The sequence below is a fragment of the Notamacropus eugenii genome, chromosome 3, assembly GCF_028372415.1.
Source record: "Notamacropus eugenii isolate mMacEug1 chromosome 3, mMacEug1.pri_v2, whole genome shotgun sequence".
In the NCBI taxonomy this organism is placed as follows: domain Eukaryota; kingdom Metazoa; phylum Chordata; class Mammalia; order Diprotodontia; family Macropodidae; genus Notamacropus; species Notamacropus eugenii.
In genome coordinates, this window is record NC_092874.1 from 286,125,050 (window position 1) to 286,269,228 (window position 144,179).

Genomic DNA, 144,179 nt, shown 5'->3' on the forward strand with positions numbered 1-144,179 from the left:
CTCATGGTCACCCAAGGTACCTTCATTTTCTGAGCTTACTCTGGTCATGAAAACTTTTACGAATGATTTCCAATGTCTTTTGATCATCTTTTAATTGAATTATGTGTTTTGATGCTCTTCTTTTCACAACATGACCCATGGATATTACAATCACATTGATTTTCCATAGAACAAAATGATTTTGAATATGCCAAGTGTTCTGTAAACCAGATACCACCATAAGAATCCAATCCATGATTAAGATATCCTTTTCCCTGCAGGATTTTATTGAATCTTTCTTATATGTTACATATATATATGTATATATACATATATTTGTGTGTGTGTGTGTATTCCAAATCATTGAAGATAAGCTACTTTCCACTCATAAAAATTTGGCGAAAAGGTTTGCCAACACCCACTAATAAAAGTTCATCTTTAAATAATAAAATATTCACCTCTCAAAATTTATTCCAACAACCTTTTGCATTAGCAAAACCCCACAACTGTAGAGTTCTTGAGAAATGATCTTCAAGGGAACAGAACAGAAGTTTGAAAGATTTTAATGTTTTCTAGATAATAGGGACTAATGTTAAATTAACTTAGGAAGAGCTGAGGATTTCTTTAACTTTTAGAGACGAATGGCTATCTGATGGTTATAACTCATAAGAAACACAATGTTGTTGAAGAAAGAGCCCAAGTACAAAAAAAAGTGAATGAAAGAGGTCAGTAGTCACAGGTGATGCAGAAAATTTCTATTTTCAAGTTTATTTTTTTTCTTTTCTCTTGCTTCACCATATCTTCTTTGGCCAGATACACAAAAGGCAATATTGGTCCTAAGAAGAATTTCCTAGGAACTCAGAAACAGAATACTCCCAAGGACAATTGTTTAAGTTTTGAAAATCAATTTCCAAATCATCTCTAGACTTCTTCTGTGTCCATCTACCTGATCATGGCAGAGATAAGACTGCCATGGTCATTAGATTCGGTACCTCTTGCTTCTTGGCACATAGTAAGCACTTAATAAATGTTCTTCCTTCCTCTCTCTTCCTTCTCTCTTTTCTTCCTTCCATCCTTCCTTTTTTCTCCTTTTCTTTCATCCTTTCTCTTTCTTTTTCTCTTTTTTTCTGTCTGTCTTTCTTCAGTCACCCATTTTTTTGTGATTCGGATAATTCTTCCTCAACCAACATGTTTCCCCTGTACCATAACCATCCAATATCCCAGTCCAAAGGTTAGGGGAGAAGTAATCAGTCCCGCTGCTTGACTTATCATCTGGGTTAGTGACATGTATGCAAAGAGCACTAAAGAGGGGATAGAGAGAAAGAGGGGCTGGAAGGCTTCACCACACTAAATGAAAACCCCAGCAATATGCATATCGAAATCCTAAGGAGATGTACCACTCTGCTGGGAAAAACCAAGACAAAAGAATTATCTGACACAACAGTTCAAAGCATATTGCACCTGTCAAAATGTCTGTCATCTTCTATAGAACTGCCCCATTCTAAGAGAGAAAAGGCAAAGTGGTGCAAAGTCACTCAGGGACAACAGCCCACTTTGTCTCCTTCCTCTAGCCAACTCCTACAACTGAAAGCCATTTAGCTCCATGCTAAAGATTGCCTGGAAGGATCAGACAATAGGAAGGTCTCTTTCATTGTCAAGGACAGTTACACTTTGAAGATGACGCTCAAAGGAGGTTAGAATGGGTCAGCAAGCAATTGTCGGTCCCCGGCAAGGACAAGTGAACAGGCCATTGTTAGAGCTGCGCACACACAAAACCCAACGCCCCAGCAAAGAATGCAACTTTCAGCTCGAGGAGGTGTGGGAAGGAAGAAATGAACACGCAATGTTGATTCCATTACAAAGAAAAATGGAGAGCAAAAAAATGAGGAGCCCAGGAGATGGCAGCCGGGGCCATTTCTTCGCCATTCCGTTCTGCACATCACTCAGGCCGTCAGAAAGGTGAGGAGAAGCAAGACCAAAGAGGGAAAATATAAAGAAATGGGAACTGAGAGACCTGCTTTTACTTATGTTGGAGACAAAGACCAACTTCTAGATGGACTAAAGTGAAATGGCCCAGGGCCAAACAATTTCCAGCAGTAATTCTTACTTCACACTCTGAATTGGTGAAGGCAGTTTCCTTGTTCAGGGGTTTCCTACTCCAATGGCACCATCGGACCAGCCCCTATCAAATTTGTACATGAAAGAGCCAGCATTGTGTAGTGGAAACATCACAGAATTTGGAGTCAGGAAGACCTTGTTTCAAAACTTGCCTCAGATACTGATTAGGTATGTATGTCACCTAGGGCTCAGTTTCCCCATCTGTAAAATGACAAGATTGGACCAAATGGCCTTTAAGGTCTCTTCTAGCTGTAGTTTTACGATGTCATCATTCTATGAGGGACAGTGTGAGGAAGCAGATAGAGACCTGGCCTCAGAGTCAGGAAAATCTGTGTTCAAGTTCCACTTCTGATATATACTGAACATATGACTCTAGGTAACTCACATAACCTCTTAGTACTCTAAGGCAACTCCTTAAGCCTTGGAATTACAGAACAGAACTGATCAACATTGATAAGGGGAGTTTTCTCTTTGCAAGTTTCCTATGCCAATGAAATCCTGGCTCTGACAATATTTAATTCCAACTCCACTCATTCTCTGAGCTTCTCCCCCTCCTCACCAGCAGCCTTCCCACTCTGGAGATGCCATCTACCTCCTTCCAGTTCCCTTTTATATGTCATCTTTCTCCATTTGAATATAAGCTCCTTGAGGACAAGCATTTATTATCTTTCTCTCTTTCTCTCTTCCTGCCCCCTCCCTCTCTCTCCCTCCCTGCTCTCTCTTCCTCCTCTCTTCCTTTCTTCCATTTATCTGTCTATCTGTTTGACTGGCTGGTTGTCTATTTCTGCATACATTAAATATTAGTATATAGTACAGTAAATATAGTATTAAATTTAATTCATTTTTTCCTCGCTACTCAGACTGCCTGTGTATAGTTCTAAGAAAAATTGGAAGATGCTAGATAATTAATAGGGCAGCTAGGTAGCACAATGGATAGAGTGCTGGGTCTGGGAGACAGGAAGACTCATTTTCCTGGGTTCAAATCTGGCCTTAGACACTTACTAAGCTGTGTGATCCTGTTGGCCTCAGTTTCCTCATCTGTAAAATGAGCTGAAGAAGGAAAAGGCAAACCACTACAAAATCTTTGCTGAGAAAACCCCAAATGGGGTCATGAAGAGCCAGAAACAACTAAAAAATGACTGAACCACAAGATAATTAGCAAATCAACAAGCAACATTTATTAAGTGCAAGACACTATGCTAATTGCTTTGGGTACAAAGAAAGGATTAAAAAAATTCCCTCCTCTCAAGTCTAATGGGAGAAATAATATGAAAACAAGATATAAACAAGATATATTTGGGATAAATTGGAGATGTGTGTGCGTGTTTATCCTTTGTTTGCTGAAGAAGACCATGCCATCAGAGAAATAATGACATGACACTTGACTTTGTTTTGAGTGAGGGAGGGCTGTGCAGGTCACCAGCCTCACTTCTCCTCCAGAGTCATCTGAATTCAATGACCAGATATTCATCAGGATGACTGGAGATGATCCAGGATGAGGCAATTGGGGTCAAGTGACTTGCCCAAGGTCACACAGCTAGTGAGTGTCAAGTATCTGAGGTGAGATTTGAACTCAGGTCCTCCTGACTCCTGCACTGGTGCTCTATCCACTGCACCACCTAGCTGCCCTTAAAATGAAGATAATTATCAGAGGGAAGGCACTAGCATTAAGAAGGATTGGGATATAGTCTAACTGGTCATTGGGAAGGTACAGATTGAAGGACACTAAAATCGACTCAAACCAAGTAGGAAAATAAGGTTTCTCTTTAAAGATACTATTGAAAGTCTCTTTTTACCTTGAGATCTAAAATCTGCCTCTCCCAAAAGCTAACTGGTGAAACATAATTAGGCTCCCTTGCCAGACATAGTGTGTCATCTTGGGAAGACTTGGCTTCGAGTCCTGCCTCTCACCCATACTAGTGGTGTGACCATGGGCCAACTTTCATGGTCCCCAGACAAGTCTCTAATACTATATGTTATGGGAGAGTTACAGATCTGCTCCAGTGGAGACAGTTTCCAGACCACAAGTTCTCCACAATGACAGAATCAGGTCTGGAAGAACAAGGACAACAACCTGCCTGTCATCTTCCTTTCCCATTTCATTCTACTGCCCTTTAATTACATTCCTTTCAGACTGGCCTACTAGTTCTTCTCCATACATGACATTCTATCTCCTACCTCCACACTTTTACCCATGCTGTACCCCATGTTTGGAACACATTCCCTCCTTAGCTCCATCTCTTATAATCCCTGGTTTCCTTCAAAACTCAATGCAAATACAATCTGTTATTGAGGCCTTGTACATACATACACACAAGTCAATCTGTTATGAGGCCTTCTTCAAGCCTCCTAGCTCTGAGTATACTCTACCTCAAGAAATTATTTTGTGCCTAATACTGCATTTCCTTATCAGTGGATCTCTTGAGTTTCCAGAATAGAAAATAAGCTCCTAGAGGGAAAAGGAAGATATTTTTTTCCTTATCTCTTAACATAGGGTCAGGTATATAGTAAGTGCTTGATAAATGTTAGCTGAATTGAATTTACAGAGTGCCACACTTATTTTCAGAAGAAAATATGGAATATAATCACTTGATTACCTTAGTATATGTATTGTTTTGTCCATCTATTTTATGATGGCTCCACTTACTTCTCCAGTGACTTTCCACCAAAGTCCCCTTCCATGGCCACCATTCCATTGAATGTGTTGTCTCCCCTATTAGACTATAAACTCATTGGCTTGAGGGCAGAGCTTCTATATTTATATCCCCAGCATTTAACAAAGGGTTTGAGACATAGGAAGTGTTTGATAAATTGTTTTTTAATGTGTTCATGTAAGATAGAGGGTTGACTGAGTCAATCACCCCAACTCCCACTTAAAACAATTTTAACCACCTCTATTAAAGTAAGGATATGCGTCTAGGTTTGAGAAATTCTTGAAAAGCATTATATGAAACAGAATGGTGCTCTACAGAAGGTATGTTAGGATTGGATGAGGACCCTCAGTCATCCTGAAAGTTTTGTATAGAATGGCAAGCCAGTCTAGATTCCAGTGCACTAGTGTAAGGCCAGTGAGTGGTCAAGTCATCCCAGCTAAGCCCCTAGAGGTGGGAGAGGAGGAGAGATAAGGAGAAGAGCCTCAGTCTTCTCACTCCATCCTTGGCCACTGGACAATATGTGAGCTTTAGAGAGTCACAGGATTTGGACTTCTCATTGGCACCAGAGAAGTGCATGCTGAGCCAAGGTCAAATCAAACCCAATGGGAAGTGGCAGCTTTCAGAGCCCAGCTGAAAAGCTGTACCTTAAAAACTGCTGAGTAAAACTTTGTATTTTCTTACTAATTTAGTTATTTTAAGTAGGGGTTGGGGGAATTGATTAAAATAAATTTAACTGGTCAGAAGTTGTGATTATGACCATAGTCTCTGCTACTGGGAAGGCCAGCCAAGGCTAGTAGATGGCTTGAATTCAGGAATTCTGAGATATGACAGGGCCAAAGCTAATCAGATGTTTTCATAAAACTATCTAATGAGGGGCAAACCCAAACAGGTCCGAAATGGAGCAGGTCAAAGCCTCCATGGAGATCATCACTGGGGTCAGGCCTGTGAGGAAGCCCTGTCCTTCTAGCATCAGTGAGATCAGTAATATGGGAACAATAGGACAGCCATGTTTTATGGAACCAAATGATATATTTCATAGTCACTTCTCAGTCAAAGTACCATATAACTAGCCACCATCTCTCCAAGTCTGTGTTTCCATTTCCTAGATCCCTTGCTGACCTTGACTTTGAACTTGACCTTGACTTTGACTTGACATGAACTAATTTCATCTCTACCCTGTAGACAAGTCTACTCATCTTATCCCTAATGGAATAATTTTTCTTTTTCCCAAATCCTGACTTGTCTCTGGCCCTCTTGGTACTATCCTTGGTGCTGATTGAGGAGAGGTGGGTGGACATGCCTGGTTGACTTTCAGAACAATCTCTGGCTAAACAGCAAATTCTATTCCACTCTAATGCAAGCCATTGAGCAAACATGCATTAAGTTCATTCTATTTGCTGGGAGTGCAAAATTAAAAATGAAACAGTCTCTGCCACTTACTAGGTATATGACCCTGGGCAAGTCACTTAGTTTCATTTAATAGTATTTTTTTCTAACTACAGGTAAAGATAGTTTTGAACATTGATTTTTGTGAGATTTTGAGTTCCAAATTTTTCTCCCACTGTTCTCTCCAAGACAGCAATTAATAGGATATAGGTTCTACACATGAAATCATGCAAGTCCCTTAGGTTCAGTCTCAGTTTCTTCATCTATAACACGGGGATAGTAATGGCACCTACCTCACAAGTTTATGTGAGAATTAAATGCAGTAATTTCTGCAAAGTTCTTTGCTTACCTTGAAAAGCTATATAAACATTAGCTAATATTTGTAAAATAAGGTCAATTAGACCAGATAATTTCTGATTGCTTCTAGCTCTAAGTCTGTGAGTTTATGATTATCTCTGTGTCTCTTGGTATCTCTGTCTTTCTCTCTCACTTCCTTTTTCCAAATGATACAACAATTCCATGACACAACATGTCATGTATTGTAAATGATGTAAAAATGTCCTGGCTGTGGAGTCAAACCCCACCTCTCACTTATACTGCCTATGAGACACTGAGCAAGTCACTTAACCACTCTTGGCCCCAGCTTCCTTCTCTGTAAAATAAAGGGGTTGGAATTTGATACAAAGAAGCAAATTTTTGTTCCAAGTGAAACTCATTTGCTTAGCTTGGATTTTATCCTTACGTTATTTTTAAGTTATGTTGAAATTAATCAGCACCGAATAAAGTGATCCTTTCCACTTACAAAATAGAAAGGGGAGGAGGGGAAATTGATTGTATGAGAAGCCACGAATCCTTGTCAAGTATACCTTACTTTTCCTTTGAACATAAAACAAATTCACCATGAAACCTTTAAAGCCATCTTTCCTGTCCATGTTCCTTTCTGGCCTTCCTTCTGTTCTCTGCTATGCTTTTTTTAATGCTTCGATGACTGTCTTTTCTCTTTCTTTTTTGGGGGACAGAGCAATCTTATCTTCAACTTCATTTTTGCTCCTTTGGAAAAGGGGAAAGAATAATAAAACCCTTGTAACAAACCCTTGTAACCCATGATCAAATAAAACAAATCCCCACATTGGCTATGTTTGTGGGTATATGTACATGAGTACATGTATACATACATATATGCATATAATACATTTTGTGTTTTGAGTGTATAGAGATATACACCTTATACATATAAATGTATGTATGCAGACACATACACAAACTTGTGTGTATGTGTGTGTATATAAATTCTACCCTCAGAAGGTAGGTCTCATGTTTCATCTTGAGGCTGCTGGGTTTGGGATTGGTCACCATATTGATCAGTGTTCTGGGTTAGGTCTTAAAGATCATGTTGAAGCCATGAAAAAAACCACATGGATTCCATAGAATCAAGACAATCAAAAACACAATGTTGCATTCACCTTTCTATATGTAACAATTTCTAAGACCTGCACTAATTCCCATTTCCACACTTTAAGATTTTCTGTTCAGTTTGAAAAGTGTTTATCAAGTGCCGGATTGTGCTACTCCATGGGATCCATGGGGCTGGAAAGCTGGTCTTAAGTTCAGGAGAACCTGGATTATAGTCCTATGTCTAGCACAAAGTGGATGTGTAAACCTGGACAAGACACTGCAACTTTTCATACAACTCTCTAAGCCTACAAGTTGCAAAGTGGGTGCTGAGATCTGCCTCAGTAAAAGGACTTCTCTCACATGAATTTTCCTCTTCCATTGAAATCATAGGTTCTTTGCCTGTGCTGGACACTTGGAATGGGAAGGTAAAAAAGAAAACAGTCCCTACTGAGCTTAGAGGAAAAAGGGATAAACTGGACATGGAGAAGCAAGTATAATGCAATTTGTGGGAGGGACAGGGGAGAGTTAAGGACTGCAAGAATCAGGAAAAGCCCCCAGGTAGAAGCTGACACTTAAGCTGATCCTTAAAGGGAGTTAGAGAGTCCAAGAGAGAAGAACAATAATTACTGATGTTTATATAACATTTTGGGTGGAGTCAGGTGGTGCAGTGGATAGAGCATTGGCCTTGGGTCAGGAGGACCTGAGTTCAGAACCTGCCTTAGACACTTACTTGCTGTGTGACCCTGCACAGGTCATTTAACCCTGTTTACCTCAGTTTTCTGTAAAATGAGATGGAGAAGAAAATAGCAAACCACTCCAGTATCTTAGCCAGAAAAACTCCAAATGGGATCACAAAGTCAAGCACAACTAAAGAACAACATATGACACTTTAATGTTTTACCAAGTACTGTATATACTTTCTCTCAGTTGAGGCTCACAAAACCCTGTTAGATAGAGATCCATTATCCCCATTTTAGAGAAAAAGAAACTGAGGCTCGGAAATGTAAAGCAGCATACCTATGGTGAGATTTGAATCCAGACCTTCCTGATTCTGAGTATACACTATCCATCTTGCCATGGGACCATAATATTCTGATGAGGTGTGGAAAAGAAGTCACCCCCCTATGTGTACTCCAGCAAAATATAATTCCTTGAGGACAGGACCTAAATTGTTTTTGTCTTTGTAAGTCTGGCATAGTGTCTGACACTGTGTGTGTGTGTGTGTGTGTGTGTGTATGTGTGTGTGTGTGTGTGTGTGTGTGTGTGTGTGTGTGTGTATTCCTGAATTTGGAACTTGACTTTTCATCTATAACTTACAGGCTTAGAGAGTTGTTTGGGACCCAGGACACTGAGAATTGAAGTGATTTGTTGCAGCTCGTATATGCCAGGGCAGGACTTCAACCCAAGTCTTTCTCATTCTGTCCACTGGACCAGAACTACCTCTTGACTTGCATATAGACAGGAATAAATAAATACGTGAGGAATTGAATCAAATTGTTCTGAATGTCTATGGCATCCTAGTTTACTGTCAGTGTCCAACTGGATAGGAATATATTATTAGTATTGACACCCTTTTCTTGAATTCAATCACCCTGTTGCACTAAAATGAAGAAAGGAGAGGTACATTTATTAAGTACCTACTATGTACCAGGCAGTTTGTCAAGCACTTTACAACTATTATCTAATTTGTTTTTCAAAATAACCCTAAGGAGTAGGGCGCTATTATCAGAATTTTAAAGTTGAGGAAACTGAGGCAGATGGTAGTGAAGTGACTTGTTCAGGATAACATAACTAATAAGTATCTGAGGCAAGATCTGCACTCAGGTCTTCTAAACCCCACATCTCTCTCTCTCTCTCTGTCTCTCTCTGTCTCTCTCTTTCTCTCTCTCTCTCTCTCTCTCTCTCTCTCTCTCTCTCTCTCTCTCTCTCTCTCCTTCCCTCTCTCCCTCTCTCTGTCTCTTTCCTTCTCCACTATGCTGCCTATCTTCATCTCAGAAAGTCAAGAAATAAATCAAGGAAATAGAAAAATTAGGTAAAGCAGAGCCATGCATTCTAATGTGGCTTGTATCATCCTCATGCAGTATATAACAAAGCTGCATCCTTAGGCAAATTCAAAAATAGGGCCATTATTAGAAAATGACAAGCTGAAGAAAAAGACCCCAGTTTGCTCTAGTATTTCAAACCATGAAATCCCCTGGCTCCTGACTTCCTTGAAACTAAATGTGTTCACTATCACTTTATGCTCAAGGGGTCCCTATAGAGGGGGCCTCTATTTATAAAATTTTATGTGCACAATAATTAAACATTCAGGTGGAAAGGAAGATGAGTAGTGTAATAGAATAATATTTTAGCCACTTAGTTTTTTTATAGTAAGAAGCTTTCTGGTTTGGTGGAGCTGGCCTTGGAGTCAGGAAGGCCTGAGTTCAAATCTTACCACTGACATGTACAGTATTAGAAGTGTGATTCAGGGCAAGTCACAACCTCTCAGTGCTCTAGGCACCACTCCAAGACCATAAGATAGGGACATGTTCTTAGTCTGTATCAAAGGATAGACTTTCCATATTAACTCTGGGCCCCCTAAAAGAAAGATTGTGGACTAAGATATTCAAGCATTTACTTTCTTTACAAAGGTAAAAGTACATAAGAATGGCAGAGTTCATAAGAATGCTAGTAAATTTTCAACTAGATTGGTAGTGTGATACAATGGGAAAAATAATTCCCTGGATACAGAATCTAAGGACTTTCACAAGAATCCTGCCATTTACTCCTTCAGAAAAGCTTCTTCACCTCTCTGGGACTCAGTTTCCTCATCTGTAAAATGGAGGGAGTCAGAAAAGACAACCAATAAGGTCCCTTTCATGTGAACACCAGTAACCCTGTTGTATTCATTTCTGGGTGATACATTTTAAGGAAGGGAATTGTTGTCCTCGAAAGCTAGAGGTGTTACAGAACATACAGGACATTCAGGTGTTAGAAAACACTCCCTGCCCATTTAATAGATAAGAAAACGGAGGCTCCCAAAAGTAAATGATTTATCCAAAATTACACAAAGCTGAAAATGAAACCCAATTCTTCATATAACATGACGAAATTAAAGTTATTTTTAGTTCTAAATAGTTAAGATGGTACCAGGAATTTCAGCTAATTGAAGGGTTTTTTTAAATTTTATTTCAAATGATTTAATCATGAAAAGAATACAGAAGAAACTAATTTCCATCTAAGGCAATGATTAGTCCTGCTCTATTTCTCAGCATCAAAGGGATTTTCAGATAGGGAGGGAGCTTCATGCAGAGAACCAGTCTCCTTCACTTTTCTTACCAATGAGGGAAAATCCAGAATTTAGTCAGCTCCAGTTCAAACTCCCAAGATGGAAGATGATCAAAGGAATCACTCCAAGGCATAGTACGCTGGATTTGGGGTAAGAGAACCTGGGTTCAAATTCTCATTCTGCCACTTGCTACCTCAACCACTCACTGCTCTTTTGACCTCAGTTCCCTCATCTATAAAATGAGAAAGGGGGAGATGAATAACTTCTGAAGTCTCTTCCAGTTACAGATGATAATTCTGTGATGCTAACTAGAGATGCTCATAGACAGATTCTATCTTGATCACAAACCTGTCTTTAACCACCTTCAGGTCTACTCAGTTTTCAGTGAGACAGACAGGGAGAGCCACCCCTTGCAAACATGACGGAAGATGCTGGAATCATAAAGCAGAAGGGTGACAAAAAAATCAGGGTGCAACCGCCAAAGTAGAGAATTGAAGTCACAGAACCTAATCCAACTTCTGCTTCCTGCCTGTGTGATTTTGGCAAGCCTTTTGATGCCTCTGGATATCAGTTTTCTATTTTAAAAAGAAGAGCTTGGATTAGATGACCCTGCAGTACTTTTCACCATTAGGGCAATATTTGGACAAATGGATTTAAATATATCCGATAAAAAGATGTAAAAAGTCCTGCAATGACAAGACACAGCTGATAGTTTCTGGGTCTGACTCATCAAAGGGTCATTCCTACCTGAGGAAGGTAGAAGCATGGCGGCTTCCTCCCTAGCCCTGCCAAGGCATCATAGTCTGGTGGCACGCGATAGGCCAGATCCCCATTGTGTGGCATGGATTCTTTGCAACACTGGGAGACATTGCTTAACAAAAATGCTATTAGAAATCTTTCAAAAGGAACATTTTTGGCGATGAGAGAGACTTTTGACATTATTTATTAGGTTCCAAAATGCTTCACAAAGGCAGCACAATGCGCCTGTGGAAACCGGTGCATCTGAGCTCTTTCTGTTGTCTCGCCGGTCCATTGAGGGGAAGATGGGCAGCATTCTGGGAACAATCCCCTCACAGCAGTCAATGGAAGTGAGCATTCACACGCACACAAGTGAGGGCCTGTGAACAAACCATATGGAAACAGGGGGGGAAGAACGTAAACACATCTTAGCCTCTTTGTGGGGAGATGTGGAGGAGCCTAGGCAAATGGCCACAGTGGAGGGGCTGGTCATGCCACATTTCTCTAAAATAAGGTGTTTTCCTTAAGGGTTTTTTCCTGTCCTTTTTTACACAGAAATGCAGAGGAGCCCAGAGGACATGGCCATCCTCAGCACCATAGTAACTGGAGTACAGGCTGCTAATGCCAGGCCACCAAGGGAGAGCTTTTATATAAGCTGGTTTTGTCAGAGAGCTTTTGCTTGAGGGGTTGGGGGAGGTGGCAGGGAAGTATTGAGGTTGTGGTCATATGTCGGCATCTGCTCCAGGTTCCCAATAGAACAGTCATCTTCGATATGGCAAAGAAGGAAAGGAAAGCGGTGCTCACTTGGGGAGCTAGTGAGCTAGAAGGTTGGTTGTTATTATGGCAAAAGAGCAATAATCTGGAATTTCCTCTGATGCCAAATGTAATTTACGTAGAATTTGTTCCTTCCATAGGACAGTTCCTTTCTAGACTTGGTGCCTTTTCAGAGTCTGTCTGTCCTCTACTGCTAGAAAGTTCTTCCTCCTCACCTCCACCTCCTGCTTCCCTAGCTTCCGTCAGTTCTCAAACCCCTCCTATAGGATGCTTTTCTCTTTCTCTCCCAGTCCCTCCTTTACATTCCCAATGCTATTGCCTTCCCTCAGAGATGACACTCCATCGAATCTATATACAACTTGTATATTCACAGTTAACTAACTGAATTTGGTCCCCAAAAGAATGTAAGCTCCCTGAGGTCAGGGACTGTGTTTTTGCCTTTCTTGGTATCCAGAGCGCTCGGTATCTAGGAGCATCTAATAAATGCTTGTTGTTAACTAACTTAGCCGAAAAAGTGTCAAAGGTTGCCAAAGGATCAGAAAGAAGGGGATTGCCCACAGTGACATGGAGGGGCAAGCTGGTAAACATTTAACAAATGTCTCTCTGGGGGGAAAAATGTGAACAAGGTGCACTTTTATGTTTAATCTGCATGAACACATTCTTAAGTACAGGGGTGGAGAACCTGTGGCCTTAAGGCACCATGGGACCCTCTAGGTCCTCAAGTGAAGCCTGTTATCTTTTTTGATTCCATCAGAGGCCGCACTTAAAGACTTAGAGGGCCACATTTGTCCTCAAAGCCACATGTTCCCCACCTTCGCTAGAGAATCAACAAAACATGTACAGGATTTTTTGCGTGTGTGGGTTTCCAAGATCTCACACTGAAAATTTAACCATGGGGTCTGGAGCAAGTTACAGCTGGCTCCAGCATCCCTCCAACACTAACACAGACATTAGGTCAAGGGATCATAGTATTCTAGGTATAGACCTAAAAGAGACCTTAGAAATCCCATCTCTTTATTTTACAATGGAGAAAACTGAGATCAAAACAAGTTAATTGACCTGCTCAAGGATTACACAACTAGGATGACAGATTTAAAGCTGGAAGTTACTCCAGATGCCAACTAGTCCAATACTCTTATTTTATAATGGAAGATCTTAAATGCCATGAATTTTGAAGGACTTATGATGAAAAATGCTATCCACCTCTACAGAAAGAACTGATGGAGTCTGAATGCAGAGTAAAGCATATTTTTTTTATTTTATTATTCTTAGGGGCTTGGGGATTTTTGGTCTATTTTCTTTGAGATATGGCTGATATGGAAATACATTTTGTATGACTGCTTATCTATATCAAATTATTTACCTTCTCAAGAGTAAGGAGGGAAGAAAGGGAGAGAGAATTTAGAACTCAAAAATTTTTAAAAAGAATGTTAAATTTTTGCTTACATATGATTGGAAAAAATTAAAATTAAATGTTAAAAAAAAAAAGATCTTAAACTACATGAAAGTTATGTGAGTTGCCCTAAAGTCTATAAGGGGTGTGTGTAGGAGGCAGTATTTAAGCCCAGGTCCTCTGACTCTGAGCAAATGATGGGGAGCAAATATCTCTCACAACAAAAGACAATTCTAGAGCATTTAAAAGTTTGGAAAGCTCTTTGCGGACGCTGCTGTATTTGAAGAACGGTACAGTGCGAAGAGGGCTGGATTTTGAGTCAGAACTGGGTTTGGAATCTTAACTTGCCCACCAGATGACCTTGAACACATCACACATCAACCCATTTCTGTTCCCTCCTATGTAAAATTATTTAACTGGTTGACATCTAAGGCGACTTCCAGCTCCACAAACCAAAATTATTTCACTTCTCTGGTTCAATTTTTCTTATCGGTAAAACTAGGGTGTTGGATCCAATGATGTCTAATCATTTCAAATAATTTATTTTTTCTTTGAGTAGACTGATTTCTTTTGACCAAATAGGTTAATTGTTTTGGAAATAGATAAAACCAAATCCTCTCCAGTGGATGGTAAAAGCTACAAGTTTTAACTAAACTAACTTGGGGGGGAAGGGCGCGGATTATAGAATTATGGATCTAAAGATAGAAGGAAAATCTAAACCCATCTAGTCTGCCCATTGATCTCATTTTACAGATCAAGAAACTAGATGCTCAGGGACATCATTTGATTAACCCAAGGTCACACATGCAAGCATCAGAGGCAGGATGGGAACCCATATCCTCTGACTTTGAAGCCAAATATCCCTCTGTACCATAAGACTGCCTTTATTGTATGAAATGAAAGTTGCTTACTTTAAACACTTTTCTCCCCTCATTTAAAGAAGCAGGTGGTGCAAAAGACATCAAATAATTCACAGGGACAAAATATTTTCTCATTCTCTGGGTTTATGGTAAACTGACGTTATCTTCTCCAGTATGGGTTTCCTTCATTGCCCATCTGTGGCATGGAGAAGATCTAGAGTTCTTGGAGCATGGTCCTACCAATAAGCATTTATTCAACACTTCCAATGTGCCAGGCAGCTAGGTGGCTCAGTGGATAGAGCACTGGGCCTGGAGTCAGGAAGATCTGAGTTCAAATCCTGCCTCAGATACTGACTAGCTGTGTGACTGTGGACAAGTTACTTAACCTTGTTTGCCTCAGTTTCCTCATCTATAAAATGAATTGGAGAAGGAAATGCTAAACCACTCCAGTATCTTTGCCAAAAAAAACCCCAAACAAAGTCAGACATGACTGAACAACAATGTGCTACATGATTGTGCCAAACACTGGCAATACAAAGAAAGATGAAAGACAGGCTCTGCCTTTGAGGAGCTTCCATTTTAATGGAAAAGGTAACAGACATGCAGCTATGCACATGCATTATATATACAGGACAAATAGAAAGTAATCTCTGAGGAAAGGCATTGGGAGGAGGGGTTGAGGGCTGGCAAGATCTCTTGCAGAAGGAAGGGTTTGAGTTTAGTCTTGAAAGTCAGGGAAGGCAGGAGGCAGAGGTGAAGAAAGAGAACATTCCATGAATGCGGAACAGTCAGTGAAAAGACATAAAACCGGAAAATGAAGTGTTGTGTATGGTGAACAGCAAGGAGGCTCATGTAGATCACAGAATATGGGGAAGACAGTAAAATGCAAGAAAACCAGAAAGGCTAGAAAGAGCCAGCTGTGAAGCACTCTAAAAGCCAAACTGAGTACTTCATATTTCATCTTGGAGGTGATAGAGCACCCTTGGAATTTACCTGACATAGTCAGACCTGTGCTTTAGGAAGACCAAATTGATAACCAAGATAGACTGGAATGGGGAAAGACTCATGGCAGGGAGAACAACCACAGGCTGGTGCAGCAGTCCCTGTATGAGGTAGTGAAGGTCTATACCAGCATGGCTCTTGGGTGAATGGAGAGAAATGGACGTATAAAAGGGAAACTGAGGCACAGAAATGATAAGCACCTTGCCTAGGGACCCACAGCTAATAAGTATCTGAGATAAAATATGAAGCCAGGTCTTCCAGACCATGCCAATGGTCTCAGTTCCTGATTAGCTCATCTTTGTTGTTACTGATATAGCTCTAGTAACATCCTTTATACTTCTTCTCATTACCAAGCCTTGGTTGTAAAGACCAAAACTCACTCAAATCACCCTCAAGAAGGAAAAGAGCCAAGGGATAAAGCCAAAGCTTTTCAGATGTTCAACACTCAATAAATGTTAATCGCTTGGGTTTGCTTTTTGAGACCCCTACAGACAACCTACTTATTACAATCAATATTGAATGTAAGAATGTTCCATTAAGAAGGAGAATTGGTCTAGTCTTTTTGAGTTTGTTGAGACCCAGTTTGATCTGCAAATCAGGCACTTGGGAAGGGATTTTAACTCCTTAGGGATGCCAGAAAATCATTGGACAAGCCATGATTTATTGGGAAGGGGGATTATTTGGGGGAGGCAAAGAGAGCATTTTTCTTGTGCCAGATTTGGCAGGCTCAGGGACAAAATTAATTTAATTTAAATTAGGAATTAAAATGCACCTTCCTGGAAGGTACATGATATTAATTCACATTTCTGTAGCATTTTAAGATTTACAAAGTTCATTCTGGACAGCCATTGTGTCAAATAATCCTAATTCATAATTCCTAAGTCATAATTCCTGCTACTTGGGAGATTGAGGCTGGTGGCCCCCTTTAGCTCCAGAGTTGTAAGCTGCATACAGTGGACTAAATTGACTGGGTCCCTGTATCACTATGATAAGTTCTCAAGAGCTGGGTTGGCCTGGCTGCCTGAGATTGGGCATGGGATGGGGCCAGTGAATGGCCACTAGGCTTCCAACCTGGTCAAGAAAAGGAGACCTAGACTCAAAATAAACAAACAACAACAAAGTGCTTTCCCTAATAATACCCTTGGGAGGTAGATAGTGCAAAGATTCTCACTTGGGTGCTTATTAACCTGGGCACAAGTGACTTAACCTCTCTCACTCTAAGTTCTTCACCTAATAATAGCATTTCACTTACAGGATTGTTGTGAGATTCCAATGTGTTGAAATGTGGAAACTGAGGAACTATGGGAAGCACTTTGCAAATCTTTAGCACTATCTAAATATTAGCTGACTGTTATTATGCCCATTTTATAGATAGGGTAGTTGAGGTTCAGAAAAGTTAGCAGACTTGGTTTGCAAATGATACAGTTAATGTCACAACTGGGTCTTGAGCTCAAAGCATCTTAATTTTGTCTTTATATTCCCAGTACCCAGCACAGGACCCGGCACATAGTAGGTTTTTAATAAATACCAGCATTTAATAAATACAAATTCATCCTGCTCTTCCCAGTCAACCAACATTCCAAGCAGATATGAAACAGGTACCCCCTGAGATAGGGGAAGTATAGTGGCCCAGTAGAATTTTTTTTTTTTTTTTGCTATCAAAAGACATTGAATCTGTCACCAGACTTTTTCCGATATGTTAACTAGCTTTGGTCAGTGTTATTTCTTCCTTCTCCCCTTTTTTTATTCTTTAGTATCAGAGGTGGGAAATGTAGGCAATCAAAATATATCAATAAAATGCATTTCTAAAAGAATATTTGTGTACCTACCTTGTAGGGTTATGTTTTTTCTATATGAACCTAAGAGCGCTGTTGACATGTGAGTTCTAATTACAAATGCTCAGCATCATCCACATTGTTAGAAAAACTATTGTTACAATTTCTGTCTTCTAAAATGAGGTCTACCATTTTAGCAATGTCTTTCATATTTTGATCACAGAAGACACATGGAAGACAAAGAGCTGGAAGGGACCTTTGAGGCTGCCTAGTCCAACCTTTTCACCTGATAAATGAGAAAATTCAGGCCCAAGGAGGTTCAGTGACTTGCCACACTCACAGACTGAATTTTCAGGGGTGACATTTGAACTCAGGCCCCATGACTCCAGACCTCGAGCTCTCCCCACTGGGTCACACTACCTTCCTTAGGGAGACCGGCGAATGAGAGACATGATGCAGAACTTAGTATGAACTAGTTTGATCAGATTGCTTGATTCTTAGCACCTAGTTGAGATCATCAATCTGGAAAAAGCAGGTGTTTTTAATGAAGGGAAGAGAGGGAAGTAATTTAGAAGTTGAGGAGCTTCCCAAATGGATCCGCAATTTGGTTGGCAGAGCTCTAACCAGTAATTCTGTTCTCTGGGACAAGGGAAATAACAAGCGGCATAAAACGTACCTGAAATCAACTTCTTCAAACAAATTAAATTGAACAGAGAGACCCTGGGACACAAAGTCCCTGGGGAGAGATCTTGGAACATAAGATGTTTGGGGGGGTGGAGAAAGAAACCCTGCGACCTCTGGCCCCATGAATGAAAACTAAAAGACACGTCTGGACATGGGAAAGCATAGTGTGACCATGGAACGACCTCGTTTGAGGTAGGAGGAAGATGCAGAAGAAAACATCCAGGATTTGAGCTGAGAAGTACTGGTTCAAATCTGGGCACCACTACTTTAAATCTGTGTGACTTTGGACAACTTATTTAACCTCCCTCATCTGTAACGTGAGCATGGACTAGCTTGCTTCTTGGTTTCTTTCCAACTCAAAATATATGACTCCATCAGATTGGAATGGCAGGTAAGAAAATATATAAATAACTTACTGTTTTTACTAGTTATTCTGGCTAACTAAGTGCAATTCTTAATTATTTCTGATGAAAGAAAGCAAAAAAAATTACCCTTTGCATTTTGACGCCTTGGACAAAGCCCTAGTCTCAGCAGCCTAGTTAAAGCTTTGCTGGTGGCTAACAGTGCTCACAGGTTAACCAGGGGACTTGTGTATAGCATCCAACAGAGAAAACCTTACATTGGTGAAGTGAAGCTTTTCCTGTCTAGATAATCTCATCGCTGTTTGGAGTCTACCATCTATTCAGTTTCTCAAATTCACTTGAATTTCTGTTGATAGCTTTTATTGTCATATCACCTTCATTACAAAATATGTCCCTTCTCTCTCCCCTACTCAGAAAGCCACACTTTAAATAATAACAAAAAAAGAGGAAAAGGAGTTTATTAAAAAGCAACCAACACTCAATTAAGTCTGATGCTAAATGTAGTACTCCACACCCCAAATCCCCCCCATCAGTGAAGAAGGCACATTCTCATATCTCTTCTTTGGGGCCAGATTTTATTTTCTTCAATTTTTTATTCTTTTTTTTTCTTTTGTGTTGCTGTTTTTCTTTTGGTTAGTATCAATAGGACCTTTTCCTTTCCTCCTTAGGAGAATGAAATGAATTGTCACTGTAAGAATATCTTAAATGAAGAGAAAGAAAGAGCGAGTGAGAGAGAGAGTTTTGCAAACTGAAAATTAATAGTTACTATTATTAATAATAACAATTAAGAGAAGCAAAGGTTGGACCAGCAGGGCTGGGAACTTTCCAACAGGAATGATTCAGATCTCTTCTTGAATATTCTATAGATGAAGAGAAAAATGAGTTTCAAAGCACTTGCCTCAAAGTCTGTCCAATTGAGAGTCAGGGCAAAATCAGGTGCCATATGGACTTTTGTTCCCTTCCTGCCTACTCTGACCAAATAGCAACAGTCATTCTTATTGATGATGTCACTTTTATAAGAGGGACGCCAGCCATAGGGCTTGATAAATCCCAGTTACATAAAAAGGAAAGAAATCAGAATCAAACCCAGGCTCCCATTTGAAGTTCTGTGCTAGTGATGGAGAATTCCATGGCTAACAGCTAAGAGGTGTGAGTGACATAACCCATGTCATTTGCATTCGGAAAATTATAGATCAGCCAAATAAATTTCCATAAATCATCAGCTTGCATCCTAATAATGAAATCTCTAGGGAAAAAATAATATGAGACAGTAGTCTGGATTTCATAGGGATAGTGTATAATGGCATCCAAGATTCACAGATCTAGGACTGAGAAGCCATCTGGTTCAACCCCATTATTTTATAGGAGAGCTCTTTATATAAGGCTCTTAGAGGTGGGATTTGAACCCAGGTCTTCCTGCCTCTAAGTTCAATATTCTGTGCACTGGGGAGGGAAATGTTGGTTACTTCTTTGTTTAACTTTATTAATTGGGAATCAATTTTAATTCCATAGGAAAATTCCATGCTTAAACACCATGGGTATTTTTTTATTGGGGATAAGGGGACCAGATCTGTTATTTTATTGGTGCAGAGATCTATTTAGGAAACTTCCCCTTGCAATGCAAATCAGCACCTGCTCTGCCACTTAAAGAGTTAGCCAGGACACTTAGAGAGTAACTTTCCTAGGATCATACAGTTGGTGTGGGATTAGGATAGACATATTGCAGAAAGTGGGGTTTGAATTAAGTCTTTTTTTTTTTTTTTTTTGCCTGAGGAAACTTTTCTTTTTTTTTTTTCTTCATTTTTTTTTTTATTTAGCTTTTAACATTCATTTTCACAAAATTTTGGGTTACAAATTTTCTCCCCTTTTCTCCCCTCCCCCCCCAAACGCCAAGCATTCTAATTGCCCCTATGACCAATCTGCTCTCTCTTCTATCATCCCTCTCTGCCCTTGTCTCTGTCTTCTCTTTTGTCCTGTAGGGCCAGATAGCTTTCTATACCCCTTTACCTGTATTTCTTATTTCCTAGTGGTAAGAACATTACAGTTGATCCTAACACTTTGAGTTCCAACTTCTTTAGCTCCCTCCCTCTCCACCCCTTCCCTTTGGAAGACAAGCAATTCAATATAGGCCAAATCTGTGTAGTTTTGCAAATGGCTTCCATAATAGTTGTGTTGTATAGGACTAACTATATTTCCCTCCATCCTATCCTGTCCCCCATTACTTCTATTCTCTTTTGATCCTATCCCTCCCCATGAGTGTTGACCTCAAATTGCACTCTCCTCCCCATGCCCTCCCTTCTATCATCCCCCCCCACTCTGCTTATCCCCTTATCCTCCACTTTCCTGTATTGTAAGATAGGTTTTCATACCAAAATGAGTAGGCATTTTATTCTTTCCTTTAGTGGAATGTGATGAGAGTAGACTTCATGTTTTTCTCTCACCTCCCCTCTTTATCCCTCCACTAATGAGTCTTTTGCTTGCCTCTTTTATGAGAGATAATTTGCCCCATTCAATTCTCCCTTTCTCCTCCCAATATCTTTCTCTCTCACTGCTTGATTTCATTTTTTTTTTAAGATATGATCCCATCCTCTTCAATTCACTCTGTGCACTCTGTCTCTATGTGTGTGTGCGTGTGTGCATGTGTGTGTGTGAAATCCCACCCAGTACCCAGATACTGAAATGTTTCAAGAGTTACAAATATTGTCTTTCCATGTAGGAATGTAAACAGTTCAACTTTAGTAAGTCCCTTATGACTTCTCTTTGCTGTTCACCTTTTCATGCTTCTCTTCATTCTTGTGTTTGGAAGTCAAATTTTCTTTTCAGCTCTGGTCTTTTCATCAAGAATGCTTGAAAATCCTCTATTTCATTGAAAGACCAATTTTTCCCCTGAAGTATTATACTCAGTTTTGCTGGGTAGGTGATTCTTGGTTTTAGTCCTAGTTCCTTTGACTTCTGGAATATCCTATTCCACGCTCTTCGATCCCTTAATGTAGAAGCTGCTAGATCTTGTGTTATCCTGATTGTATTTCCACAATACTTGAATTGTTTCTTTCTAGCTGCTTGCAATATTTTCTCTTTCACCTGGGAGTTCTGGAATTTGGCCACAATGTTCCTAGGAGTTTCTCTTTTTGGATCTCTTTCAGGCAGTGTTCTGTGGATTCCTTGAATATTTATTTTGCCCTCTGGTTCTAGAATCTCAGGGCAGTTTTCATTGATAATTTCATGAAAGATGATGTCTAGGCTCTTCTTTTGATCATGGCTTTCAGGTAGTCCCATAATTTTTAAATTGTCTCTCCTGGATCTATTTTCAAGGTCAGTTGTTTTTCCAATGAGATATTTCACATTAACTTCCATTTTTCCATTCCTCTGGCTTTGTTCTGTGATTTCTTGCTTTCTCATAAAGTCCTTAGCCTCCATCTGTGCCATTCTAATTTTGAAAGAACTATTTTCTTCAGTGAGCTTTTGAATCTCCTTTTCCATTTGGCTAATTCTGCTTTTGAAAGCATTCTTCTCCTCATTGGCTTTTTGAACCTCTTTTGCCAATTGAATTAGGCTAGTTTTCAAGGTGTTATTTTCTTCAACATTTTTTTTGGTCTCCTTTAGCAGGGAGCTGATTTGCTGTTCATGCTTTGACTGCATGTCTCTCATTTCTCTTCCCAGCTTTTCCTCCACCTCTCTAACTTGATTTTCAAAATTCTTTTTGAGCTCTTCCATGGCCTGAGCCCATTGAGTAGGCTGGGACACAGAAGCCTTGATTTCTGTGTCTTTGCCTGATGGTAAGCATTGTTCTTCCTCATCAGAAAGGAAGGGAGGAAATGCCTGTTCACCAAGAAAGTAACCTTCTATAGTCTTATTTCTTTTCCCTTTTCTGGGCATTTTCCCAGCCAGTGACTTGACCTCTGAATATTTTCCTCACACCCACCTCACCTCCTGATCCTCCCAGCCAGTGTTTGGGGTCTGAGATTCAAATGCTACTTCCAGCCTCAGGGCTTTTGGCGGGGGCAGGGCTGCTATTCAGTGTGAGATTAAATTCAGATGCTCAGGTGAGGGCAGGGCTGCCTCTCAGGCTCAGTTCCCTCAGGGAGTTTATGCACAGACCTTCAACAATGGATCCAGGCTCCTGCCTGCTTGGAGAGCCCTGGTCTGCCGCTGCCCCTCAGCTTCTGTCTCCCGAGGGGGCCCGAGCCATGGGGGCACCCCACTCCCCCCTCGACCCGCCAAAGGGACTCTCTCACCGACACCCGTCACCTGTGGGTGGAGGTACTTGTGCGGCCGCTGGAGATCCCGTCCCTGAAGCCCGCTCGGATCTGTTCCTCTCGGTGCCACGGCCACGGCAGGGCTGTACTCAGCTCCCAGTCCCGGCGCCCAGTCCGCAGCACGAAGGACCTTTTACGAGAGGTTTGCAGGTCTCTCCGGAACAGAAATCTCCCTCGCTCCAATGTTCTGTGGCCTCTGGGTTCAGAATTCGCCGTGAGTTACTTCTTTGTAGTTGTTCTATGGGTTGTGGGTTCGGAGCTATGTGTATGTGCGTCTTTCTACTACGCCATCTTGGCTCCGCCTCCTTGAATTAAGTCTTGAAGGAAGCCAAGGAACTATGAAGAAGAGAGAAGGGGGCAGAGCATTCTAGGCATAAGGGACGCCATTGTGTGTTCGTCCTTCGTTGCCAAAGAAGACCATGCCATCACAGAAATGATGACATGACTTACACTTGACTTCGTTTTTTTGAGTGAGGGCGGGCTGTGCAGGTCACCAGCCTCACTTCTCCTCCAGAGCCATCTGAATCCAGTGACCAGATATACATCAGGATGACTGGAGATGATCCAGGATGAGGCAACTGGGGTTAAGTGACTTGCCCAAGGTCACACAGCTAGTGAGTGTCAAGTGTCTGAGATGAGATTTGAACTCAGGTCCTCCTGACTCCTGCACTGGTGCTCTATCCACTGTACCACCTAGCTGCCCTTCACAGCAGAGCGTGAAGATAAGAGGCGGAATGCTCTGCCTGGGGAAGAACAAAGAGACCAGTGAAGGTGGGGTACAGAGAGTGTCGAGAGGAGTAGAGAGTAAAAAATATTGTCAAGATAGTTTAACACTATCTTGTTTAACTCTGAAATGATTGGCCCAACTCCCTCTGACGATTTGGATCCCAAGAGTGTAACCACTAGGAGCCCTTGGAATTCTAGAGTAACCCTGAAGTTGTGTGCTTCCCACCATGATTATCAGTTTCTTCTAAATGAGTCAGCCAACTTAAATAACTTTTAGAAAGTGGAATTTACTAAGGTCCTACAGCAAGAACAGTTGGTATAAATCAGTCCCCCAAAAGTGTGTGACAGTGTCCCATGAAGACAGCCAGAGTCTTGGGAAAAGCAGGCTCAAACTTAGAGATCCCTTGTGTCAAGCTACTGGTTGCTAGGAGTCCTTTTCTACCCTTTGTGGAGTGCTCCCATCTAAGGGGTCTCCCTTTAAGTTTGATGTAGATTCTTTACTGGGCTACTGATGGAACCATGTATCTGCCTACATGTATCACATCTAGTTAAGACTTTCCTAGGGGGTGATGCCTGTATGTCTATGGGAAGTCCAAAGTCCTTCAGACCCTCCTAAGCTCTCAAGCTCCTCATGGAAACAAATGCAGGAGTGAGGGATAGGAAGAGGGAATAAGGGAAAGGGACCTAAGCTGAAATTGAGGTGCTCTCCTCCCTCTACTCCCCCAAAAGTCCATCCTAATGGGTTTTTACTAGAATATCATGCTTTCTCCAATCTCTCAAATATCTTCATTTGTGAACTAGCTTCATGTTTTATAGAGTGTGACCAAGTTTCCTCAGCCAATCCCAATACTTATCCTGTGTAACTTCATTCTAATTCATCCAGGGACTCATCAGAGCTATCTAAATTAATCATAACCCTTTCTCATGGAGTTGGAATACCTTTAATTGACTGGATTCACTCAAGACACATTCCCACCTGACAATCACTTACTTTAGGTGGGATGGGGTAATTTTATTGGCTTACTAAAGCAGACCCCCTCATAAGACAGGAAGGGATCAAACCAGACTTTGCCTTAGATTCTGGAGATAGCAGGGAGCTAATGGATTTGACTGAGTAGGGGGCAGTGGGTGAAATGAGCAGACCTGAACCTTAGGAAAATCACTTTGGCACCTGGGTGGAGGATAATAATGATACTAATCATACTCAGTATTTATATGGTGCTTTTTCTGCACATGGTACTAGCCTAAGTGCTTTATAATTACTATCTCATTTGATCCTCAGAACAACCCTAGGATATTGTTGATATCACTAACCCCATTTTACAGATGAGCAAACTGAAGTAAGCAGAATCAGTAAGGACAGTAAGTGTTCGAGGCTGGATTTGATTAGCGTGGGGAGAAAAGATTCAACAAAACCAATTAGGAGGTTGTTGCAATGAGAGCTGAGGAAAGCCTGAACAAGGGTGCAGGCTGCAGCAGTGGAGAAAAAAAGAAGTCTACAAGGCATGTTGTAGATGGATAGATGGAAAAATGGATGATAGAGCATTTATTTAATGCTTACTGAATTCCAGGCACCGCGCTAAGCTCTGGAGATACAAATACAAGTAAGCAAGGTAGCGTCTGCCCTCAAGGAGCTTATCTCCTATGGAGGGAACATGGCCAGGAAGTAGCATACCATCCTTGGACTGGGTCATGGGCTGGGAGTTCTTCTGCTCCCTCTGGGTTAGTAGGTGTTGAATTCATCTCCTCTGTTAATTATTCATTAACCCCACAGGGTATGTGGGAACAAATAATTCCCAACTAGGAGCTTCTCCATCGAGGGCTAGAAAGATTTGGGGTTTTTTTTCCCCCTCAGTGTTCTCATTTTGCAAGTTTTGTTATTGCGTGGGCAATTCTATCTCCGGATTTGAGTCACAGGACATCTGTTACTAATTTTTAAAAATGTGACAAGCAGGAGGTTTTAAGGTAGACTCAAAAATAAACATCAGGGCCGTATTTATTTTTTAAATTTGTCTTTGTTTTTCATTTAGAAATATCTGTTGTACATGTAAACTACAATTGAATCTGGAATCAAAGAACATGGGTTCAAATCCCAGCTTTGGTACAGAGCTACCAGTGTGACCTTGACAGTCAGAGATTTAGAGCACGAAAGACCATCTAGTCTAGGGGTGGAGAACCTGCGGCCTCAAGGTCACATGTGACCCTCTAGGTCCTCAAGTGTGGGTCTTTGTTCCAAACTTCACAGAACAAATTTTTTTCTGTGTTCATGTAATGAGGAAGGCATAGTCTGGCTAAAGCCAAGGAGACAACCCTAACAGTTCCTCACCAAGAGCCTCCTACCCTGGACAAACACACCAAGCTTTCATTTTATCTAATAATCAGCTAAATGGATAATGATCTTGACTTGGAGTCAGGAAAGACTGGGCTCAAATCTTACCTCTGACTTATTAGCTGTGTGATCCTGAGAAATTCTGAAATGTCTCAGCCTCAGTTTTTTCATCTGCAGAATGAGAATATCAATGCCTACCTCACAGGATTGCTCTGAGGTGCAGATTATTTGGTGAATTGAATTAGACTATTTTTAAGGGAAAAAGTTTTACTAATGTGTTTTGTTTTTAGATTGGCACCATTATAAATTACCTCCACTGCATGAGCAGCTCCTATAGCAAAGCAAAACTGAAGTAAACTTAATAATACAGTGACCACATCTCCAAGTGTAGACAACATCCCACATCTGGAGCACTCCCCCACTTATCTTTGTTGTAATGAACAGAAATCTATTTTTTCTCCCTCTCATCCTGACCTCATTGGGAAAGAAAAAGAAAAGAAAATTCTTTGTAACAAATATGAATAGTCAAGAAAAATAAATTCCCTCAGTGTTTATAAACAAATATATGTGTGTGTGTGTGTATATATATACACACATACACACACACGTATATACATATTGTTTAATCATTTTTTAATTGTGTCCAACTCTTTGTGACCCTTTCGGGGGATTTTGTCAGCAAAGATACTGGAGTGGTTGTCCTTTGTTTCTTGAGCTCATTTTACAAATGAGGAAACTGAGGCAAACAGGGTTTAGCAACTTGCCCAGAGTCACACGGCCAGTAAGTGTGTAAGGCCAAATTTGAATTCAGGTCTTCCAGACTACAGTCTTGGCATTCTATCCATTGTTCCACCTAGCTCTGTGTGTTATACATGCACATGCCACACACACACACACACATACATACACACACATATATAGACTGAGGGTATAGAAATATGTGTATATATGTGTATGATAAGACTTCTCAGTACCCTAAAAAGTTTTTTTGTTCCTTTCTTAAGGAAGGGGGAAAGGCTTCTTTAAAAAAATAATTATATCTTGTTTATAGCACTGATTTTGAAATCTATACCCATTCTTCCCTACTCAGCAAGCCATCCCTTCTGACAAAGAACAGAAGAGTCTTAAAACCAGTTCAGAAAATGACTCCATACTTAACTGAGTCCAACAGTGGTCAATCGATCCATCAGCAAACATTTATTTAGAACTTTCTATTCCTATACTAAGCTCAGGGGGATACAAGCATAAAGCAAAACCAGCCCTACATTTAAGGGTCTTCCACTCTAATGGAGGAACACAACCACTCAGCTCTGAAAGGAAAGGAGATGCTTTTCTGGTCTCTCCTCTGGGAACTAAGAATCAGCATTCTACTCATACTTCTTTCACTAACTTTGCTTGTCCCAGGTTGTTGTTTACAATGTTAAATTCATGGTGTTGATTATTTTCCCGATTTTCTGTGTTTTTCTTTGCATCAGTTCATATGGTTCCCCCTAGACTTTTCTAACTTAATCACTTTCTTCATTCCTTACAATGCAGTAATATTGCACTATATTCATATCTCATAATTAGTTAAGCATTCCTGAATTAAAGGGCATCATCTTTGTTTCCGGTACCTTGATGCCAGAAGAAAGTGCTGGAGTGAATATTTTGATATATTTTGCACCTTTTTGTCTATCTCTGCCTTTTTTGAGGTATATTCCCATTTAATTAGATTCTTTTGAAATCTACCTCCATAACTTCCACCACTTGTTCTAGTTTAATTTAATTAGATTTTTTTGAAATCTACCTCCATAACTTCCATCACTTGTTCTAGTTTAATTTAATTAGATTTTTTTGAAATCTACCTCCATAACTTTCACCAGTTGTTCTAGTTTAATTAATCAACAAATATTTATTAAGCTTTTGTTGTTTGCCTAAGCACTGAGGCTACAAATTAAAGGCAAAAACAGTTCCTGTCTTCAAGGAGCTTCCACTCCAATTCTGCCTTTTGGAAACACACAGACTTGTGTAACCCATCAGGATGGTTCTCCAAATATTCGATGACAGTGGTTATATGCTCTTTAGCATGTTTCTTTTACAAGTGAAACATCTCTAATATCACCAGTCCTTCTATATGACGAATTCTAAACCCATAACTAGTCTATGCATTTTCCTCTAGTTTTCCCCTCATTTACATTTCCTGTTCCGTAAGAGGATTCATAACCTAGCAGATAGAGAAGTGACATTGGAGTTAGGAAGAATGAGATTCAAATCCCACTTCTTACACATGCACACACACAAGCCCTAGGCAAGTCACTTAACCCCTCAGTGCCTGAAAACAACTCTCTAATTCTCAGAAAGAGTACAGATTTGCCACACAGAAGTTCCTTTGCTGAACTACATCTGCTAATAAAAATCACAAGTCTGCTCTCAAAAAGTCCTCTTACATTATGGTGCCAAGAATAAAACGTAATATTCCAGAAAGTAATATTTAAAATGGTTCAATATATTCATATGAATTTAATTCACTCCATAAGCAGAAAAATAATGTATATATTCCATCAGACTGAATAAATTTCACTGAGAATAATTCCCTTCTAAGGCAAAAAAGCTGGAAAAATAAATTTAAAGACTATTAAATTGAATTTTTATTTGGGAACAATTGGAAGGATGTCTCATGAAGGGTAGTTAGGTTGAGTTGGGAATTTGGGGGTGTTTGCGGTTTTTTTTTTTTTGCTTTTGTTCTCAGGATCCCCAAAGATCTATGGAAATACCATTTTGAAATTTCAAGCTTTAGCTTGTATGAACATGAATCTCCATGCTGAGCTTCAGGCATGCCTCTGTGAAACAGCAAAAAGAACCTGACAGGTCCCCATTCTTGCCCTGAAGCAAGCATGGGGGAAGCCTGAAAATACTCCATCTATGCTTGATTAATTAGGTTTGTAAGTATTGTTTCAGAACCCGAAAATATTTCTAAAGATTTGAATAGTTCAAAGATTGCCCTATGGCCATCTGGCCAATACATCTTCCAACACACCCAGTTTACTCACATTTTTCTTCCCAATATGTTGTCTTTGGTTGGTGCGACATTGTTTGACTGCAGGTCTGTTTGGGTCACAGGGGTTTTCTCCTCAGCACAGCAGTGGTGCTGAGCACGGCACTCGGACCATACATCTTCCATGTCATTTTCATCAAAGGCACATGACATGTCCTGGTGACCAATCAGGAAGGGCTCGGGAGCCTAACCGAGGGGCATATTGGCGAAGGGGGTTCCCTTAATGACAAGCATTGTTCGAGTCTAACAAAAGGGAGGGCCTGCATATTAACACGTGGCCTCGTGTAAGGGTCGTTGGTGTGACATATCCATCATATTTCATTGCGGCCAAAGAGAACTTTATAAGTTCTGTCAAAACCCACTGCTAGGCACACAAATGTGTAAGGCTGACAGCTGACCCAAAGGTGGACAACCGTTGTGAAGGAGGATTGTTCCTCCAGACAAATACCTTTTCAACTCCTAGACCACAGTAGCCATGCTGGGGATGGGTTCCTGTTTCATGGACATGGTCCATGTCAATGAGGGATTCACAGACCCAAGCAACCCAATTAAAAAATTAATTTACTTATATACAATCATTAGACAGTATAGATCTTCTCTTAACAATGTAACATAACTCCCCAAGAAGAAAAACAAAATAAAATTTTTAAAAAATCCCACTTTTTAAAATGTTCTAGTCCCTGGAATAGTCAAGATGAGTTCTATTAGTGAGATTTTACTGTAAGTGACTTGGCGGCATACCTGGGTGAAAGCACTTTGGTTAGAAATTTGTATATGTATAAATTCTTCCCATGCACACTGCTGGGGATAGCAGCATGCAAGCGTAGGAATATACAATTCAAGTTTTTGGATTGCTTCTTTGTATATACTCATGCTTATCTATAAATTTTAAGAATAAAAATATATGCCTACATTCATGAATATATGCCTGCACACATATGAATGTACATTCATTATGTATGTACATTATGTACACATGTGAATGAGTGTGCATTCTTGGAAGGATCATTAAACATCGTCTCCTCTACTGTCCTAATTTTACACATGAGGAAATGGATGCTCAGAGCAACTAATGGGCTTGTTCACATTCACACAGGCAAGTAGGTAGCTAACCTGGACTTTGAAACATCCATAGCACAGTGTCTAAAGTCAGGAAGACATGAGTTCAAATGTGGCCTCAGACACTTGATAGCCATGTGACCTTGGGCAAGTCACTTAACCTCTGCCTGCCTCAATTTCCTTATCTATAAAATGGGAATAAAACTAGCACCTTATCTCCCAGGACTGTTGTGAGGATAAAAATGAAGATAATATTTGTAAAGTGCCTGGCATGTAAATGCTAGCTGTTAGTTAGCTGTTTTTAGAATGCAGCACCTCTCCCTCCAAGTCCAGTGAAATCTCTCCCTGTCTTGTCTCTCTATCAAAAGTCTATAATATAATTTATATACATGTATTTTAATATACCTTATATCTCTATGATACATCTATAACAAACTTTATATCTCTATCAAACATACTTTATACCTATCAAATGTGTATTATTTATTATGAATAATATGCAATATCCATAATATGTAATACATTCTATCATAGAGACTGCCTCCAAAGCCTAGATTCATTGTTGCTCTTGCCCCATACTGGTTCTGTGATCCTGAGCAGGGCACTTAACCTCTCAAAGGTATAGGAAACTCTCCCACATCTCTTAGTTGGGGATATGGTGCCAATATTCATTCAGAGAGAGAGTTTCCTCACTTCAGAGTTCCCAGTATTAATGAAATCACAAATTCAATCCCTTTCCTTATAATACATAATATACAGATAACATACATATGAATAGATGAATTGAGGGATGAATGGATGGATGGATGGATAGATGGATGGATGGATGGATGGATGGATGGATGGATGGATGGACAGAAAAGTCAATAGACATATCGTGGATAGGTAGGTAGATATATATGTGGTGGACAGATAAGTAGAAACTTATTGTTATTCGTCCTTCATTCTCAAAGAGGACCAAAGACTGATATCAGGAGGGTGATGTCTTGACTTGCAAGTGAAGTGGATTTAAGTGAGGCGGGGCTGTGCAACGTCATCAGCCTCATTCCCTCCTCCAGGGTCATCAGAGTCCAGTGACAAGACCTACATCAAGACAACTGGCCATGGCCCAGACACAGGTGGCTATATAGTGATAGATAAGTAGACAGATAGATGGATGGATAGAGAATTTATTAAGTGCTATGTGCCAGGCAATAGTGTTAAGTCCTAGGCATACAAAAAGATAATCCTAATAGGAGAAGACAAAATATAAAGAAAACCAGAAAGGAAGGGGAGGGCACCCGGCTACAACTGAGGTGTTGGGGATAATCCTGAGAATGAGTTTAGCTAGGAATGAGTGCATGCACATGCACACATGTGTATATAGACATATGTGTATGTATGTGCATGTGCATATACATATAATATATACCTATATACATATACAGCACATATATTATGTATAGTATAGATATATACTATCATACATCGTGGTTATATAGTATATACATATATACACAGACACATATATACATACATATCTACAGCACATATGTTATATGTAATATAGATATATACTATATGATATATAATATATACACATATATACCTATTTACATATGCAGCATATGTATTATATATGAGATATACACTATATGGTATAGTTTTTTATATATAGTCATATATACACACACATACGCCCACATACAAATACATATTATATATAGTATAAATACATACTGTATAACTATACCATGTTATAGATTACAAAGTCACACACACACATACACATCCCAATTGTCTCTAAGATAAACCACATACTCAGCTGTTTGTCATTTACAACCCTTCACAATACAGCTCCCATTCACTTTTCCAGACTGTTGACACTCTACTTACTCTCCCTCACACTTCCTCCAGTCTAGCCAAACGTTCACTTGCTGTACCCCTGTATATAGGATTTGTTCAAACCATCTGACCTTCCTACCTGGATACTCTGACTCCTGATCTCCACCTTTTGGAAATTCCAGCTCCTTTGAAGGCTCAGATCAAGGACTTTCCAAAAGGGCACAGGAAGTGTTGACATGCCTACTTCCTTGCTGAGAGCTCCCTATGCCAATGAAATCACATGAAATCTCAAATCTAGTAAACATCGTTAATCATTCTACCAAGTATCACCTGGGGCAGTGCGGCATATTGCATGGACTGCTCTACTTGGAATCAGGAAGCCGTGGGTTCTGAATGGATCTCTCACATGTAGTAGTTGGGGGGTAACAGGCAGATCACCCAATCTCACTGATCCTCAAGGCAGTCCATAGGACCATAAGTCATGGCCACATTGCAATTTGCATTATTCAAAGATGTTCTCGCACAGATAAATTCATAGGACATTGAGTGTAACTTGACTTCAATGCATAAAACAGACCTCTAAACACAACTGAATAGGTTACATTAACAAGCTCCTTACCCAGTAACTTTGGGATCCACTTTAAAAAAAACAAAACTTTAAGGTTGAAATTGACAGCAAAGCAAACCGTGCACTTTCCACTTCCCTCACTAGGAATGTCTCTACCTTTAAACCTTTAAGGTTTGATGTTCTCATTATTAATAGGCACTGTCTTCCTTAAATTATGCCCTGTGAGATATTGTTTTGTTCTTTTTAGCTACTTTTCAAAGAATCTAAATGGTAGAGAGATTTGTGAATGAGCTTCACAGAAATGACTTGTGGTCACTTTTCATAATAAAATGAAGTTTTAGCCTCTCTCTAACCAATCAGCACCTTCTGGTTTCCTCTGAGCTCCCACATAAACCAAAGGAAATATTTTTTACTGAGAAACAATAGCCCTAACTTCAAACTCTAACCTTTTTGATCGTACAGTAGAAAAGATACAGTTTAACCTTAGCCTACTAAAACTTCACTCACTTGTCCATTGTTAATTAAGTACCTGCAGTCATTACTGAGGAAATGCATTTTACTTTTGAATTGTGTCTGGGAAAAGGGGGTTGCATGTTAGATTAGTAGTGCAAATGATACAGGACCATTAACTTCAGAGCTGGATGAACATCCCTGTACTCATTGGGAGGGAATTTAGAAAAGGGAATGTCAGAGCTGGGGGGGATCTGAGAACAGGGAAATAGCTATATGTTTCATTTCAGACAATTGATGTTAATTATGTAGATAAAACCACCAGCTTGCAGATTGACTAATATGTTACGGTGTGAGTAATACCCATGCTTAGGGAGCACTGCCCACACCCACGGGTCTTAAACCTGACAGGAGTCAACAGCTTGCTACTAAAAGGACTTTGATATCCTGAACAACAGCCAGGAGTTGTCCAGCAAGGTAGCACAGGACCTTGTGATCAAGCCAAGTGAGAGTCAGTTGAAAAGCTGAGAACACTTATCCTAGAGAAGACTGGGGAGGGGCGGGGATGGAGAATAAACATGAGCTCTTCTTAGGTCTCTGAAGAGAAGGACCATTACTCAGAAAAAGGAACAGACATTTTCTTGGCCCTAGAAGTGAGCACAAGGAGCTATGAGTACAAAGGGGTCAAGGTAGCCAGGAGGTAAGGCAAAGCTCCCCAATAAGTGGATCTCTCAGCCAGGGCAGTGGGCTACCCCCAAAGATGGCAGCTTCCTTTCATCTGGAGTTTCCAAACAAAAACCTGCATGGTAACCTCATGTGATGAAGGGGAATCCCAGCTGGATTTGACAACTGCCGAAGCCCCTTTGAACTTAGAGAGTCTGTGGTTCTTTGTACCAAAATTGCCTCTGCCACTAGGCTGTACCACTGACAGCTCTCTATTTTGAGTCAATAGAATTAGGTTCACATCCTCACTCTGGAAGCTTACTAGTGAGAAATGCAGCCTTCGGGGGAGGGGTAAAGGAGGGAGAGGAGAAGAAAAGGGAAGGGAGGGGAGGAGAGGAATATGGAGGGGAGGGGAGGAAAAGAAAGGAAAATAGAGGGGAGAGGAGGAGATGGACACAGAAACAGACAGACAGAGGCAGAGACAGAAAGATCCATAGAAATGGATGGTGAGACAGAAGTATAGGTAGGGAGACAGAGATAGATAATAGACAAACTAGATGTATAAAAAGAAATAAATAGATATGAATTATATAGAGATAGATTAGATGGGCATAGATATAATATTTATAAACACTTATATATCAGGCACTGTGTTAAATGGTGGGGGTAGAAATACAAGTAGGCAGGACAGTCTCTACCTCTCAAAGCTTTCACTCCAATCACAGAAGACAAGCCATAAAAGGGAACAGGAACAAGAACTCTAAGTCTCAGTCTCCTCATCTGTAAAATGAGGGTATAAGTAGAACTAGGTGACCTCTCCGACCTTTCCTTTCCACCTCAAAGTCCTCTAATCATAAGCCCTATTTGGCCCTATTGTCTGATCTGAGGCTAGGCCTCCGCTGTCTTCTAAATCATACATCCTTAACTGCCTGTGTAACTTTGGGCAGGTCACTTCCCCTCCCTACGTCTGCTGCAGGCTTAGTTTCTTGTCTGATTCTGACCTGTACTGATTTATGATGTCCTTATTAGAGCACGTGCAAGGTCAAACACACTTTAAGGCTAGCAGGCTACACTGGAAGTGCCTCTAAACCAGAGGTTACCCATACCCATCTCCCTTCACTCAAGACAGCACATTACTTCCTGCCTCCTAAGGGAAGGGCTTTGTGTTAGCATATTCACAATAAAAGGAAAAAAAATATTTAAGTAGTGTGCTTTTTCATGGTAGAAAAGAACTAGAAATAAAGTTGATGATCATCCACTGTGAAACGGCTCAATAAATTGTACCACATTAGTATCATGGGATATGACTGTGATATAAGAATTCAAAGAATGAAAAAACTGGTATAAATTGATGTGAAATGAAGTGAACAGAACCAGGAAAAACATACACTAAGACTATAACAATGGAAATGGGGAGAAGAGGTACCAACAACCCTCCAATCCCCACCCACCAATGCTGTGTAATGTGACTAAGTTTGACCTTCGGAAAAAAAGAGACAAGCAAATGACTCTCCCTCCCTTCTTTGCAGAGATTGGGGACTACCGGTATAAAAAAAATGAATATACCATAAGGCTTGGTTGATGTGTTGATTAGTTATGATAAAATTTCTTTCTTCCTTCCTTTCATTCTTTCTGCCTATCTTTCTTTCTTTCCTTTTTCCTTCCTTCCTTCCTCCTTTCTTTCTTTTTCATCCTTTGTTATAAGAGATGACTGACAAAGGGAGAAGAGAGAGAAATATTTGGAAATGGAAGCGACATAAAAATAAAAGACATCAAACATTTTAAATAGCTCATATTGATAGAACATTCTTCACAAACTTCCCATAAGAGCATGGCTTAGAAAAATTCTCATACCCAATTGATGAGGGACTTCAGTAGAGCTAAGGTTTAGAGTAACCATTACCTTGGCCAGTCCAAGGACACAAAGTATGATATAATGAACCTGGTGGCTTATGGGGTTATAGATCATGGGTCTAGAGCTGGAAAGGATCCCAAAAGCCATATAGTGCAACTTCATAATTTTATAGATAGGGAAACTGAGACCTAAGGAGGGGCAGTGACTTGCCCAAAGTTGCACAGGCATTTAGCAACAGGGACAAGATTTGAACCCAGGTCCTTCAAACTCTGGAAACAGTGCTCTTTCATCTGTACCAGGCTTCCTCCAACAATTTGAGGGCTTGTTTTCCCTTATCTCCCTGACCCTTACTGGGTACATGTGGCCATATTCTAAGGACTGAGGGCTGGTTGTCTGGGTTGGATGAGGGAAGGGAGGAGGGGAAAAGAGGATAATGAGGAAGAATTATGACTCCTGCCAAAGATAAAGGGCAGCAGGACCCAGACATGAACCCGAGGATGAGCAGCTCCCGCATGAAGTGAACTTTTGCCCAGAGACAGGGGCAGGGGCAGGGGCTATGCCCATGCATATTAATGATGGTATAATGAAGGAAAATCACAATTAAAGGAGGGAGCATCCAGGATGGATGATTGAGTGACACATGGGGAAAAACAGGGGAGGGGTGAGCCCTGTGAGCTTTCATGGGGTTGGGAAGAGAGTGGAATGTGACATACTGAATATAGTGCTCCACGCTCACACGCTAAGAGGAGCCTGGAACTATGCATGCATAGCCAACTCATTCCCCTTCGCTTTTAGCCAGAGCTATGGAGACTCAGTGAAGTACATAAAGAAGTACAAGTTTACTCTGTTATAGGTGATGACAAGAGCTGGGACTTGGGGGGATACAAAGAGAAAAGGGGAACATTCAAGCCATGACAGGTTCTCCATACAAGAAAGAAAGGAGGTAGCGTGAGATAGTGGAAAGAATGCTGATTGGAAAATTTGGAGTGGAAGCCCTTGGAGTCAAATCCTGCCTTTGCCACTTAATACACTTATGATTTTGGAGAATGAATAAAAATTTATTAAACTTACTGTGTACCAAGTACTGGGTTAGTCTGGGCATACAGATGGAAAAAATGGCATAGTCCCTGCTCTCAAGGAGCTCATGGGGAATGAGCTAAATCAAGAAGACAACACACAAATGAAAGTTCGGCTGCAGGGAGTATGTAAAGACCCAGGAACCCTAAGAGTCCAGTGATAGAGTGTATGGCAAAGCCCAGAAATGTATGGGTTACATAAGTAGGTTAGATGGTAGTGCTGGAGACTTCAGGGCATTGAAACAAAGCAGATTGTAAGGTCTGGGGGATCTTAGGTGGCAGGACAATGGCATGATCTGACAGTTCTCCACTTCATCGGGTGTGATAGAGTTGTTTACTCCCATTCATGAAAGCTCTGTGAGGAGACAAGCAGCTTAAGCTAAAGGGATAGGGTACCCCCAGTACTGGGAAGTCTTCCTGCTGCCCAGAGCCCCAGATGATTTCTGTAACAGCTTGGGCTAGAGAGTGGAGAAGGGAAGAAGGATTATGTCCCAAGTGGCAGCAAGTCTTCTCATACCTGGCTGACCTTGATGGTTCATGAGACAGCCATCTTCACTTCCCTGGGTCTCAGTTTCTTCATCTGGAAAATGAAGGATATGACCTCTGAGATTCCAGCTTTAGATCTATAAGCCTAAGATGGCACATGGAACACCCTAACAATGGAATAGCATGTGTAGGTTTTACAAAGTCCAAAAAATGGAACAAACTTTGGTCTCCCTCTATCCATGAGCATTTATTCAGTACCTACTATGTGTTATACATTGTGCTAGGCAGTGGGGACACAGAGACAAAAGAGTTAAAAAAAAAAAAAAGAGAGAGAGCTGCTTCCCAGACGGAGCTTCTGCTGTATTCCAGACACTTTCATTCTTTCTGATTGCTAGAGACACAAAGGTCCAGGAGACTTTGGGACTGTTTCAGTCACTCTAATGGGATAAAGTGGAAGAACTGACATAGAACTTGGAGGCCATCTAGTCAAACCTGTGTCCAACAACCATCCTTTTGTAACAACCCTGACCAGTAAGTGTCCAATCTGTGACCAGAAACCTCTAGTTAGAAAGGGACTGCTCCTCTGTACACCATTCTATCGATGGGAAGCTCTCACTACATTTTCCCTTTCATCAAGCCCAAAGTTTGCCTCTTGGCAGTTCCACCCATTAATGTCTTCTGGAGCCAAGCAGAAGATTAATTCCTTTTTCACATGAAGCCCTTCAAAGAATTAAACAGCTCTATGTCCCCACTAAATTTTCTCTTCATTTGGCGTATCAAGTCTCTTCACCATCTTCATTTGTTCTCCTTTGGACTCTCTAAGGGAGGAGTAAATGAAAGAAGGAAAAGAGAAAGAATGAGAGAGAAAGAGCAAGGAAAGAAGGAAGGAAGGGCATCTTATTTAGTTGTTTCAGGCATGTCTGATTCTTCACAACTCCATTTGAGGTTTTCTTGACAAAGATGGTGGAGTGGTTTGCCATTTTCTTCTCCAATTCATTTTTACAGATGAGGAAACTGAAGTAAAAGGGGTTAAGTGACTTGCCTAGAGTCATACAGCTAATCTGAGGCCACATTTGAACTCAGGAAAAAGATTCTACCTAAGTCCAAGCTTGATGTTCTATCTACTACAACACCACCTACCTGCCCCTGAGGTTCATCTACACTCACTGAAATCCCTTTCTTCCTCCAAGGCCAACGTTCCCTGAACATCCAAATTGAAAGCAATTCCTTCTCCCTGAAATTATCTTCATCACATTCTACTTATTATTGGAGCTTGATGATTGTCTCAGTAGTGTGACAGGATCATAAATTCAGAGTAACATGAGACCTTAAATGTCAGCTAGTACAACCATTCCATTATACAGATGAGGAAAATAGAACCTAAGGAGAGATTATTGTTGGTCATCCTTCATTGCTGAAGAAGACCATGCCATCAGAGAAATAATGACATGACTTGCACTTGACTTTGTTTCGAGTGAGGGAAGACTGTGCAGGTCACCAGCCTCACTTCTCCTCCAGAGCCATCTGAATCCAGTGACCAGATATTCATCAGGATGACTGGAGAGGACCCAGGATGCACTGGGAGACCTTGGCTCCTTTAGGACAAGGTCTATGCAGTTACTCACTTAGGGTGAGTTTATACCCATTCATTGAATAGTCCTGTTTAAGTCAAACTAAGTCAACATTTGAGTTCAGATCCCCTAATTCTGGTTCCATATTCTTTCTCCTGCATCATACTGGTTGTGAATTCCTAAAGGGCAGAGATGGCATCATCTTTTCACCTTTTGTTACCTAGTTCAGTGCCTTGCACATAGTAGAGGTAGGAACCATTATTTCATGGGTAGAGAGAACTCCTCTACAGAAGCAGTTCCATACATTTTTTTTGCAACATACAGTCTTGGAGAATTGCCCAAGACATGAACAAAATCACCCAGACAGTCAATATCAAGAGTGGGATTTGAACCCTGAGTCTTCCCTGTTTCAAAGCCAGTTCTCTATCCACTATGTCAAGCTGCCTGCATATTAAAAGCCTGAAACATTCAAGTAAACCTCTTGCTTTGAATAAGACCAGTGCATAGAAATTCAGGTGTCATTATCCAACATCGTTTATCTTGCCTGGATATGACCTAATGTTTGGACAATTTCAGAAAAGAAATTGGTTTGGGGGCTTACGGACAGACTTTGAGATTTCCAGGGAATAGAAATGATAGGAACTTCTCAAGGTTCCCCAAATCTCTTTCAGCGTCATCTCAAGAAATTGAAAATCCTTTCTAAAATGTACGTTTTTGTTAGCTCTTAACTGTGACAACTGTTTACCAGCCTTTTACAGGCACAACAAGCACCCTTTAAACTTTTTCAACTGTGGCACGCTGACTACAGATTCCAGGCTTTTTGTGACGCGGACATCACAACTGTATGCGACTGTACCTGCTTATGTCTTGAAAAGGGGAGGAGGAAGAGAAAATTGGGCGTGAGAAGACAGGGAGAGAAAGGAAAAGGGAGAGGGAGAAAGAAAGGGAGAAAGAGAGAGGAAGAGACACATACAGTGAGAAAAGAGGAGATGAGAGAAAAAGAAGGGAGAGGAGAGAAGAAAAGAAGAGAGAAGAGGGGGAGAAAAGGAGGGAGTAGAGAGGAGAAAGGAAAAGAGAAGATGAAGGAAGAGGCGAAGAGAGGAAAAAAAGGGAGAGGGGAAGGTAGGAGAGGAGAGGAGAAAAGAGGAGAAAGGGGGGGGAGAAGAGAGGAAAGAGGAGACAAAAGGGAAAAAGACAGAAGAGGAGAGGGAGAAGGACAAGAACTGGGAGAAGAGAAATCATGACAACTTATGAGCAACTTATTGAACCTCCATAAATGACATAGTAGAAATCAGAGTCACTGAATGTGATTAATAATTCATTAATTCAGTTCACTGACCATCAGTGTGTGCCTCTGAAAGCATCCTCCAAGCAGAGGAAGCCGCCTTTGAGCAGAGACTATGCTGGAATGAGAGTCCCTGTCTGTTACCTTGCTCACCCAGCACTGCTGTGACCATATGGAGCATTGTAAAGATCTATTTAAAAACAGCACCGCTCATATTTTATACTTTTCCATATGGCTCTTCCTTACTTGAGAACTGCTATTCATTTCCATAAAATAAGTTCTTTGTTTCTCAAGAATTTTCCCTGTCTTATTGTTTATTCATTCTTTCCTCTCCATCACCCCCCCTTCCAATGATTAAAGCAGCCACAGATCTCTATTTGTGATATAGAATTGACTTTAGAGTCGACTAATTGTAATTAAATGAATAGACAATTATGTGGAAAAGGAAGACAGCAGCAGCAGATGACCCTGAAGATGCAGAATCCTGGTTTTCTTCACTTCACCCAGTGGTTGCCACATGAAACCCAGGAGCACATTAGCCTGTTGCTTGAAAATGCACAAAACCTTTTTCAAAGGCTTAGACAAGGGATTAAATAGGCTGTGATTTTATTTTCAATGTATGTCTGGGGCAGAAGATTTCAAGTCAACAAAAATGACCTGTAGAATACACCAGTGTCTTTTGGAGAGGTGAGGACTGTGAGGATAGAATTATGCATAAACCAATCCCAGATTCTGGTCCCTGGGACAGATAAGTTTAGATGAAATATTTTTTAAAGATGGATTTTTTATTGATATCTCTTGCTTTTACGGCACATAGATAATTAACTGCTTTTCTTTAGTACAACCGAAGGCTCATTGGAGACTATCCCTAATGTAAAAGTAAAAAGTATTTTTTCTAAATGTAATTTCCACCAAATGCAGCTCCTTATCATCAGAAGTCGAGATAAAGAGATTATCTCAACAAAACAAGCAGCTTCTGCTTCTGTGTATAGAGAAGACTTCTCCTTTCTCAGTCCTTTTGATTAGAAACTCACGATGCTAAATAAATGCAACCTTACCAATCTTTGTTGGACACACTCCATCTTGGCCATGAGTCTGCCATCAAGTTGAGATAGAATAGACTGTGGAACCATGTGCCCAGTGAACTTGCCCAGTAGTTACCATGAAACTAATCCAGAAATAACCAATGGTTAACTATAAGAACAACAGAGGAAATTGTCCACCATAGACTCTACATCATGCCCAATGTAGAGCAGATCTAACAGAAAACAGTGCTAATGCGAGTAATTCAGTGATATCACCAGAAAACATCAATGACCCTACAAAACCCTAAGCATGAATTACCCTTTCATGTGTGAACCTGGGCCATACCTATCCTTTATGTCTGTGCCCTGGCCATATGTATTCACTGTATGTGTTTAATTGTGGGAGACTATACCACAGGTTAATGAGGGGAATTTTCTACTGGTACTTTTTTCTTATTATGCTGTTTCACTAAATCCTTTGAATTATCAATGGCAGCTCATAATTCACTGATTTGAGTAACTAAGAATGCATAGAGTACCTTGAGCTAATAATAACTTGCCTGAGGGACCTCTAATGGAGTACATGGTACACCCCTGGGCTTAAACTTTATAGGCATCTTTTTGCCCCCAGTGTCAGGTTATACTTGCTTATACTAGGCATCTAATACATATTTGCTGAGTTAAATTGACTCTAATTTATTTGTTTTCAGTGTTTAATACCACACTGACTGAACTAGAGGAAATGGACTTTATTTTGCCAAGAGTGAGATGTTGTTTTAATAAATGGGTCAGGAGCAGTGATCCCAGGGGTGAAAGGAGAATTTTAATTAGATTTACCCCATTAGTGTCAAGCAGAAGTCCCTTGGTATTAGGCAAGCTCTAGATAACCTTAAACCAAAATGACCTAGTTTTAACATAGAGCACCTATCTGGGTTTGACGTTGAGATTGAGCTGAGACAAGGGTAATTCCATGGGGAAGGAGGAAGCCCATTTGCTGATTACAATACTTATTTTCTAGATTGTTCACCTTCAGCTCCCCTGTTTCAGTCTCCCTCCCTTTCCTACCCCTCTGGTCCTACCCCCCAATGGATCTGGGTTATGAGTACGAAGAGCTAATTTGGGGAGCACTGTCGAAGACACTCTCTGAGGATGGTTACCAGGAGCGTTTCTATGGTATTCATTTAGGCCTAGCTCCTGTAGGCTCTCAGAGGCTTCCTTTCTCTAAGTAAGCAAATTTGCTGTTCAAGGGCTTAATTATCTAAGAAGGTTTCTTGTCTCTCCACCTGATCTTTCTATACCTCCTACCTCAATGAGCTCAAGCCTGCTCTGAATTTCCCCCTACACCTACCCACTGGTGTGCAGATAAACTTAACAACTGGTTCTCCATTTAAAAGAAAAATGTCAACAAAACATGCTTTTAAGGTCAATCTACCTGTTCTCCATCACTTTGTTAAGTCTAGACAAGCAGCAAAACAATAAACCAAGCCCTTGACTTGTTAGCTTTCTATAGCGTAAATGCTCATGCTGAAAACTGGACGGTCGGCTCCATCTTTTAGACAGAATTCTGATCAATTCCTTGATATCATACACCAAGTAAGTGGCAGAGCTGGGAGCCAAGGTCATATGCTACAGATCATCATTTACATGGAGTAGAACCCAAGGGAAAATGCAACATGTGAAAGTGGAAGGGATACTTGACTCCCAGGAACTCTGAGGTTCCTAGGTTGCAGATATCATGACTTGGAGGAATTATCCTTTTACAGCAGACTCCAGCACACCTCTGACCCTTCGCTCCTTAGAGGATCGCTATTCCTCATTAGATGAAGCAAGGACCAAGTCAAATAGATTTGGGAGGTCTCTTTGCCCTACCTGGCCCTTCACCTTCTACAGACAACCAGGTGGCTTTAGACGAGCGAATGCTAGATTTGGAGTTAAGATGTGAGTTTGAATCCTGCCTCACACACTTACTGGCTGTGTGACACCGGACAGGTCACTTCACCTCTCTTGGTCTCAGTCTCCTCATTCATAAAATAAGGATAATAATGGCACAAAGTCCACAAGGCCGTATGAGAATCAAGCAAGATAAAGCACATAAAGCCCTTGGTGAACTTTTAGGCTGTGTGAATTTTAGCTATTTTTTTATTGTTTTCTCTGGAAAGTAGGTTGCTTCAAAATTTGCCTAAGATTCTTACCTCTGTTCCAAGGATTCTTAACCTTAACCCCAAAGAGGGTGTCATGACCTATGGCAGTCTGCTGAAACCTATTGGTCCCTTCTCAGAATTATTTTTAAAGGTGTAAAATAAAATCCAAAGAATTACGAAGGAAACCAATTATATTTAATGGAGCCAACAAAATATATATTTTTAAACACAGTTTACAGATCACAAGTCAAGAAATCCAGAAATCCAGAATATTGACATGGATTGAATTTAGTCTTGGAGACTTATTGATAAAACATCTTTGGTTTGTGCCCCAACTCAAAATTTAGCTTGTGTCTCTCTGAGGATCTTCAGCTCTCATGTGAGCACTCAGGGTAACACATATTATCCTCTATAGATAAAATACAAAGGCCTCCCATCCCAACCCATTAATAGTGCCATCTCCTCTCTGGTGAGCCTTTCCTCTTCTCCAGAGAGCTAACAAGCTTCCAGACTTATAGTACCATTATTCTCAGTTGCCCTCATTCCACACCCCAAACAAGGAGAATGAATTTGGGGTTATGCTAGAGATTCAAACAGCTCAGCTGACTGGTGAGTGAACCCTACCTACCCCAAAGATCAAGAGAGTTCTATAAGGTTACATTATGATTGGAGGTACCACTTCTCCTCATCTTACCATGGTAAGGTAACAAAAAAAACCCTCAAGATTTCTAAGGAGTCAAGTACCCCCCTCCACTCTGACATGTTCCATTTCCCCTTGGGATCTTCTCCATGTAAATAAAGGCCTGTAGCATATGACTTTGGCTCAATCTCAGCTCTAGCACTTACTAGGTATATGACATTAAGCAATTTATTTGACCTCCTAGATCACAGTTTTCTCATCTGTAAAATGAAAGCCTCGAACCAGGTGAGCCCTAATGTCTCTTCCAATTTAGATTTTATGTGGTTCCATCACTCACAGAATCAGCAAAGGAATTAGTCTGGGTTGCTCTGACTCCTTGCCATGTTTATCCTTCCTCCCCACAATGTCTAGGTCTGGCAATGGCTTCTTCTCTTACTTTGACTTCTCCTTCAGGAGAACTTATCTAGAGTCTCTGGTGTTCTTTCCTTTAGAAGAACCTCTGTCACCTCTGTTCTTTTTCTGTCTCTATCTGGAGTTGATCCTTCCTTAAGTGTCGTCTCCCTGAAAGATGCTTTGGATGCTCAAGCCTCTTTCCAAGGAATCATGTCCATATCCATAGCTTCTGTCTGTTTCTTCTCACTCCCTATCTAATTCAAAGGGCAAGCTCAAAGGTCAAGGTCATACATGTTAACTAGATGAATTTGATTCAGGACCAGAGAAAATACTTCATCAGTGGGGTAGCAAGGACTCAGGGCAAGGAGGTTCACCTCTGATCAAGGCCATACAATTTAGAGATACAGGACATTCCCTCTAAGGCAGAACCAGGCATATCTTCTATCTTTATTTTTAAGTAACATGACATCTAGTCAAAGCTTCTACTTTGGAAATCTCTATCAATGAGATGCTCAGCATTAATTCATTACACAAGATGGTCAAGGTCATGGGCTGAAAATCAGGCTACACACTATTTGCATTTTTTCCAGTATGATTAGGGTCAGGAGTGACAGTGGACAGCTGTCCCTAGAAACTCTGCCTGTTGCCTTGGCATTGGAGGAATTCCTTTGCCCTAATATATGGAGGTCAACCGATCAGAATCTTGCCATTGAAAACACTCTGAGCTCAGAGGTTTGAAAGTTTTGTGTTTCTTTTTATTTCCCCTAGACTTTTGCAATTGGTGGACAAAGAGATTTTGCATGATTCAGTGAAGGTGGAAAAATCAACAATCCAGCTCCCAGCCAGCTTTATCTAAGCCACCACACAAAGGGAAACTGATTGGCTCATTTGCATAAAGTATGTGATAACTAACCTGGATTGTAAATGACTTCAGCCCAACTTTTAGTACCAGGGCAGTTCAACCTAGCAACAGGGCAAAGCATCTGTCAACTCCAGCCAATAGCCCCAAAGCTCCAGACACCATGATTTAGGAGGCCTAGACATGTTAGCAAACTTTGGATTCAGGTCTGAGCACAGCAATGACTGGGGCAATCTGTTTCCACAATCTCAATAGGACAGTGTCTTGTTTGTAATCAGTTAGTAGTTACTTCCCTTGACATTCTCTTCAGAAAGGCTGAAAGGCTTGAGCAGTAGAAAGAGCCTTGAACTTGGAGTCACAAGGCTAATTATGAATCTTTCCTCTGTCACCTATGTGACCTTGGACCAGTCACATTACCTCTAGTGGCCTTACTTTCCTCTTTTTTAAAAATGAAAGGGACAAATTAGATAATCTGTGGAGTACTTCCTCACTACCACCCCTATTCCCTGCCTTCTGCAGGAGACCTTTCCCTTGTCCTGCTACTTCCCCGCCCCCCCCACCCCCTCCCAGCTGCTAGAGTCTTCTCTTCTCCTATGTACTTAATTATTTACAGATTATCTCCCTCAATAGAATGTAAACCTCTTGACACTTGTTTCTGTTGTTTCCTAGCACTTCCATTCTTTCTCCTCTCTTCCTCCTCCTCCTTCTTCTTCTCCTCCTGTTCTCTCTCTCTCTCTCCTCCCCCCTCTCCCTTTCCTTCTCTCCATCTTTCTTTCCTTCCCCTTCCCCCTCCCTCTCTTTCTCTTTTCCTCCCTCACCATCTAAATATTACCATGGATGATAGTCATGTTGAACCAACCATATGAGAAATAAGGTGACTAACTCTCAGTTCTGGTTAAACCGAGATTAAATTGAATTGACCATAAATTTAGGAACCTCATGGTAAACTAGTTCAACCTTTTCATTTTACAGGTAAAAAAAATTTTGAGACACAAATGACTTATCCAAGGTCACATGGGGAATAAGCATCAGGAGAGTCCAGGGTAAGAATTTGAACCCAGGCCTTCCGGACTCTTAAGTTCCATTCCCTATCCACTCCATCATGGAGTACACCTTAGTAACTTGAACAAATCTCTTAAGCTCCTTCATTTCATTTTCCTCATTTATGAAATGATGGGTTTGGACCAATGTACTTGAAAGATCTGTGTACCTCTAGACTTTGATCTCTCATGTTAGCCCATTTGGTTTTCAGAATTTCATTAGGTATTTTTTCCTCATGTGAAGACTTGATCTGCCTTTTTGGAATTTCTGCTCTTGAACCAGAAGATCTGGCATGAGGTTCCTATATTGGGGGCCATTACCTGAGTATTTTAGGAAGGACATTGGTGAACTGGAGAGCATCTAGGAGGCAGATGACCAGGATGGTGGTGGCTTGGAGATCCTAAGACATGAGAATCACCAGAAGGCTCTGAGTGTTTAACCTAGAGAAGAGAATATTTGGGGGGTATGTTATAGTTGTCCTCAAGTATCTAAGGCTGCTTTGTGGAAGAGGGATTAATTAGACTTATTCTGCTTTATCTGACTCATTATTTATCAGTAAGCTTGGTTATTATTCATTATTAGGCTTATATCTGCTTTATACCACTTATCATCTCAGTAGCAGAACTAGGAGTGATGGGTAAGAAGTAGCAAAGAGGCAATTTTAGACTGAAATAAGGAAAAAGTGGAAGTGGACTGACTCAGAAGGCAGTGACCTCCATATCACTAAAGGTCTTCTAAATACAGCATGGCTGATCACTCATTTGGTGCTTTCTTGGTCAGGCACAGGTTAGAGTAGAGTCCATTCCCATTCCAAGATTCAGAAATTCGGGGTATCTGTTCCAACCAGAACCAAGCCTTCAGAAATGGAGTTTTAAAATCTAGAATGAAGAATTCCTTCAAAGAGCCCATCTTAAGTTCCTGTAACATTTTCTGTTCACCCAGGTCTTCTTGGGAATGCTCTGAGGGGGTGTGGTCCAGAGCAAAGAAGACTTGACTTGGGAGTGACTCTCTCTGTCACTACCTATGGGCCTATGGGCAAGCCACTTTACCTCTATGAGGCTCAGTTTCCTCATCTGCAAGATGATGGGTTAGACCAGATCACTTCAGCATCCTTTTCAGCTACAGATCTATGAGTTTACAATCCTATGAATTTTCTCCTTGAGTAATACTGGACAAGTTTCTTAGCTTGGGACTCAGTTTCCTCATCTGAAAACTAAGCGAGTTAGATGACTTCTGAGGTCCCTTCCAGTTCTAAACCAATGATCCATATTAAGGTGAGGATGAACGTAAGGGCTCCAATTGAAGAGGGTTAGAGTTATCAGCCTCTAAACTAAATGTGTCCATTCCTTGGGCTTTCACCCTGCAATGAACAACTTAATTAAAATTTAACTTGCCTCCTGGGAACAATCCTAACTAAACTGAGTGTTGTGCATGTAAGGGACTAAATCATCTCTATTGTGCAATTTTTACCTTCCATTAATTTTTGTTTCTGGGGGGACAATGTGAGATCCAGAAAGCACACAAGTTGAGTATGGTCTGCTCAAATTAATCTCCCCTTACCCTCCATCAGATTCACTGAGTGGGGGAGGGAGGGGAAGCTGGGGGACCCTCATAACACAAATTCATCTCAGGTTTGAGTATTCAGAATCAAAAATAGCCCTTATCTTAACCTGCCTATATGAGCCCGACCCAGAAGAAAACAAATGAAGAATAATTTAAATTTTAATTTAGGAAAAAAAATACCCTCTGTTTTCTTATCCCTTATCAAATGGGACAGCATTTTTCATTCTAACAATGAGCTAAGTGTCACTGGCATCACACAGCCTCAGCCTGCCAAGCCCCCCCCCCCCCCCAACCCATCCAAGTAATCTCTTTCATCTAAAGCCCTGATCTCTTTAATAAACAAAATTCGAAAAGGCAGTCGAAAAATTACGCAGGGGCTTTATGAAAGAGGCAAGGAAACAGTCCAAGGGACAATCCCCTCCTTGTTAGTTTCCCAGCCCACGTGACCCAAAGTCATTCTGCTGGATAAAGAGGCCCCGGCTGCCACCAGATCTCTGCCATGATCGGCCTCCGTTCCCAGCCTCAGCCCATCTGTTATGCACTCGCCCTGTGAATGACATGTGTCAGCGGAGTCATTGCTGTGTAAACTACCCAAAGAAATCAGCCGGCCAACTTCCCTTTGCTTCTCGGGCTTCCCCAATTGTTGGAGGGCCAGCCACCATATGGTGAATAATTAGTTTTTCACCCCCACTCCAGAAAAAAATGTTCACTCCATTGCTAAGTGGCAGCAATATGGGTGTTAATGAACAGCAGGAGATGAATGCCTATACATTAACAAAAGTGGGGATTTTTTTCCCCCTGCTTTCCTGATTCAAGCTCTGTCCACTTTTGAGTAAGGGATGTACTGGAGGCCAAAATGGGAGGGGGAAAAGGATGGGGGAGGTCACTCAGAGGCCTCAGCACAATAAGATTCTGCCAGTTTTCATGGCCAGATCATCTTCCTTTTAATAAAACACCTTCACTCTTCAGAAGATGAACAGATATATCTATTTTGTCTTACTATCTCTCTCCTCTACAATGGAAGCTCCTTGAAGGCAGGAATGGTTTCTCTTGTTTTTCTTTCCCTGATGCCAGGCGACTAGAATATGATTCCATTGGCATGGGGAATTTGAAGGTAATGAAGCTCTATCTCTCTCTCTCATGTGAGAACCTTCTTTGAAAGGTATCCAGAGGGTGGGAAACCGGAGGCCTCAAGGCCACGTGTAGCCCTCTAGATCCTCAAGTGTCACCCTTTGACTGAATCCAGGATTCCCAGAACAAATAAGTTTAGGTTCAGTCAAAGGGCTGCACCTGAGGACCTAGAAAGCCACATGTGGCCTTGAGGCCTCAGGTTCCCCATGTATGTTGACTTACAGAGCTGTCCAGAGTTCCATGACTTACTTGCCTGAAGTCACATCTTCTGGATATATCAGAAGCAAGACTCGAACCCAGATCCAACCTGATTGCAAGACCAGTTTTCTATCTACTGCACCACAGTGGTCTCAATATTAAAAGCCTGGGCTACTAAACAAATCCTCTTCCTTTGAGAATTGCCATTGAGTTGTTTCAGACACTTCTGACTCTTTGTGACCTTTAATTGGCAAAGATACTGGAGTGGTTTGCCATTTCCTCCTTTGGTTCATTTTACAAATTAGTAAAGTGAAGCAAACAGGATTAAGTGGCTTGCCCAGGGTCACACAGCTAGTAAGTGTCTGAGGCTGGATTTGAACTCAGGAAGAAGAATCTTCCTGACTCCAGGTCTGGACCACTATGCACTTAGCTGCCCCTCAAGAAAAGTAAAACATAGAAATTCAAAATGCGATTGTCCAACATGACATCATACCTGGCTATGGCTTAATATGTGGAAAATTAAAGAAAAGCATTCTTGCCAAGAGGAAAATAAGCTGTTGGAGGGTTTGTGACTTGCCTAAGGTTACTCGTCCAGTATATGTCAGATGGAGGACTTCAATCAGGCCTTCTCAGCTTAGAGGACAGCTTTTGTCTTTTATTTCATAGTGCCATATAAACCTGGTATATCATTGATGCTTAAGAAATGTGTGTTAACAGTGTGTGAAGAATTTTTCTGGTAGACTTAGCCTTTCACAGCAATGCAAGGACCTACAAAATTCCCCATGGACTCTTGATGCAAAATGCCTTCCACATACAGAGCAAGAACTATGGAATTGGACTGCAGAATGATGTAGACCATTTTCTCTTGTATTATGTTTTGTTGTGGTTTTCTTGGTTTTGTTTTCATGGTTTCTCCCATTCATTTTAATTCTTCTATGCAACATGACTAAGGTGAAAGTGTATTTAATAAGAATGTGTTTGTAGAACCTATATAAGATTGCACGCCCTCTCGGGGAGGGAGGGAGGAGAAAAGGGAGAAAGTGGGGGAGGGAGGAGGGAAAATCTAAGATATATGGAAGTGATTGTAGAAAACTGAAAATAAATAGACTAATTAATTTTTTAAAAAAAAGAAAAAGGAAATGAGTTTTAATTGAGTGAGGTGACAATTTTGGATATAAGGAAAAGGTCTGGAACTTCAGAGTTCTGAAGGGGTTTGCAGAACCATAGGATCCTAGATCTTATGCTTGAAGAGACCTCAGAAGTCATCTCATCCAACTTCAGTTTACAGATGAGGAGACTGAGGCCCAGAGATCTTAAGAGGCCAAAATTAGTAGTAAATTGTCCAAAGTCCAACCACCAGTATGTTCCTAGGTCATAGATTTAGAGTTTGGAGGGGACCTTGGAAGTAATCTAATCCAACTCCTTCCTTTTGCAAATGAGGAAACTGAGTCCAGCCTGGGTTAAGTAATCTACCCAGTGCCATATAGGTAAATGCACAGGAGTATAGATTTCTAGCTAGAAGTTAGAGGATGAATAGCCCAACTATCTCATTTTAAAAATGAAGAAACTGAAGCTCTGAGTAAATGACTTGCCTGGTACAGAGGTAACATTGAAATCCAGCCACTGTGTTCTATTCATTTGGCCCTTGCAGGGAGGACATAGTTTAACTTCTGTAAATGAATGCTGAATATTGCTAATATGTCATCTGGCACAAAATTGACTGTGGACAATGCCCCCTTAAGGAAACAACCATCACATATGCTGTCAAGAACAATACTTCTAACTCAATGGCTAAAAAGCTCAGGAAATATTCTTAAGTGTTTTGTCCTTACTGGAAAAGCATTTTCCAAGGAACTAGTTTCAAAAACCAAGATTTCTTTCTTTCTTTCTTTTACTTCCTTCCTTCTTTCCTTCTCTTTCTTTTCCTTTCTTTCTTTCTTTCTTTCTTTCTTTCTTTCTCTCTTTCTCTCCTTCTTTCTCTCTTTCTGTCTTTCTGTCTTTCTTTCTTTCTTTCTTTCTTTCTTTCTTTCTTTCTTTCTTTCTTTCAGAGATGAGGACCAACAAAAATAAGAGACTTTAATGGATCCCCAATGATGAAATGACTTGCTGAATCTGAGGTCAAAAGATATGCATTCATATATCACCTCTGACACTAATTGGCTGTGTGACCTTAAGTAAATAATTTCACCTGTCTATCTCAGGGTCCCATCTGAAAGGAGAGGTTAAACTTGATGACCTCTAAGATAATTTCCAGCTCTAAATTTATGCTATGAAGATGGTAGTGGTGGTACAACTTTCCATAAGTCTTTGAACCCAAGGGAGAAGAACCATGAGATCATAGACTTAAAAATGGAAGAAACCTCAGAGACCTTCTAGTCTAATCCTCTTATCTTACAGATAGTGAATCTAAGGTCCAAAAAGATTAAATTATTTGTTCAAAGTCATATAAGTAACCATCTTCAGGGACAAAATTTGAGCTCATGTCTAGCTAGGTGATACCACTGGGCCCAAAGTCAGTAAGACCTGAGCTCAAATTGGGCATCAGATAATTACTTGTTGTATGACCCTGGGCAAGTAACTTAACCTTTGTCTGCCTCAGTTTCCTCAACTGTAAAATGAGGATGTACTCCTAGATTCATCATGGTCTCTAGAAGTTCATCATTTTTCAAGATCATATCAATTAGGAAACTCACCTCTTTAAGTTATCCCCTGACCTTGGGGTTTCTCCCTCCCACTGATTGGAAAGGGAGGAGGGTAGACATCAGATAGTACCTCACAGATCCTCTATTTAAGAGGATGCCTAAGGCAGCCACTTCATCTCTTCTGTCCCAGCTGTCCTTCTCTGGGCTTCATCATGTCTCCACCTGAGCACCCTCCCTCCCACTCCCTCTCCTCAGCTTTTTACCCCTCAGAATGTGATCTCCCTGAGGGCAGAGACAGTTTTACTTTTGTCTTTGAATCCCCCAGTACTTGCTTTACATGGCATTTGGTACTTAGTAACAGCTTCACAAATGCTTACTGATTGATTTCATATTTTCCATTCTATTCTAATCTGAGAAAGAAAACGATAGCCCATCTATGAGACCTAAGGGATGGTATCAGCTCTCAAATTCTGGATGTCCACACTGCTAGTCCAGAGCCCCACCACTTACCTTTGTTTCCATAATGAGTATCAGAATGGACTTCTGTCCATCTCTTTATATATCTCCCTCATGCCACCAGTGAAAACACGGCACAATTAGAACTTTAGGTATATAAAATATGATACTTGGGGCCAATTCCCCAGGCTGTTTCTAAGACCTAGAAGAAGGATGGAGAACCTGTGGCCTTGAGGCCACATTTGGCCCTCTGGGTCTTCAAGTGAAGCCCTTTGACTGAATCCAAACTTGGCCTCTAGGTCCTCAGGTGCAACCCTTTGACTGAATCACAAGACCTGCACTTGAGGGCCTAGAGGGCCATATATGACTTCAAGGCCACAGGTTCCGCACCCCTAACCTACAACCATGGAATCAGACCTGGAGGACCACCAAGTCCTAAGCCCTTATTCTCAACATAAGCAGTCTAGAGGCCAAAGAGTGGTTAATTACTTGCCCCAGGTCGTGAAACTAGTAAGAGAGCTAGGATGGGTCCTGTTTCCTAAAGACTGATCTAGGATTTTTTTGATTTTATTAATTTATTTTAAACTTAAATACTATATTTCACCATGTAATTATCACAGGTTTTATGCCAAATACTTTTACAAAAAAGTGGGGTGCAACCATTATGTGAAGCTTTTTAAAAAACTGAGCTGGTAATGTTAAAAATCATTTCTTACTAAACTGTCTTTGGTGCAAGATTAGGACACACCGAATACTTGTGAATATAAATTAAAATTGAATACTGACAATGCACTTCTGCTGACAATTCTAGGCCCTGGGCTTACAATACGTGAGAGATAAATACGTATCCATATGCCACTGGTGAATACGTTGCTATTCTGTTTACTTTTTATGAGACATGATAAACACAATTATTCCGTGCAACAATTTCACAATGAATGATTATAAACGAATTTTTGGACTGAAAAATCAGGGCACAATGATTATGTGGTGGTGATGATTGTACTGTGAAATATGATACAAAAACAAATATACGATAAGAAAATAAAAAGAAATATGAACTTAAATACAAAATAAGGAAAGAAAAAAAGCATTGTGACCTAGAACATGAGAGGATTTAATTGATCTAGGATTTCTACTGCTTTTTAATTTTCTTTAAACATTAACTCATTCAATAAGCATTCACAGAGCAATATACTAGGTTAGACCCTGTTAAAGATACTATGAAAATTAAGACGTGAGTCAGTTTCACACGTCTGTCAGTTTTCTGGAGAGATGAGAAAAGGTCCACTTCTCAAAAAAGAAAAAAAAAGAAACTACTTTCTTTCAGACAGTTACCTGATATTTCTACCATTCAATAATCATTTATTAAGTCCCTACTATGTGCCTTGCATTATATGCTAGGTATTGGAGATGGGGAGGAGTTTACAAAAGACTGCAAAGATGGCTCCTATATCTAAATGTGGAGGGAGTGCCAAAGAACAGCCTGGTCCTGGTTAACTAAACGCTAACCTGGTTCACAAGCTTAAAGAATGAGACCCAGAGAGACGATGTGATACAATGGCAAAAAAAGATGGTCTTAGAGCCAAAGGACCTGAGTCAAAATCATTGGCTGTCTGTGGTCTTGGGAAAGTCATTTGCATTTCTGTGAGTCATCTCTCTAAAGGATTTAGATTTTAGTTCCTCTACATCCACTTTCAACTGCTGCTCCAAGTTTCACATACATACATATATATATATATATATAGTTTCATAATAATTATGTTAGAGTATTAGATTTTAAATATATTAAAATCTTGTAGTATTATAGTTATAGTATTCCTGACTGCTCCCCATTTATGCATCTCCCATCGATGTCTCATTTGACACTAGATTCTGGCATTGATGGAGTTTTATACTGTGTGAACTCACCTGCTTAATACAATTTAATTCAATACAAAAAATACTTAATAGGTAGTTCCTGTGTGCCATGTTCTGTGCCAGGCATTGGGCAATGCAAAGACAAAAAAAAGAACAATCCCTGCTGCCAGGGAGGTTATATTTTACTGGATATCGAGTTACCTTATTACCAAACACATCATTGCTGATCAAGTTGATACCTGAGCTACACCAGTTGAGAGAGAGGCAGAGAGAAACCCATGCCTGATATAGCCAGAGACAAACTGTTGGAGCAAAACCAACTCTAGTACTCTGGAGGGAAGCCTCTGTAAACCCACAACCCCATGCCTGTGCCTCAGCAATGCATGGGCATCAGAGAACATGGAGGTAATGGTGGTATAGCAAGAAGTTTCTGGTATAACCCAGAACTGGAAGGAAACAAGCTTTTATTAAGTGCCTACTAAGTTCCAGGCATTATGCTAAGCACTTTACAAATATTATCGCATTTGATCCTTGAAACAACCCAGGAAAGAAGGTGCTCATATATGCCCATTTTATAGGTGACAAAAATGAAGCAGATGTAGGTTAAAAGATTTGCCCAGGGTCATATAGTTATGTATGACAGGATTTCGATTCAGGTGTTCCTGACTCTAAGGCCAATGCTCTCTCTGCTGCTCTACCTAGCTACCTCAATAGTTTCACAGGTGGAATGCATTGAAGACTTGAGTGAAAATCGTGTCTCAAAAACTTACTAGCTGTGTCACCCTGGGTAAGTCAAAATCTCTCATTTATAAAAACATTTATAAAACATTTCCTCATTTACAAAACATTGATCATTGGATTCAATGACCTTTAAGAGCCTTCTAGTTCTAAATCTTTGAGGTGAAAGAATACAAGCCAGTAGAAGCAGGTTTAGAGTTGAGAGATGTTGGAGAAACTCTTGGACAAGACGAGGACATCCTAAATTAAACCTTCTACACAGAGGATGAGCTGCTAGACCATTCAGAGTTCTATTTTCAAACGCAAGGTGGCACCAAGGAGTAGCAAAGGACAAAACTATCCAGGAGCAATCCTGGATCCTGCCATGGTGTGCTAGTACTGTGTGTCATGTGGACTGTACAGGTCTAGGGGAAAGGGCTTGCCACTCTAGCAACATCAAGTGCTTTCTCCTGCGGTAGGGGAGTGGCTCAGCCCCAGAAGAAGATTGTAAGTCATGATCACTGTATACATTTCTTGGGAATGTGGTGATAACAAAAGGGAGGAGAGCTGTTTTGATTGTATGAGGTTGGATACAAGTTATCCATGTCTGGTGGTTTTTGTCATGTGAATAGAGTCTGCCACATATTTGATGCATTGTTATCTTGAATGTGGTATACTGGTAAATGTTTAACAACCAGCTTTCGGGGGACTAGGGGGAGTGAGGAGAATATATGCACAGTACACTTTTGAGTTTAGTCTGCATTACAGACACTTTATCCATCACTTCCTTAAGTCTAGACAATCACAAAACAGTAAGTCAATCCCTGATTCCTAGCATTTTCCTGTTTCTGAGATGTCTCCATATATAATGTTGTATATTCGCCCTAAGGTGAACTGCTAGAAGTTGCCTGAGCTCCATGCATCCACACAAGCCACCCTCCATGCCTGTAACCTTTTTTATGTTTCTATATCTTTATTTAAAGCCCAGCTCAAAAAGTATTTCTTGATAGCCTTCTCTTACCCCCCAACTATGGGCCTATGTCCTCCCAAAGGGGTCTCTCTCTTCAGATTTTCCAAGATGACTTTGTCAGGATCTCATCTTTCCCCCTAACTATATCCCTTAAATTACACTTATCTCTCCTCTTGAAGATGTAAACTCCTTGAGGAAATTGCTGTTCTCATCTTTATATTTCCGCAGAACCTATCGCATAACAGGTGTCAAACAAATATTTCTTTCATTGCTTTGTCAATTAAATCTCTTGGATATAATTAAGTTTCACAAGACAACCAGCATGGAAGAAAGCATTGAGATCATGTCATATGTGACAATTTACCCATAAGCCACTACCCCAACACATAAATACTTTTACTTTTCAATTTCTGTCAAGGGTACCATCATTATTCCAGTTAACCAAGTTCCCAAACAGACTCACATCCTTGACTCTTCACACTTTCTCAAACCCAACATCTTATGCATTGCCAAGTCTTGATCTACTCTACTTTCATGACAGCTTGAACAACAACTTTCCACTCATACCACAATGCCACCTCTCATTTGCCATATTGCAATAGCTTCCCAGGTGGTCTTCATCCGCCATTAGAATCCTGGAGGGCAGGAGCTATGTTTGACCTTTCTTTGCATTTCCAGCCTTTTAACATCACACCTAACATGGAGTAAAACCATAATAAAGGCTTGTTGACTAGCTGCCTGACTCTCTCCTCTCCCATCCTTCCTTCCCATACTTCTCAAAATGGTATTCCAAAAGCACATGACTGGTCACAACACTCTTCTGCCCATGATGTTTCAGTGGTTTCGCAAAGACTAGAGGAGAAAAATACAAACTCTACCATTTGACATTTAAAATCCATCACTATCTTACTCGAGCCTAGCTTTCCAGGTTGGATACATATTGTACCTCCTCACATATACTGTATTTCAACAAAATTGACTTTTCCCTACCAGGATTCTATCTCCCACCATCATTTCTTTGTATTCTCAGTGCCTTATAACAAAAATCACTCATCTCTACCTCTTGGATAACCTCAGCTCCCTTCAAAGGTTTTTTAAAGTAAGACTTTCTTTAAGAGACTTTTCCTGATTTCCCTAGTGGGTAGAACTCCCATCAACATATATTATATTTATATGTATACATTTTATTTTTATATATTTGTGTATAATAGACATTTTATTTCCATATATTTCTATAAATTTTATTCTTACATAATTTTTATTTATATATTTTATGTTATATATTACACATACTTACATGCATATAAAATATAATGCTCAATAATGGGATATATATGTGTGTATACATGTATATATATTACATACACATATACACACACATATATATGTCTTGTTTTCTCTTTTTGTTTTTTTTTTTACTTTCTTTGTATCCCTGGCACTTAGCATCATATCTGGCACATAGTAGGTGCCTAATAAATGTTTCTTGACTTAATCTCCCCTATTTGTTTATCTGGGAATTTGCTGCCTTCTTCTAGGAGAATCTAATTTCCTTGAGGACAGGGGCAGATTCACTTTTACATTGGTATCCCCCAGTGCCTAACGGAGTGTCTGTCATGAAGCAGATACTTTATAAGTGATTTGAATAGATTAACTCTAATTCTAAAATTCTCATGATTCTGTGAAATTATTGAAATGTCTAAATTGCTTACCAGAAGATTTACCTGAACCTCTGCATGAACTTACCTCTGTTTCTTGGTCATAAACAAAGAGAAGGGAATGCCCACAGGGCAACCATTCTGAACAAGAGCCATTCTGGGACATCCGAGACAGAGAGGAGACAAAATGATCCTTTACAGGGGAGCATAACAAAGGAGTCTTTTACTAGCAGAATCTCTTTTCCAAGACTTGAGGGGCCATAAAGCTATCAAGACAAGACTTTATTTTCTCTTCTTCCTCCTCCTGGAGAACTCAAGGAGGCATTATTTCATTGCTAATGGAAGCAGCCAATAGAGTCATGTCCTATGGATGACCATTCTGGAAAGCTCTCAATCAGCAGTTTGAAATCTAACAATGGCAGTAGTTGGTGACATGGATGTCTCTCTCTACCGGAAAGGTTCATGGCAAACTGGGAAACAGAGATTCTCAAGAGACCCCAGGAGGCTCTTGTCTTGGACTCCAAAAGTAAAATCATTTTAATATTTAAATCCACCACAGACCTGACCAAATGTTAAGCTGGGATACAAAACCTTGGACTGCTTTAAAAGATTATGTTAGTTGCTGAGGGCTAGCAAATGTTTATAAGGAAACCTCGCTGCCTTTTTCTCATGAGACATTGGTCTCCTCCCAGTTGTCAGAAAGAAGATAACCAGACATTCTGGTTGGGCACAGAGATAGTGCCCCTGCTCTCCAGACCTCGGTCTGATCACCCAGTTCACAACTGATTCTTTGAAATAATGAGAACTCAGGCTCATTGTTGAATTGTGGCCATTTTAAAGAACTCAAAGTCTACGGGTATAAGAACAGAAACTACCCAACCTGATCAGGGTCAGTAGTTTTCAAAGTACTCCAATTTGTTCACAGTGCAATTTTGTAAACAAAAATTAAGTCCAGTGGAAAGAGAGAGACAGATTGATGGACAGAGTCAGAGAGACTGAGAGGAAGGAAGGAAGGGAGGAAGGAAGGAAGGAAGGAAGGAAGGAAGGAAGGAAGGAAGGAAGGAAGGAAGGAAGGAAGGAAGGAGAAAGAATGGAGGTTAGATGGGATGAATGGAGGGAAAAAAGGAAGGATGGAAGAAGGAGGGGTAAGAAGGAAGAATTACAGTTTGGTTCTGAAACCAATGGATTTGGAGTCAGGTGACTTGGATTCATATCCAGACTCTGATACTTGCTAACTGTGTCACCTCGGTCAAGTGGGAATGGTACTTCACGTGTAGTAAGCACTAAATAAATGCTTATGATTTTTTTTAATTCATGGTACTTCCTTAACCTCCCTAGACCTCAGTTTCTTCTGTTTTAAAAAGAAGTGGATGTACCAAATGACCTCCATCTAGAGGTGAAAATAAAAGGGATTAAGGATATTGATGACTCCAATATCCCTTCCAGGTCTAAATCTTATGTTCTCTGTACCCCCCCAAAACAAGAGAATGTATCTCCCAATTTCTTCCCATAGGAAATGAATGTATTTAATATCTTCTTTTACATTAAAAAAAAAATCGAGGAGACATTTGAACCACAAAATCAATTCAAGTTGACCTTACGTTCTCCTTGGGAAAAAAGAACAAACATTTTGTGTGATGAAATGAAATCATTAGTTTACAAAAGAAACTGATGCTGAAATCAATGAGCATTTTTTTCCAATTAGACTCTGGGCCAAAGTTTTCCATTTCAAAAAGAATATCTATAAAAGTCATTATGTAGTTGAATAAGTTTAAAAGAAGTGACACAGACAGCAGAGGAATGCTTACTGCTATGCATTTCAATGACATTAGGAAAGCAATGCTTATAATAACATCCCAATGAGAACAGCAAGCTGGAACCCAGAAGACATTCCTCAGGGTTCATTTATTTTTTGTTCAATATATGTGATCAAGACATCCCTTTAAGTTGGAAGGAGGGGGGACGTGTGTGTCTATCTGTGCCATGTCTTTAAACATGGAATATATATATATATATATATATATATATATATATATATATATATATATATATATATATATATATATATATATATATCCATGAGGAATCCTGTTTTACTAAAACTCACCTTTCATCACTCTAGCAAAGAAGTAACTGAGATCAGACGTGTTCACCTATTGTCAGTGGTCTCTCCCTTGCCATGATACAAAATGAAGACATTTTGCAATCAATTTAAGCTCCTTGAAAACAAGGATTGTCTGTTCATTTGCCTGGTCTGTCTAGCCCCAGTTCGTTGTACACACAGGTGTTTTACTTATAGAGAGTATTTAATATTGAGTTGAACTGAATTAGGTTGAATTAATTTGAGTAGAATTCTGCTCTCTTCTTCTTTATATATGGGCAGGAAAGAGAGCAGCCTGTTTGGATAATAGTAGTAATTGACACGTGTATGATGCTTAAAAGTATGTAGAACGTATTTCATTCATTATATCATCTGTCTCTTAACAAACTCACTTGTCCCTGTGCTGTTTAGTGTTTTTATCAGTGATTTGAATAAAGGGGTAAATGACATGGTCATTCAATCTACAGATGATACAAAGCTGGGAGGAGTTACTAAAACATTGGGCAATTATGAAAGAATGCAGAAAAGCCTTGAAAGGCAGGAGCATCGGACTGACTCTAATAAGATGAAATTCAGTAGGGACAAATGTCAAGTCTTACGCTTGGGTACAAGAAATCAATTTCCCCAGTACAAGATGGGAAGGCATAATTAGCTATCTGTCTAAAAGAGTTGTAAAGGTTTTAGTAGTCATTTGAGTCCATAATATGGCTGCCAAAAAAAAAAAAAAAAAACATTTAATGATGTCTTTGGCTACATTAAGGAATGTATTGCTTCTGGATATAGGGACGGTACTCTGTTCTCATCAGACCTCATCTGAAGTATAGTGTTCTATTCTGAGTACCACAGTTTAAGAAAAACATTGATAAGCTAGAGAGTGTCCATTTGACAGTCTCTTATTGTTCCCAAAAGGCAGAACCAGAAGCAGTGGAGTAGAAGTTGCAAAGAAACCAATTTTAATTTGATGTCAGGAAGAACTTCCTACCAAGTAAAGCTGTCCCAAGGTAGAATAGGGCTTACTTGGGAAATAGAGGGTTCTTCATTCTTGGACATCTATAAGCCAAGAATGGACAAGCACTTGTTGGATATGCTATACTAGATAGTAATTTTGTGAATGAGTTGAAATGAATCATTGCTGATGTCTCTTCCAACTCTCAAAATCTGTGATTCTATGAGTTTATAATTTTATCCCATCTTTGCAGATGGTAATTAAGGAAACCAAATGAGAGAGTATCTATATCTATCTATCTACTCCATCTCTCTCTCCCTCTCTCTCCCTCTCTCTCTCTCTTTCTCTCTCTCTCTCTCTTTCTCCATATCTATATCTATCTATCGTTTTATATATATATATATATATATATATATATATATATATATATATACACACACACATATAGATATACATATATGTAAAATGCTTTGCAAATCTTAAAGAACCATATCAGTGTTAATTCTTATTATTATTATTGTCAAAAGTACCATCTAAATCTAGATTTGTCCTGATCCCAAATCCAACATTCTTCCTATTATAACAGGAGACCTATGGCTAAACCTACAAAAAGATGGACCAAGGAGTCTAAGAAAGACATGTTTAGAAAGTACCTTGTGAGGAAAAAATTGATGGTTTTAGTGGACTACAAGCTCAACATGAATCATGGCAGCCAAGAAAGCTAATGTGATCTCAGGCAACATTAATCTGATGAACTATGTGACTATGTTTTATAATTATGAAACAACATGTAAATGAAAGCACTCCTAAAGATCATTCACATTTATATAGCACCGTAAGGTTTGCAAAGCACTTTATATACTTTATCTCATTCGATCCATTTCATTTGATCAATGAAATAGGTGGTAATTATTATTATTCCAGCTTTAGCGATGAGATAACTGAGGCAGTAAGGAGCTTGTTCAGTTCATATAACTGGGGCAGTTCCCAACTCCAGCTCTAGGTCTCTTATCTGTATCCCCAGCCATGACCATACCATCCTGCCTTCACTCCAGCCAACATCCCCATTGATGGAATTTAGCCCATGTCTCTGTCCTGTGAGTTGTTGAGCACACATTTCCTTAGGTGAAGCCATAGTAGCCATCCCATAGGAGATTACAGTAAAGGGGCTGATAAGACCAATTCATTCTTCATGGATCACATCATATGTGGAATATTGTGAGTAGGTCCTGGTGCCAAATATTAGGATGAATGTTTTTAAGTAAGACCTGCCCCAGAGGCAGATTAACAAGATGATGAGGGTGAACTAAGCCATGCCACGTGAGGTTTAGCCTGGAAAAGAAAAGAGTTGGGGAATAGGGAGGAAGAAAGAGAATGATGTGTTTAAAATATTAAAAGTGATGTTCTGTTATAGATAGACAGGGCAGAACTCCAGCAACTAAGGAAAAGTTACAGGGTAATAGGTAGCAGCTTAATATAAGGAAGAACTTCTGAATAGTTAGTCGTGTTTGAAAATGGGATGAATCATCAAAAGAGGTACTTGATATGCTTTTACAGGAGGTATTGAAGAAGTGATTGGGTGCCTACTTAATGAAAATGTTGTTGAGAGAGTTCATGCTTTGTTTAGGGTGGGGAGCAAACCAGGTAGCCTCTGAGATCCCTGACACCTCTGGGATGCTATGATCAAATTCTTGGATTCCACAAAAAACACATAACCAGGGCATTGCTGCTAGGCAGTTGCCCATCCTCAACACCTGGCACAGTGCCTGATACATAGTAAATGCTTAATAAATGCTTATCATTGACTGACTGACTGACTGAGATGGCAGGAGTGGTGACTTGACCATGAAAAAATGGCAACTTCTGTGAACCATAGTTTCTGCTTATAAAATCAAAGGATCGGTCTAGATTGTCTCCTAGATCCTTCCAGCTCTAAATCTATGATCCTATAACTGAATGAATGAAGGAAAAAGTATTAAATGAAGGGCTTACATTGAAGACCATCTCCCAACTCTGAGAGTTTATACTGGCTTTTCCTCATGATCTCCCTGCTTCTAACTTCCTTTGCTGCCTTCATGACTCAGCTCTGGTCTCAAGTTCTGTAAGAAGCATTTATTGTTAGCGTCTTCCCTCCAAGATTACCCTCAATTTATCCTTTATATACGTTATTAGCACATAGTTGTTTACACATTGCCTCCCCCATAGGACTAGAAGCCACTTGAGAGCAGGGATTGTTTTGGTTAGTTGGTTACCTTTTTTTTGTTTTCCCATAGACCCACTATCTAGCACACAGTAAGTGCTTAATAAATGTTAATTGACTGTTATCAGACCTGAAAACACACTGATCTGAGCACTGGGTTACAAATGCAAAGGAGAGAATTTGACCTTGTTATGCTTGTGATAACAGCACTGTGTTATCCCATTTGATCCCTACAACCCAGGGAGATAGGTGCTTTTATTATCCCCATCTTACAGTTGAAGAGGAGGGAAGTAGACAAGGTGAGTTGCCTAAGGTCACACATCCGGTATATTGTCTGAGGCTGGATTTGAACTCAGGTCCTCCTGACTCCAGAGTAGGTACTCTATCACAGTTTAGAGCTTGGAGGGACTTTGGAGACTATCTAGTCCAATCCTCCTATTTTACAGAGAAGAAAACTGAGTCCCAGAGAGGAGAAATGACTTTCCACGGACCCTCCTTCCAATTGTTAGCGCACTCACTCCCAAACTACATTGTACTTAATCTCTGTATGTTGGTTCTATATATACTTATACATAGACTTGTCTTCCCCCATTAGAGTGTTAGTTCCTTGCAAGTACAGATTATTACATACATGAATATTAGGTATTTAATAAATGTTTGTGGATTGAGCTCTTTGTCCCCAGGGACTGGCCTCTACTAAGCACTTAATAAATGTGTGTTCATTGGTTGGTTGGTTGGATCATTACCTTGTTCACATTGCTTACAAATATCCAAGGTGAGATTTGAACCCAGTCCTCCCTGACTCTAGGCAGGTTAATGCAATACTGCCCTTGATCAGTGCTGAGGACCTGTATTAGAACGGGTAGATGTACAATACAGGGTAGTAGTTGAATCAATGACTTTCAAAAAAAGTAGGAAAATGTTAAAAAAAAAAAAAAAGCAATGTTTAGCCTCTCAAAGTCCCCTGGGTTCATAGCAGAGGGCCAAGCTCAAGTTTTCTCTGCTAGAAAATTCTGGGAGCATCCCTTCACAATCTCAAGGAGTCCCACGAAGTCCTAATGGGCATGGCATTCACACAGAATGGCACCGCCTTTGTTCATGCTGCGGCCTCTTAGAATCATCATATACAAAACCAGTCCCTTCGAAAGGCCAGGAGGCTGCAGCCAGCCCAGGCAACGGGGCTTTATTAATCCAAGTGATTAAGCCAGCATGCTGAGGGAAAGGCCTTTACAGAATCGAAACATTCGTGTTTTTGATCCACATGGATTAAGAAAACACTGTTGCATTCACTGGCCGTGGCCTGCTTGCCTTTGTGCCCAGGTTTTGTTCTCTGGATTCCTGCTGGAACAAAGAGGGGGCAGAGCATTTATATGGGGACCAGCAGACGCCCAGGGACTTGGATACATTTTGCCCGTCCCCATCCCTTGTCTAGGGGAGATGCTTCCCGGATTTCCTGAGGGTTAAGCCTGGGGTTTGTATTTGCATCACTTCACCCCAAAAGCCAACTTTCTACAAACTGCCAAACTGAAAGAAAGGAAAAGAAAGAAAGAAAGGGGAAAAATAAAGAAAAGGGAGAAAGAAAAACACCAGGTCCCTCTCAGTTTTTGAAAAGCAGTATTTGGTGGGGTGGGCAGACCCCCAAGCTCTTGGCAGTCAAGGAAAGAATGGCTGTGCCCAGGGATTGGGGGACAGGTCGCCCCTTTATGTGGAAGCTACCTGAAAGGGTCACACTTGAACAATTTTCTCACAGGTCAGAAGGGGATACAAAGAGGGCCACGTTGTTACTACCATATTCAATTTAATGGACAGAGACTGGACATGGGCTTTCACTGAACTCTTGAAAAAGGAATGCAGGTTGGCACTTTCTTGACAAGTAGAGAAGTACCTAGAACACAGAGTGGTTAAGACACTTGTGAAGCCAGAATACATTAGTCATGACCTGAACTGAGGTCTTGCTGCCTTGATATCCATTCCCAATCTACTCTGCTATGTGACTTTTTTCTATAAATATATACCTAATATTCACTTTGAGGAAAAAATTGTATAACAAATAGTCACAATTTTATAAGTGATTTTTTTTCTGAATAGTAAAACATTCATGTTTGTTGATCATTGTTAAGTTTATAATTTTTTTAAAAAGGAAAATAGCTTTCTTTTTCTATCACAGTCCATAAACCTCAGTGGAAATCATTTGGAGAGGAAAGAACAGGACATAGGAATGTAGGACAGGAATTGGCAAAACATTAGCCCAAGCAGAGGACAAGGCTGATAGGGCTGCTCCTATGGCGGTTCTTAAAAATGGATGGCAATATGAATTAACAATCAAAACAACCGTAGAGTCATTTTTTATCACTGCTCTGTTTTCCCAGGAAATAAACAAAATAGTATAATTGTCAGTATGGCACTCAGGAAAGAACGTAGCTATGGAATCAAAGACTCGAGGCCCCTTGATACCTGTGTGACATTGGCAAATCTATTAATGTCTCTTTATAGATCAAGACTCAGTGTCTCTATCTATAGAATGAGGGAGATTGGAAGAGAGAGCTTCTGATATCCCTTTTATCTCTAAACATATGATCCTGTGATCCATAATAGCTAAGGATTTGAGTTCAGATTCCTCTTCTGATACCTACTTCCTATGTGACCCTGGGTGTCTTTTTCCTCATCTTTAAAAAGAAGGATGACCCTTAAGATCCTTCTATTTACTCAATAAGGACTTGGGTTCAGATTTTATCTCTGGTACTACCTTTGTGATACTGAATAAATCCCTTAACTTTCCTGTTAACTCATCTATAAAATGTCTTCTTGAGAAAGATCATGAAATTTAGTGTCATAAGGACATAGAAAGGAGTAAGGTGTTAGAAGACTGGAAAAGTAGGGAGAGATCAAGTTACAAGGACTGTGAAGGATAATCAGAAGGTTTTACATTTGATCTTGGGAGCCTCTGTAGATTACTGGGTACAGGGATGCACATGATGAGACTGCAACAAAGTCTATGAGGAAAGGAGCAAGGAAGAGGAGAGCACCAACTCATATGTTTATAGAACTTTAAGGTTTGCAAAATATTACATATTATTTTACCCATGAGGAAACGGAGGCTCTGTCCTCAGTGCTTTGTCCACAATCCCACTGCAGTAAGTGTCCAAACCAGGATTCAAACCCAAGTCACTCCAGAATCAAAGTTTAGCCTTCTTTCCACCATCCAGTGAGGCTTTTTGTATCCATCTGGCCCCAGTTCTAACTTTAACTCTCTTCTCCATTACAAAAAATAATCTACTTGTCTTTAAGGGCCACAATAAATAGGATCCTTAGACAGTACTCATGGGATTTATCTCTCCTACAGTTTTTCTGTGCTCCCTTCAAAGTTATTCACTTCTAAAAATAGCTTCATGAAACAAAAGACTGTGTCACTTCTCTCCTACCATGCTAACTTATTGATCGGGACAGCAATGTCCCAGTTCAGGAGACTAAAGTTAAACCAAACAAAATATAAGCCACATTGGGGATGAGGGGGCAGGGGGAGGAGAAGCCTTTAAGTATGAAAATGGAAGGGCTTTTCTTTAATATATTTAAAAGCACTTACCTAAAACTAAGCATTATGATTATTTGTAATAGAAAAACATTAGAAGCTTTCCCAAAAAGCAAAGAAGTAAAGCAAGAATGTTTCCTGACTCCACTATTATTCGATTGTATTAAAAATTCCAGCTAAAGCAATAAAATAAAATGAAGCTAATAAGAAAACAATCATGGACAAAGGGGAAGGGAAGCTACCTGGATTTACAGAAGATATAATTGTTTAATTCAAAAACCATAGGTCAATTAAAGAAAAAACAGAGACAATATCTTCAGCAACATAGCAGGGTATAAAATCAATTTATAAAATGTGTGGCACTTTGGAATATAACTAATAAAAGACAAGAGGAGAAGACTGAGAGAGAAATTTCACAGAAAATAGCTACAATAAGCAAAAAATATATGGAACTTTATCCACAAGAAACCACAGAACTTAGATAAACATAGCTACAGTGTAATATTTACAGGGAAAAAAAGGAAGTCAAAAAGTTGGAGAGACATTCAATGTTCATGGTTGGGGCAAGCCAATATAATAAATAATGATTGTAGCACTCAAATTAATCTAGAAATTTAACACTATACCAATCAAATTGTCAAGGAAAATAATTTATAAGATTAGGCAGCATAATAACAAAATTTGTCTGGAGGAGCAAAGACCAAGTTATTTTGAGCAATAATAGGAAAAAAGGAGAAATAAAGGAAGGTCTAGAATTTCTTTATCTCAAATCATATCATAAAGCAATAAATACTTGTTAAAAATAGAAAATTAGATCAATGCAAGAGATTCAATAAACAAATCCTAGGGACAAGTGAGTATAGAAATCTACTCGTTCAATTAAAACATACAATCTTGGGGGAAGAACTCTTTATTAGAAAAAAAACTAACAGAAAAAAGTAGCAAAGTTTAGTATAACATGTATTTAGACCAGAATTTTACATCATGTGGCAAAATATATTCCAAATAGATAGATAAGATAAATAAAATCACATTATAATAAATTTAGGAACAATGGTTATCTTTCAGAACTATGGGTGGGAAAAGATGATGCATATTATGAGATAGAATCAGTTGTGAAAGACAAAATAAAGCATTTCTGTTATATAAAATTGAAAAGCTTTGCACAAAGGAAACCAATGCAGGCAGAATAAGAAAAGATAGAGATCGGAAAGAAAAAAATCTGTAACCAACATCTCTATTAAAAATCTGGCATTATATATTATAACAAATATAAAGAATTCAAAAAAACTATGAATTGATCCAGAGAAAACAGAAAAATAAAGAGTAATATATATGAATAAAAGAACATAATTAAAAAGAACACTAAAAATCAGCAAAATTCAGGAACACACAGGGGACATGTTCCAATTATTAGTATTAAAGTATGTACTCTTCCTTTCTGTCAATAGATAACAATTAAAGCAAAAAGGGAAGTGTATATATAGATATAGATATAGATATACACATATATATACATGTATATGTATGTATACTATCAATGGCAACCATATAATTAAATAGTTCTTCTTAGGTTTTTTATAGTAAAGTGTATGGTAGGTTATTTGTCAGAAAGTGATTGATACATCAAAAGAAAAGGAATCAGTGAAAACATTAAAAAAGGAAAAGACACAGGAACATATGACGTTAATCAATATTACCAGACAAAATGACCTAATTTGCAAATGGAATAAAAAGAATTGAAAGAGATAGTAATAGCAGGGGCTTTCCAAGATGGAAAGCTATCCATAAAAGAGTATACTTTAAAAAATCAGACCATATGAAATTGAGTGTGTCCCTTTTTCTCTCTTGCGTGTTTTTTTCACATAGATGACAGTGAAAGCCAGTAGTACAATTCAAGTCAGTCAGTGACAATATTGTTTTTAATCAAATAATGTAAGAATCAATTAATTCCCTGAAGTATACAGAATACTATATTAAGGCCCTTAATTTTCAAAGTTAAAATAACATGGAGCCCTTTCTTCATGGTCCTTACTGTCTAGCAGGGATACAGGCCTGATAGAAATACAGAAAAAAATCATAATACCAGTAATATATTCTGACGAGAGGCACCATAGTATAGTGGATGGAAAGATAGGCTTTGGAAACAAAAAGTCCTGGGTTCAAAACCCTTCCCTGACGTGTACTGTTAATAGCACCTTGGGCAATTAATTTAACCCCTCAGTGTTCCAGGCAACTCTCTAAGACTGTAAGTTTCAGTAAAGGTGCCAACCTACATTGGCAGAAGGAGTACCTGACTATAGGGAGCTTCCTAAATCAATGAAAACCTGGGTCCAATCACTATGATAAATGTATAAGAGAAGGGGAAAAGTAACACGGGAGAGTCAAAGGGATAAAGAACATTTCTAACTGAGAAAATAAAGGAAGGTTTCTGAAGGTGGTACCATTTGAGTAGGACTTTAAATCCAACAGGTTGAGGAGGCTGATTATTGAGTGAATAAAGGTACAAAGTCATTAGAGTAGTGCTTTGACTGGAAACACAGAACTTGTAGCAGGAACTATGTGAGATAAACAGGAAGCTTATGGAGCTATGGATATTTTTCTTTTCATTTTTTAATAAAATAAAACTTTATTTAAAAATGTAAAATCGAAGGAGGAGCCAAGATGGCAGAGTAGAAAGATACACACATGCTAGCTCCTACTCCACAGCCCATAAAATACCTGTAAAGAAGAACTCTCAACAAATTCTAGAGCGGCAGAGGCCACAGAACAATGGAGTAGATTTCTATCCCAAAGAGACCTGAAAGACTGATGGGAAAGGTTTGTTGCGCACAGGACTTGGAGCCAAGCCCAGCCCTGCCTTGGCCATGCAGCACCAAGAGCAGGAGATCCAAGTAGGCTTCAGGGACAGAATCTCCAGCGGCAGCGCAGATCCCTCAACCCACAGGTCCCAAAGGTCAGTGAGAGGGTCTTTTCGGCTGGCCAAGAGGGGAGCGAGGTGTCCTCATAACTCGGGCCTCTTCAGGTGGCAGCGGTAGAGGCAGCAGCAGACGAGGCTCCCAAAGCAGGAAGTTGCCTGCATCCATTGTTGAAGATCTCATCAGAAAGCCCCTGAGGGAACTGAACCTGGTGTGGTGGCCCTGCCCCTACCTGAGCAGCCAAACTGTAAGCTCACAGTGAATAGCCGCCCCACCCCCACCTAAAGCCCCTGAGGCTAGGGAGCAGCTCATTTGAATTTCAGCCCCCAGAGCTGGCTTGGTGGAGTTGGAGGCCAGGAGGTTGTGGAGAGGAAACTCAGAAGTCAAGTAACTGGTTGGGAAAATGCCCAAAATGCCCCAAAAAATGCCCAAAAAGACCATAGAAGTTTACTTTCTTGGGGAACAGGAGTCTCACCCCATCCTTTTGGATGAGGAAGAACAAGGCTTACTGTCAGAGGAAGTCAAGGCTTTTGCCTCCAGAGGGAACTTAAACTGGCCTCAGACAATAGAAGACCTTAAAAAACAAGTTAGCAGCTTACTAAAGGAGAACCAAAAAAATGCTGAGGAAAATAACAGCTTTAAAAAGAGGCTAACTCAATTGGAAAAAGAGGTCCAAAAAGCCAATGAGGAAAAGGAGGTTTTAAAAAGCAGAATTAGCCAAATGGAGAAGAAGGTTCAAAAGCTCACTGAACAAAATAATTTGTTGAAAGAGAGAATTGAGTTCAGGGAAACGAATGACTATGAGTTAAACCAAGCAGTTAGTAAACAAAACCAAAAATTTGAAAAAATAGAAGATAATGTGAAACAACTCATTGGAAAAACAACTGGAAAACCTGGAAAATAGATCCAGGAGAAATAATTTAAAAATTATTGGACTACCTGAAAGCCATGATAAAAAAGAAAAAAAGAGCCTAGACATTATCTTCCATGAAATTATCAAGAAAAATTGCCCTGATGTTATAGAATCAGAGGGCAAAAGGGATATTGAAAGAATTCACCAATCACCTCCTGAAAGAAACCCAAACAGAGAAACTCCTAGGAATATTGTGGCCAAATTTCAGAATTCCCAGATCAAGGAGAAAATACTGCAAGCAGCTAGAAAGAAACAATTTGAGTACTGTGGAAATACAATCAGGGTAACACAGGATCTGGCAGCTTCAACATGAAGGGATCAAAGGACTTGGAATGGGATATTTCAGAAATCAAAGGAACTGGGATTGAAACCAAAAATCACCTACCCAGAAAATCTGAATATAATACTTCAAGGGAAAAAAATGATCATTCAGTGATATAAATGACTTTCAAGAATTCATGTTGAGGAAAAGACCAGATCTGTATTTAAAAATTTGACATCCCAAGACAAGAATCAAGAGAAGCATGAAAAGGTAAACACAAAAGAAAAATCATAAAAGACTCTCTAAAGATGAACTGTCTACATTACTACATGGAATGTAGTAATATTTTTAACTCTTGAATCTTTTCTCAGTATTTAGGTAGTTGGAGAGATTGTACATACACACACACACACATACACATACACATAGATAGAGAGTACAGGTTGTGTTATATCAGAAGAGATGATATCCACACACACACAAAAATAAAATAAAATAAAAATTAAGGGGTGAAGAAGGAAAATCCCAGGAAGAGAAAGGGAGTAATGGAATGGGGCAAGCTATAACTCATAAAAGACATAAGAAAAATCTTATTCAATGGAGGAGATAAGGGAGAAGGGGAAAGGGGGGAAAACATAAAGCTACTCTCCCCATATGTGGCTGAAGGAGGGAATAACATGCTCACTAAATTTGATATGAAAATTTATATCACACCACTGGAAAGTAGGAGAGGAGGTGACAAGTGGAGTGAGGGGAATGTTAGAAGGGAGGGCCAATGGGAGAAGGGAGTCATTAGAAATAAACACTTTCGAGAAGGGACAAGATCAATTGTAGGGGGGAAAATAAGGGGGGATAGGGTAGGTCAGAGGGCAATATAATTAGTATTATGCAACAGAATTATTATGGAAGTCTTTTGCAAAAGAACACATATTTAGTCTGTATTGAATTGCTTCCCTTCTCAGTGGGGCTGGGGAGGGAGAGGGGGAGGGAAAGAGTTGGAATTTAAAGTATTAGAAACAATTGTTGAGAATTTTTATTGCATATAATCGGGAAATAAGAATTACAGGGAATGAGGTGTGGAAATTTATCTTGCCCTGCAAGAAAAGAGAGAAGATGGGGATAGGACAGGGGTGGGGTGTGATGGAGGGGAAGGTACATTGAGGGAAGGAGTAATCAGAATGCAAGGTATTAGGAAGCGGGGGGAAGGGAGTGATGAGGAGAAAAATTGGACATGTTACAAAGTGAGGTAAAAGCAATTAGTATGAAAACAATAAACTGAATTAATTACTGAGAATAAATTGATGACATCTTTAGTTTGGAGAAAAGAATTTCAATCTAAATTTCCTAGAGGAAGGTAACCTCACGTAAAATTTGGCATTGATGGAAAAGTTAAGGTTTTAATGGTAAATTTGATTTTATGATTGCTATTTAATAAGGAACGAGAGCATGTATTGCAAGACATGTAAGCCACTTAAGACTTGCCTCAAAAGATGTTCCTTAGCCAAAGTGAAACTATAATCATATTTGAAACCTGGTTATTGGAACTTGCCATTTGTAGATGCTATGGGACTATTAAGTGACTGTTCTTCTGAGTCTAACTCCAGGTATGGATAGCAAGAAAGGCGATTTGAGCCTCCAATCCATTATGCCAGTAAGCTGATGAGATGCTGGCATGAACTGTATAAGGGAAGAGTGGGAGAGCAGCTGTTCAGCCTGGCCTGAGGTGGGATTCTCTTGACTCAATTTCCCCACTGACACCTGGCAGATTTTAAGCCTGACTGAATGCAAGTGGATAATCTAATCCTGCCTGGAATTGACATGAAGTTGGGGAGATATTGTATCCCTGCAATGTCCCTACTCTTGGTGGCAATTTCCTATAGTCAAAAGGTTTGTAAGCTTAATACCAGATCTATTCAATTATAGATTATGGGTAGGGGAACATCCGAGGTTGTCTAAAATTAAGCTATTAGGTTTAGGACTTTAGACCAACAACAATAAGTTAGGGTCCTTTAATTCTTAGTATTACTGTGGAGACAATTAGGTCAAGAGCTTGTGAAGTTAGCAACATAAATATTATTTGTGTCTCAGTTGGTTAATGTTTAAAAAAAAATTTCTTTTGTGGTCCATATTGTAAATGCTCAAAAAAGAAGTATCACCTGACCAAAAGTTTGAATTGCTTTATCTGTTATAAACTGTGTTAAAAATAAATAATAAAAAAAATGTAAAATCATTCTCAGTTGGATCCATACAAAAGCAAATAGCTAGTCAGCTCTGATTTCTGGGCTATCATTTGCCATCCCCCCCTTCCCCCTTCTCCCCCCCTCCCCCGTTCTCTACTACTTCACTTGGTGATCTCATCAGCTCCTATGGGTTTAATTTAATTATCAACTCTATGCTGATGATTCTCAAAACTACATTTCCAGACATAACCTCTGTGCTGACTTCCAGTCTCCCATCTCCAAATGCCTTTCAAGCATCTCCAACTGGATGTCCACTAGAAACTTTAAACTCAACACGTCCAAGACTGAACTCATTATGCTACCCTCCTAAACCATCCTCCTTCTAAATTTTCCTATCACCAGGTGTACCATTATCCTCTCATTTCCCCAGGTTCATAACCTACATGTCATGAGTCCTCACTCTCTATCAGCACACCCCATCCCCAAATCCAATCTCTTGTCAAGGCTTATGGATTTCACCTTTGCAACATCTTTCCAATATATCCCCTTCTCTCCTCTTAACACTGCCACCAATCCAGTATAGACCTTCATCACTTCATACCTGGATTATTGTAATAATTGCCTGCTAATGAATTTGCCTGCCTCAAGCCTATCACCCCTCCAGTCTTTTCTCCATTTAGAGGTCACAGTGATTTTCCTAAAATCTGACACATCACACACCCCTACTTCAATAAACTCTTGTGGCTCCCTATCACCTTCTGTATCAAATATAAGATCTGCTGTTTGGCTTTCAGAATCCTCTGTAAACTGCCCCCACATGCAAACCTTCGCAGTGCTCTTAAACCTTAACCCTGCAGCCATGTCCTCTGTGATCCAGTGACACTGTCTTCCTCGCTACTTCTCCAACAAGACAGTCCACCTTCAAACTTGAGGCATCTTCACTGGCTCTCCCTCATCTACCTCCTTGCCTCCCCAGCTTCCTGCAAGTCCTAGTGAAAATCCCACCTTTTTCAAGAAACTTTCACCAACCTCTCTTAATTCTAGTGCCCTCCCTCAGTTGATTATTTCCAATTTATCCTAGTTAGAGCTTGTTCGTACATAGTAGCTTTCACATTGTTTCCCCCGTTAGACTGTGAGTGAGCTCTTTGAGAGCAGGGACTGTCTTTTACCTTTCTCTATACCCTCAACATGGTGCCTATCACAAAGCTGTTGTAGTCATTGATCCATTTTCAGTCATACCCAACTCCTTGTGACCCCTTTTTGGGGTCAATAACTTCTCTCAATCTCAGTTTTCTCATTTGCAAAATGGGGAAAATAATAATTATAATTGTTGTGTTTGTCCTTTGTTCTCAAAGAGGACCATGACATCAAAGATGACATGACTTGCAATTGACTTTGATTTGAGTGGGGGAGAGCCGTGCAAGGTCACCAGCCTCACTTTCTTCTCCTGAGCCATCTGGGTCCATCTTGGCAAAGATGCTGGAGTGTTTTGCCATTTCCTTCTTCAGTTCATTTTACAGATGAGGAAACTGAGGCAAACAGGGGTAAGTGACTTGTCCAGGGTCATACAGCTAGGGTCTGAGGTCAGATTTGAACTCAAGAAGATGAGTCTCCATTCAGTCCCAGGAGTTTATCCATTGAGGCACATAGCTGAACCCTACAATTAGGTACAGAGGTATGTAAATAATTGTCTCCCTGTGACACTCTGAGACACTGAAGCAGGAAGCCAGGCTTTTACTACTAGTAGCAATAATGTTCTCTCTTATCCTTTGATAAGAACTGAGAGATTTACATTCCTTTTCTTTGTATGACATCAGTTGGCTGGAACTAATCCTAAAGTATTCTCTTTTAAAAAAATCAAAATGACAAAAAAAGCTGCTAGGTAAAAATTTATTTTGGAAGAAGAAAATAGGCACACCAAGATCCAAATTCTAAAAGATACCACTGGTGATCTGTTCCTGAGGAATGTGAGTCATCTCTAAAAATGGAAATCAATGTGGATCACAGAAATTTTTTTTAAGTTTTTGAATAGCAGAGTATTCTAATACTTGATAGGTTTCATAATCATGATTCTTTTGATGCCTAATTTAGCCCCAGTGGTAAAGGAGGCCTGTAATAGTATTAATGCCTTTAAGTCAGTAGGATTTCAGTTACTGCCATAAGACATAAAGTAGGGTTTGTAAGCGTTCCCTTTGGGTCCTTTAAAAATGAAAATGTTTAAATGTTTAAATGTGCTCAGTTCCTGACTTCCTTTGAGATTTAGCTCAAGAGCTACCTCCTCCAAGAAACCTTTCTTGTGCACCCTCTTCCCCACCCCATCTACTCTGTATTTATCTTATATGCAATAATGGACATGTGTAGTCTCCTCCACTAGAATGGAAACCCTGGGAAGTCAAGGATTGTTTTTATCTTTTTCTTTGTGTATGTCAAGTTTTTAGCACAGTGCTTGGCACATAGTAAATGCTTCCTGACAAACCAAACATACAAAGCCAGCCCATAAATACTGTGTACAGAGGGAAATACACTTAATCACAGTGAACTCCTCAACTTAACTGAAGGGGGAAAAAAAGAATCATTCGCCACATTAATAACAGATAAATGAATACTGGCAACTCTGGTTCAAGTATCATCTCTAATGTTGGGTTTTGGTCATGGTTATTCAGCAAAAAAATAATGAAGACCGAGATAAAAGGAATACGAATCTAGTAGGAGATCATAGCAGTGATTAGTGAAAGAGTAGGGTGCAGAAGATAGAGCACTGGGCCTGCTGTTAGGAAGACATGTGTTCGAATCCATCCTCATACACTTAGTAATTATGGGACCCTGGAAAAGTCAATAACTTCTCTCAATCTCAGTTTTCTCATTTGCAAAATGGGGAAAATAATAATTATAATTGTTGTGTTTGTCCTTCATTCTTGAAGAGAACCATGACATCAAGATGATGACATGACTTGCAGTTGACTTTGATTTGAGTGAGGGAGGGCCATGCAAGGTCACCAGCCTCACTTTCTTCTCCTGAGCCATCTGGGTCCAGTGGTCCGAATGCTGTAAGGAATAAATGATATATTTGAAAAGTGCTTTCCAAACCTTAAAGATGTTCAAGAAATAGTAGGAATTATTATTATAGGAGTCAGAGATGTTTAAGGAATTCAAGGTTACCCTCTTGCTTCCTAAACAGATCAGAAAAGTCTTGGGCAGTATGGTGCCCAACACACTTCTACACTTCCTTAACTGGCATAGACAAAGAATAGTATTATAGGATGTCCATCCTTTCCCAAACGTGATCCAAAGTTAGAGATTGGACTTGAATCAAGTCTTTATAAGGCCAAGACTGACTCTCCAATCCCTGCTCTATGATACTCTCTCATGAATTCTCATGGGAGGGAAGATGGACAATGCTTACTCAGTACTCTATAAAAAATTAATTGTATTGACATGAATCAAAGGTTGCTCCCCCTTCTATTTTATTAAATGCTCACTTAAAGGCCAATTCAATGGAAAACAGATGTTCAGGTTAAACCATCAAGGTTAGCCTTTCAAGAATAAATCACCACTCTCAGAAAATTATCTAAACAATTAAAAAACCAATTCAATTTCATTCAATGTGGACAAGTTCCAAGGAGGAGAATGGTGGTTTTTATCTTGTAAAAGCCACTTTGACTATAGTATGACATGCAAATCTTACTTATCTTCTCTATCGAAGCTGACTGAACAAATGGCAAGAAGATTGTCAATTTCCTCAGCTGACTTCTACTCCTTGAAAAACTAAGCTTATTGACTTAGTTGGGTTAATCATTCCTCACAGCAAAGACCTTGTTTCTCTCAATCATACCTGCCCCAAGTAAAAATAGGGCCCTATATATTAAAATACTTACTTGTCTGTGTGTCTGCGTGTGCGTGTGTGTGTCTGTGTATTTTGAGGAGGACAAACTTTCATGACAAAGATACCAGAACTGTAAATATTGATTTTCTTGATGGATGGTGAACCTCACGCCACACGGGGCTACTCAAGCATCTGCTTCTTGCCACAAGCCCTCTCCTTTGTCCGGAAATCATGCTAAGTGGCGTTATGTGCTATCAGGCGGCTGTGGATTGCAAATATTTAAAAGAAATAAATTTCTCCAATGAAAAGTACCCTCCTTTGTTACCTGCCAAACTGTGTTTGCTTTGAGCTTGGGCTAGTTCCCAGCACCTGTACTTTTCGATTGTTTGTTTGCCAAGATCACTGTGGTTTTCTTAGTTGTTTTTGAGACCCATTCTGAGTACAGTAGCCAATCAAGATGTGTTTTCTTTCTTTCCTAGGAAAATGTAAAGCCAGAGTATCAGTCACAGTACACCTAGCAAAAATCATGATTTGGAGATCTGAGAAACAGAAGAGAGACAAAGGTGATTATTTCCTTTATCATGTCCCAAATGACAAAGAATTAAGTAAGTGCATTGGCTTGGGAAGAAAAAGGAAATTAGAAATTGGTTTTCCCGTAGCCCAGAGATTGTTAACCTTTTCTTAGATTTTGGACACTTTTAACAATCTGGTGAAGCCTTTGGACCCCAACTTGAAATGTTTCTAAATTCACACAATAAATTGTATAGAATTAAAACGAAAACCAAAAATGAGTGAAAAGGAAGTTATATTTTTTTCTTTCTATGTGTGAAATCCATCCATGAATTCTTCCAAACAGGTTAAGAACTTTTGCTCTAGCCCTGTTAAATCTCAAACTGTGCCCTGCTGGGGTCAAAAAGCCAACAGTAAAGTAGGATTATGAACAATTGTGAAATAAATATTAATTATGCAGAGAAGTGGCCACTTTTTAAAAAGTATATCTAATTTGTTTTCTGTTAAATGTTTCAAAGTTACATTTTTAAAAATTTTAACATTCATTTTTTAAAATTTTTAATTCCAAATTCTCTCCCTTTCTCTGGCCCCTCCCCCGCCCCTTAAGAAAGGAAGCAATTTGATATATTCATGCACAGTCATGCAAAATATATTTCCATATTTGTCATATCACAAAAGAAAACATGCATTTAAAAACAAGAAAATGAAGACAAAAGCATACTTCAGTCTGTACTTAGAGTTCATCAGTTCCCTTTCTGGAAATGGATAGGATTTTTCAGTCATGGGTTCTTTGGAATAGTTTTGGATCATTGTTTTGATCAGAGTAGCTAAGTCATTCACAGTCGATCAACATAGAGTATTGCTGTTACAGTGTATAATGTTCTCCTGGTTCTGCTCACTTCACTTTATATCCGTTCATATAAGACTTCCCTGGTTTTTCTGAAACCATCCTACTCATCATTTCTTGTAGCATAATAGCATCCCATCACAGTCATATGTCACAACTTGTTCAGCCATTTCCCAACTGATGGACATCTCCTCAATGTTCAATTCTTTACCACCACAAAAAGAGCAGCTATGAATATTTTTTCTACAAATAGGTCCTTTTCCCTTCTCCCTGACCTCTTTGGGATACAGACCTTGCAGTGGCATTGCTGAGTCAAAGGGAATGTGCAATTTTATAGCTCTTTAGATATAGTTCCAAATTGTTCTCCAGAATGGTTGGACTAATTCACAACTCCACCAACAATGCATGAGTGTTTTCCACATCTCCTCCAGCATTTGTCATTTTCTTTTTCTTTCATGTTAGCCTATCTGGTAGATGTGAGTTGGTATCTCTGCATTGTTTTTATGTGCATTTCTTTAATCAATAGTTACTTAGGACATTTTTTCATGTGACTACATAGTTTTGATTTCTTCTGAAAACTGCCTATTCATATCCTTTGACCCTTTTGTCAAACTGGGTCTATTTTTTTTTTAATTTGGCTATTTTTTAAAATTTGGCTCCATTCTCTCTATATCTGAAAATGAGGCTTTTATCAGAGAAATTTACAAAAAAAAAAAATTTCCTAGTTTTCTGCTTTTCTTCTAATTTGGGTTGCACTAGTTTTGTCTATGCAAAAACGATCTTTTAATTTCATGTAGTCAAAATTATCCATTTACTTATGATATCATCCTTTACATCTAAATAATTTATCCATTTTAACCTTATCTTAGCATATGGTGTGAAATGTTGGTCTTTATCTGCTTTCTGCCAAACTGTTTCTAGTTTTCTCATCAATTTTTGTCAAATGATGAATTCTCGCCCCAAAACCATGGATCTTTGGTGTTATTGAACACTAAATTAATATAATCATTTACCAATGTGAATTGAGTACCTAATTTATTCTACTGATCCACCAAAGTTGCCATTTTTAATAAAATTTATAGGACCCAGTTCATGAAGAGGCTTTGAATGTAGGTATTCAATGACCCAGGATCCTCCCTTGACCTCTTTTTCTTCTATTACCATTACTCAGATATGATTAGATAGTCGGAACTTTAGGGTTGCTTACAACTCCAAAATATATAATTCAATTCAACTTTGTTTAAAAACTTTAAGTGCTTCCTTTATGCCTTTATGTTCTACTAGATAGTGATGGTACAAGGATAAAAACAAAACCAGATCAACCCCTGCCTTCCAGAAGGTTATTTTCCACTGGAGTGAAACAAGTACAAAAAAGTAAACAAAAACTATTTATAAAATACATACAAATATTTTGGAAGAAAGTAGGAGGGAGTTAGAATTCTGACAATTTGGAGGGATCAGGAAAGGCTCTTGTAGGAGGTGGCTCTTCATCTTCATTCTGTAATGATGGGCAGTACAATATTCAGCTTCACTTTGTGGAACCTTTGTCATATCCTTCCCTATCTATACCTTGAACTCTGGCAACATAAGATAAGTAAGGTAGTGCACTATTAAGTAACTGGATAACCTTCACCAACATCAATGGATGTTGTAACTTTGCATCTCAAGCTATCAAACATGTCTCTAACCCAATCTCTGCAGTAATGAAGGGGAAAAAATTATGTGAAAGGAGGGGGACACCTTCCTTATCACCACCAAGAACAATTGTTAACCAATTGCCACCAACAGACATGTGCGTATAGGAGCCCAGAGAGTGGCACTAACCTTCCTGTCATATCATCAGTCCTACTTCCAGACTAACTATTATCAGAGAGGCGGCTCCTATGGAGAAGGGATCCATCATGCCCACCAATTGCCAACAAAATGTATTCCACAGGGAAGGGAAGGCAGGCTAGCTGGAACAGTGAGGCACTCTAGGGGAGAGTAAGCAGCACACACCAAGCAGGTCAAACCACAACCACCATTTTGACCACAATCACCCCTTGGACCCTGATGAGGACAGGTGAGGACACAGAATCCAACAGCCTTGGGAATGTCAATGCTTCTAGTCCAGTGTTTGCATCTAATCATCCTTGGGAAGCAACCCTTATAGAGATGCAACCTGGCAACTACTCCTGCAAATGCCTATAACCATAGCTACTAGAGACCCAGAAAAGAAAGTTCTCCCCCTTAAAGACTGTGATATGTTTAAAAGGCCTACCATCAAAAAGTGATATGATTTTATCAGGAGAAATGACATTAAAGAAGAGACTTTATCATCTGCTGGGAAACTTGAAGGACCACAGGACCTTTCCATCTGACTTTCAACAGAAATCTTCTGTAGGTGTTATCTCTCCCATTAGAATGTGAGTTTCTTGAGGGCAGGGACTGGTTTACTTTTCTATTTTGTATTGTATATTACTGCTTTCATGGAAATTCAGAATCCACAGGGGGTGTACCAGTTACCAGATCTCAATGGTCATCCACTTGTAATTACTAAATACTAACTGTTTCTCTTTTATCCAGGAACCCTGAGGGTCTTCACCTCCCAGTTTGATTTTTTTTTTTTTTGATTACACAAGTGGCCATCCCTTGTGTAACTACTTAAAGAAGCCTGTTCGCTGAATGGGTGTATCTCACTTAAAGTGAGAATGTGATAAGACCTTAGCCTAAAAGGACCAGAGTCTCACATTGCATCCTGGGCCATCTCCACTTGCCTAATAAATATCAGGCCACTGGACCCAGATGGCTCAGGAGAAGAAGGTGAGGTTGGTGACCATGCATAGCCCTCCCTCACTCAAATCAAAGTCAAATGCAAGTCATGTCATCATCTTGATGTCATGGTCCTCTTCAAAAACGAAGGACAAACACAATAACAACTTAAACAAGAATCAACTTTGCAATATATTCCAAGAATGATTGATGATCCAGTTTTTGCTTGAAGACCTGCCCTCCAAGGCAGCCCATCCCACTTTGAGACAGTGCTAATTCTTCAGAAGTTGTTTTTTTTCCTTTTTTTCCCCTAACATCGAGTCTAAATTTCACACTTTGACAACTTCCACCCTTTTCTCTCAGTTCTATGATTTGTGGTCAAACAAAACAAATGTAACCCCTCTTCCACATGAGAGCCCTTCAAATACTCCCTCCCCACACCTCCCAGTCTTCTCTTCCCCAAGCTAAACATCTCCAAAGGCACACAGATAGAAAATGGCAAAATTCACTTTTATCTCCTGTCGTCTGAATACAAAAATAGCACTCTCATTTGCCACACCACACTCCCTAAACTATGGCCAAAGACTCCTCCAGTCTTCATATCCATTTCACTAAAATGATCTTAAAAAGTAAGTCCAGTTTAGGTAAGAAATTCAGCATGCCAACAGCTCTCTGGAATTAGATAGTGAGCCATCAGTTACGTTATAAAAACACAAGGCAGTGGTAAAAAAGGAACATCCCTTTCTATTTGAATCCATTCAAATTAAGCAATGAAAGTGGTAAGAATAGGGGCTGGATTAGTGATTTTGTTTCTAAAGGCATCTCTCAAATGAGGGAACTCCTTGTAGGTTGGTGTTTTCTGAAACTTACCACTTTAGACACTTGCCTAGAAGACTCAGGTGAAGGTACTTGCTCAGTATCACAAAACCAGTAAGTGTCAGAGGCTGGATTTGAAGCTAGGTAACATTGACTTTGAGGGCAGCTCTTTAGACACTGTACTACTCTGCTTACCAATGGAAACAAAGCTCCAAAATAGCTGTTCAGGGGAGATAATAACAGCAGAAAGAGGTTCCAGTCACCATTGTTGAATTTTCTACAGCATAAAATCCATCAATATATAATTTGGATATTTTCTCTAATACAAAGTTTTGTACTGTATCCAATTATTAAGACTAAAATTTTTTGAGAGCCTATACATATGAACTTGACTATTGATATTCAGAATTGGAACAGTCCAAAAATGAACATTTATTTGAAAATGTAAGAGAGATCGGATTCTTTTTTTTTCCTTTCTTATGTCTCAGTGTTTATCAGCTTAATAGCTCAGTGCTGACCATAGTTTGCATTTGATAAATATTTATTATTGACATGCTTTACATGAGCAATCTCTGAAATGATAGCGCTACAGTTATTTTATGTTAATAGATACATAATTGAAATGTTAGCTGCCTACTGGACCTCTCTACCTAAGGGTCTCAGTGATAAGCCAATCCCAGCAAGTCTAAAACAGAACATACCCTTAGCAGAGTCAGCATTATTTGTACCATTTAATTAATTAATTGCTACATAAGAGGCAGTGTGGCAAAGTGCATAGAGAACTGGCCTTGGAGTCAGAAAGTGCTTAGTTCGAGTTACACTTCTGATCCCCTACTGGCTTTATGTGACCCCTGACATATTGCTCCCAGTGTCAAAGACGGTTCTCTAGGATTATAAGTTACTGCACAGGTTGGGTAGTGGGAAGTCCTCACTGGGAGCTCCTCTTACTGATAAAATTGCAAGTCTTTTTTTTTTTCTTTCAAATCCTTTCTAGACACAACAGTATTAAAGGCTTGTACAAGTGTTTATGTAACTGCCGAAAGTTTGTCAGAAGGGACCATCTAAAAGAGTCCATCTCTCTTTGGTGTCTGTAGTTGACTGTAACTGAAACACTGGGAGGGGGTATCTCAGCAGTCAAAGTGAACCCAAATTATAATTCAGAACAGAAAAAGATGCAGGATTACATTGATGTGGGTGCTTCACAATGACAGCCCTGATCACTTGATGTGTTTATACTTTCTCACTTTGTGTGACTCCACATACACCTGCAAACACTTCACATAGGGTCTGCCAAATGTCCTGAGACCTTTCCTAGGGTTCAATAAATTGATTGATCAACAACAAGAATTTATTTTATAAATGTTTGCTTTATGATCATAAACCTGGGTGGTATCAACAAATATAAATATCTCCTTATAAAAAGAGTAGAAAAAGAAGTTTGCATGTGAAATCATGAATCTTGTTTACACTCTATTGATGTTTCCCAAACTGCCACTGCAAACATACCAGTACCAAAGCTGTTCTGCTTGTCTGTGTCCCTTTTTTTAACTTTTCTGTTCTCTTCTGTGTATTTCTTAAATCATTCATTGTTGGATTTTTCTTTATTTTTGGGTGGGGAGCAATCACTACATAGCTCCACTCCAATTTTTAAAAATATTTTCCCTTCAACAAACATGTATAAAGCACCAACTGTGTTCTAAGCATTTGTGATACTAAGATAAAAATAAGACAGGTCCTGCTCTCAAGGATCTTACATTCTATGAAGGTAAATAACATATATGTATATGTGTGTGTATATATATGTACACACACATACATGTAACATCCTATTGTAATAGTTAAAACATTTCAATCTTCTGAGGTAACAATATCCCCTAAAATCCACTTGGTTCCCTCCTCTTCTTCTTTAGGGAGTTTTTTTTAAGATGAAAAAGGTCTGAGTTCAATCACAGATATTCTAAGCCTCCAGTTAGGAAAGTCCTGAACACCTAGGCAGAGGTAAGGCTCTCTGCCTCACTTTGTATTTACATACCTTACCAGTTAACTCCTAACCTCTTTATGATTAAGACAAAATGCAGTTTCTGAGAAACACTTGGGTAATGAAATAGTAGATTATATTACACTTCCTTTGAAGAGAAAGGCTTTGAGAGGGGAAATTAAGGAGGGTCTTTTCTTGGGACTTCCCCTCATCTTGGACTCTCTTCTAGATGCCTAAAGAGCCAATGACTCTCCTATACTATGTCCCTTCTCAGATTCAGCTCAGTCCTCATTTAATTCCTCCAAGGTATGCCAGAAATACTTTGAGTTTTTTTCAAATCTTACCCTCTGGTTCTAGAATATCAGGGCACTTTTCCTTAATAATTTCAAGAAAGGTGATGTTTAGGCTCTTTTGTCTTCATCATGGCTTTCAGGTAGCCCCATATTTTTAAATGGTCTCTCCTGGATCTATTTTCCAGGTCAGTTGTTTTTCCAATGAGATATTTCACATTATCTTCTATTTTTCTCATTCTTTTGGTTTTGTTTTGAAATTTCTTGGTTTCTCATGAAGTCATTAGCTTCCATATGTTCCATTCTAATTTTTAAAGAACAATTTTCTCCAGTGAGCATTTGAACCTCCTTTTCCATTTGGCTAATTCTACATTTTCACATGGCTCTGGAGGAGAAGTGAAGCTGGTGACCTGCACAGCCCTCCCTCACTCAAAACAAAGTCAAGTGCAAGTCTTGCCATCATTTTTCTGGTGGCATGGACTTCTTCGGCATTGAAGGACAAACACAAAATTCTGCTTTTTAAAGCATTTTTCTCCTCATTGGGTTTTTGGACCTCTTTTGCCATTTGGGTTAGTCTATTTTAAAAGGTGTTATTTTCTTCAAAATTTTGTTGGGTCTCCTTTAGCAAACTGTTGGCTTGCTTTTCATGATTTTCTTGCATTGCTGTCATTTCTCTTCCCAATTTTTCCTCCACCTCTCTTATTTGGTTTTCAAAATCTTTTTTGAGCTCTTCTATGGTCTGAGACTATTGCAAATTTATTTTGGAGGTTTTGGATGAAGAAGTCTTGACTTTCATGCCTTCCTCTAATGGTATGCTTTGTTCTTCCTCATCAGAAAGGATGGAGGAAAATACCTGTTCACCAAGAAAGTAACCTTCTATAGTCTTATTTTTTCCCCCTTTTTTGGGCATTTTCCCAGTCAGTTACCTGGCTTTTGAGTCCTTTGTCAAGTGGAGGGTATACTCTAGGGACCTGTAAGTTCTCAGTTCCTCCATGGTGGCACAGTCATGGGAGAGGAGTTTACTCCTCTCTTGGCCTGCGCTCTGGTCTAGAAGCAACCACAAGCTTTTATGCCTAGGATCTGTGAGTAGGATTCCCTCTCCAGAGCCTCCACAAGCTCCACCATCCCAGGCAGTGCTCCTCCTCACCCCAAGGCTACCACTCAGGGCTGTGATTCAGATCAGCCACTTGATTCCCCCAGGATCTTTAGGCCGAGGGCTTCAAAAATGGATGCTGCAGCCACCTGGGGTTGGGGCTAGGGAAGGACCTTGCTCCCTTTTCACCCACATGAAAGAGCTTTCTCACTGACCTTTGAAGCTGTCTTTGGTGTTTCTGAGTTGAGGAATCTGGGAAATGCAGTTGCTGCCCAGGATTCCATGCCCCAAAACCTGCTCCAGTCCTGTCCGAGCCACATCGTGTGGCCAAGGCTGCACTGCGCTCCACTCTAAACTCAGGGCGATAGACCTTTCTTGTCAAACTTCCAGGCAACCTTGGGCTGGAAATCTCTTTCACTCTGTCTTTTTGTGACTTCTGCTGCTCTAGAATTTGTTTAGAGTCATTTTTACAAGTATTTTATGGATTTTGGGAGGAGAGCTACAGCAGGTCCATCCTTCTACTTTGCTACCTTCAACAATTTTCTCTTTTTATTCTTTCTTAAAAGAGATAGCTCACTACATGGGGGAGAGGGAAAGAGATGTATTCATTGGTGAAAATGGTATTATTTTTGAAGTTGGGAATTAGTCCAAATATTCTGAAAATTATTCTCAGAGAGTGACTAAAATGTTTATACTCTTTGACACAGAAGCTCCATAAATTACAAGAAGATCATTGGTAAAATGAAAGTCTCCATTAAAAAAATTTAGAGCAATGTTTTTTCTGTAGCAGAGAAATGAAAATAAAGTAGATACCCTTTGCCTACAGAATGTTGAAACAAGCTGTAGTATGTAAACATAATGGAATATTACTTTTCCATCAAAAAATAATGACTAGGAAGATGACAGAGAAGCATGAGGACACTTATCTGAACTGAGGCAAAGTGAAATAAGAAAACGATATACACAATGACTACAGCAATGGAAATGGAAACAACAGCAAAAAAAAAAAACCATCAAAGCTGAATGCTTTAAAATGACAATAACCAAGTTCAGCTCCAAAAAAGAAACATGAAAATGGACCTGTCTCTTCTTTGCAGGACAACTGTAATAAACTACATCAGATACTCAGGAGTTATGTTGGTTTGTTTTGCAATTTTGATGAACTGATTTTTTCAATTCTTTTTTATTCTTTTTCTAAGGGATAACTCTTTGGGATGGGACAGATGGACTATATTAGGAAATAAGGGTAACTTCAAAATAAAATTTATCAAGGAAAAAGAAACAAAGATAATGTAAAAAATCAATAAAAATTTAAAATAGGAAAAAAGTGAAGGGATAGGACTGGAATATCTCCAAGGTGCCTATCAATTCTAAATCCCATAAATCACCTATACCAAGACCATCACTTCAGGAAGCATAGTATTTACTCCAGAAGAGTTGGGAGAAGCTAAGAGAGACCTGATTAGCCACCAGAAAGGTCAATAGGACAGCATAAGAGGGGAAACGTAGGGTGAGGAAGGAGAAGGAAACACACACTTGAGTAGAAAAAAAAATATGACTGGAGGGAAAAGAGGAAAGGTATACAAAGCAGATAGGAGATCTGGTTTGGTAGCAGGATGAGATCTAAGAATACAATATTCAATTCAGAGAAAATAATAGATACCACACACACACACACACACACACACACACACACACACACACACACACGGACTCCATTACCAAAAGGTTCACAGAAATACATTCTGCCCCCTCCTTAGTCATATTGTCTTTAGGATCATAGGACCTTAGATCTAGAGTTGGATGGGACCTTAGAAATAATTTAGTCCAATCTCCTCATTTCACAGATGAGGAAACTGAGATCTAGAGAGGTAAAGCAACTTGCCCATGGCTACATAGGTGGTAGAAACAGGATTTGAACCCAGGTCCTCTGAGTCTAACTACAGACATATTTCCATCTTTAAGTGAGAGATCCTAGAAATAGGTTCTTTTTAGGTTATTATTATCTTAAAGAACCCCCCCAAAAGTTGTTCCATCTATTTAGTTATTAATTAACTCTTCCAATAGAATCAGACATCTGTCCCTATTGTTGAATCTCTTTTTTACAAGATTATAAATAAAAAATGAACAAATCTACCATCTTGTCATCTGTCTCATTCAGACACTATCACATATATTAGTGCTACATTTCTAGGACCTCATAGCAGAGAGGGGAGAAGGAAATACTCCTTCCCATGATTCTCTAGTATATTTGTGTGGATATATACACAAGTATACATCAAGATTCCAGGTAATTATACACTTGATACTGGAGTGTGGCAGATTTTATAACCACAAAGTCAAGTTTTTCCTCTCACTATTGATTTATCAGGAAGAAAAAAATAAAATAAGAAATGGGAACAATGGACTATACCAGAAGTTTTTTTTTCCATAAGCATTTTTTGAAGTTTCTACCTCTCAAAGAGTCTGACCTATTGAAGAGTCGAACTGAGCTCCTGACTTGACCCCCTTGGCCATGACATAGGAGGATCCAGAGATGAAGGAATTATAATTCAATTATCCAACAATTTAATACAAAACACTTTGCCCCCACCAGCTATTCCAACGTGTAAACATCAGAGCATTATCCTATCTACTAACCCAGGCCTCACATTCCAGATTTCATTAGCCAAAAAAGTCAGGTTTATTTATAATAAAGTTAAGCCCTTTCCAACCCCCTGCCCATGGAAACCAGATTTTGAAATAATTCAGATTTGTGTTTCTGTTCTTTCTAATTAAGGGTAATATCGGGAAGCACAGACAGTGGGGAGCATTGTTCGGCCACCATGGGCTTAAGCAAGAAAATCTGATTATCAGCTCATGTCAGAAGCCAAGCGATAATGAAGCTTAGTATTCATTTAGGCTTTTTCTTTGGCCAAAAGATAATTACCGTTCGTTAGGTCTTACGTAAGTGGATCTAATATTAAGGGCCCGAGAAATTTATGAATAGCCCACAATAGGCTAAGGCAAATTACTGTATTTATTATTTCTGTGACTTGTTCAACCACCGTCATTTCATTATCTAATAAAGGCAAAAGTCAGCCATCATAGCATGATTCTTTGGAGGATGAGAAGTTAAAAAATAGTTTTCCTGCCTTACTCTCTTTTAGTAAAAGTTACAACCAATAAAGACAGTGGTCCAGAGTCCCTATCTCTTAGACTCATATGAGCTACTTTCGATAATGAGAGCTACCTCCAAAATATTAAAATTTTGTACTGTCCTCACCCAAAGAGGGAAATCTGAGAATTAAACTTGTGTCTTAGTCTCCACAGATGTGGGCAATAGAGTTTACAGGTCCTATATAAGCACTGAAGGTTATAATGCATTGATCAAGCCTTTATTTCACCTTATAGATAATGCACAAAGTACAAGGGACTCAACGGAGCATGCAAAGACAGATTTTTAGTGCAAAATGACTCAAAAGTTAACAGGGATGTATCTCTGAGTGAAACAATGCAGATGTAAACAATAATGATTGTTTGGGATTTAGGTTTGGTTTGGTTTAGAAATTAGTAAACCTTATCTTATGCTTTCATAACCATAAAATCAAGTTGGGTTTTTTTAGTCATACTGAGAAAATAGTATACCTTACCCCTTTCTAGCAGAAATTTAAAATGTCCAGAGACCTCAATAAAGTCTAACCCCTCATTTTAAATCAGAGAAAGCTGGATCTGAGAGAAATGAAGAGACAAGTCCAAAGTAGCAAACCTGAGATTCAGCTCAAGGTTCTCAGACTTCCAATCCACCATTCACTCTACCATGGCATGTGGCATGAGTCCCATGTGCTTACTACTCTTTAACCAGTATGGAAATAGCACTCAATTCAGAGTCAAGAAGTCTGAGTTCAAGTAGCAACCATTCCACTTTCAGCTTGTGTTACCTTGGGGAAGTAAAAGCTTCTCTGAGCATCCATTTGCATGGGGTAGGGAAAGGGTGGGTTAGATGACTTCTTAAGGTCCTTTACAACTCTAAATCTATGATCTTATAAGCCTGAAAGATCTCAGTCTCAAGGCAGTTAGGTGGTGCCGTGGATAGAGCACCAGCCCTGGAGTCAGGATGACCTGAGTTCAAATCTGGCCTCAGACATTTACTGCTTCTGTGACCCTGGGCAAGTCACTTAACCCCAATTGCCTCCAAGTATACATACATACATATAAATGTATGTATATATACATATATATATTGTATATGTATGTATAAGTACATATGTGTATATGTATGTATGTATGTGTGTGTGTGTCTGTGTCTGTGTGCGAGTGCATATACTTAAAAAACTTGACTCTGATGAACAACAAACTCAGATCTTTCAAATCAACTAGGACATGATTTTCCTGTGATCTTCTTTGATACCCTGCAGTTCCAGTAGGGCTTCAAGAGATTGGAACTTCTCCTGGGACTTGGGAGATAGTGGACCCAAGTTTCTATGACTGATCCCCTCTGGGATCAATTTGGTTATGAGCCTCCCTGAACTGAACAAGGCTAGTCCTGGGCTGTTGGACACAGAGTCTATTGATGGGCCTGGATCTTCAAGGCTTTGTAGCTTGGAAGAGATTTCTAGATCTTAGGTAATGCTGATTCTGCAGCAGCCCTGGCTCACTTCATGCCAAGAGGAGGTATTGGAAGAGAATCACCACTGAGGCCTTCTGCCATGGAAAAGTCACAATTAACATTGACTGCATTAAAAATATTTTTAATTTATAAAAATTGATCAATCAATCAACAAGCATTTATTAAGCAACTTTCAAAATTCTGCTTCCCAGGGTAATGCACAACAAGCTTTAACTCTCCCATTAAAACATAAGCATCTGAAAAGGAGGGACTGTCAGGTGACTGTACTAAATCCAGCACCAGTGCAGCAATCCCCTGCCAGAAGCAGATTGGGCAATTGAGACCATGTTGGAAGTGAAGCAGGGGAAAATGTCAGTGAAAACACCACTAATGTGGAAATATGTTTACATGATTGCACATGGATAACCTATATCAGATTGTTTACTATCTTGGGAAGGGAAAAGGGGAGGGAGGAAGGGAGAAAAAAAGTTGAAACTCTAAATCTTATTCAAATGTTATAAAAATTATAAAAATCAAATAAAAATGAACATTGAAAGTTATTTTTACATGTAGTTGGAAAAAATAAAATACTATTTACAAAAAGTCAGTGAAGATAAGTGTTGCATGGGGAAAACAGAGACAGAGTCACAGAGATAGGCAAAAAGTAGGGATAGAAAAGAGAGAGAAAGATGGGGATGGGAGAGGGAGAGGGAGGGAAAGAAGGAAAGAGGGAAGGAAAGGAGGAAGGAAGGAAAAGAGTGAGGAAGGAAGGAGAAAAAGGAGGAGAGAAGGAGTGAGCCAGATTTTTAAATGTCAGAGACATTTCTCTGAATCTAATGAAATACATGTAGTAGAGCTGTTTAAGACTGCATTTTTTCCTCCTGCTCTCTTCATAGATACTGCCAGAGGAGTAACTGACTTTCTCCACCCAGTTCCTATCATGCTAGATGCAGTAGCAAACACACCCAAGTCATTTGGATAGCCACACCCATTAGCCATGTGAAGATGGGGAGAATAGGGAGATAACTGGAAAAACAATCAGAATATTTTGTGAAGCTCCCAGATCCTTGGGCAAGGCTCACTAGAATAAAGGAGATGCTCTGCCTTGGTTGCAAGAGCTGACAAAATTGTAAATCCTTTTCATTTAGGTTCATATACATAATGATATCTGGTGTTTGGGAAACACTTTTGAGGTCTGGAAAGCACTCCATGTGTACTCTGTCTTCTCCTCTTCACAGTAAAGCTTTGGAGTTATGTCTCACCCAAGGCCTACTTGAGGTCTATGTATTTTTTGTGGGCCCCAAAAGCATTAGGAACCCCTGCAAATGGAAACCTCCAGAGCAGAAGTACCCCATCCAGAGACAATCCATTCCATTTTTGAACAGGTCAACTTTTCAGAAAGTTTTTCGTTAAATTGAACCAATATTCTGTAATGTCTACCCATTGGTCAAAATCAGAATTTCTTGGATAGATTCCAGAAAGCTCATGACCTTGGATGGGAAAAAAAATTACATCTATATTTTTCCTCACCTCTAGCAGAAATTTAATAATATCTTCTTTTTTGATAAGGGATCCATGGGCTTCCCCATTTGAAAAATGGGTCCACATTGCAACAAAGTTAAGAATCTCTGCTTCTAGAGTCTTTGAACTTGTAATTTGCAAATTTTAGTGCCCAGAGTAAATTCTTCTCAGAACTAAGAATGCTGAGGAAATTTACAAAAAAAAATTATTATTTTAATTTTTAGTAGATAAAAATCACATTCCTCTTTGCCAGACATATAGGACTAAAGATGTTAACTTCACAGAATACAGAATCTCAGAGTTAGAAGGGACCCCTGAGGCCATGTAGTCCAACCCAGACACCTCCTCTGCAACATCCAATGAGAAAGAAAATCCCATTCCCAAGGCATCCTGTTCCACTTTGGGATGGCTCTGGTCTTTAGGAAGATTTTTCTGACAGCAAGTCAAAGTCTATCTGCCATTTTCATCCATTACTCCTAGTGGGCTGTAATTTCAACACCAGTATTTAAGGTGTTTTGTTTTTGACTGATTCTATGGGTAATTGTTTTCCTTGATGGTGCCGTTTATTTCATTTGTTTGAAGTCAGGGCTAAATCATTTGTCTACAGTCTTGAGAATCCTTGAACAAACAGGAAAATTTAGAACCACTTTTTCCCTGACTCCACTCTATCTAAAAATGCACCTGTTATCAGTCCCTGCCATCCAGGCATGTAGATCGGTCTCTATTAATGAGGTCACCAGAGTAGTCCTGATTGAACATGATTCACTGTTTCTTCTTTTAGTTTCTTGTGGTCTGTCTCTCCCATAGGTCTGTATTGTTCAGCACCGTTTGTCTTCAGATCTCTTTGCCTTGTGTCTGCCTTCTCCCTTCTAAGAGTACCCACTGTCAAGACTGATGTAAACTATGGATTCAAGTATTAGCAGTAAGGGTTTTCCCAAAGTCCTACGTCTCACTTTTGGGGATATACCTACATATGTGAACAGACATACCCACTTGTATGGATATGTCATTGTTGTTCAGTGGTTTTCCAGTTGTGTCCTACTCTCTGTGACCCCATTTGGGGTTTTCTTGTCAAAGATACTGGAGTGGTTTGCCATTTCCTTCTTCAGCTCATTTTACAGAGGAGGGAACTGAGGGAAATAGAGTCACACAGCTACCAAATGTCTGAGGCCAGATTTGAACTCAGAAAGATGAATCTTCCTGACTCCAATCCCAGGGTTCTATCTGTGCCATCTAGTTGCACCCTGTATATGAATGAACACATGTATATATATGCATAGATACTGTATACACATGTTTATGCACACACATATGTGAAAGGTAGTATGGTATAGTGGATAGAGTTGACCTCAGAGTCCAGGAGACCTGTATTCAAGTTCCCTTTGACTGAAACAGGCTGTGTGACCCATGAGTAAGACCCTTAATCTCTCAGTGCTCTAGACGACTCTCTAAGGATGTGAGTTGCAGAAAAGGTGATGACTTACATAGCTAGAATGATTTTTCTCACCTGGGAGCTCACTCTACCAATTAGATGCTAAGTCTAGATACAAATCTATAGGTGCATATGGTGTGTATGCTCACAAGCACATGGATGAGATGTGGTCTTGTGTAGTAGAAAGAGGGCTTGACTTGGATTCTGGGGGACTTGAGTTCACCTTCTGAGACTCAGTTGCCTTATCTGTAAAATACAGGTGATAGTGTTTCTACTGCCTGTTTCAGCCAAATATTGCAAGGAACAAAAGAGGGAACATTCAGAAAGGACAAGTTATCTGCCCACAGATAAGACAGGTTATCCCCAAAGTCTGTACCTGGACTTCTGGGAAGCCCAGCACTGGACATTCCTGTGGCAGTTTATGTATAACAACGCAGAGCCTATAGCAAGGTGCTATAGGCTAGGTGCCATGAGGATCATCATCATGCCCCTTTTCTAGGGGAGGAAACTCAGTCTAAGACAGATTAAACAACTTACTTCCAGTCATGTGGCTAGTACCTGGTGAGACCTGAATCCTGATCCAACTCTTCTGACTGCTACCATGTCACGAGTCATTGAGAGCAGGGACTGCCTTTGTTTTGAAGCTGTATTTGTATCCCCAGCTTAACGCTGTGCCTCACGTATGGAGAAACCATTGAATTCATTTTTTATTGAGTATTGACTATCTTGTAACATCCATTCTTAATGATTAGGTTTAACCTTTCCTCTAGCTTCTGTGGGCCTGGTCAGCTTTCTCAGACACACTGCACTCACAATAGTTACATCTGGGGCTTGGTGGTGTCTGTTCAATCTTACAGAAATTAATGCAATGAAAATGAATGCTATAGATCTATTTAAAAGGGGGTTTATGAAGTGCCTCGTTCAGCAGGCACCAGATACCAGGTACTCCAAGCATCCACTCAGAGCAAAAGCCTCAAGCAGTGTTGTTCTAATTCATACATACATACATACATATATATACACACACACGTATATATACATACATACATACACATATAGATTTCAGAGTCAAAAAAACAAATGGAGGAGCATACATTTAGAGCCAAAGGGACTTCAGAGGCCTGTCCAACCTCTTTGTTTTACAGATGAAGAAAAAAGCTGGGAGAGGTCGAGTAATTTTTCTTCAGTTTCACAGACAGCGAGTGACAAAGTCCGGATTTGAACTCAAGTCCTTGAACTTAAGTGTTATTCCCAGTGCAGCACAATAATTCTTCTCATATGGGGTGTCCCCAAAGCCTGATACTTTGGGGACACCCCACATATACAGACACAGACATAATATATGTGTACATATATACATACGTAATAGCATATATACATGGAATTATATGTTTGTGTGTATGTAGAAGGGGTAATATAATAGCATAACAAATCCATTTTAAAACCTAAAGTCTAAAACCTAAGTCAACATTCGCTTTATGTTTTTTAGCAAACACTCTTACCCTTCTGTTGGGCCCTTATTGTCTCCACCTTTTGAATAGAAGCCTTTAAAATATGCCTCCAAATAGAGAGATCTGAACACCGTGTCAAATCTATTGGCGCTGTATGTTTAAACACCTGCTCCTCATCGTCAATCCTTCATAATATTGTTAAACAATCATTAGATTTATGATGACTAATGAATCTAAATACGGTCTTCCTTGAGATGTACTTGGTTGCACATAATGAGTAGCCCATTGATAGAATATTAAATCAATTTCATTAAAGGGGTATACATGCATTCCTCCGTGTAATGCTCACTCTAAAAAGAGGAGGGGTATCATGTTTGTTAACATTGCTTCCTGTTTTTATCTCTGATTAGAGCTTCTAGATAAATTACAAGACCCTGAATCAGGAAGACTTCAGCTCAGAGCTAAGTTCTGTAATTAGTCTCTTTTCGGTACCTCTCCAGGGGTGTTTGAAGGATTAAACAAGATGGATGACTTTTAAACTGATTTGCAACTACAAATCAGTAATCATCAATATTGCTTTTTGTTAAGAAGATGATTTCTTTACTCAGTATCAAGTCTTGGTGACCAGAGAGCACCTTCTGAAGTTTGCCCCCGAAAAGCTCCCCAGAAAAGTGACTTTATTTATTTCTGTCTCCCCCACCTGAGAACAGGAAAAAAAAATCTGTGAGGAAGCCTTGGCATTCTCTCCCAGCCTGGAAGTAGCAGTTGGATTGTAAGGTCCTAGAGCTAAAGCTGAAAAATACCTGGGAGGTAGTCTAAGTCAATGCCTCATTTAACAGAAGGGAAACTGAGCTTTACAAAGGGTCACACATGGCAAAGCTGGCAGACATGGGGATTTCAGCTCATGGCCCTTGACTCCAAATTGAGTGTTCTTTCCATGGCTGCTTGCTGCCTCCTAGCTGTCAGTCTTTGCCACAGAGGAAAAAGTTCACATACTACCCCAACTCAAGGAGTGCTTGGGGATCCCAGTGAATGAATGGAATTATAAAGGACAAAAAAATCAAACTGAAAATTAAGGCGCCTTCTCTCCTTTGCTTTCTCTCCTCTCTCTTGCTCCCTCTCCTTCCCTCCCTCCCTCATTGAGAAGTCCTCAAGTACCAGGTACGCACAATTTGATCTGAGAGATGCAAACTAATGTCAACCTTTTTTCAGGAATAATTGTGTGCTAAAGGCTGGATTTTAATTATGCAAAGTAATTTTGATAGGTATGTAGTTTTATTATTAAGCTAATAGTCTTTCAATAAGACACTATTAAGCACCTACTATGTACACAAGAGTACATTGGACTAGGGGCTGCGGATATACAAACAATGAAACAATCTCTCCTTGCAAGATGTTTGCATTCTAATGGAGAAAATATATATATATATCTATATGTAGATATATATATATGGAGAGAGAGAGAGATAAAGATATACACACCCATTTATATATATAGAAATGCATGTGTACACATGTACATATTCATATGTGACACACATATGTAGATATGCATAATGATACAACCTAAATATAAAGAGAATAGGTAAAAATATATAAATTTGTATATCCATGATTGAGCTATCAGGGATAGGGACTGGGGTGAGGAACTTGCGGCTTCGAGGCCACATGTGGCACTCTAGATCCTCAAGTTCAGCCCCTTGATATGGATTCAGTCAAAGGGCTGCACTTGAGAACCTAAAAGGCCACATGTGGTCTCAAGGCTGCAGGTTCCTCACTCCTGAATCAGACAAATGATCTTTAGCATAGGCAATTCTAGAAGGAGGGAACAGCCTCCTATAATGCAGATCACCACCTTCTCTGGAGCTCAGAGTCTTTGAGAGTTGTCTAGTCCCTTGTTCAGGGTCACACAGCCTGTATGTGTTAGGGGTGAGATTTGATTCTGAGCTGATTCTCCAGATGCTGTGCCATGTTGCTTCCTAGCCTGAGTGGATATTTCCCCTTAAAGACCATGTGCTCAGGACCTTTTGTCATGTACCTGTGAATTGGTTGGTGTAGAGAACTCCTAGTGAGCAAACACCCTCCACTAAACCAGCTGTTTAGCATCCTAGAATCTTAGTAAAATGCCTGAGACTTCTGAATAGGTTCAGTCATTTGCTTAGAATCACCTAACCAGCATGGGTAGGAGGACAGATTTGAATTCAACCCAGCCTGACTCCCAGGGCAGCTCTCTACCCACTATGCCAACTTGTGTCCAGGATTGGTACTCTGTTTTTTACTTAATAATTTCCTTTAATCATCCTTATGTTCAGTGGCTTCCATTGAATCTCTCTCTTTCTTAGCAAAGTTGTATTTTTATCTTACTGTTCATAAGAAATGGATGACCAAAGGCCCAGGATCCTAGGAGTCTTGCTTCACAAGCGATGAAAGTGCAGCAGATTCCGGAACAGCTGAGAGAACTAGGAGAGTTGCCATCTTCTACCAGGCTTATCAACAAATAGTCCTACTCAGCAAGTGCCAGGCAATTTTCAGTGCTCTACATCATATCCATAAGGGAAAATAATATGCAGTGTGACATAGCCAATAGGAAGTCACACTTGCATGAGCAAGATCTGGATCCCAGGCTGGCCTCTGACACATCCTAACTAGATGATCATGAGCAAGACCCTTAATCTCTGCACACCCCAGACAACTAAGACTATAAATATTACTGGTGAATCATTAATCTGCATTGGTGAATGGACTTTCCATTCTGGGGATTCCTCATACTGATGAAATCACAAGTCTGGAACCCATTGTCCTTCCCTGTGAATAAAATAATAAAAACCAGAGAGTAGCCAAGGTAATGATGAGACTGTATAACACGAGGAATCATATTATATAAAAAATGGATAAAAATCTTGGATGACCCATCTAGGGGAGAAAAAGAATGGGAGAAAGTATAGGAGTTTTCATATATCTGCGTCAAGAAATATGCTTGTGCTGTATTGTCCCATAAATATTGCTGAGTAGAATAAGATATATTATAATAACAATAATAGCACTTATATAGTGCTTTAAGATTTACAAAGCACTTTTTTTGGCTTACATCTTTTTATTGGACCTACGATTTCATCTGTAAAGGGGGGTCCCAGTGAGGAACTCTCCCTGCCATGTAGATCAGCATCTTGTATATTATTTAAAGTTTGAGAGAGTTGCCTGCAAAGTTCTTTTAATATGCTATTTTATGCTCACAACAACCCTGGAAACCCTAATCCCATTTTACAGGTGAGGAAACTGATTCACAGAAAAGATAAATAATAAAACAGTCACACAATAAGGACATGTCTGAGGTTGTATTTGAACTCAGAACAAACCTGTTTCCAATTCCAACACTCTCAGTGAGCTGTCTAAAAATCAAAACAAAAAAGGACCGTATGATGATTTAGGATTCCCAACGGTGGAATACGTTGATTCATAACCTAGTGAACTATCTGTCCCCAGAGATAATTAAGCAGGGAATGGATGGCTATCAGAAAAGTCATAGGAGAGAGTTGCTGTTATGCATGAAAAGAATTATAAGACCCTGTCCAACTCAATGCTGATTCTACCTTAGATGCAATAAGTTGGGCAAATTGAATCACATTTTTATTGGTTTAATTTGTACTTTCCCATTTTTGAGTTGGTATATTTTCCACATTAAATAGTCTCATTATCATTGATGAGAATAAAGCACTCTCAAAATATCATGTCATTCTGTTTAAAAAGGTAGCTCTCTATCCTCTACAGAGTAGTCCCTGGCACATAGTAGGTGCTTAACAAATGCTTGATGACTGATTGATTGTCAAAGGTAATCAGTTCATTCTAAAGAATTGGTACAAAAAACAGCTTCAAGTCCAGAAAGGCCTGGGAAAAGAGGTTGGCCATTGATGGATGTACCAGGAATTAGGGATAACAGATGAACAGCTTGAGTGTCCATGGAATGCTAACAGTGTGTGGAGGGAGGGGCCCTTTGGTGCTTTGGGTAGGCATTCTATCGAGGAAAAACAGAAGAAAAGAAATACAAGGTACATAGAAGGAAAATTCGATGGAGGATCCATGCTCAGAGCTCTGGATGGGGAGTCCAAATCAATGAGATCATAGACCACTCCATGGAAAGATTAGAGCAACTTCACAGGGATCATAAATTTAAAGCCAAAGAGGGTCTTAAAGACGGTAGACTGCAACTCCATCCTATGATAATTGTGAACCCTCAGGTCCAGAGATTGAAGGTAATGGGCCTAAAGTTCACAGGGAAGTGGTATCACAAAATCATAAAATCCCAGAGTTGAGAGGGATGGGTCCATCAAGACCCATCTGGACCTGAAGTTGAATCCCTCAGACACCAAATCCAACAAAGTCATCCAGCTATCACTAGAAGACCTCTAGAAATGGGGAACTCACTACCTCCTTAGGCAGCAAGCTGAAGATCAACCTTAGCTCTGCTTTCTACAAAGGCTCCTATCTCTGCTTCTTGGGGTCAGCTGTCAAGAGTCTAATATCTGTTATCATCATAACCCTTTCAATATTTGAAAACAGCCTTCATGTACCTCCCTGATTCTTCTCCTTTCTAAGTTAAATATGCCTAAGTTTTCTAAGTTAAATTTCTTAATAATTCAACACATCACATCTTCTTGGGACCCTTTGTCATAAATTGTGATATTCACTACTTTAGAGGTGAAGCCAAGCAGAGCTGAGTGCTGCAGGGTTATAAACTTCAGAGTCCTGAGTTCTCTTTTAACATAACCTAAAATCACATTAGCCTTTTTAGGTGCCATTTCACATTGTTTACTCCTATCAACCTTGAGGTCCACTAAAAACTCCAGATCTTTTTCAAATGAACTGCTGTTTAGCCATAACTCCCCCATCTTTTACTTGTGTTTACTTGGGGAGAGGAGTTGATCCATAAGATCTTATTCTTAACAAATTTAAAACTTTACATTTTCAAGTAGCAGAAATAGGATTAACTCAAGCCCTCCAAATCCATTGGTCTTTCCAGTACATCCTTGGTCCTCTAAGTATGATCCAGGGATGTTTGGGAGTCCCTAACATCCTTTCTGAGGGTCAGTGATGTCAAAATTATTTTCATAATAGTACTAAGAAGTCAACTTCTAGTATGATAAATATTGATCCATATAACCAACACAAACAAAAGCTTCTGAGGGAGTTCTCAATAATTTTTAAACAGAAAGGGGTTCTGAGACTAAAGAGTTTAGAACCACTGTACCAGGAGTGTGTGAGTAAATGTTTCACAAAGAGTTCTCCAAAGTGTACTCACATCATACTTTCAAATTTAATCTGCATTATTAAAATTTTCTCCACTATATCTAGACAATCAACAAAACAATAAACCAAACTCAAATCTATAACATTTGCTGATTTCTGAGGCGCATACATACTCACATTGAAATTTTGACAGTTGGCTGCCAGGAGTTGGTTCAAGTTGGTTCCAACAGAGCCCTGCCCTACTCGATACCAACCTGAGATCAACCTACTGGATTCAAATAATCCAAATCCCCCCCATCCCATCTAGTCCCAATTTGGTCATCCCTGGGCCTCATCAAAACCTCATCATCATACTCAGAGTAATCTCGGGGATTAGGAAGGTTGGAAATTGCAACGAGAGAGGAAAAATACCACTGACATGCATTTACCTCTGAAACTGACATTTATTTAGACAGGAGCCTTTTTATCCATAGTTTCCAAAAGGCAAATGATTTTGTAGTTCGTTACATTGACCTCCAATGCCAAGGACCCAAGGAAAGTGAAATGCAGAAAAGACAATATCCCTTCCATGCTAAAGGGAAGGTGTGTGGGCAAGAAGGTTACACGATACTAATTATAGGTTATTTTCCGTTCTCCATAGTCATATTAGCAACAATAGACTTCTAGCCCTGAAGTCTTGAAAGCTCCCAGAAAGCTGCCAACTAGGAAAAAAGCAAAAGGAAAAGAAAGAAAACTTGCAACCAGGCAGTTTCAAACCAGTTCCAGGGAGAGGGGAGAGATGGTTTAGCAAAACAGAAAGATGAAAAAGACCAAGGCAGTGATACCTAGTGTAGAACTCCACTGAAGGGAGACATTTAAACTTTCAAGGGAATCCTCAGTCTTATGAGTCACTTTTGCGCGGGTAATATAAAGGGGATTCATATTTTAGACAGGAGCTCTACCATCCAGCTTTGCTGCTCACTGTGGAATCTTGGGCAAATCATTTCACCATTCTGATGTCTTGAAACGTCAGTGAAATCAGAATCATTGGGATGGCAAATTATCTTTACAAAAAATATTGCTTATTTAGAGCTGGAAAAGGCAGAAGTGAATCTAATCCCTTCAACTTGTAATTGGAGGAACTGGGACGCAAAGAGTGGAAATGACTTAGGTCAGACTGGATCACCTCTACGGTACCTTCTAGCTGGGTATCCCATAATCCTGTGATGTATTATTGACCCAAAGATGGACTGCTATCCAAGGACCACCCCAGCTCAATTTGCAAAGATTCATCACCAGATTGGCCCCACAGTGATGAATCTTTTGGCTACAGCAAATCTCTGAGACCATCTTGTAAGTCATAAATGGGTTACAGTCTGTTTTAGCAAAGGGGAGACTCACCTTGATGAAATCACAGGTTCTTGAAGTATTGAGGTCAATTGTGTAACTAACATGAGGTTACTAGGCCTTCCCCCAGGGTGCCAAATTTTAAGGGCACTGAAAATATAGGTAGTCTTCCAAGAGTGTAGAAACCACAGAATTGACACCTATTTAACAAGAAGAATTAATTAAAACAAATTGTACCAGATAACTCCCTTCCTGTCCCCACAGACTAGAATCCGAATGATTTCCTCTATGTTTTGACCCTCCTTCCCTCTCATGAAAGGGCCAGCAGCAGCCTCTATTCACATCCTAACAAGTTGATTTGATGGTGTATTGTCTGCTTGTTGTAGACATGGTTTATTCTGGCCCACGTACAGAAATGCATAAGTATGATTCTGAGTGAAGTATTAAAATACGACTTTTCAAGTCCCTCCCCCAGAATGAAGTGAGCAAATGTAGGAGAACATGGTACACACTAAGATCAGTTTTGTAATGACATTTAACTGTTAAAGACCTAACAACTCTGATCAATTCAATGACCCATGACAATTTCAAGGGATTCCATGATGGAAAAGTTTATCCACTTCCAGAGAGAGAACTGATGGATTCTGCATTCAGATTGAAGCATTTGGGGAGGGGAGCATCACAGCTAAAGTTTTGCATTACTTCATATGTATAATGGATATAGCATTTCTTGCATTCTCAATATATGAGGGAGGGGTTAAAGAGAGGGGAAAATTTTTAAATGAATATAATGATCAAAATATTTAAAAGAAAAAAATAAAGTTCCTTCAAGATTTTAGAGTCAATAAAAATGAGAAAAAAGAGACCAAGGACATTGTTTAGAGACTCCAAGTACTGTCCAGACTAAACTAACAAGGATTTAACTTAACTGATAAGATTATAGATTGAGAGACAAGAGGGGCTACTCAGGGTCACAAGTCCACTCCTCTCATTTTACAGTTGTGGAAAGTAAGGCTGAGTGTAATTAAGTGACTTATCCAGAAGCACAGCTAGTTATGTAGCTGAGTTGAGATTTGAGCTCAGGTCCTCCACCCTCTCAATCTACTGCTTCACCATGCTATTGATCATGTTTTTAAAACACTATAACTTTCTAGTGGTAATTGAGTGAACCTCCAAGAATCTAACTGCTCACCATCTTTCCATGGTCAGGGTCTTTCAGGAACTTTCAGCTCCCTAACAAGTGAACCATTAGAGGAAGTCAGAACAATGTTAACGTTGCATGCCTAGGCAGCTAAACTTAAGAAGAACTGACATTTCATCGGTATCCACCTCCATACCTTTGACCATGACAGTACCCCATCCATACTTCAAAGGCACTCCTTCCTAATCTCCCCCTCCTGGAATACTCAACATCCTTCCAATCATAGGTCAGGCTTTTTCTGAAAACTCCCATGGCTCATGCTCTCTCCCTCTTGAAAGTATTTTGTATTTACTCTCTATGTACATGTTGTGGAATGTAAGCAACTTGAGGTCAGGGATTTTTAAGTGTTTATTCCCAGTGTCTAGTTCAATGCTTTATACTTTTTTAAGCCCATTGTTTTGATTTCATGGGATCATGGACCTAGAGATGGAAGACAATTTAGAGGCTGCATCACCTAAATCCCTCTCTTGAGGAAGATGGCCAAGGTCACACAAACAGTGAGTAGTATCCCATCAGAGGTGGGATTTCAACCCAATTTCTCTGGTTACAGACCCAGAGCTCTTTCCCTTCACTGGTTCAGGGAACTCCCAGATACAGAATCTCCATCTATCAATGTAGATTTTCAGCTATTCTATAATGAACTTAGAGTTTCAAGGAATTGAAAAGTCAGTGACTTACCCAGGGCATCACTACCAGGCCAGTGTGAGAGCCAGGGCTTGAACCCAGGCTGGTCCTCTCACCACTCTGCCATGCTTCTTTCACCATGCACATTGTAGGTCCTCTATAAATATTTGCTGAATTATATTCAATTTCATTGCATCCAAAATATTTTAGGGCCCAAGTCTCAGGATGCTTTTTGTTGCAAATCCTAAAATTCACTAAATAAAACAAATGATACAAAGAGACAAACAAGCAAAGAAAGGAGGCTTTGTATCCAAACAAAAGAGGAGGTAAGGCTTTTTAATTTTTTAAAAAACATTTAGTTTTGCATTTTGTTTTTTAGTGTGAGTATATCACATGGCCACAGGCCAAGAAATAACATGTGTCTCTGTTAGAGAAGGAAGTATCCTTATTTATTCAGGTATTTATGGATGCATCATAACTCAAGTCCATCCAACAACTCAAGTCCCTCAGCTATGGGAAAAAAAAAAAAAAAAACAAATTATTTCTCCTTTCTGGTTTGTGGTTTTCTCAAGTGCCTCCCCCACTTCCTCTTAAGAGCTCTCAACATACTTAGGCCACTCAGTGTTCGAAACAAAAGCTTAATGATCCATCTAAAGACTGCTAGATGTAGGGGCAGAAGTTGTTCAGTTGTTTTTAATAGTGTCTGATTTTTCCTGACTCCATTTGGGGGTTTTCTCAGCAAAGATGCCAAAGTGGTTTGCCATTTCCTTCTCAAGCTTATTTGATAGATGAGGAAACTGAGACAAACAAGGTTGAATGACTTGCCCAGGGTCTCGTAGCTGGGAAGTGTCTGAGGCTGAATTTGAACTCATGAAGATGAGCCTTCCTGACTCCAGACTCAGCACTCTGTCCACTGCACCACCTCACCACCTTTCCTCTCTCCCACCCCCTAGGTCAGAAAACTTGATTTCAAATCCCAACTGTGGTACATACACCCTGTGGAACCAAAGGTAAGTCACTCTGAACCTCCCTGGGGTTACCACTTCCTCCTGTATAAAATGGAGGGATTGGACAGTATGGCCCCGGAGGTCCCTGACCTCAGAACTTTGATCCTGGACAAAATTATTATCCCTAGTTTATAGACAAGGGAACTGAGGTACAATTGATCACTTTGCCAGATTCATAAAATCATGATTTTTGAAGTGAGACACCAGCAGGCATGGAGTTGAACACTTCCTTTTTTTGTATTTGAAGGACCTCAGGTCCAGAAAGGTCAAATAACTGTTCAAGGTCCCATAGATCATAAGAAGTAGAGCGTGGATTTCAACCCAAATCTGTTGACTCTACAGCCAATATTCTTTCCTATATGCTACACTGTAGCCATCCAACATGGAGCCCACATATGCCCCTGCAACACCACCTCCCCAGTGTGACCCAAATCAGATTAAAATGTCATGGGAAATGTTTAACAAAATGAATAAAAATACAATGCAAAATTACATTTTCAGACTGAGTCAACATGCAGCCAGCAGGGATCTTTGTATACAGTTTGATGGCCTCATTTCTATTTATTTGAAAACCCCCACACACACCGTCCCAATTTTTCAAATGTTGGAAAAGCCTGAATAAGGCATTTAATTTCTTTCTGAAGGTACCATAAACTATTCTAATAGCTCCTAATGAAGACATCAGTTTTCAGCCAAATAAAAACAGAATAGAAAGAAGTATCCATAAAACTATCAGATAATTATTTTCTAGAGCTAGAAAAAATAATATCAAAATTCATCTGGAAGAACAAAAGGTCCAGAACATCAAGGGAAATAATGAAAAGAAATGCTAGGGAAGGTGTCCTAGCCCTACCAGATCTCAAATTGCATTATAAAGTGGCAGTCATCGAAACCAGTTGATATTGGCTAAGAAACAGAGGAGTAGACCAGTGGAATATGTTAAGTACTCAAGGCACAGTAGTCAATTAATATAGCAATCTACTGTTTGATAAACTCAAGGACTGCAGCTTCTGATATAAGAACTCACTATTTGACAAAAATTGCTGAGAAAACTGAATAACAGTGTGGCAGAAACTGACACCATACACCAGAATAAAGTCCAAATGGATGCATGATCTAGGTATAAAGATTGATATTATAAACAGATCAGGGGAGCAAGGTACAGTGTATTTGTCAGATTTATGGAGAATGGAGAAATTTTTGACCAAACAAGACATAAATAACATTATGAAGCGCAAAACAGATAATTTTGATTACATTAAATTGAAAAGTTTTTGCACAAACAAACCCAATGCAACCAAAATTAGGAGGGAAGCAGAAAACTGGGAAAGAATTTTTGCAACTAGTGTCTGTGATAAAGGCCTCATTTCTAAAATATATAGAGAACTGAGTCAAATGGCCAAAAAGTCATCCCCCAATTGATAAATAGTCAAAAGATATGAAGAAATTAAAGCCATCTGTAGTCATATGAAAAAAATGCTCTAAATCACTATTGATTAGAGAGATGCAAATTAAAACAACTCTAAGGTACCACATCACACATCAGATTGGCTAACATGACAAAGCAGGGAGATCATAAATGCTGGAAAAGATGTGGGAGAGTTGGAACACTAATTCATTGTTGGTGGAGCTGTGAGCTCATCCAACCATTCTGGAGAGCAATTTGGAACTATGCCTGAAGGGCTACAAGAATGTGCACACCCTTTGACCCAGCAATACTGCTTCTGTGACCGTATCCCAAAGAGACCATAGAAATGGGAAAGGATCCCACATGTGCAAAAATATTTATAGCAACTCTCTTTGTGGTGGCCAAAAACTGGAGATCAAGGAGATGCCCTTGGTAATTGGTACCAATTGGTAAATGACTGAACAAGTTGTGGTATATGAATGTAATGGAATACTGTTGTGCTGTAAGAAATGATGAACTGGAAGACTTCAGAGAGGCCTAGAAAGATTTATATGAACTGATAATGAGTGAAAGGAGCAGAACAAGGAGAACTTTGTACACAGCAACAACCACAGTGTGAGAGGAATGTTTCTGCTAGACTTAGTACTTCATTGCAATGCAAGGACTTTAAACATTTCCAATGGATTCTTGAGGCAAAACATCTTCCACATCTAGAGAAAGAACTATGGAACTGGATCGCAGATTGAAGCAGATCATTTTCTTTTGTATTTTGTTTGGTTTGGTTTTATTATGTTTTATGGTTTTACCATTCATTTTGATTCTTCTATGCAACATGACTAAGGTGAAAATGTATTTAATAGGCATGTATGTGTAGAACCTATATAAGATTGTATGCCATCTCAGGGAGGGAGTGGAGAGGGAGGGAAGGAAGAAGGGGGGAGAGGAAAAAATCTAAGATATATGGAAGTGATTGTTGAACACTGAAAACAATTAAAATAATTTAAAAATAAATAAATACATAAATAGATAGATAGTTAGATAAATAGAAAGAAGTATCCATCACTGGAAGGCTAGGAGGTATCTAGATGTAACTACGTTACTAGAAGTAACTATAAGGTCAAAACAAAAAACAATAAAATTTGCTTTGAAAAATAAACAGAAAATAGAATTATAATACAAGTAAAACCTACTTAATCTGCCTGATTGATTATGGATATTTGCCAGCTTATAGGACCATAAATTTAGAGCTGGAAGAGACCTTAGAAAACAGCAGGTCCAACTAGTTCATTTCACAAATGAGAAAACTGAGGCATGTAGTAACTGAGTGACTTGCCCAGGGTCACACAGATATGTTTTCAAGAAGGGATGTGGAAAGTGTGTGTATATGTGTATCTGTATTAGATTTGAGGGCCCTATTGTTCCACATTTCAAGAGGACTCCAGAGTTTCTGGGTCCCTTGGAGATGTCAGTGGGATCTGAAGGTCCAAAGAGACCCATAGCCAACTTGGAAATTTTGCTTTAGGACGGGGCTAGGAAAATAGTGTGTTTCCAAGATTTCTCAAATATTCTGGGAATGATCACCTTTTAAGTATTCCTGAAGTAGGTAAGGAAGAAGGAGAGGAGAATGGATTTCTTCCCAGTCAATCCTCTACTACTCTGCAATATACATGAAACTACTTAGGAATTAGAACTTAGGAATTAGTACCCAGCCCTAGGCATAGACAGAATGGGTGGCTGACCTGTGGGTTATGTACTGAGAAGTTATGGGAGGGGGTGTGTTGAAAGAAGAGGTTAGGAACCTCTGAAGACAAGCTTTGGAAAAGAAAAAGTGCTGAAGTTCGAGTTGGAAGACCTTGGTTAAACTACTGAGTCTGTCATCTGGCAACCATCCACAATGGACAAGTCACTTAAGTTCTCTGAGTGAGCCTCAGTTTCCTCACCTGTAAAAATGAGGGAATTGGAATCAAAGACCTTAAAGATACCTTCCAGCTCTACCTGTAGATTTCACCTACTTAAGAATTTTGCTTGGTCAGCACAGCCTGTGATATGCATAATTTCCTTTTATGACCTTTTCTGTTTCTTTAACTCTATAAAGATACAACAGAAAGAATCCTAGATTGACTGTATAAAGATAATTACAACAACTAAGTTGCTGCTGCTGTTGCTATTAGTGTAGCTAGGTGGTGCAGTGGATAGAGTACTTGACTTGGAGTCAGAAAGACTCATCTTCCTGAGTTCAAATCTGGCCTCAGACACTTACTAGCTGTGTGACCTTGGGAAAATCACTTAACCCTGTTTGCCACAGTTTCCTGTGAGCTGAAGAAGGAAACGTCAAACCATCCAATATCTCTGCCAAGAAATGTCATGAAGAACCAGACACAACTGAAAACAACTCAACAACAGTATTAGTTCTTTTGCTAACCGTTGGAATGTGTGTGATGATTTTTTATGGTCCAGACTCAATGAAAGTTCAAAATACAGAAACTAAATACACTGAGACAGATTGACTTCCCTGTAATTTCTAGTCCCTGGGCACCAAGATTAAGTGACCTGCCCCGGATCACACAGCTAGTCCATATCAGATGTAGCCATGAACCCGGGGTCTTCCTTTCTTTAATATGAGCTTTCTACCTTTTACATCATGTTGTTTTGTACCTGAAAATATCCCTTCCCAATGTTTTTGTTTGGTATCAGGAGTGTCTAACATGGTTTAGAGGACTCGGGAGTCCATGTGCAAATGTCTACAGAGGAATTAGCTGAGTACAAAGGGTGGTCCCAGTCCACATGAGCAACAGCCCAATTGCTGCTCTCCTGCTAGGCCTGCCATAATGAACCTGGGGCTGCTGTCATGCTGAATTGAAGGAACTCTATTTCTCAAATTGCTCTAACATGACTCTTCCCAAAATACCTGCCTTTCCAAATCCACCTCACTCACACCTGCCAAGAAAATTAGGCTCTTTGGGGGCAACCAGCCCCATTACCGACTTCACGTTTATCTGGCATCATCTGGTGTGGTTACAACCCTTAAATTATCCATGGCAATGGTTTCCTCCTCTAGAATTGTGAAAAATGAGGGCTTTGACATTGATCATGCAGGAAAAGTATTCCACAGAGAAAAAAACAAACATTGACATGAGTTGTTTATCTGTCCTACTTACTTGCTTGAACCTTTGATACATCTGTGGGATATGACTTTACAATATGTGCTTAATAAATGCAGGGAAATGATAGGTACAATAACCACAGAAATATAAATTAAAACAATAAAACAACCAACAATGAACACAAAGGCATGAGTAAGCTTGGCTCCCAGAAAAGGGGGAGACTATGGGTATTGGGTTTTTTTTGCTGAGTTATTTCAGTCATGTCTGACCCTTTGTGATATATCATTTGCATTTTCTTGGGAAAGATGCTGGAGTGGTTGGTCATTTCCTTCTCCAGTTCATTTTACAGATGAAAAAACTGAGACAAATAGGGTTAAGGATCACACAGCTAGTTAGCATTTGAGGATGCTTGAATTTCTTTCCAGACCTGGCACTCTCCACAGTCCCATGCAGCTGCCACTGAAGTATACTGGCAATATATTTGTCTTAGTGAGCTTCCTGGAGGCACATAGTTAAGACAATATCATAAACCTAGAGATGGAAGGGACTTTAGAAGTCATCAAGCAACCCCTTCATTTTAAAAATGAGAAAACATAGTCCTGGAGAAATGAAGTGACTAGCCCAAGCTTGTGTTGAAATTCAAGTCCCCTGATACCAATTCCATCAGAGGTCATAGGTTATAGGTCTAGCACTGGAAGGGACCTAGGAGGCCATCTATTCCAATCTCCTCATTCTACAGATGAGGAAACAGAGGTCCAGGAGTTTGAGTGACTTGCCCAAAGTCACAGAAATAAACAGTGGAAGGGAAACTTGAACCCTGTTCTACCAAATCTGTCTACTCAGCCACCACTACCTTTCTATTAAGAAAATTGATTGAATTGGTTTGAAGAGTCAAACTCATCCAGAGAAGGCAACTGATTTTTTTAAAAAAAACATGTGACTTTGATCCATGAAGGTTTGTAATTTTCTCAAAATGAGTATTCACTTCTCCAATGCATGTTGCAGCCCTTCTGTGATCTAATGGATAATCATTAACAAGTTCCTATGGGTGACTTAAAATACATATTTTTCATAGACTAGGGCCAACCTAGGTATGAGTCTTTCCAAACTCAGCTAAGCAGTTCTTCTGGAAATGGACAAGCAATGTATCAACAGGCCCGTATGCAAGGCTTTCCAAAATGGTAGAAGCATCCAGAGCTTGTGTTTCACTGGCCAAGTTTTCCAGATGAGAATAAAGAATGTAGATCTGAAAAGAGAAGGTATTAGAGGCATCCATCCTCTCTAGCATCTGTATGTAGATGTGAAAAAAAATGTTCTAGTGGTGTAGACCTCACCATTCTTTTGATAGGCACTCCCTGGAATCTTTACCATGCTCTTTCTTTGGAAATGACTTGTCTAAGATAACAGAGATAGTAAAGGACAAAAATTTGACCCCAGCACCTGGCACTTAGTACTTGGACTCTTTTGGCTTGGTACTTAGCTCACTGGAAAACCAAAGGTGCAAAATCAATCTGATCAAAGATAGAGCAAAAAGATAGAGCTGGAGGAATCTTACAGGTCCTCTCACCCCACCCCCTCATTTGACAGAACAGAAAACTGAGACCCAAAGAAGTCAATCAGTTTAATTTAATTACTAAGGAAATTTAATTATTTAATTTGCTCAATTTTTAAATGACCAAGTCAAGATTTGAACTTGGATCCTTTGACTCCAAATCTAGAACACTTTTAACTGTATCATTCTGATATGTCTGAATGAGATCCCAGTCTTACCTATAAAACACCTGACCTCCTTCTAGATTGTAGAATGAATCTTTTGGATGGGACTGACTCAGACATATCCAGACTCAACTGGGAAGGAGTGAGGGGAGAACCAGTTTCCAGGGCTCATTGGATTTCATAGCGTCTTCCTTCTCCCACTGTGGCCTCAAGATCATAGGATCCTAAATCCAGTATCAGAAGTCATTTAGACCAAGTTTATCATTTTACAGAGAAGGAAACTGAGGCCCATAGAGGCAAAGTATCTTGGGTAATGGTTCAACTTGCCCCAGGTTACAAAGGTCCAAAAGCTGAAAAAAAAACCATCGTAAATCATTGAGTCCAATCACTTTATTTTACAGATGAGGAAACTGAGGCCCAGGAAAGTGGGGAAAAAAAACTTGTGGAAGATTACTCAGGAAGGAAACAGCAGAGAGAGAATTTGAATCCAGTGCCTGGCTTATAGTAAGCATTTGTTGATTGATTAATTGTACATGGTCCCATGTGTGAAATAGAATATGGCCTGTTGCTTTTAGCATTATTGGCTGATTTCCTTCTGTCTAAATCCCCCCCAAACAGGTAAAAATAGATTAGAATGATATTTTTAATGACATACTTTTTTTTTTTAAATCCAATTCCTCCTTCTCCAAGACATTGATTTGCTGTTTAACTCCCACTGAGAAGATGAGAGAGGAAGAAACAGGAAAGTATCCCAAAGGTCACAGCCTTCAGTAGATTCTTCAATGTCAAAAGCCCCAGGAGGCCCAACTCCACCTCTGATTCCTGGATTCCCTATAGGACCATGCCCACTTTAGACCTCCCACTTCAGGCTCTAGAGGCAAGAAGCACAGCTCAGGTGCCACTTCTCGGGAGATGATTCATTATGTCATCATAGCATCAGCTAATGAAGCAATCATCCAGGTCAGGACTTTCAGTTTCCTCTGTGTGACTTGGGCTGCCACTCCTTCTGGAGGGGGCTGGAAGTAGAGTTTGTGTTCATTTACCTCCCAACAGCTTCCCATGCTCATTGAAAGGCTAGAGAGGTAGTAGGAATAAGAAGGAATGAATTAGAATCCTTTGCTACTTACCTAAGCTACATGGTCTTGCCTCAGTTTACTCATGTAAAATGAAAAGGACACTGTTCACAGTTTTGAAGATTCCCTCCATCTGTCAGTTAGCCTCCCATGTGTTATGAAAAGAAATTTGGAAAGCCAGCATTGAGCAGACCTTATAGAAAAGGAACTGTTTGAAACTCTCTAGCATATATGATGTTCTAATCAAGTTAACAACACCTGACAAGGTCCTGTAGACAGAGGGAGCTATTGGAACATTGAATTCAGCACAGAGGACAGTCAAACTCACATTTTCTTTGTGAATGATAGTTGGCAATCCAGGGTACTGGAGTGATGGATGGTTTTGAAGTCAAATGGTCTGTGTTCCAGTCTTGGGTTTACCACTTCCTATCTGTGGAACCTTGGGTCAATGAGTTCTTTCTGAGGCTTAGTTACCTTTTCTGTATAAATCAGAGGTTAGACTAAATGACTCCTGAGTTTCCTTCTGGCTCTAAATGCTATGAACTAGTGCCATAGCCCATGAGAACCCAAAGTCACCTCTGTGTCATGGTGAGACCTCAGAATAGAATAGCAGATTCCAAAAGGGCTAATAATGTAAGAGGGAAACAACTTTAAAAACAGGTGGTTAACTTAATCTCACTAAAATTTGCCTTTGGGGTTCTACTCTACTGGGTCACCAGCTTCCATATCCTTGGGTTCAGTGATAGGTAGCTTGGGAAAATCTTAACTGTAACCATTTCCAGGAAGCCAGGGATAACAGATTCCCATTAAAGTCCAATGCCAAGGACTCACCACAGGGTCAAGGTTCCCACAAGTTCTCAGAATCTGTGCCAACAAGGAGCAAACTCAGGCATGTCCTCCCAAGGTGGAAAGGCTATAGGGGATCAGGATGGCTCATCTGTCAATCAATCAATCAACAGAAATTTATTAAGCACTTCCTATTTGCCAGAAATGGTACTAAGTGCTGGGCATGCAAAGAAAAGTAAAAATAATTCTCAACATCAAGAAAACCTACATTTTTATTGTAGAAAGCAACATATACACTTAAATATGTACATGTGTATATCCATACACACACATACAAATACATATATATCTGTACATATCTGTATAAATGTGTAAATAAATCTGCACATCAAGCACATACCAGTAGATGGCAGTAAATAATGGATAGAGAGCTAGCCTTGGTGTTAGGAAGACCCAAGTTCAAATCTGACCTCTGACGCTGACTGGATTTATGATTTGGGGCAAGTGACTTCATTTTCCACTGTCATCAGTGGAACTGGAGGTGCTAACCTGGACTATAGAGGAAGTTCCTCACTAGGAACTCTGTAAACTCATGAACTCACAGATTTGGTTTAAAAAGAAAGCAAGGAAATTTCATAGTGGAAAGGGAAAATCCCAGTGTTTATAGAGGAAGAGGATCAAGAAAAGCCTTCGTAGGAGGTAGCATTTGAGAGGAGCCTCAAAAAAAACCCCAAAAACTAAGAGAAAGAAGTCACAGAGTTATAGAGGTAGCCAGGTGGTGAAGTGGATAGAACACTGGAATTACAGTCAAGGAAGATCTGAGTTCAAATCCTGCTTCAGAAACTTACTAGCTGTGTGACCCTGGGCAACTCACTTAAGCTTTCTAAGCTTCCTTACCTGTTTCCTTACTTGTAAAATAGGGATAATTAGAATCTACCTCCCAAGGTATCTAATAATATAATGTTAGTATCCACCTCCTAGGACTGTCATGAGAATAAGATAATATTTGTAGATCACTTTGTAAACCTTAGGGTGCTATATAAGATGCTAGCTTATTATATTATGATTTTTATTATCATCTAGAGCTGGAAGCTTCCTTAGATACCAACTCATCCAACTCCCTCATTTTACAGGTAGGGAAACTGAGACCTAGAGAGATGATGTGATCTGCTCAAAGTAATTCAAGCCAAGACTTGAACCCAGATACTCTAACCCAGCTACCAGCATCCTTTTCTCTGTAACAAGCTAAGATAGGTCTAGCTAAGCCTAGAGAAACCCAACTGGGATTAGAACTCAGGTCTTCTACCTCATTATCCCCATTCTTTCTTCCGTACCACATTGCCTCCCCTGACTAAGATTAGCCCAGCTAAGTATGGAGAGTTGTTATGAGAGAGAAAAGAATTTTTTGGTCAGAGAAGCTCATACAGGTAAATGGTGGAAGAATGCATCTGCACTGACAACATTGCCAATTGTTGGACCAATGCCATTCCTGCATACTAAGCTCAGAATCTGCAGCTCTGAGCTGAATACAAGTTATTTAACATCTCTCTGTTTCCTCATCCATGAAATGGGGGCAATAGCATTTCTTTTACCTACCTCTTGATTCATAAATTGTATGATTTCTTATCATTATCATTATTCCTGGAGGAAACTACGTGAGAGAAGACTGGTTTAGGGTCCTGCAAGGGAAACATTCTGATCTCATCCCATTGGTGAACTGTGTGGTCATCTCTGTACACAACATATCCATGCTGTCCATAATAAATAGGAAGGAAATGAGAACAATTAGACCAGTTTAAAATGTTAGCGACAGCAATGGTTGAAAAGGTTCTTTTCTTAGCTCCTACTTGTTTAAACAAAGCCCTAGTGGGCCCCCAATCAGGGAGGCTTCCAATGGCACCATGGCAACAAGATGGGACAGCCATAGCGACCACCTCTCCAAGCATACTTGCATTAATGCCTAAGAGGGACACATCAGTGTTGCAGAGAAAGACTACTGGGGGCTGGCTTAATTTACCCAAAAGGACATCATTAGAGACCTAAGAGAAAAATAAATTACCAGCAGGACAACAATTCCCTTGGTGAACTCAGCAACTTATTTTTATTGACAAGAGAAAAGGGGAATTATCGTCATGATTTCTCTGCTTTGCACCATGTTCCCAAGCCACAGACACCTAATATGGACTGATTTCTATTCTTGCTGATCAGAAAAATGAATAAATATTGAGTCCATAGAGCACCCATCTTTATGAGGAGAATGAAGACACAAAACTCTTCTACTGAATGCAATAGAGTGCCACCAACGTGTGTGTGTGTGTATGTGTGTGTGTGTGTGTGTGTATTCTATATGGAAAATTTTAGTAGACCAGAAAAAAAGGAGACTAATATAGGAATAAACTAGGAAAAGTGCAAAGGTCCCTTGGGGTCCTAACTCAGTCAATTATCCAATGTGTTAGCAATCCCTCCCAGCTTTGCTTTGGGATAATAAAGCCAGAGCTGGAAAGGCCCAACCTTCTCATTTGGCAAATGAGGAAACTGGGATAAGTTAAATGAACTGCCTAAGGTAATAACTATCCAAGGTAGGATTTGAACATAGGTCGTCCATTTGGAAACAGAGGATCTGGATTCCAATTCCATTTCTGCCACTTACTAGCTGGGTAACTTTTGACAAGATACTGTAAAATGGGGAGATTGGACTGGATGCCTTTTAATATTCTTCTCAACTCTTAATCTATGATTCTATAAGTCACTGATGCTTTCTACCTTTCCCCCCTCCATTCCAACATGTACGCATGAGTGAAATTGATATGTCTAAAACACATATATGAACATTTTATTATCCAATCCCAAAATTTCCCATGGTTCCATATTGCTTATGGAATAAAATACAAAATCCTCAACCTGGGAGTTAATCTCTCCATGATATGAACCGAAGCCATGTTTTCAGTCTTATTTCATATTATTATCCTTCATGAATTGTCTATTCCAAACAAAGTGGCCTACTAACTGTTCCTTATCACACAACACACCATTTTTCAACCACATGCCTTTGCACAGGAGATCAGCCATGTTTAGAATGCTCGTCTTCCTTACCTCCATCTCTCAGAATCCTCAGCTTCCTTCAAAGCCCAGCTCAGGAGATGATACCTGCCTAAGGCCCTTCCTTTTTCCCCTGCTCATTCATGCCCTTACCTTGATGTGTGTGTGTGTGTGTGTGCGTGTGTGTGTGTTTAATATTGACTTCTCTGTGTACCACTGCAGAGTATAAGATACCTGAAAGCAGAGACTGTCTTGTTTATATCTCTGTATCTTTGGTACCTAGCCCATTGCCTTGAACATAGTGAATGCTGAACAAATATTTGTGGAATTAGGTTGAGCTGAAGGGCAAATGATGAATTGCATGGCCAAGAACAGATCACCTCCTACGTGATAGGTTCGAAATGTATGTGTACAGTTATGGAGCATGAGCAACCATCTTCCTAAAACACAGGTCTGAGCATATCACGCACACACACACACACACACACACACACACACTAAATTCCATTGACTCCCTATCATCCCTGGGATCAAACATAAGATACTCTTTTTGTCACTGGAGGAAGAAATAGAAAAAAGGAAGGAAAAAGAGAAAGAAAAAGGAGAAAGAGCATAAAGAGAAGAGGAAAATAAGCAGGGAGAAGGAAAGGAAGGAAAAAGAGGAGAAAGAAGAGAAGGAAAAGAAGAAAGAGGAAGAGGAGAAAATTGACGTGCACAAAGCAAGAGGAGAATAACCACAACTCATCCTTCTATAGTAGATGGTACAAGTGTCACTATCCCCATTTCACAGCTGTAAAAACTGAGGCTAAGAGACTGAGTGCCTTGTCCTTGGTCAAGTAGCTGGTAGTCACCAGAACCAAGATTCATACCCAGTTCTCTAGACTCCAGGATTTTTAACATTATATCCTCTTGCATGAGGCTACAGCACCTAATTGGAGAGTCCCCAAAACTTCCCAATCCAGTTTGTCTTTTGTCTATAGCACCCTTTACTTCCTGTGTAATTAAGAAACTTTAGAAATGACTTGATTGGTTGCTGTTTGACACTTCATGACACAATTTGATGTTTTCTTGGCAAAGATCCTAAAGTGATTCTCCATTTCCCACTCAAGCTCCTTTGACAGATGAGGAAACTGAAGCAAACAGGGTGAATTGACTTGCCCAGGTTAACACAGCTAGTAAATGTCAGGCCAGATTTGAACTCAGGAAGATGAGTCTTCCAGGTCTGGCACTCCACTGTGCCACCTAGCTGCCCTTGGTTGCTTGGGTTGTCCATTAAGTTCTTGCTACAAGAATCATCCAAACAGACAACACAGTATATTCAGATAGTTACCAACCAAGCAGCTCCAACTAGACAGTAAGCTTTTTGTGGGCAGAGACACACAATTCTTCAGAGAGAAATCAGTAACCAATACAAATGTAAGCAAATTAATTTTCTCCAGTTTCAGTCCCTTTGCTTGGCATTCAAGGCTCTCTACAATCCTCCACATTTTCAGAGGCTAGAGCACATCTTAGATCCCTGCCCCTCCCTCCACATTAAAGTCAAATTGGACAGCTCCCTGCTTACAAACTAGTACTGTGTCTTCAAGACTAGATGTCTTTGATTAGACTATTCCCTCTGCTTGAAATGTCCTTCCCCTCCAACTCTGCCTGTTGAATTCCTAGCTATTCTTCACAGCACACTTTAAATGTCACCTCACCCAGAAAGTCTTCCTCAGTCTTGCTTGTCTAAGTTTCTTCTTAGTGTGATTGTTCGATATCCATTCACTCATTCAGGAAGCACTTCATGAAGTACCTACTATATATCTTGGACTGTGCCAAGTGCTCAACATAGAAAGCCAAAGAAAATGGTCTTTGTGCTCCATGAGTATAGATTCTACTAGAGGGAATGCCACTTTTACATAGATAAATAAATATTATATAATCCAAGGAAGAAAAAATAAGGGAAATGCTTATGGAGAGTTCTGTGTATCTTTCTTTTCTATGTGTTAAATTGCTATTTTTAAACAACATAAACCTGTTACTCAATATATAGATATCTCCCAATCTCAGTCAGAGCCATCCCTTATGATGAAGAATAAGGAGAGGGAGCAGGAAAACATTTCAATACACCTGAAGGCAGAAGCCTTGATCTAGAATCAGAAAGACCTAACTTTGCATTTCAGCTCAGAAACCATAGTCACTTAATCCTTCTTGGACTCAGGGGGAATAGCCTTAGTGTCCTCTATGGTCCCTTTCAGTTTTCCAGTCTATGATCTTATCATCCAAGCAATGTGTCAACCAGGTCACACAGCCCATGCAATGTCCCATGCCTGTAGGACCCCACCTCTGGAAAGAAAGGAAGGAAATACTCTTTAACCTTTTCTTCATGATGCAGTTTGGTCACCATGACTTCATCATCCTAAAGAAAAAACTTTAGCCAGAGGTGGGCAAAACTAGGACTTTGGGATCAAGAAAATTCATGGAAATGATTCACCTCAAACTTCACTATCAGCTTAGAATACAGGTATGATTTCATTGTATACCACCCCCCCAAAATTCAGAAAGCCCCACCCAGGAAGTAAAGATACAACTCTGATATTCATTAACCTGATTTTCTAATGAATGTGGCATTAGGCCTTCGTTAACAATCATTTGTGTTTATGTTGAACAGTAGCAGTATAATGGAGGGGGATAAATGGAAGCAAAATTGAACGAGGGAATTTTGGACACTTAAAAAGCAATTAACTAGTTTGGTGGTAATTATGCATTGAAAGGTAAATCAAGTGCATTGGGAAAGCCACACTAGTTGCCACCTTCCACCCAAGGTATAGAGCTCGGAAATAATAGACGAGGCTGGTCTCTTTGAAAAGAGAAGAGTAAGGCAGGCGTGTGGTGTTAATGACCAAAGGGGCCCATTTCTGATGAAAAGGGGTACCAGGCCATCCATATGTTAGCAAAGAAGCAAATTTCTGAAAGCCTGGACAAAGATGCCAATTAAACATTTTTTTAAAAAATGAAAAAGAACTCTTCTTCAGAACAATGAAGGCAAGACAGGTGGTCTGAGTTTTCATGGATGGGAGTTTTTGTTTGATACAGAAAGATCCAGATGCACAGGCGTGCCTGCTTATTCACAACTATCTATTAAGTCACATGTGGCGAAAAGAAGAGCAGTCAGTTCCTAAAAAGCTGGGGAGGGCTTATAATGGGCAATGTGCATGGTCTCTAAGATTGACGCTAAAGAGTCAAGGTTCCTGTTTGGCCATATGGGATCTTATTGACGTCTTTTGTAAGTAATACCTGAGCGACCTTGAAAAAGTCATATAAATAACCTGGGGCCTGGTTTCCTCATCTCTTAAATGATGGGGTTGGACAAGATGGTCCCTGGATTCGCTCTCATCTCCACCTCTGAATCTGCGATTCCAATCTTTCCTTTGGCCATTGGTTGCTTATTCGAAATTATACAACTAAACCTACCAAAGGACATCTCTGCATCTGCTTCCTCTCAAATTACACCTGAAGAATTCAGGACATCATCAGGTTCTGTGTTAGTTGCCAATGGCACCAGTGTCAACCACACAGAAATTCCATGGCCAACAACCTTCCAAGAAAATTAGATATAAATCTCCTTAAAATGAGAGGCAAAGTCAGCTTTTCTCACAGATGAGAGTGGGTTAGTTTCACTTGGCTGTACTCATCATTCTTCACTGTGGTTACTTTTTCAGAAAAAAATCCCCTGGTTGAATTATCAAGCCAGTGCCAGAAGCAAAAAAAAAAAAGTCACAGTCCCTTTTATGAAAAAGTATGCTCACTTTTCTTTGTTGAGACAAAAGGGGGCACCTTTGTTTGCTCCTCACCAGCAGACAGCAAGCCAGCTAAAAGAAGCTCTTTCAGAAGAGAAATGTTAGCAGGGAAATTCAATTGTATTTAATTAAGTTCTTCCCCCCCAAACTAGCCAGTGCAGGCTCTAGAGAGGTTATCGGGGGTCAGATGCCTGCCATGACTTTCTGACCCTGCCCCAAGAGCACAAGAATGGATAGAGGATCTCCCTGCTGGTTAGATGTGCTGCCACATTTCTGTCCCTCCCTTTCAGCTTCAATGTAATAGCAATCAACACAATATGGCAGCTTTGCCCATGAACAATAGGATGGGCAGAAGTGAGATTTACACCCAGCAAGGGGGAAGGCAGGAAACAAGGGGAGCCCACTGTGGCTTTTAAGTAACAATAGGAATATCACTTCGATACCCATAAATAACTGGCAGATCGACTTAGCGTGCATTGTCATCAAAAGGGGACAGATGTGCATTTCTGACACCTCATCTTGCCCCCTGGAACGCTGCAAAACTGAAATGTGGATCCTCTTCCAGACTGGAGATGTGGGGGAGGAAGGTAGGAACGTTCAGATGAATCACGTAATGATTCTGCATGGTCTTTAATATTTTCAATAGCTTACTGAATCTAACCATGCAATGGTTTGGGATGGAGGCCATTGATGGCTCTGGTTCTTCACAATTGATCTTCTGTCAGAAGATTTGGGATATACAGGAAAAAGTACACGTGCTACCATTTTCAACCCTGAAATGGGTTTAAAAGAGGTGGAAATCTAAGCAAATTACTGTCATCTGAGTTGGTCGACTGAGGGTGAAGATTGGGGTGAGAAGATATTCCTGTTTTGCTCTGAAAATCCTGCTCAGTTAAGAATCCAAACACCCAAGTTAGTCTAACTAGTTGTATGACCACAAACAATTCATTTCTCTTTGGAGGCTCGGTGTCCTTATACATAAAAGGAGACGCTATTGGTGTCTTAAATCAACCATTTTCCATCTTGTTTTATCCGACCTGTTTGTAAATCATTTCTGGGCATGTTCCTGTAGCTAGGAACTGCTAGCCTTGCTTTCTACTAGAATAACCTTCAAAGACACAAGGTTACCTCAAAGCCCTGGAGAGGCGTTGGTGTAGGCCTACTAAATTCCTATATATCCTTGAAAGTATACCTCCACTATTGTCTCCTCCTTGAACACCAGGAAATAATATTTATTTAGCAAGAAGCTAAGTGGACCAGTGGATAGTGTGTGACTTGGAGTGCCCTGAGTTCAAATAATGCTTCAGATACTTATTATGTGATGCCGTGCAAATAACTCCAGCTCTTCATGCCTCTGTTTCCTCATCTGTAAAATTAGAGTAATACTAGCATCTGCCCTTCAAGGCTGTTGTGAGGATGAAATGAGTTTGCCTATGTAAAGCAGTTTGCAAACCTTAAAGCACTTTTAAATGCTAACTAAAAATGCAAATAGAAGCAAAAAGTGACAGTCCCTTCCCTCAAGAAGTTTATATTATGATGGGGTGGGGAGGGCACACATAAGAAGGAGTTGAAAGATCTGAGTGGAGAGGGGAGATGGATAAGTGATTAATAACTCACCAATTCTCCAAACCTAGTCGAACTGCAAAGCCAAGGTTCTTGTTCCTTCTAATTAATCTTTAATAGTGAAGGAATACCAGGCATCATAGCAAAGAAAAAAACTTCAGGTAGTTTAGGGTAAGATAATTTTGGTTTAAGGGATCCATGTGAACGTGAGTGCCTTTAAATTGTTCTTACTTTCCTCAGCTCATTTTCCTCCTTCACTTCTTTGCTGTCCCTTCTTCTGATCCCCTGATCATGCCCACTTTTCCTAGTCAGTATAGTAAGTTTACAAGTAGCCAGCATAAAGGGGCAATAGCAGAAAGTAAGATTGCAGAAGTGAACCCAGGAGTCATGTACAAATCATCTGAAAGATCAAAGGAGCATAATTTACAAGTTTCATCATCCATTAACCAAAATTCACATCCTGGTAATATGTGTTGGATCATCTAGGTTCTGCTGTCAGGGTTCTGGTACTATGATATGTAAATTCTAGGCAAATTCCAGACCTCAACAGTTCTAGACCTGCAGAATAACAAAAAGTTTCTGATAACTTTAAAGTTTTACTGATAGCTTTCAGATGATTCAGATATGTTAATGAATGTAACCCCAAGGTGAAACAGACAAGAATTAACCTATTCCCCCCAAAATACCCTATAAAAATGAGACTTCAAACCCCTGCCCTCCAAACTCTCTACCACCTCCCTCAGGTCCATGCCGCTTAGTGCTCTGAACTCTAATTCATGATTATGTGAGTGAGATTCGCTGCCTCTCCCCCTTCCTATTCTTTTCCCCACACTACCTGCTTCCCTTCATCATCCTATTTCCCCATTCCTACACAGCCATATACCCTTCATATCCCTTTTGTTGCTTGTCTGTACTGTGCTGTTTGCCTGCACACTCTTTGTGGCTAATTAAAGTGTGATTGCAGTCCCATTTCCAACTGCTAATCATGGTATTTCTGGTGAATACCCAAGGAACTGGGTGTGCTTGCTCCCATTTCATTATTTCATAAATTTATTATCAATTCATTTTTGAACTCATGTATCCTCTAGAATCAATAAGTCTTCCTAGCAGGTCCCTCTCATTGCAGGTATATTGGGAGTCCTCCCATTTCTGCATATCTCAGTAAAAACTCTAGATGGAGCTATCAGGAAAGGTTTGCAGATAGAAAATGTTAATTAAAGAAAGAGCAAATCCCTCTTGCCCTCACTTTTGCAATATGATCTTATTTATCCATTTCCATATCCTCCCTTGGATGGCTCATAGGTTGTCTGTCACCTTTCCCCTGCTTCATGCCTTTACTCTATCCATAGCTTCAGAACAGCAGGAAGACTTTGAATTGTCTAAGAAAGAACCTAGGGATGGGGATAGTGAACTTTGACTTAGGTTTCTGGCCATTTCTGCCAGTTTGTTTATGCATCATCTAAAAGCATATAGAAAGTAGTCCCTAATCATAGGGACGATCTCTTCCTCTATTTAGGAGTTCATGAGTTGATAAGACCAAAAGCATATGACTCCTTTATTATCACAGCTCAGAGCCCCCAAGCTAGGATAAAGAAACTCAAGACTTTATAGACTGAAGTTCAAACCTCTGACTTGCTTAGTCCTGTTCATTCACTAATCCTCACCACTGTATTTGCTCCGTATGCAGTTAATAACAACCATGAACCACAAAACAGTTGTAACTAGTAGTCGTTTTAAAGGAAATCAATTTAACAAATAAAGACAGCATAAAAAATGGAAAAACTTGAAAGTAAATCTTTGCATCTTCAGACAGAGGTTGGGAGGACAGAGAAATCCAAGTTTCATTGGATTTGCAGGACAACTATTCAGAAAGTTTCACTCTCTTTCAGATAGACCCACTGGAGATTTTCTAATAAGCATAATTCGGTGGCCATTAGTGTCAAGCCTACCACATCTAGATTCTAGTTTCTGAATTTGAATTTCAAAAGGCCTGCTAAAGTTTCACCCTCCCATGATCATCCCACTGCTGCTGCCCCAATATTTGTTCTGCAAATCTGCCACAGTAAGCCTCTCTGCCTCAAGCTTTCCTGCTCCTTCCACTTCAGACAAGAGGAATATATTCCATACTTTTGGACTGAAATTCCCAAACATCCATGTAGGCATGTTCAGGAAGGCTTCACTATCTACCAACTAGGAAATAGACAGGTATGCCTCAAAGCCTGGTTACATCAGGAAAGTCTTCATTCATTTTTCCTTTTCTTAATTAAAAATGTTTAATCAACAAACATTTATTTCTTTTCATCTCCCCCCACCTCCACCACTGAGAAAGAAATATGCATAGTCAAATAAAATAGATTCTCATAAGTTGTTCACATACATAAATTGGTATTTCATCCTGTATTTTGAATCTAACACCTCTGTCAGGAAATGAATAACATGCATTATCAGTGGTCCTTTAGAATTAACTATTCAACAGGCATTTATAAATATTCTAATGTGGGCTAGGTGGCAATACAAAGACAAAAATGAGACATCCCTACCATCATGGAACTTAAATTCTGTTGGTGTTTAGAGAATATAAATAAGTTAGAAAACATATAAAAGCTAAATGCAGGGCAGTTTCAATTGGCTGACATTTAAGCTGAGCTTTGAAGAAACCTAGAAATTCTAAGAGGCAAAGATGTGAAAATAGAGCATTACTTGGTTCCCCAAAAGTTGACATAGGGGCAGAAACTCTATCATTAGTGTCTGAATGATTCCTACTGGAGCCAGGAAGACATGTATGGTTATAACAAAGCCCTGAATGGTACGGAATTTTGAGGGGGGATTATTAAATCATTTGTTAAATCAGAATAATGGGGGTAAGCCCAAGTGGCATCCTTTCAAGTGGACTTCTTATTTTTGGATGACCCTGCTTCCATTTGAATTCCTTGAAATTCAGTGAATAAATCACTTTGGGCTTGGTAATGGTCATGACTCAAAAGAGGGAACCAAAAATGGATATCCAGAGACTGATCAGGAAGGCCCTGCAGGGTTTCCAAGAAATAGTGTTTAGAATAAAAAGGGAGTTCACTAAGAGCTCCCTACAACCAGACCAAGGCTTCTTCAACCCCTTTTCATGTTTCGGCAGTGTTTGTTCATTGGCATGACATGACAGAATGCATAATGCCAAGTGTGCATACTTTGTATTCAGAATCAGGGCTGACATGAAGTTGCATGATGTATCACAGGCAAGTATTGGCAGAAATGCCTCAGATTATGCATTTGATTTTTAATTAATTTTTGGCCATCATACATTCAGAAACCTTCTACTGTTGTCAAAGTTTTTGTGACCCCATATGGGATCATGACCCACAGTTTAAGAAGCTCTGATCTAGACCATTGATTTATGTAACAACCAGTTACCACTCCACATTCATTCTTCACTGTAAGGTAACAACTGGAGTCTGGGAGTGATGGAAAGAAAATGACGAACTGAATATACATTACAGAGGGAAGGGGTAGGTTTGGGTTTAATTTTGTTGTTTTGTCTACATGTGAGTTATGTACATGTGTGTCTTTTTAATATGCAGTGCGTTGCATTAGTCCCTGCCATTGTTTGGGATTTTCCTTTGAGAGACAATCTGGTACAGGGGGTAGAGTAAGGGAATCTGAGCCAGGAAAATGTGGCTTCCAATGTTGCCTCTGACACTAGTTGTGTAACTTTGGGCAATTCCCTCCACCTCTTTGAGGATACTGAGACTCAGAAAAAGTAAATGACTTCCCCATTGTCCCACAACTAGCGTCAGAGGAAGGTTTGGAACCCAGTTCTTCTTGACTCCAACTCAAATGTGATATAAAAGAAAAAGACATAAGTAAACCTTTTTAGAGAACCATAAAATAATAAAATAAAATGATACTTCACTTTATAGCAAGAAAACTTTTCCTCTATCCCAAAAGGAAAGAAAGAGAAAGGAAGGAAGGAAGGAAGGAAGGAAGGAAGGAAGGAAGGAAGGAAGGAAGGAAGGAAGGAAGGAAGGAAGGGAGGGAGGGAGGGAGGAAGAAAGGAAGGAAGGAAGGAAGAAAGAAAAGAAAGAAGAGAAAACCTTTGGCATAGCTTAAGGCAACATTCTTAGCCTGAGATCCATGAACTTTTTAAAAATTATATTTTGGTAACTATGTTTTACTTTCTTTAATTTCCATTGTATTTTATACATTTAAAAACATTATTCTGGCAAAGTGTCTATAGGCTTCACCAGATTTCCAGAGGGGTCCATGACATACACACACACACACACACACACACACACACACACACACACACACACACATTAAGAATTCTGGGCTTAAGGAAAACTTAGAGATCTCTAAAAGCCAGAATCAAATGGGACAATATAAGACATCATGGTTCATCCTGGCAGGTAGGAGTCTGCTGGTTAAAGGACCAAGAACACAAGAAAGTAATTAACAAAAGAGAGATGTTGTGCCCTATATCTCTTCCAGGAATAAAGCCCAGACCTGGGAACATTCAAACTGAAACGCAAACCCTCGCAAACCTTCAAAGGAAAAGAAAAACCAAGCCGCCCAGATCAGCCAGATCATGTGGGTCACTGTAGCCATCCACCCTACTGTAGTTACTGTTGCCAAGGGAAACTTGATCCTTCGCTTCTATATGTTGGGTTGGTTGGTTTTGGTTTGTGTTATTTTTTTTTTCCACATCAGAGCTTGCCTGGTCGCTTTCCTTCAATGCCCTCAGAACTGTAGAAGAAATTTAAAAAAAACCCATCCTGCCTGGCTCCCCATTATGACCCCAAATACCTACAAAGCCGAGGGAGTGACCCTGGCAGGTCACCGGGTGGGCCCTCTTACCATTGATGCCCTTGCGCCAGCAGCTCCTTGCCTTGTGTGCCAGGGTCAAAGCCAGGACCTCTGCTGAGTGTCCTCTGTGAAGAATTAACAAGTGTGACAATTTGTGGTCCCTCCCCCAGGGCCCCTGGTCCTGCCTGTTTCTATGCTGTAAATAGAGACATCTGGATAGGGCCCTTTCATTGAAATAATTGAAAATGAACGTGCATCAGGTTCTGGGCTGTTGTATTCATAAATCTTGGGGCTTAATTACATTAAAGGGGGGAACTGAGGGCCCAGCTCTATGGAAACTGCAGATTCTATTGGGCTCTTGGATCATGAATCTTTAAGATAAGTGTGTGGTTTTCTCTTTCTTTTTTTTTCCTCTTCTCTTTAGCGATCACTGAATGGGAAATTTCCAACCCAAATCTTCCAGCATTCATACACAGGGAAACTTTAGGAAGAACTGCTTTCTTCTTCTTTTCTTTCTTTCCTTTTTTTAAAAACTCTCTCCTGTTTGACACAGGTTTCATGCAAATTTTCTCTCCTTGACATTTGCAAGATTTCTACAAGCAGTTCAGCATTTTAAGAATTAAAATTAGGCCCATTACCACGAGTACTCATGAAGGGCTTGACAGGTCTCTAAAATATGTTTTTATAAGAAAAGCTGGAAGAGGATGCATCTGGTTAAACTTTAATTGAGTTGGGAGAAAGAATTATGGGGATTTGATGTTAGAAATGAAGACAAACCACTCAGCATTTTCCCCTCCCCTTCAAATCAGGAGGGGAGAATAATATCCCTGAGATATTCCTTCAAAAGTTTTTTGTTTTTTTTGAACACCCAACACTGAATTCTCACTGTTACCTCTGGATTGCGTATGGGAAAAGTCATATCTTTGTTCCATCTCTCATTTAAAGAAAAGTCCAACAAATTGGTGGGTGCCAGGAGTTTTGTTCTTGTGAGTGAATGGGTACTGTAGGACACCTGGAGCTCTTTAAGGATGCCTTTGGACTGTTCACCTTAACCTGAATCAAAAGATCACTGAGGTCCACACTTCTAGATCAGGAAACAAGGGAGAACCTGCTACTGAAAGGCTGGAAGAGCAGTAGCTGCAATTATTTACTCTGTCACTAAGAGGCAGTAGAAGCAATACAACATTGCCCAATATCCTTCACATTTACACTGACTTGTAGATGAAATTGATTGATTTGAGAAATATGAACCATGTCACATCTGCAGTGGGAGAAAGAAGGTTTAACATTTTTCTATGAAATTGATATTAACGGGTCAAATATATAGCATGTGGAATTTTTGCTACATTTGTGGGGGGAGGGGAGGTTGTCCAGAGCCAGGATTTCATTGGTTATTGAATTCCTAATGAGGAACCTTCCTCCACCAATGCAAATTAGTGTCTCTTCTGTAAATTATTGTCTCAGAGAATTGCCTCTAAGTTTAAACAACAAGCCATATATAAAATAATTGTGATTGTGTTCATCCTTCATTGCCGAAGAAGACCACACCATCAGAGAAATGATGACATGACTTGCACTGGACTTTGTTTTGAGTGAGGGAGGACTGCGCAAGGTCGCTAGCCTCCCTTCTCCTCTAGAGCCATCTGGAAAATAAAAGAATTATACATACACACACACACACACACACACACACACACACACACACACACACACTCTCACACATATATAGCCTTTGACAAAATTCATGGATTCACCAGCATAGCTTCCACTTAAGTATCCTATGGAATCTGTCTTCAGGACATGCTAGAGATACAGAGTCCAGAATGATTGTCCAGGTAGATGGATTTGGGGTTCCTCAAATGTCCAATGAAAAGTATTATCATCAATGGAATAAGATCATCTCTGAAGGAGGGCTCCAGTAGAACATTCCAGTATTTGTATTTGGCCCTGTGCTATTGCACAATGAAGGCATCGATGACCTACTTATCAGATTTCCAAATGATGGAAATTTTGATAGGTTAGCTAATACATTGAATTGAATGGAATGCAGCTAATGTTTTTAAAGCACATGTTAAGCTCAAGGAACTATGATAAGCATCAGTGGATCCAAAGATTAAAGTGAAATCATTATAATTCTGTCTGAATGACCATCAGGATCCTAAAAGGTCTTAAAAAGCTAAAATGTTGAATTAAACTTAATAATAATAATTATTGTTAATTGTTCAGTCATTTCCAATCCTATCAGACTCTTCGGGACCCCATTTGGGGTTTCAATGGCAAAGGTACTGGAGTGATTTGTCATTTCCTTCTCCATCTCATTTTATAGATGAGGAAATTGAGGCAAACAGTGTTAAGTGACTGGCCCAGGATCACACAGCTGGTATACATCTGAGGCCAGATTTGAACTCATGAAGACGAGTCTTCCTGATTTCTGGTCTGGCATCTATCCACTCTGTCACCTAACTGCCCAATATGAAATGTAATAAGGATAAATGAAAAGTATTTTGGTGAGTTCAAAGTACTTACTTCAGAAGTATAAAGTGGGGGAGAGATTACTAGACAGCAGTTTCTTTGGCATTAACATGGGAGTTTTGCTGGCATGTAAATTCAATAAGTCAATGCAATATATTAATGAGAATGGCAGCCCATCTTTCCCACCCCATAGTCTACAATAAGAAAGATATATTGTCCAAGATGGGGTAGTGGTTTGACCTACTTGGATGACATGTAAAGTACTATGTTCAGTTCTGAGTGCCAGATTTTAGGAAGGACATTTTATGAACAGGATCATGAGGAAAATGATCAAAATAATGACAGACCTTAAATGACGTTGTATAGGGATCATTTGAGGGAACTAGGAGAGTCTAATCTAGGGAAAAGAAGACATTGGGGAATATGAAATTGAGAATCAAGTATTTGGTGCTTGTGGTATATCATGATTCACAGCAAACAGCATCACCAGGAAAGAAATTTTTCCCCCAAATCTTTGGAAACATCTCCCTTTCTATAGGTTGGCAACTCATTTGAAACTTATCTTAAAGAGTTGCCTGGGGCACAGATAAACGACGAGGCCTTAGTCATGTAGCTAATATGTGGGTTGAACTTGAACTCAGGTCCTCCCAAATCCAAAGCCAACCTTTTTTGTCACTGTATCACACTGTCTCTCAATGGAAGGACTGAATGATACAAGAAGATGACCTTTTTATTTCAAGGAGAAATCTGGAACCATTAAAATCACTTCTTAGTTTCCCAAATGCAATACAATCGTCTCTCCTCCTGTTCAAGTCTAGGCCCAGTTGATCATCCACCTGCTGTGTCTGCTCCAGATATAAGTAGGTCATAATGGATCACCTCTATGGATTATCCATCCAAACACATGTCCTAATCAGAACACCAAGAACTTTTCATCCCTTTATGTTATTCTATGTGAATAATTAGACTGGACTCTTCTGAGTGATTATCAATCTTATTTAGGAAATTCAGCAATGTTGCAGGGCTTGCTGTGATCAGCACAATGTCATTCATAAATAGGAAGAACTTTTTAAGGACTGCATCATCTATACGGAATCTCTTTTCTATTTGACTCTGTACTGGGCATCCTCCTTAATTGTGGCACACCTTTGGTGAGCACGTCTTTCTCTTTTACAACTTGCTCATTTAATATTAATAATCAGAGGACTGTTGAACAAAGATATCCCCAGCTGTTATACCTTCAAGTAATTTCTAATGATTTTAGTATATGTGTGGAAAATACTTTGTTGGAGGGGAGTCTTTAAGACACCATTTTGCTCTGCTGATTCAAATATAAGCATATTTGAATTTTTATAGTCAGCAAGCTATAAATCCATTTCCTTATGAAATAGTGATAGTATTCATCAATATCTATTCTTTTATCGATTTCCAACCTTTCAGCATTCTTTTCATTATTGCTTTCTTGTCCATGCCATTATAGGCATAAAACCAATGAAACATGCATAAATAATCCCCTTCTCCTTCATATAAAACCCTTGAACCTCACATACATCTTTTCAGTCTCAACTAATCAGTCTGTCTTTTCTTTGGAAAAATCTTAATCTCCCCAAAAGCATCTACAAGGCACTAATACCTTCAAAACAGCACTTACTAACAATATTTTATTCAGTTGCTCAATTGTCAGATTTGAAACTGGAATACTCAAGAGAGTATAGGAGAGCAATGGATTTGGAATCATAGAACTTGAATTTAAATCCCACCTTATCTTTTATTAGCCCTGTGGCATTGGGCAAATCATTTAATCTCTCTGAGTCTGTAAAATAAGGAGATTAGAACTGGGAGATTGACCTCTCAGGATTCTTCCAACTTGAACCTGTGATTCTATAACTCCAATGAATTCAAGTATCAGTTATTGGCCTCTTTTTCATTTTTTAATTTCCCTACGTCAAATCAACAAGGTCTGCTAATTCTTTCTTCACAAATTATCTTAGATATATTTGTACTTTCACCATTCCCATTATAACTATAATCCAGAACCATCGGTTTATATGTGTGCTTATTCCAATAATTTCCTAACAATTTCAGGGCTTTTAATTTCCTCCCACCATCCATCTAGGCAACCATTGCAAGATTAATCATCACAAATCACTATTTTGTTGTATCACTTACCCTACTTAAAAGATGAAATGAGTACCAACTCTTTAATGTTCTAGTTCTTTCAGTCTCAGGCTCTATATTACCTAGCCTATTTTATCCATCATTACTCCTCAGGAAAGACTATTCCCTCTAGGTTATACAGTATCTTTATTTTTCCCAGCACTGTCTCCATTCCTACCTCTGCTTTTTCTCATACCTATTATCTCACACAAAATATTTTCCCCACCTCTGTCCATGAATACAAAGCATATTCTTCTATTTAGAGTTCCTCTTTCCTGTTGAGATTTCCCTCATTACTTCAGTCTATGATATTCATTCTTTTTTTTGAATTCCAACAGAACTTTTAATATGTTCCTGCTGCCACAACCACTGAGGCAAAGTTGTCAGCACCCTGACCAGGGCTGAAGGACTGCCGAGTCGCTGAGAATGGTCCGTTGAATCAGCACTGTTTCAAGGGACAGCACCAAACTGAGCTCCACTATAATCTTAGTGGGGATTTGTGTTTGTCCTTTGGTGCCAAAGAAGACCATGCCATCAGAGAAATGATGACATGACTTGCACTTGACTTTGTTTTGAGTGAGGGAGGACTGTGCAAGGTCACCAACCTCATTTCTCCTCCAGAGCCATCTAAATCCAGTGACCAGATATTCATCAGGATGACTGGAGATGACCCACGATGCACTGGGAGACCTTGGGCCCTTTAGGTCAAGGTCTTTGCAGGTACTCACATAGGGTGAGGTAATGCCCATTCATTGAATAAGCCTGTTTAAGAAGTAGCCAAGACATGGCCCATTAAATGAGGCCAAGGAAAAGAAAGACATCAGACTGGGAGGGAAACAGGGCAGGGCAGAGAAGGGAAGGGCAAGGAAGGAAAGGAAACTAACCAATAAAGCCCAACTCAACTGGGCATCTTTTGGCCATTCAAATTTACCTTCTTTTGGAGAGGAGAAGGAAGGGGAGGGGGAGGCAGACAGGAGAGGAGGAGCTGAGTTACCCAGCTAACTGGGTCCCTATTCAGCCAGCTGCGTCTACTCACAGCATTGTGTTCATCCTTCGTTGCTGTAGAAGACCATGTCATCAATTTAATGGAAAGGAAGAGTAAGCCAAGATGGCATTTATAGACTAAACATTAAAATGATACTTGGTAGAAATTTTGTTTGTCTTCAGAGACATTCAGAGTCATTCAGAGAATGACTCACATCTAGATGGGACCTTGAGATTTGGGAAGGATCTGATTGGACTAATGAGGTCCTTGGGACATTTCCCTAATGTGGAAATGTCACTGCATTTCTCCCCCAGGATAATTAGCCCTGAGATGTGGCTAAAGGAGCTATATATTTCCTGTATCTCACTTCATCTTGTATTCTGTGACTAAGGGTCATTCTTCCAATATTAAGCAAGTGTGTGATAATGATGCTTTTCTGAGACTTCCAAGGACTGTATCTCTGATATAGCACCCTTAGGAGACTCCACCCCATAAACCTCAAGGATGGTTTGAGGGCCCTGGAAGTTAAGCTATAAGCACATAGAAGCATATGTTGTTACCAATCATCTTAAACAAGTGAGAATACAATTCCTAAGAGTAAACCTAAAGGGAGAAACATATAACCATTCCTATAATAGGATGAAATAGCTTCCCATGGACTCAGGTAAGCCAGAGAGAGAGACAGAGCAATAGAGATAGAGAGCCCACTGAGGAAAAGGAACAGAAAGAGTTGGATAGAAAATGGAGGAGGAAAAAGAAAAGGAGGAAGAATCAGTCATTCATTCATTTAACATTTAAGTTCCTACTATATTTAAGCAAAGACAAAAAGAAACAGCCTCTGCCATTGAGTTTATGTTCTACTTGGACCCAGTGAATTCAATATGTACTGAAGAACACAAACTCTAAAAGCTATAAAAGTAATTTTAACAGGGAAAGGGTGTTCATAACCCGAGGAGATCAGAAGGGGTCCCAAGTAGAAAGTTACACTTGTTTTCTTTGTCTCTTTAAAATATATAATATATATTTTATAGTTACTTATACATATTTTATCCTTGCAATTAAGAAAACCTACCCATGTTTTGCCCTATAAAACAATTTAATTTGATTCGGAAATTCCCTATGGATGACTTAGAAATTCCATATGGATAAAAAAGAGACTCTTCTCCAAGGGAGATTAATTGGACAAACTCCTGTAGGCAAAAACTCTTAATGCAATTTCTAAGTTAACTCAAATAAGCTATTCATAACAAAGGACCCATTTACCCCACACCATGAGCCATTTTGTTGCCTTTCTTCCATTAATTAATTCTGCAAATATTTATTGAGGTCCTACTATGTGCTTAGTGCTTCAAGTCTGTCATTCTATGGCACAGACAATATATATTTTCCATATATTTTCTGTTTCCAAGGTAGCTCATGCCTTAGCCGTCTTTCTCTGGTTTCAATAAAAAAGCCCAGTGAAGGGTGAATTGGCCACAGAAAGCATTTTCCTGGGAAGCCCACTGAATACTAGAAAAGACTTGGGTAGGAAGAATGCTTTGTTTCCTTTAGGAAATTCCATCTCTCCTCTATTGTTGGACACCAAGGGCTACTAGCTTGTCACCTTATCTGTAGCTGAGGGGTCTCAAAGAGCAGCCCCCCTCCAGAGCTGATGCTAATAGAATCCTGCCATTGGATTAGCAGGGGCTGCTGGAAGCTTCCTCCAGCTGACAGTCTCACTGAACATGACGGCCCCCATAATGAGTCCTGCTCTCCCTGACCAAGTTCTTGTTTCTTAAGTACATTCCTTTACACATTGATCCCAGTTGTCCCAGCAATGTCCGGCTGCTGTGTCAACTAGGTCAGCTGAATGGGTGTCTATATGGGTATGTGTTGAAAATATTTTTGAGTTCCCATACTTTTGAAAACATCTCATTAAATAGGCTAAGTAGCTTGGTCTTTTCAGGAGGGGCGGGGGGGAAAATAAGTTGCCATGGTAACATACTCCAAAGACAGAGGTCAATGATTTTTTTTTATTAAAGTATGTTTTTCCCAAACACGTCTCATATTTAGTTTGACTACCCTTTGAGCTAAGATTTATAGAAATTAAATTCAATATTTCTTCTCCCCCACCCTGTTTGCAGTAGAATTGATTTTTTTAAAGCCATGTGCTCACTCAACCTCACTGCCAGGAATATGACCACGTACAAAGGTTATTTTCTCTTGCTATGGGAGCTCAAGAGCACAAATGAAACCACTAGAGGAGTGGCTATATTTTTGTTGAATATCTATACTTAGTTCTGTAACCCCTAAAACATGTAAATGCCAGCTATTGACATTATTATTGCAATAATGGTGGCCACCTTATATTTCTGTTTTCAAAAGCAATGTCAAGTTCTTTATTCAAATCTCATAAATCGTGGCACTTCAGCCAGATGTAGTTAAATCATTGAACTAAATCTGTAAAATTTAAGGGAAAAAGTCTTCCCTGTATAAATATACATTTCTGTAAATATATATGCATATGTACACATATATATACATATGCATACATATATAATTATATACATTTGTGCATTTTAATATTGTTAATACATGAATATTAATGTTAGTTTATTAAATATTTGTGTATTGGTTAACATTCATATATGACTATATAAGTATATGCATATACATATATAATCCTATATCATATTGTTATGTAATATAATCCATTATATTTCGTAAAATGCATTGTTATATGCTATAAAATGATATATAAAATATATGTGCATATTATAGAGAGAAAGTATGACAAACTGGATAGATAGCTGGTCTCAAAGTCAGGAAAAACTAGTGAGTAAGTAAGTCACTGGCCCCCAGACAAGGTTCTAAGACAAGTTGCAGACTACTTACTGGCCTCCATTGGAAGAGGAAGTTTGCTTACTCTGAGTTCATTACACTAACAAAATTACAAGATTTGGGATATAGATGTGGAACTATGTATGCATTATTTCATAGAAATATATCTGTATTATAATTCTATGGTTTTTAATTACGAAAAAGTATAAAATTTTGTTAGAAGGTACTACATGGTAGTACAATACTGTATGGTATTATAAACTATTCTATGTAATACATATTACAAATATAGAACAGTCATTGAAAATTTGTGCAAATCACTTGTCCTTTTGGCCGCAGTTTTCTCTTCTATAAGAGGCTAGTATTACTTGCTCTGTCTACCCTACACGGATGCAAGTAAATCTTACATAGCCCCTTTATTTTACAGTTAAAGAAATTGAGGCCCAAAAAGGTAAGGTGATTTAAGTGAAAGAGACAGGGTTGGAACCCAGGTGTTCCAACTCAATCCAGAACTCTTTTCATTGTATCATAGTACCTTAAATTTGCTGAATTTCATGAGTTATAGTGATAAACAGGTAAACAGGTTTGTCTCATAGAGTTGATATCCCTGGGGGCATTTTTCTCCAGATGCTACTCTCAAGCATGACTTCAACATGCTTTATCCCATCATGCTCCATTAGCAAGGGACAACACACAGTACAATCATTCTTGGGTCACCTCACTTGGGTCTTGCCATCATAGTAGCCATAGACTTAACTTTCTCCCAGAGAGAGCAAGGACCGTACTTCCTCTGGGACCAACTGCCTTCTCTCCCAGTATAGCGCATTCCGTAGCTGGATTATCTTATGAAAAGCCATTACCACTTCATATCCAAATATGTACATCTAATTTTACCCAGGGAACAGATCTCCTGGCTACAGGTCTAGCAGAAAGAAATCATATTCTAATGGATTAATGACTAATAAGAAATGTTGTTAATTAGAAACTAGCCAAAGATTCATCCCCTCATCCACTCCATTCTAGCCTTCAAATGAAATGAGAGACAGAGCATTCGCATAACAAAAGTTGTTCTAACCCAAATATTTCTTCATATTTTAGGAAATATTTACTACCAAATGAACATAAAATACAGTATATTTCAGTTGCAAATATACTCTAAGACAGTTTAAAAATAGCACCATAAGTCCATGACCCCCATTCCCATAATCTTTGTTAATCATTTTTGGAAACCCCTAGAGTTTTAAACAAAAAAACAATTAAGTCTTTTGCCACTTGATGGTGAGCAATGAACATCTCAAGACCAACTCTCACTCAATATACTTAGGGTTATTTCCACGTCTACCCAGAAGTCCAAGGCTTTTCTGTAGCTTACAGTACATCTCAGCCTTTGTGTGGCCTTATTCTTTCTCTGTGTTTTCTAGGGTGCACCTTGGCATGTCAAATGCTCCCTTCTCAGTGGAACCATGTCAATTCAGGAAAAGCCATCTTCCGTTGAGAAGACAATTGTCTTCTATAGAGCTGAGAAACAAATACCCATGACCTGGGTCACCTTACCCCAGCAGGCTTTTGCTGCGGCTTCCTCTGTGCAAATACAGCAGGGACCAGCAGCAGTGAAGCCTGCCATCCCATACTGAGTCGCCCCAGTCCTGCAAGGCTATTTACCCTTCCTATTAATCTGTCAATGCTCTGGTCAAACAGGCAGAACAATATGGTGCCCGCGTGGCCTGATTGGCCATTGCCAAGGAACCTAGGCAAAATGGAGTAATTGGAACGCCCACAGTACAAAAAGAGAGAGGAGAGAAGTGGGGGAGGGGAAGAGAAGAAAAAAGAGAAAGAGAGAAGGAGGGAGGGGGAGAGAGAGACACAGAAAAAGACATATAGAGGAGCACAGAGAGAGGGGAAAAAACAATGCCAGTAAAAGCCAACAGCTATTACACTGTGCTGTTCAATGGCAGTTATCAGGATGGCTCTGCTTTGAAAAGTGCTCATTTGACAGTCTTATAAGCACCTAGAACCACAGATTTAGAACAAGAAGAAATCTTAGAGGTCATCAAGTCTGATGCCTTCATTTTATAGATGAGCAAACTGAGGCAATAATCATAGGTTTATAGATTTAGAGCTGGAAGAAAACTCAGAGGTCATGAAATCCAACCCTCTTGATTTACACATAAGGAAACTGAGGCTACAATCACATATTTAAAACTGGAAGGGACTTTAGAAGTTGAGAAAAATACCTTCATTTTACACTAAGAGACTAAGGCCCAAGTAACTGAAGAGATCTTCATCCTGTTTTGCTCAAATTCCATGTCCAAGTCTAGTATGAGAGGTGTGGTATGGAAAGTCCCTCAATTTGTTTTTGGTATCTCTGTACTACCCTTAAAATGTCCTCTTGCTCAACATGAGGAGGAATCCCTCCATCTTATGACCATTGGTGGAGATACCCCATACTTCACTCAACCCATGACCCACCCCTTTTGATCTACCATTTTGGGGCTGACACATCATTTTTTGACCCTCAAAACAAAATCTATCAACCAATGGAATTTTGTGTTTTACTTTACCTTCTCTTGATTGTCCAGGTATCAAATTCTATAAAAACAAGGTCCTGGGAACCAGAGGCATGTCATATCATGAGGAAGGTCTGAAGTCCACATCATTAAAGGGAACCATCAAAGGGAGACTTGGATAAAGTGCTATTGGCTTGGAGCTCTGCCTCAGTGGTTTTTCTTACATCTCTCCCTAAGTACCTTGTTCTATATATACCTATTCACGTGCATGGCTTCCTCTAATAGGATGGAAGTTTTTTGAGGGTAAGGACTGGATGTTTCCAATACTTAGTACAGGGCTTGGAACTTAGTAGGTGCTTAATACATGCTGGTAGACTATTGACTACCAGGATAAGAAGGCATGGGTGGATTCCAGTCTGGGCATGGGGAACAGGGTGGCAGCGTGGTGAGAGGGAATAAACCAGAACAGTGAAATTAAAGTACAGAAGTCATAACAATTCACTCAGCTTACCCAAACAGTTAAAGGGAGGTTTTGTCCACAATTCTAATCCTAGAGAATTAATTTGTGTTTTATTTACTTTTTTTAAAAAAAATAATGGCATTAAAAGAGAGAAGAAATGCTTGAAAGCTCAGGACCCTGTACTAAATGAAAGAGTCAAGTGAATACTGTCAATACTCTCCTCCACTAAAATCCTCCTCCAATGCCTCATAGTAGGCATTGTCTCTTACAGTCAGATGATCTAGCTTCAAATCTTACCTTTGATGCTTACTACCTGTATGGTTCTGGACAAGTCATACCCTCCCTGGGCCACAGTTTCCCCATTTATAAAATGGGAAGGGTTGGACTAGATGACCTTTGAAATTCCTTCCAGCTTGCAATCCATGGTCCTTTCATCACCCTAGGCCTAAATCTCCCATCTATAAAGGAGGCAGTTGGACTGAGTAACCTCTGAGTTCCCTTTGAGCTAGGATTGTGTCACCTCCTTGGGCCTCAATTTCCTTAACTGTAAAATGAGGAGATTGGACCAGATGGCCTCAGAGATCTCTTCCCATGCTAGATTTGGGATGCCATGATCCCTTGACTCTAAATCTAGTGTTATTTGAATTGTGTCATAAGAGGGATAAAAGACTTAGTCTTTTCCAGTTGAACTCACTCAGTGGGACTCAGAGTGAGGTTCAACTGCAAAGCAGCAATGTTATCCAAGACATAATGAGACTAAATCAGCGCCTGGCTTTGGGGAAAATAGGTCAAAGAGAAGATATTCAGAGTGCCTTGGATCAAAGGCAGCAAACAACCTTAACCGAAGGCTTGGTTCGAGATCACAAATCAGTCAGGAGGAGATAAGCAGAAGTTGGGATCAAAGGCTAGGATTAGTGAGCATCAACAGCCATGGACAAGAGCAATATGTTATGCTCAGTTTAATGGTGTGTGGCCCTACCCTTTGGATCTAGAGGGCTCTGCACTAGCCAAACTTTCCCATTTAAATGGATGAGACTTGGCTGTACTCTCTGGCAATTACATGGTACCATGGATAGAACACTGCACATGGAATAAACCGGAGAACAAAGCAAGCCCTCCTTTCTAACTGTACCACTCTGGGCAAGTCACTTAACTTCTATCTGCCTCAACTCCCTCATCTGTAAAATGGGGATAATAACAGCCCCTACCTCCTAGGGTTGTTGTGAGGGTAGAATGAAATAATGTTTGTAAAGTGCCTTGGAAATGCTACTGTACTATGTAAATTCTGGCTACTATTATCTTCCTTATCTGTCCTGCCCCAATGCTTGCAGTCTCCTATCTTTGCTTCCTCCCTTGCATTAAACTGCAAGATGGGAAGCATCATGAAGGTCAAAATCTGCAAAGTAATGAGGTTCCTACTTAGGTTTCCCAATTGTGACTAGAAACAATTCCAGAAGAGGAATTCAAGGGCCATAGAAACTTGGTTCCTCAAAGAGATTAGTGGTCCCTAAAATTTTAGAGCCATGATAACAAAATTGAAATTATTCTATGGCCACTTAGTCATGTGGGAAAGGGATGGAGTCTTGTTCGCCTTGGCCCTGTAGAGCAGAACCAGTCTCAAAGGATGGAATTTACATGAATGAGAATGTGAGCTCAGTGAACAGGAACATGAATTGGAAGAAACCTCATTAAGTTCCCTAATCTAATCTGTAAGAAAATGAAATTCCCCACCTTACAAAGTCCCCTGTCATCCATACTCCTCTGGAAGCTTTCTAATAAGGAAGAACCCAAAGCAACTCATTCCAAATTTGGATAGCTCTAAACAATAGGAATTTTTTTCCTTTAGAAACAGACTAAACAATGAATGATTGGATAAAGCATTTATTAAGTATTTACTATGGGCAAACCACTATGCTAAGTGCTGGGATCATAAATAGAAGAATGAGACAGTCCATACTTTTAATTTGGAATGCATATGGAAAGTTCAACTGCAAGTTACGTAGAAGAATTTGATGGTATTCAGAGTCCAATGGCAAAAGTAGATTACCATTACCAGTAATGCCCCTTCTTTAGTGTAATTGCTATTGATAACATCATATAATTTCTAGAGTTGATCCATGGGACAGTGCCAAAGACTATAGTGGCAATGATTTTCATTTCTAGGTCTATGGTAAAAGCACCTGCTGGAGTGGTTGCCAGGCTATATCTCCATGGGGGTTACTTCCCAGGATGATGGCAGATGGCACTGGGCTGTACATACTGCTAATTCCCAAGGCCCTTGGGGTTCAGGGTCCTGAGCTTTCCCCATGAGGATCTAATTGGAGGTGATCAAGGTGATGCTGATGTTTTAACTTGCCTGGCAAATGCTTCCTCCTTTCTTTCCCTCAGAAAGTCCACCTGCTTTGAGTAAGCTAAAAACTGGCTTGCCTGCCAGGTGAACAGCAGTTCATTGCAGTTGGTGGGAGATGACTGTCCCCTTCTGGGTCAGCTCCTTTAATGATGTTCATGCAGTCTGGGATCTATACATATATCATGAATCTGTATTGTATATATGTGTGTATATGATATATATGCACACATGCTATGTATTACATAAAACAATGCAAATGCATTATTGTGTGTGCGTGTATGTGTGTCTTAAAAGAAAGTAGGGATTCTAAGAGGTAGAGGTGAGGAAGGAGAGACAGGATACACAAACATATATGCACCCATACATACATACATATGCAGCTTTTAGATAGAAGATTTTAAGACTATAAAACACTTTGCATGCTATCTCATTTGATCCTCACAACACTATGAGATAATTGTTGGTATTGTCCCAATTTTACAAATGAGGAAACAGTGGCTGAGAGGGATAAATGACTTTCCAAGGGTCACCTTTCAAGTATTGGAGCCAGGTTTGACCTTATATTGGCCTGACTCTAAGATCAGCACTATCCTTTTTGCCACCAAGCTTCAACTTCCAGCCTCACTTTCTTTTTTCCCCTTTTTAATAGTATCATACTTTTTCCAGTTACAAGTAAAGACAGTTTTCAACATTTCCTTTTAGATTTTTAGGTCCAAATTTTTTTTCTCCCTCCCTGAGATTGCAAGCAACCTGACATAAGCTATATGTGTACAATCATATTAAACGTGTCCACATTAGTCATGTTGTGAAAGAAGAATCAGAACAAAAGGGAAAAACCACAAGAAAGAAAAAAGACAAAACAGTATGCTTCAATCTGCATTCAGACTCCATAGTTCTTTCTCTGGATGCAGACAGCATTTTCCACCATGGGTTTTTGGAATCATCTTAGATCATTGCATTGCTGAGAAAAGCCAAGTCTATCACAGTTGCAGGTCATTGCATAATCCAGCCTCTGTTTCCCATAACCCCCAAAAGAATAAGTTTAAATCCTCCTTCATGTATCAGGCTTTCAAATTCTTAAATATAATTATCAAGTCTCCTTAAGTCTTTTCTTCTCCAGACTAAAGTATCCTCAGATTCTTCAACCAATTCTTATATCTAATGATCTTAAGAATCTTCACCATTCAAATCACCTTCCTCTGATAACCACATTCTACTTACCTGTTGTCCTTCATTAAATTCAGCATCTAGAACTGAACTCAATACTCCAGATGTTATCTGACCAAGGCACAAGATGGTGGGACCATAACCTTCCTAGTCGTGGACATGATGCTTCTCTTAACATTGCCTATAATCATTCTTGGGTGTCTAGGTGACACAATGGATGGAGTGCTGAACCTGGAGTCAGGAAGACCTGAGTTCAAATCCAACCTCAGGCACTTACTAGTTGGGACCCCCAGGACAAGTCATTTAATCCTCTTTATCTCAATTTCCTCACCTGTAAAATGAACTGGAGAAGGAAATGGCAAACCACTCCAATATCTTTGCTAAGAAAACCTCAAAAGGTGTCATGAAGAGTCATCAGACATGACTGAAATGACTAAACAAAAATAATCATCATTTCTTTATCAATTGCCATTATACCTCTAACACTCCCAGATAATGACCTAGGATTTTTCACACTGTCTCTCCCCTCCTGTCCTTTCGATCTTGACTCTCACTCTCACTCCTCCTATAGAGGTGGTGATTAGAGGCAATTACCAAGTTGGTTCTTACAATCTTTCTAGAAGACTAAGTATGGTAGTTTAAGTCCTGAGCCGAGATAGATAACAGGATGGGACTCAGGGTCAAGCCAGAGAATGCAAGGTAAATAATTTCACTACACGGGGTAGATTAAAGCCATTGGCCAAAGCCAATGGTTGGAAGTGCAGAATAGATAGGGAAGCATACCAACTGTTGCCGAACTTCTCTACACAAGGTACCATTTCTTAATGGTGACAGCTGGCTGGCCATGTTATGTCTCCACTCCTCATTCCATTGCACTGACATTATCAGGTACCCAAAGAAAATAAAAAGAAGAAACTTCTTATGTTACTTTAGTAGTATCACTTCTCCCCACCCTGGACCTCAGTTTTCTCATCCTTAACATAAGGGAAAGGAAATAATCTCTAAGGTCCCTTCAAGTTTGAGATCCTATCCTACATCCTATTGCCTTCTAACCTATCATCCTTATCTCTTCCCCAATCATCTGTGAAATACATAAAGTTCTTGATTGACATCCAATAAACTAACTAATATTTTTATATCTGCTAAATAGAAGAAAGACTTCTTGTTTTCAGTGAGCTAGATCATTGGGACCAAAGAGAAAATAAGTATTCATCTTTGGCAAATATAGGGGATTAACAGCACTATGCTGGAAAGCAATTCCATTCCCATGCAGTGGCATCTAGAATCCTGAACCCTGACAAATGGAGAATTTTGGTGTGCTGAAACTCATTTAATACAATAGACCAAACTTTTTTCAAGAAGCAACGTGAGGAATTTTAAGGAGGAACAGCAGTCTTAAGGAACTTTGGGGAAATTGTCCATCTGAAAGTAAATGTATCCAAAATGACTTGTAAAAATTGAGAAAGTAATTTTAATTCTTAACTCTAAAAATCCAGATACATAAGCATTCCTGGAAGTAGAATGGAATTAGATTCTGGTCATCCAATTAGTTTCAAATCCACTCAAATATAGTACTGATGACAGGACACCAAGAGGGATATATAAGAAGTATCATGACCAATAAAATGCAAATAGAGTCTGACAGGCAAAATAGAAACAACATTGCTCAAGGACCTTCATTGGTCTTTGTAAGTGAGTTTTTCCCCAATAAACAAAAAAGAGAAGCCATCTCTAGCTTTGATTGGTTTGACAGACTAAGACTCCAGCCATTAATGCAAATTTCTGATTACCTAAGGGATAAAAAGTCTATCCCACCAAGAGTCAGCACCCTTCAGGCTTGATGGATGCCCCACTGCTATGTGAATCAACATCTTCTGATCGGACATTTCTGAATGGAGAACAGAGGATGCCACGTCTGACTGAAGCAATGCTATATCCTTGTTGAGTATCCTTGCCCTGTTTTATTAAGGAGACTTCTTTATGGTGAGTATTAAATGGCCTACTAATGTTGCATTTCATTTCCATCTTAAGCCTGACTAATCTCAACCTCAGTCAGACTTGGACCATAGTACATCAGAATGAAGCTAATGAGATGACATTTAATGAGGTTTAAATGCCTTCACTTAATTTAATACTTTGAAGGGTGTGATTTCATCAAGGTGAGTTGTATCCACTTATATAAAATGCCTGCCCTTGCTGCCACCCTAGTCCAAACTCCAAATCTAACCATGTTGGTTTTCAGATAAGAGATGCACAATCCCAAGACACATACTTACATATTTAAATCAACTCTACAAGTACAAGATGAGGGGGAAATGATGACTATGTTGGCACAAATATGGCATCCTTTCAAGGAATATTCACACTCTACCTCACTCTAATCAAACCAAGCACCAAGAATTTTGTTTAATTCTTGGGCTACATTTGAAAAATACCTAGGACGGAGAATTTGATCATGGTATCCTAGATTTAGAAAGAGATGGAACAAAAGAGGAAACTGAGGTTCAGGAATGCAAAGAATATAGGGTCATACTTCAATTTAGAGTTAGAAAGGAAGTTAGACTTTGACTAATCCAACACCCTCATTCTATAAAATGAAAGCTCATTAAAAGTAGGGAATGGCACCTCTAGTGCCAAGATGGTGGAGTGAAGAAGGCACTTCTGAAGTCTTCCCAAATTCCCCTCCAAAGAACTAGGTGCAGTGAATCTACTTACCAACATAGCTGGAAAAGTTCTGTCTCACTAGGGTGGGAGGAGAGCAAGGTCCAAGAGCAATAGAAGCAGCCAGCCTCACAGCAGGGGGCCTGCAGTAAGGCTCCAAGCCTAGAGCAACCTGCCAGTTAGCCTTTACCTTCCTGAAAACCAGCAGCCCCCTAGGCAAGTGAGCAGTCTGTACAGCCCAGCAAAGTCCCACCCTAGTTATCCTCAGCCAGCATAAGCCACCAGTGAGACCTTGAACCCACTGCTGACCAGTGGCTCACCCCAGGGCTGGTCAACAGCAAGACCCCACCACTGGTGCCTACCAATAGAGTGGTCGTGTTTCCACAGCAACCCAGCATCAGGGCCCCACCCCTGGAGTAGGCCAGAAGCTAAACCCAACACACAGGGTACGCCCCACCCACCCAGTACAAGCCAGAAGGGAAGCCTAGCCTGCTGAGAAAATAAGCAGCCCAGTGAAAGCTAAAAGTAAGTTTCAAAGCTCCAGCACAAGAAGATTGAAACAGTGTAGGACCAGAATCCAACTTGCAAATTAAAACACCAAATCACAAAAAAAAGACAGAAAAAAATGAGCAACCAAATAAAAATTTAAAAAAGCTTGACTACAGATAGTTACTATGGTAATAGGGAGAAACAAATAATAGTGTCAAAAATGGCTATATGTGAAACCTCAAAGAAAAATGAAATTTGGTCTCAAGTCCACAAAGAATTCCTGGGAATGATTTAAAAGGACTTTTTTCTAAATTAATTTATTTATTTAACTTCTAACATTCATTTTCACAAAATTTTGGGTTACAAATTTTCTCCCCTTTTGTCCCCTCCCCCCCCAAACACCAAGCATTCTAATTGCCCCTATGACCAATCTGCTCTCTCTTCTATCATCCCTCTCTGCCCTTGTCTCCATCTTCTCTTTTGTCCTGTAGGGCCAGATAACTTTCTATACCCCTTTACCTGTATTTCTTATTTCCTAGTGGCAAGAACATTACTCAACAGTTGATCCTAACACTTTGAGTTCCAACTTCTTTTCCTCCCTCCCTCCCCACCCCTTCCCTTTGGAAGGCAAGCAATTCAATATAGGCCAAATCTGTGTAGTTTTGCAAATGACTTCCATAATAGTTGTGTTGTATAAGACTAACTATATTTCCCTCCATCCTGTCCTGTCCCCCATTACTTCTATTCTCTTTTGATCCTGTCCCTCCCCATGAGTGTCGACCTCAAATTGCTCCCTCCTCCCCATGTCCTCCCTTCCATCATCCCCCCCACCCTGCTTATCCCCTTCTCCCCCACTTTCCTGTATTGTAAGATAGGTTTTCATACCAAAATGAGTGTGCATTTTATTCCTTCCTTTAGTGGAATGTGATGAGAGTAAGCTTCATGTTTTTCTCTCACCTCTTCTCTTTATCCCTCCACTAATAAGTCTTTTGCTTGCCTCTTTTATGAGAGATAATTGGCCCCATTCCATTTCTCCCTTTCTCCTCCCAATATATTTCTCTCTCACTGCTTGATTTCATTTTTTTAAGATATGAGCCCATCCTCTTCAATTCACTCTGTGCACTCTGTCTCTATGTGTGTGTGCGTGTGTGCATGTGTGTGTGTGTAATCCCACCCAGTACCCAGATACTGAAAAGTTTCAAGAGTTACAAATATTTTCTTTCCATGTAGGAATGTAAACAGTTCAACTTTAGTAAGTCCCTTTTGACTTCTCTTTGCTGTTCACCTTTTCATGCTTCTCTTCATTCTTGTGTTTGAAAGTCAAATTTTCTTTTCAGCTCTGGTCTTTTCATCAAGAATGCTTGAAAGTCCTCTATTTCATTGAAAGACCAATTTTTCCCCTGAAGTATTATACTCAGGTTTGCTGGGTAGGTGATTCTTGGTTTTAGTCCTAGTTCCTTTGACTTCTGGAATAACTTATTCCACACCCTTTGATCCCTTAATGTAGAAGCTGCTAGATCTTGTGTTATCCTGATTGTATTTCCACAGTACTTGAATTGTTTCTTTCTAGCTGCTTGCAATATTTTCTCCTTGACCAGGGAACTCTGGAATTTGGCCACAATGTTCCTAGGAGTTTCTCTTTTTGGATCTCTTTCAGGTGGTGATCTGTGGATTCCTTGAGTACTGATTTTGCCCTCTGGTTCTAGAATCTCAGGGCAGTTTTCCTTGATAATTTCATGAAAGATAATGTCTAGGCTCTTTTTTTGATCATGGCTTTCAGGTAGGCCCATAATTTTTAAATTGTCTCTCCTGGATCTATTTTCCAGGTCAGTTGTTTTTCCAATGAGATATTTCACATTATCTTCCATTTTTTCATTCTTTTGGTTTTGTTTTGTGATTTCTTGCTTTCTCATAAAATCATTAGCCTCCATCTGTTCCATTCTAATTTTGAAAGAACTATTTTCTTCAGTGAGCTTTTGAATCTCCTTTTCCATTTGGCTTATTCTGCTTTTGAAAGCATTCTTCTCCTCATTGGCTTTTTGAACCTCTTTTGCCAGTTGAGTTAGCCTATTTTTCAAGGTGTTATTTTCTTCAGCATTTTTTTGGGTCTCCTTTAGCAGGGTGCTGACCTGCTGTTCATGCTTTGATTGCATGTCTCTCATTTCTCTTCCCAGCTTTTCCTCCACCTCTCTAACTTGATTTTCAAAATCCTTTTTGAGCTTTTCCATGGCCTGAGCCCATTGAGTGGGCTGGGATATAGAAGCCTTGACTTTTGTGTCTTTGCCTGATGGTAAGCATTGTTCTTCCTCATCAGAAAGGAAGGGAGGAAATGCCTGTTCACCAAGAAAGTAAGCTTCTATAGTCTTATTTCTTTTCCCTTTTCTGGGCATTTTCCCAGCCAGTGACTTGACTTCTGAATATTCTCTTCACACCC

General features: G+C 39.7%; 1 long non-coding RNA gene across 1 annotated transcript; it reads right to left on the reverse strand.

The window, feature by feature from the left end:
* Nucleotides 1-73,736: 73,736 nt before the first annotated feature.
* LOC140531543 (uncharacterized) lies at nt 73,737-110,645 on the reverse strand. The gene is made up of 5 exons (XR_011976366.1): nt 110,545-110,645; nt 101,460-101,659; nt 99,635-99,780; nt 75,786-75,995; nt 73,737-74,955 (listed from the first exon to the last, which is right to left on the reverse strand). It is a non-coding gene; the product is annotated as an uncharacterized lncRNA (long non-coding RNA).
* Nucleotides 110,646-144,179: the final 33,534 nt, after the last annotated feature.